Source organism: Lynx rufus, unplaced genomic scaffold, assembly GCF_022079265.1.
Source record: "Lynx rufus isolate CCGP_SWC_20201006 ecotype Redwood Valley unplaced genomic scaffold, mLynRuf1.p SCAF_11, whole genome shotgun sequence".
In the NCBI taxonomy this organism is placed as follows: Eukaryota; Metazoa; Chordata; class Mammalia; order Carnivora; family Felidae; genus Lynx; species Lynx rufus.
In genome coordinates, this window is record NW_025814825.1 from 13,267,141 (window position 1) to 13,399,186 (window position 132,046).

At 55.1% G+C, this 132,046-nt stretch overlaps 1 protein-coding gene across 2 annotated transcripts; it reads left to right on the top strand.

Annotated features, from left to right (window-relative positions):
- The first annotated feature begins 43,176 nt into the window (after window positions 1–43,176).
- UNC5B (unc-5 netrin receptor B) lies at window positions 43,177–121,540 on the top strand. 2 transcript variants are annotated; one of them, XM_047071987.1, is made up of 17 exons: window positions 43,177–43,255; window positions 104,206–104,430; window positions 108,291–108,434; window positions 108,894–108,997; window positions 109,745–109,925; window positions 110,563–110,730; window positions 111,546–111,710; window positions 111,952–111,984; window positions 113,744–113,938; window positions 114,148–114,537; window positions 115,186–115,273; window positions 116,155–116,323; window positions 116,486–116,719; window positions 118,099–118,248; window positions 118,938–119,102; window positions 119,853–120,034; window positions 120,869–121,540. In XM_047071987.1, the coding sequence occupies exons 1-17, from the start codon at window positions 43,177–43,179 to the stop codon at window positions 121,032–121,034; spliced, it is 2,838 nt and encodes a 945-aa protein (XP_046927943.1). In that variant the 3' UTR covers window positions 121,035–121,540. The 2 variants fall into 2 exon arrangements, with proteins under 2 accessions (XP_046927943.1, XP_046927946.1); XM_047071990.1 differs by lacking the exon at window positions 111,952–111,984.
- The last annotated feature ends 10,506 nt before the right edge of the window (window positions 121,541–132,046 follow it).

Below are 132,046 nucleotides of genomic sequence, written 5' to 3' on the forward strand. Positions count from 1 at the left end.
CACAAAACCTAAGATCATTACTATCCAGACCTTTATAGAAAAGGTTTGCCAACCTATGTTCTAAGGGAAAAGAGATCACAAAAACTTCTAGCCTACTCTAGGTCAGCAACATACTTAAGTTTTCACGTCTAGAATATAATAGAAGAGCTCCCCAACCCCAGACAGGCAGGAAATTTCAGTTGAAGATGTGACCATACTCAGGTCCAGGTGGCCTTTGGATTTAACAGACCAAGAACCGAAACTGGACAACAGCTAATTTAGGCTGGAAGGAACGGCGACCCCAAACCTCAACATCCTTAGCTAACTTGGTTGCCTTCATTTGCTATTAAGTTGTCTCCTTGCAGTTTCCCTAAGCCTCTCACTATTTCCAGAGGAAAGATTCAATTTACAGGCTGTGAAGATCCCACATGGGAACACAGAAGCATGGGAGGTACTGCCATCTCACAGCCCCTGAAGCCTTATTCACTAGAACGGTTTTAAACTTAGGTGTGAATTCCAAAAGTTAGCTATGGCTGGTTACTTAAGATTAGCTCACTTGAGAGCTGGCAGATCAGGTGATAGGAAGTAAGAGCTGCGTCAAGAGACCTGTTACATTCACTTTCAGTCACCAGATCTTGGTAACACCAATAGATCAGGCTTTCTCCAGGAGACCGGAGGTTTTGTCTTGATACTATGGCATTAAAGGCTTAATTAAGAAAGTAGATTCAATTCCTCGCCTCCTTCCACCCTCCCCTAGTTACTCTACAGACTGAAGATATTTATAGCCCACCATACTCAGATTGAGGACTGGGCATAAAAGTGGACCAAACAAGCACTCCTTTTTAAGTCTCTACACAGTGAAGTGTAACCTCTAACTGTAAACATTTTAAGACCAATTTATGCAGCCTTCCCTACAAGTGGAATACAGGTCTCTTTGAACTCCTGCCTCCAAAGGCACTTTCTAGAAAAGCCCCCATGTCCGGTAGTCCTATGATACGGAGTTATTAAAATTCAGGACCGAAGCAAACCTGCAGCTCCAGCAGGACATTGCAGGGAAGTCACGGAAGCATAGTCTGTGTGCTCAAGACAGAACTCCAAAGTCGGAGATTGTTGATGCACACCCCAGACCTTTGAGGGCAGGGGAGAAGTCCAGTATTGGCCACAACATTAGTTAGGATCCAAGGAAGTAGGAGCACCATTGATAGCAGCCCCACAGGAATTTCAGAATTGAGAGGCTATCCTACTTTTATAGGCATTTGAAGTTCTGTACTGTTAAAGCTAGTAGAAAAAAGGAATAATGTTTGACCTTGAGGGTAAGAAATCCATTAACATCCAAGTCATGAGTCAGGAGAGGATGGAACAAGAATATTTAGGCTTGTTCTTTATCAGCCATATCAAGATTCCACTGGTGACTGGAAAAAAAAAAAAGGTCAGCAGCACTTAAAGTGGCAAGGGTTATCTAGAAGATACAGGGAACTCCCACCAAAGGAAAGAATGCCAATATAAGAGATTGACTATAGCAACAGGTAGTTCAGAAAAGACTTACAGATAAGGTATACTCCTTTACTAGTCAGAAATACAAGTTTGTAGGGTCATCTTTTACTGATCAGGTTAAGAAGGGTGTGTTCTGGTGGAGATCTGGAGGTAGAAACATAGTCCACTCTGAGGAGTGGTAGTCTTTCAGGACACCGAATACCCTTATAACGCAGCATTCCCAGGTTAGGTACATACCTCAGATCTTGAACATGTAAGACCTTTAAAGGCCCTCCATTCCTCACAGCAGTCAATTAAGCATGAACAGGCGAGCTGCACTGAATGGAGGGCTATGCCCATTAGCAGTTAATGCCTAGACTTCTATAGCAACAGCATGAAGCAGTTTCAGAAGTGACCAGGAGACATGTGCCTACTATTTATGTAGATACATATTCTAGCCACCCTCCAGGATAAACTCACTCCTCCCAGCATAGGAATTTCCCCTAGACATGAGTTTTTAGTTATTCCCCACAATAGAGTGAGGTGGGAATCCCTGCTGCTCCAAGGTGTCAAGGACACCACAAGTCTGACACTAGTGGGGTAGCCCATGACCAAAACACAGGCCAAGAGACAGCCATGCTTGTTGATTGGATAAGCTTCTCCAGTTCAGAGCCCAAGATCTATAGACCCAGGCCTAGCTTCCCCAGGCCACATGTTATTAGAGCACTTATTTGGGATTTGAGGTTCTCCTGATGGCTATAAATTCTCGAAGCTTCTACAGGAATCTAGAAAGAGCTGGACATTAAGTTTTGACATAGGAACAAAGGAGCACAGAATACTTCAGGTAAGAGCAAGACCTCAAACCAAATTCATATGCACCATGGCCAAGAGTTACCAGCAGGTTGGTCAATTGGTATAAGGCTAAGTTCAACTCAAGTCAGAGTCCCTGGAGTTACTGGCTTATCATTGGTTTAGGGACTCCTCCAGAACTCAGGAAAACACGGAGTCAGCAGCGAACAGTAGGTCCTCTGAAGAGACCAAGCTGAGAAGGCCAGCTCTATCCAAGCCAGAGGGAATTCTTCCCCACAGACCAGAGAGGTTAGAACCCCAAACAAAATCACACAGGGGAGAACAACTTCAAAGCCTTCTTTAAAAAAAAAAATGTGGCCGAAGAGCTGGTATCCAGCAGAGCTAGGGAGAGAAGGGGACAGCTTGCCTCCCCCCAAGTATACAACCTCTACTTGGGAACAAGCCAGGCAGTGGTGAGGGTTCTAGTGTTCTGTATGCTGTACCTGAGGCTGAGTCCCCAACCTATACTGGGGGCTAGGGAAAAAGGGGGCCCCACCTCCTGACTGCACTTAGCTTCTGCCATAAGTCCTATCACACTTGGTTATGGCTTTGGCTTAGACATGGAAGGCCAGCTCCACCACAAGAGGCCTAGAGACAGCCTGGGTCCTTTTGCCATGTGAGCCCTCCAAATCATGGGAGAGAGTGGCTGCATGCCACGTTTTGTGACCAACAGAGATAAAGCTATTTAGATGAAAGCCAGTTCTAGCATGTGAAGAACTTGAAGTGATGGTTCACGCAAGAACACTGAGCAAAGTCAACAACTCCTTAGATCCATTAGAGTATTGGGGTCATAAAAGCAAGCTGCTGCCCTAAGACATGGAGACAGATATACAGAATCACAGCCAAGGCCAACTTCCCTGCAGAAGCCACTGGAACTGGTAGGAACACTTCGACAGCCTGCTGGAGGCCAAGTTGCTAGGCTAGCTTGAAGTGAGAAATTCTAGGGGTTGCAGTGGTGGGGGTCCCTTACTTTTGTAGAGTTTTACCTCCAGAAATCCCACCGGGTTCTCATGGTTAAGGTCAGACAAGAAAAAGTCCCCTCATTTCAGGCAGATGGAAGGAAAGTGTTACCATTTTGCAATCTGCCTAGAACATCCTCCAGGACAGAGGCTGTTCTTCCAAGGACCACTACATCAGGAGTCTTACTTAAGAGAAGGCTAGTTGGCTAACTCCAGCCCTTCTAGTCATCTCTGAAAGGAGAAAGGAAGCTGAGCTAGGCTTCTGAAGTTCAGCCTAAGCACCCAGACCCACTAAAAGTTCTAAAGCTTAGTCAGGAGACTGCGTATTACTTTCGCTATGGCTTACCCCTATACCCAATAGGGCTCTAGTCTAGAGTGGGTTACAACAGAGCCACAAGACATGGACCCTATTTAAGAAGGAGTTCATAGGGAAAGTGAGGAACAGTGGAAGATTAGAGGAAACTAAAGCCTCCAGTCCTCACAGCTACCTCCATATTTTGTCCAACCTAATCATATCAGCTCCTACTTTCAACATTCACCACTCCCTCACACAGAGTGTCAAAGAGGCATGAAACACAATCGGAGGAAAGAGTAGACACCAGTAAGATTCAGATAGACCAATTTGGGAGTTTGCAAATACAGAATTTAAGGTAACTGGTGAATATGTTAAGGGCTCAAATGGAAAAAGGCAATACACCACAGCAGAGGAGTAACATGCAGAGATGGAAACTCCAAGGATTAAGAAACGCTGGTGATCAAGAACACAAATAGAAGAATGCCTTTGTTGGGCTCATCAGTAGAGCCGACACCAAGGGAAGGAATGGAGAACTTGAAGTTAGGCCAATAGAAGCCTCATCCTCAAATACAAAGAGGAAAAACTTAAAAATGGACCCAAATCCCTGACAAGCAGGTGTTGAGTTAGTCTTCTTCCCCAAAGATTCAGGAGCAAAGTGTTCCTGGAATGAAGAGGCTCCTAGATCAGCCATACATCAGGTCCTCTATCCCTAGATCCTGTCCGTAGCCAACAGGCAGAACTCTAAAGGCTTCTCCATTCTCTACAAATCCCTGCCTCTCTGGATGCACCTGAGGACCAGCTGGGCTTCCCTGCCCAGTCTTGGCTCCTGGCTTGGGTCAGTGCTGGCCTCTTTTCTGCCAGCTTACTTGCTCAGGAGGAATAGAGAACAGGTAGGTTCTGGATCCCTGTACTTGTTACTTTCCTCTCAGTTGAGGCAGGTTCTTGAGGATCTCCCAGAACCTTAGGGAGACTGCTCAGTTTCAGTGCATCTGATGCCCTAAGCTCAAGGCAAGGCACAGTTAGGACTATAGACCCGCAACTCTCCTTTGTAAGGACTCTTACACGGAGGTATATTCTAAATGGCCAGGTATCCTTGTCTTGTTAGCCCCATCCTGAAGCTTCCTCCCCTGCAAGGGGAAAACCTACCCAGATGCCATGTCCAAGGCCAGGCAAGTTATCTGCAGGTAAAGTGGGCACTTGGCCTATTCAAGATGGCCCTAGATAGACCTTCCACTTCTTCCCATAGCCTCTGGTCAAAGCAATGGAGGGATAGACAGTCAGGAATCACAAAGGATGCCCAAAGTCTTAGCTGACAGTTTAACCTGGGTTCCCCTCCCAAATACCTGTACTTTGCCACAGGAATTCACTCTTATCAGTAGGGCAGTATCTTCTGCACCTAAGATCAGACTTTAAAGACTAGGAATTCTTAAGATGAAAGAGTCTAGAGAAACCAGTCAAGAATTAGAAGTTTTAGTAGCATTGGATGTTAAGCAAACCCAGCCTTTTCACCAAGAAAAAACAAAGCCAGCTTTCTTCCTTCAAGTATTGAAAGCAAAAGGCAAAGCTGATAGAGGGTAAGGGACTAGGGCCTCCTGAGTAGGCATCAGGCAGTTGTGACGGTTAGGGAACAGGACTAGGAGCCCCAGGTAGTGCCTGGATATTTGGGAGCAGGAGGGTTAGTCCCTAACACAACTGGAACCTAGGAGGGGCCACAGGAAGAGAACATCTTCTGACCGGTACAGACACCCACAGAAGGGGACCAGGATGTTCACATGGCTTATGCTTTACTGGATAGCAGTCTACCCTGACTTGATCTAGGACACCTTTCTGGTCTTGGTCACAGTACCGTCTTCCCTGGCCCCAGGAAAGCCGCTGGAATGTCTAGTTGAAGGACCTTGATCTTTCTTCTCCAAGTCAATACTTCAAGTCTTACCAGGTATATAGCATTTGTCCCACCTGTTCCCTAGAAGTGGCTCATGAAGCAGAAGCCAGAAGATAAGGGATTAAGCCTTCATCTCCAGAGCCAGTATGGTTTTCTTCCATGCCCTCCAAAATGAAAGATTCCTGCTGGTTAATTGTACCCTGCATGTCCTAAAGCAGCTCTCCCAGATCAAGGTTAAGCTTCCCGCCTTATTGTCCCTAGTATTGGAAACTTCATCACCCCCAGCTCAGGAAGCAGAAGACCACCTTTCTTCAGGTTAACAGTTTCAGCAAAAACCTAGAATTGAAATGGCTTTCAAGACTCCAGTGACTTCCTTTATGCCGAGCCAGGACTTAGAAGATCTTCCAAGTGTAGTCAGACACAGAAGAGAATAGGACAAAATGTTGAAAGTGGCCTAGAGCTTTCCAAAGGAGACAAGCCCAGATAGCCAAGAAGTTCAAATTTCAAATAGACGATCAAAATTCATACACCTAGACTTTAAGTCATTAGGTCAAGCCCCAAAAGCAGTCAAGGAAAAGACCATGAAGATTCATGATGGACTTCTCAAAAAAAGAGAGCTGGAAGACTAGGATGACCTCTACAGTCTAGAGGGAAAGCCTCCCGACAAAGGTCCTTCAAAACTTATGAAGGAGATTTAGACAAAAGCTGAGAAGTTTACCAGCTAACCAGCTCTATGGGAAGTTAAGCCCAAAGGCAAGGGGTTTCGGGTGGAATCCCTAGCATCTGGAAGGAACACAGTTCACAGGGAAAGCCTCAAGTCAGAACGAAGCATCTAAATTCAGAGAAAGTAGGACCACATAACCGAAGCCATGAGAAGTTAGCACGAACACCGCGGTCCTAGAGTGAAGGCTAAGGTGCATATCCGAGTAGCCGGTTACTAGAACAACTCTTCCCTGCAGGGTTGGAAGACCTGGACAAGCCTCACCAGGTCTTTGGACACAGGAGACTGTAGTAGGCTTTCAACAATGAAGGCAATTAAGTCCTTTGGATCTTGTGAAGGATTTTGCATCTTCCAAAGATGCTGGACCTGATTGTACATACAAGTCCTTACACAGGGTTTCCTAGGCCTTTCCACTGGCCCAAGATCAGCTGTTGGCCAGTCTTTGCATTTAGCAGTGAGGACACCAGGTCTGGTCTGGATGTCCTCACAACACTTGAGCAAGCAGAGACTGGAAAATGGGAATAAACCAAGGAAAAGACAGGCCTCAGGATCAAGGGTCGGCAGCCTTGCCAGACAGGTAGCGAAAGCCTAGAGGACCTTCCATAAACAGTTTAAGATAGTTTAGAGAGGCAGTTATAGGAAAGCAGCAAGGACCTAGGAATTTCACCATGTACCTCTTAGTATATTTTGTTAAATATTTGGCTTCCAGTTGCTAGAATGGTCACAACCAACACAGTCACGTATATAAGACTTTGTCGAACTCCTTTGGGAAAGGAACAAGGAGTTGGGTCCCGTTCCTGCTCTAAGAATGTTGATCACAACTGCCAGCTCCTTCTACCAGGATCAGGCCAAGACAAGGAACAAGGTGGAGAAAAAGCTGAACACCCTCAGGGTGGGGGCCATGTGAACGTGTGAGGTGGGGGCTCTCCTCCAGGACAGGAGGCAGCCTGAAAGGCTGTGGAAGTTAGGAACCAAAGTCATTTGACTTTTGCTTCCCCATCTCCCCCAGAACATTGGGACATGTCCTGCCCTCTACCTGGCCTTCTACAGGTCCCTCACTCATGCCTCCAGACCAGGGGTCTTCAGGAAGACAGCCAGAACCCAGCAGAAGCCCTGAGCTAAGAACAGAGGCTGGGAATCGCTTGGCAAAGGAAACTCCTCCCTTCTGCCACCTTCTCCCCAACACTGGGAGGTTGCAGTCTGACTCCGGCCTAATGCCCTTCTGCCTGGCAGGCCCTGCCCTAAGAGGGGCAAGCCCTTTGTGGGGTGAAGGGTGAGGATTAGCTGGGTTCCCAGCATCTGCTTACTCCATCCCAGGGCTCTCTCCCCTCCCACCCATCATCTACACCAGCTCAGCAAGCCCTTGGAGCATCTGGCCTCCTCTGCCCCTCATAGACCTAATTGGAAGTAGGCACTGCTACTAGTGAGAAGGACTTCAACTAGTTCGAGATGGCTAATTCTAGCAGATTCCAGAGGTAGAAGCTTTAAGCACAACAAGGGTTTTAATGGTATCAGCTGTATTAAGTTACACATGAAAATAGATAATTGAGGACCCCACTAAGGAACATACCACAGTAACTTGAGGTTGAAGGGTCTCCCGGAAGGAGAGCAACGTAAGAAAAGCAAAGACATGGAAGGTAGGCCAATATCCAGGCAGGCGACAGCTCAGTAGTATGTAGAGGAAAGCATCCCAAGGTTCAGAGATGTTGACCATAAACAGGGCCGCAAGGAAGGAAGAGAGAAGGAAAACCCCAAGGCCCAGAGGAGTTGGCTAGGAGATTCTCCTACTTTACTATGAAGTCAGAAGCTGGAGGAAGGCAGATGCACACTGTGACAGCTTTGGGGGAGGGAGGGGTCGGGATGGGTGGGGAGGGGCAAGGCCAGGCTCTCTGGAGGTGGTGAGCTTCCAGGGAACAGAGCCAGGAGATGACTGCCAGGGCATACACAGCTGCACCTGCCTGGGGACAGAGCTCCTGAAGCCCAGAGAATGGCCAAGATCCGGGCACCTAAACGAGGGCCCATCACAGCAAGGCTATGGTCAGAAAGGCTCGTCGTGGCCAAAGCAGAAGCACCCCGTCTCCCCATAGGGGCTGCAGAGACAGCCAGGGGCGGCTGTGGGAACAGAGCAGCCTGGCTCACAGAGCCCCCACTGCCGACCCAGGCCTGGGAAGGGCAGGGCAGCCCGGCTGAGGGGTCTGCTTAGCCAGCTGGGGAGGGGGCCCCCTCAAGACATTCGATGCTGTTTAACCAGCTGCTTGTACTTAGCTTAGAGCCAGCCTCCCTCCAGCCCCTTGCGGTAACTTGTCCTTCCACACATAGCCTACCCACTCTCTTCACCCTCAGCTTTCATTCTAGACCGGCCTCAGCTTCCTCAGTGGAGCTCAGCTGGGTGTCCCACAGCCCAGCTGCTCTCCAGAAAGGGGAGGGGCATTAACACCCTTCATTGCTGTCAGGGCAAGAACACGCTTATCCCCCCCCCCCAGTCACCCCACCTCCCTTCTACTCCGTAGAGAACCCTTAGGCCTGCTCTTCCCCAGCAGCCAGCTAATTTGGCCTCTCAGCTCACAGAGCAAGACGGTCTTCATCCTTGGCTCTAGCACCCGTCGCAGGGCCAGGATCGTGCTTCCTGGAGCCAGGGGCCTCCGAGGCAATCCAAGGGGCTGCCCCAGGCCAGAGACCAGGGACACGGGGGGAGAGGGGGAGAGAACCCCACCCAGTATTGGGGGGGATCTCCTGCCAAGGAGGCGTATACATTTGGGCAGCGGGCCAAGAGCTGTGACTGCTCATTGAGGAAACAAACACGTAGCCTGGTCTCCTCGGTCAAGCCCCCTGGTCCTAGAGCTCTCAGCCATTCCTTCTCCAGAAGGCAGAGCTCAAGAACATGGCTGAGCAGGTCCTCGGTATATCCGACTGAGGGGATGTTTCCTGGCCCTGGTCCCAGAGTAGGGAGTCCTCAAGCCACCAGTCTAGACTTCCAAGCTTCCAGGCCTCCTGTCCACAAGCTCATCTTCCCCAGGCAGCACCGAGGAACAGACGAAAGTTCTGCCTGCTTTACACACCAAAGCCCACCAGCGAAGCCTGGATGTTGGGGCAGCAGGTAGTCCAAGACTAGGGCTCCCACATAGGAGATGCACACCCAGGACCTGGGTCTCCACGTAGCACCGCATTTCAAGCGCCAGACTCCTGGCAGGTGCGCTGAGCCTTCATTCGCCAGCTCTTTCCCGAGAGCCACGGACTGAAACCCCATGTGGGTCTTCAGGAGAAAGCGAGGCTGCTGGCCACCTTATCATTGGCTTAACAAGCCAAGTAGCTGCTTAAAGACCTCGATCTCCTTTCCAAAACCCAGCCCTGCTCAGAGGGGACTTAGTTCTAACAGCCAGGCCCGAAGCATGTAACCCCAGGTGCAACAGGAGCATCCTCAGCAATCCTGTCGGTGACATTACTCAGACATCCGAGGCAGCAGATAAATGGCAGCCCCTTTAAGAACAGGAGTGCAGGGCCCGGAACCGGTCTCAGCTCAGCAGCCAATGTCAGGACGGCCTCTTTTTCCTGGCCAGCTCTCCGAGATCTGCCCAGCCCAGACTGGCCCAGACCTCCTTAGGAACGCAGTCTCTATCCCACACACCCGAGTTCAGGGCCATCCAGAGACTGCACCCAGCAGCCACTCCCCTCCACCTCTTGGTGGGGTCTGCTCCAGCCGCACACTCCGTAGCCAAGGTCAGGGTCCCTTCTAGACCGGGCTCCAGCTTCCTTTCTCCTTCCTACCTCCACTTTCATCAGGCGGAAGCCCTGCACAGCTGTGCCCCAGGGCTTTCTCAGCTCCGTAGTACTTTCTTTCAAAGCGGCTGCTGGACTGAGCACCATAGGCACCTCCCCTCCCCCAAGCAAGGGGGATGCAGGATTCCCCCCACTGAGGCAGGCTACCAGGCCCCATCCAACCAGAGCATTGTGGGGGGTGGGGGAGAGGACGCTGACCGAGGTGGGACCCACACCCCTCAGCACCTGTGCCCCGGCTGGCAGCCTCCCCCGCTGAGCACTGGTTCACTAGGGAACCCCACAGAGGGCAGGCTGGCCCTCAGGGTTCCCACACGGTCCTTATCCACAGCCCAAATCAAGGAGGCACAGCCAGTCACCCGGCCAGGGGTCTTCTCCCAGCCCAGAGCAAGCACATCACCTGGAGAGGCAGTCTTCGGCTGTCAGGAGACCACATCCCGTAGCCCAAACCTTCGGTCACATCTCCTCTCCTCTTTGCTCCGTGTGTGTGTCCTCCCAAGGTCATGGCTGTTGTAGAGCCTAGAGTCTCCTTCAGTCCCCGGCAGTCAGTGCTTCTCACCCACTGGTCATGGCCCATGAGCTCTACCCTCTTCACTCAGACGCAGAGCACTTCAGCCCTAGGCGGGCAGGCGAACCCACCAGCCCAGACAAGGGTCCACTTGACGGTTTTTATAGGGCTTTGATCCTGCCTCTTCTAGAACAGTAGTTCTCAGATGCTTTAACCTATATCAGAATCACCTGGAAGGCTCGTTAAGGCAAGATTGCTGGGCCCTATCCCCAGAGTTTCTGATTCCGTAGGTCTGGGGTAAGACTGGAGAGTTTGCATTTCAAACACGTTTCCAAGTGGTACCAATATTGTGAGTGTGAGGCCCACACATTGAGAAGCACTGTTCTAGAATTTCCAGAGATGCAGAGGGCCTGTGCCTCCCCCTTTCACGAAGACACAGGTGCAGCTGGGTTTATAGGAATAGTTTTACTGCTCTGGGGTTGGTTCCTCAGGGTTGGATAAGGAGAGTGGGCCGCCGTGGGTTTGAAGGGCTTTGGGGCCCCTAACTCCACAAACCCCAAGGGCTACTGATGTCTCTTGGGAAGGGGAAGGCAGTGCTGGGCACTCATCCCTTTCCTATGTCTGGGCCCTCCTGGAGCAGAGTCTTGGCAGGTGGGAGAAGACGAGGTAAAGAGGGGGGTGGAGAATATGGGGAGCACACCCTGGAGAATAGAGCTGATGCGTCCCCTGCCCAGCTCTGCCACCAGCTCCCCCGGGATGTGGGTAGTCGCTTGCTGGGGCTGGGCCACGTCTGTCATCAGTTCGGCTAACCTTTACTGAGCGTGTGCTGTGTGGCGGGCACCGTGTGCTGGGAGGTGGCCGTAGAAGTTGTAGCCCTTTGTTGCCTGGGGGAGTGACAGGAAAGGGGGCGGAGGCAGGCGGCGGAGGGAGCCCCTCCTGTTCCCCTGCTGGGGGTCCTTCCATCCGGGACCTGAAGACAGGGGAAAGGCAGCCAGGGGGAAAAGGCCAGCGCGGTCATTATGAGGCAAGCCATCTCCCCAGCTCTGCAAAACAAGCACACCAGCTGTCTAGGGGAAAGGGTGATCCTTAGACGCGAAATTCAGCTTTAAAAACTTATTCTCCCCACCCCCGCTAGGCTCAGTCCGAGGCAAACTGCAGACTGTGTGTTTTATTATTTATCCTGAGCTTATAATTGGCCAAGTGTCATGTGGGGGCAGATATGCATGCCCAGGCTCCATCCCAGACCAGTGCCAGCAGACTTGGGGGGGGGGGGGGCAGGACCCAGGCATCAGGAGGCTCTCTGTGCAGAATCCTTGGTTGCTTGGGGAATCACCGGTCTGGATTAGGAGGAAAAAGATGTCCAAAGAGACAGGCAGAGATGGGCACTTCCGGTGGCTGGGGAGGCAGCACGGACAGGGGTCCTGGAAAGGTGAAACCCCGTGGTGACTACGGGCAGGGCAGGAGTAACAGAGTAGAAATGTGGGTCAGGCCCAGTTTTGCAAAGCGTTTTCCTTGCGAAGCCAGGGAACTTAGCTTTCTCCTCATGGCCAGTGGGGAGCCACTGAAGGTCTCTGAGGAGGGGCATGACATGTCAAAGCTGAGTACCAGCTACAGCAGCCTCAGCCTCCTCCCGCCTCTTCTCTCCCTCCTAGATTTTATTGTTTGTATCATGTGATAACGAGGAAGAAGGGCTGGATCTCAAGAGCCCATCCTGTTAGAAGGCGTCGCTTTGGGAGGACAAGAAGATCAGAGGCTGAGAACACTCAGCGCTGACTCGTGCCCCTTCAAAACCATTAGAAATCTCCGGTGTGGCCTTGGGCAAGTGAGTTAGCATCTCTGAGCCCAGTGGTCAAAGATAGCTCCTTGTGCCTGCCCAGGAACACAGTGTGCAGGAGCGTGCCTTGAACAAGCAAAAGCTGGGCCCAGAACGAGATACATTCGGTACCCTCTGCAGGAGGCGCGGAGGGGCCAAGGAAGCGGGTGATTGGGAGAACATCTGAGCAAGATCACCTCCTGTTAAGTCCCAAACCTGGAGAAAAGCGTCAGGGCGGGTGGAGTAAACACATCTATTTTTCATGATCCCGAGCTCAAATGTGAGAAGACGGTAGCAGGGTGATGTGGGATAGAAAGCAGATGAAACATTGATAAGCGCCAGATTAATATTGCAGGAGGGGCCAGGCCGCAGGTGTGGAGGCAGGACCCTAGGGTCCCTCTCCCAGACGAGGCTTATCTGGAGTATATGCTTGGCAGCGGACTAAGGGGCTGGGGCTGGACAGGGCGTTACGATGAGGCGTTTACTCTTCAGAATTCAAGCCTCGATTTTGCTGTGTGACCCGAACACGTGGGGTCGTCTCTCCGGGCTTCATCGGTGTTAATTCACCTGCTCCCCCTCATTAGGCTAGAACTTGAACCCTCACTTGGCTTACCATTCACACACTGCTCTGATCAGGTGGGCGTCCGTATAGGACCACATGTTGCAAAGCGGTAAGAAGAGTCTAAAATGAGCCATGAGAAATAAAAGGCCAATTGGAATAACCAGAATCCTTCAAAGTGATTCCCTTGGCTCCCAGCCCCACCTCAGCCTCAGGCCCCGGGGAAGACTCAGCCAGCAGGGTGCTCCCCGGGCAGCCAGCCCCAAGGCAGCCCCCCTGTGGTCCTGTCTGATGCATCAGAGTCTAGCTCGTGGCCTGGGATGCGTCCTTTGAGTCCTAGCTCTGGAAAAAGGCTGCCCCCAGTTAAAGGTCTCGTCCCCAGGATGGGCTCACGGGTTGTACAGCCTGAGGCGAGCCAGCAGTCCCACCAGGAGGCTCCTCCCCTATGCGACCTCAGTCTCCTCCAACCCTCCCCACCCCCCCACGCCCAAGACCACCCCCCCTCCATTCCCTTGCTGAGAGTCCGGGACTCACAGCCCCACCTCGGCTTTCTTGTTCTTTCTGTTTCCTTTTCTAACAGTTTTGGGTTTTTTGTTGTTTTTTTTTTAACCAGTATGTCACATCAAACAGCCTAGCAGGTCACCTTATTTTAACAGCTGCCATGTTTCTGTCCCCAACCAAGACAGCAGGGAAATGGAGTGGTAATCAAGAAACCCATCTTCTCTTTCTACGTTCTCATTTGCACAAATGTTTACTGAGAACCTAACATGAGCCAGGCACGTCCACGTATGCCGTCAGCCTGAATTGTGGCAACAGCCCTACCAGGAGGAGGAGAGCCTCTGAGGGACGTGATGCCGGCAAAGCCAGGGCCCCAATCCGGGCTGACCATCCCCTGAGCTGTGCTCTTCCCGTGGCTCCGCCACTATGGGGTCAAAGCTCCACCATCGCCTCAATATTCCCCTCTGGACAATGGCTACGGTTTGCTCTGCCCTGCCCCCACCAGGGCGGCCTTGAGGAACTTGGGAGGCAGTGACCTTGAAAGCCCCATCGGACCACCCTGTGGCTTCATCCCAGCCTGGCAGAGGGTGGGCAGGCTTCTCTCCATGGAAATAACACTGTTCCTTCCTACCCATAGTGGTGAGTCCCGCTCCAGACAGGATCAAGGCAGCATGGTATTGGCACAAAAACAGACACGTAGACCAATTGAACAGAACAGAGAACCCAGAATAGGACCCACAAATGTGCGGCCAACTAATCTTTGGCAAAGCAGGAAAGGGGATCCAATGGAAAAAAGACAGTCTCGTGAGCAAATGGTGCTGGGAGAACTGGACAGCAACATGCGGAAGGTTGAACCTAGACCACTTTCTCACACCGTACACAAAAATAAACTCGAAATGGTTGAAGGACCTAAATGTGAGACAGGATAAGAAGCCATAAGCCAGAAATCTAAAACCCACTTTGGGTCAGAAGAATGCAGCGAGGGATTGAGATTTGGGACTTGGTACACTTAGGTTTGAATTATGGCTCTCACGTTCACTGTCTCACGGTGTGACCTGGGGTAAGTGGCTTAACTTCTCTGAGCTTTAGGAGTTTCTGCTTATTATCTTTTCTTAATATTTTTTATGTTTATTTACTTATTTATGAGAGAGAGAGAGAGAGAGAGAGAGAGAGAGAGAGAGCGCCCACAAGGAGGGGCGGGGCAGAGAGAGAGACACACACAGAATGTAAAGCAGGCTCCAGGCTCCGAGCTGTCAGCGCAGAGCCCTATGTGGGGCGCCAACTCATGAACTGTGCGATCATGACCAAAGTTGAAGTCGGACCCTTAACCGACTGAGCCACCCAGGCACGCCAGTTTTTGCTTATTGTTATTTTTGCCCTCTTAAGTAGGGATACTTCTCTCACAGGATTGGATACTTCTCTCACGTCTTCGTCGTGAAGACGCACGGTTAGTTTAGCAGCATCCGTCTGCTAGGCAGAATCGGGCCCTCGAGGGGTTACCTGCAGGTAATTGCCAAAGACCAAAGAGGCCCAAGGGGGAGGGGCTTCCAAAGAGTGACCCACGGGCTGTGGCCTGCAGACACTGGGGAGACCTGCATGTGCGTGTGTGTGTGTGTGTGTGTGTGTATTTGCGCGCGCGCGTGCACACGCGTGCGTGCTTGTCTGTTCCTGTCCCTCCCTCTACCCCTAGGAGGCACGTCTGAGCCCTTTCTTCCCCAACCCCAGACTGTCTGGCTGGACACCTGCTAAAAGCCAAGCGCCTAGACGCGGCCAGCCCGTCTGGAACTTTGGGATGTTTCCACGCTAGCCATAGCGCTGGAGGGAGCCTCCACCAGGCATCAAATCCGGCACCCCTATCGCACAGAGGGGAGATGAGAGTCAGAGAAGAGAAATCGCACAATCCAAAACAACCAGGCGGGGCCGAGACCAGACCAGGGTCCCCGACTCCCATTCCAAAACTCCTTTACTTGCTCTGTGCTGGCTAGAAGTAATTCTTTTCTTGGAAGAACCCAGAAAACGCGACCACGGTGTGGCCCACGCTAGTAGCTGGGGCCGATGTGGCCCACTGACGGGTTCGCTTTGCCAGCACCCCTCCTTTCAGTGTTTAAAATTTTTAACCCACTTTCAAATAAAGGTCAGAGATTTTTTTCACAGAAATCCACAGTCCCACTTCTCCCTGCTAGGGAAGTGAATATGGTAACACTGGTAGGCACCTATTTGGGATGGGATGTGCCACTTCTCCACAATCCACAATCCCCACCACTCCCTATAGCCTCACACCCAGCCAGCTTCATTCACTGTATATGACCTGCCTGTCCCCTACCGGGGGGTGGGGGGGGGCGTGGGGGGCTTTTGAGGGCAGGGTCTCTGCATTCCTGTGTTCTCTTCCCTTTCTTTTTATTTATTTATTTTTTTTATTTTTTAATGTTTATTTATTTTTGAGAGAGACAGAGACAGAGTGCCAGCGGGGGAGGGCCAGAGAAAGGGGGGAGACACAGAATCCGAAGCGGGCTCCAGGCTCTGAGCCGTCAGCACAGACAACGCTCGAACCCACGAACCGTGAGATCATGACCTGAGCCGAAGTCGGATGCTTAACCCACTGAGCCACCCGGGCACCCCTGTTCTCTCCCCCTTTCTAACCAGCCCCCAAAGCTTCTGGCCCAGATGCTGGCTAAATGGCAATAGTGCCTACCCTCAGACACACATCCTGTCTTCAAAATGCTTGCAAAATGCTCTCCCAGCTCCCCAAGGCAGTATCACACCTGCCTCCCAAACCACAGCAAAGCATGGCAGGAAGGGGAGCAGCGGGTATCGGCAGCCCCATTCCGCCGATGAGGAAACTGATGGGCGAGTGGGTGCGGGGTTGGAGCTGAATAAACTGGTAGGTGTCCACTGGGGTGGGCTTTGGGGACCCTCGCTGCCTGTCTGAATTTTAGAACTGGGAGGCAGGCCGCGCCTGGAGGGGCCCGACGCGAGGCCTGGTCTGGCCACGGGATCTGGAAGAGGCAGCTCCGTGAGGTGGGCAGAGGGGACCTTCCGGCCTGACATCATCCCTTCCCGCCCTGGCTGGCCCAGCTCTTGTCTTGAGCCACTGGGGGGTCCTGCAGGGGGAGGAACCCAGCCCTGCATACATTAGGAGTAACACAATTGTGTGAGAGCTGTAGAACATTATTGCCTGTGCATTATTGATAGTTATTGTACCCTGCAAGCCATAAATTATTGACAGGATCCAGAGAATGGCGAGGTGGGGGCTGCAGCCTGGGCGGAGGGGAGGCGGCTAGGGCCAGCACGTGCATAATGCCTGCCGAGGTGAGGTGTGGTGGGTTAGGGTGGAGGACCCAGGTGGGGGGAGGGGGGGAAGAATGCACGTATGTTCACCCCCAGGCGGAAAAGTAATATGTGTGTGTCTCTCTCTTTCCTTCACGATTCGTCACTCGTTCCTCGATTTCCCCTTCCTACACACCTTTGCTTCTTCCCTCCCGCCCCTTCTTCCTCGTCCTCCTCCGGCTCCTGCTCTCTGACCTCAAAGATGGCCTCTGGTAGACGGTTGGCATCTAAAGGCGGCCTCAAGGACAATGCCAAGTGCCGGCCACCCAAGTGCCGGGGGCACAGTGGCCCAAGATGGGGCAAAGCTGGGGAACAGACGTTGGGCGGGTTGGAACACAGAATCCTGTTTCAGTCAGGTTGGGTTTGAGAAAACTGTCAGTCCTCCGGGTGGAGGTGGAGCGGTGCTTCCTCACCTCCACGACGGCCATCACTTAGTGGGTGCTGAGAGCGTTAGGCCTGTTTCCTTCTTCCTCACAGCAGTGACGGGAGGAAGCCACAGAGGGGTTAAGGCACTTGTCCAAGGTCACACAGCCAGTTAGTGCAGCCCAGGTAGTTAGACCCCAAGGCTGGTCTCTTAACCATTACCCTGGAAATGTGAGTGAGACTGTCCCTGAATGGGGAGATTGGGGGGGGGGGGATTTTTATTTACTTTTTGCGCTTATCTCTACTTTCCAAATTTTCTACAATGAATATGCATTGGCTTGTAATCAGAAAAAACACACACAAGAAATTACTTTTTTAATAGCATCTCCCCTCCTCCCAAGTCCCTTGATGCCTCTAACCTATCCCCTCCCCAACCCGTCGGCAGCCCCAGGGGCATTCCCCAAGCAGGCTGGAAGGAGGGAGGGGAGGAGGAGGAAGAAGGCGGCCAGCCGACCCCAGCATACCCCCTCCTGCAGGCTGGAGGGAGAGGTCAACATAGTGTCGCCACCTCCGTTTACCTCATCCAAGTCCAGGGCCCGGAGCACGGGCACGGGGTGTGGGGCCGCCTCCAGCCTGTCCGCCGGGCCTGGCAGCTTGTCCTGTGGCTCGTCAAGGACCGAGGGTCAGCCCCAACCTCAGCTCTATCTGCCCACAGCAGCTGGGACGGCAGCCGGGCCCAGGGCCAGGCGGGTACTGCAGAAGGGACCCCGTAAGCCCTTCCGGGCCCCGACAGTGCCTCCCGGAACACCATTCTCACCTCTGGGCACCGAGTTCCCTGGATTGATTAGTGTTCCCAGCCTGGGTGTGCAGAGATTTTTCTCGTCCACACAGCTCCGGGAGAGAGACTCTCCTATGCCTCACCACCCCTGGCTCCCCCTGGAAAGACCACAGTCATCCAGGAGGGAGCGGGAGCCTGGGACGGGGCCTGCCGCCCATCTGCACACCCTGCCCGCCCTCCTTCCTAGCGGCGGGCACGCAAGTCACGGCACCGTCCTCACTGTCACCCAGGCCTCTAGGAGGGCGTCGCGAGGAGCGATGTAGACCTTTGTGTGGTGACCTCACAACGTCAGCGTGATCCCGTTAGGTGGGCACACAGACTGCGTCCCGATCTAAAGCGTGCGTACCCATTTTGTGCTTAAAAGTACATATTTGAGCCATGTCGATATCAATGACGCGTCCGTGTAATCTGGGGATTTGGTTTGAAAGGGCCCCCTGAAGCTGCTCATGGAGATTAGGAGGCTGGTTGTCGGCTGGGCAAGGACAACACTAAGAGAGAATGAACACATCTTGTTTTACATAATCCAAAAAAAGAAGTGATGACATTATGGGTTATTTTTTCCCCACCCAGAACAAATAAAACTTTAAAAAGAACTAAACATGGCGGGCAAATTTATGCCTCTAGCGAACTACTTGCAATCCCAGTGGCTGGAGAATAAGCGCTCCCGGGCTCCTGCCTGGGAGCAGTGTCCCCCTCCGGGGAGTGTTGGGCACCCCGTTGGCAAGGGCTACAGCCAGCGGTCCCCGTGGACAGGTGGCTCCGGGCTCCTTGGCAGGACTGGCCTTGGCTCTGGGAAGATCCAATCACCCACTCAACAGTGATGTCAGAGACACCACCCAGGTTCCGCCTCCCTCCCTGGAGCCTTCTGTCACCTTTCCGGTCTATGCCTAAAGGCTCCATGCTGAGGACAGGGACCGCTGAGCTACTCAAAGGAGACCAGGTCTATGCCCTCTTTCCACTTATCAGGCCCCCGATATGTGCCAGACATTATGCTATGTTCCTCCATTTCCCCCTCTTGACATGCTTGTGTCACTATTCTCTGGGAGGAGGGATGGGACAGATAGAGGCCTCAGCCAGGGATGAGGTAGTCCTGTCCAGCTGGGAAATGCCCAGCTAACAAATCCATTGTTATAGATACGTCTGTCTTCCCACAGAAGACAGAGGGAAAGTGACTTTTCTTGAAAGGCTCAGAGACACCAGCCCGTTCACTGTTTGGAGCTGGTAGGACATCATATAAGTTCATAGGCCAGAATGGGGGGAAAAGTCCCCCAAGGGGAAGAAACTGAGGGACAGAGAGAGTTGGTCCTTTTTGGATGGGGAATGGACGGGGGAGGAGCTGGTGGTGAGGTGGGAGCACAACAGAAGGGCCTCAGCTCCCATCTGGGTTGAATGGGACACCTGGGGCGTGGCTGAGCAGATGCTCCTGGTGTCCATGGAGACAGCTGCAAGCGTGTCCTGGATTTGGCAAGCCACCCTGCTGTCCCTCTCGCAGGTCACCTCTTTAAAGAATGAGAAGCTCCGTTGGGCAGATGGAAAGACTGAGGTCCAAAGAGGCTGTCCTGGGGTAACGACCATACCTCCCTGGGTGAGCCTCATGCCTCCTGTGAGCCCCCACGGTACCCTCCATTGTTCTGCTCCTACGTTCAGCCTTCTGGAGGAGGGGAGCAAGCTGTGTGGGCCACCCCCTCTGCGGGCAAGGCTGGAAAGCCCTAGATAAGGGAATCAGGGAGAATGCCCAGCCTTAGGTCTTAGAGCATCGTGGCCATACCTACCTCCTGTTGTCTGGCCAGGCTCCAGGAGGATGCAGGAAAGGGGACGTGGGGGGAGATCTGGGAAAAGGGAAGGGAACTTTCGGTCCCAGCTCTCCTGCCAACTTTCCGGGTGATGACAGACAGCCCTCACAGGCTTCGAGACAGGAAATGACAGTGACAGTCAGGGACTATCAGGGTGAGGGTCTTGTATCACACTCCCTGCTGGTGGGGGTGACCCCGGTGGGGTCTGGGAAGAGGGCTTATCCATGTGGAAGGGAGGAGAGGGAGCATCTCTATGACGGGACAGGAGGGCGGGTCCCCAGGCACATGCAGGGGAGGTGGAGGGAAGGGGAGATGAGCGTTGGGCGGAGGTGGCACTCTACCTGCGCTGTCCCATGAGGCAGCCACCAGCCAGAAGCGGCCACTGAGCACTTGAAATGCGGCTACAGTGACTAAGGAACCGAAACTTCCGTTTTAATTTTTTAATTTTGATTTTTTTTTAAAAACTAATTTTGATGCATTTACATTTAAAATTTACTGTAAATTTAAAAATCAATACTCAATTCACTTATTGGAAAACTTTTGAGTATGTTTAGAACAGCACGGATACTTTGCTGCTGTAAATTTTGTGAAATGTAAACACTGATCAAGTATTTCAGTTGGAAACGTGGAATTCAAACTGAGATATACTTTAAGTATAAAATACACACCAGATTCTGAAGAGTGAGCACCTTAAAACTGTAATAACTGTTAACAGTGCTCATATGGGTTACACGGTGAAATAAAAATATATTGGGCATATTGAGTTAAATAAAATCATCAAATTAATTCCACTTGTTTCTTTTTACTTTTTAAAATGTAGCTGCTCAAAAATTCTACTTATTTTTTTTAACTTTATTTATTTATTTCATTTTTTTAATGTTTATTTTTGAGAGAGAGAGAGAGAGACAGAGCTCTAGAGGGGAAGGGCCAGAGAGAGAGGGAGACACAGAATCCGAAGCAGGCCCCAGGCTCCGAGCTGTCAGCACAGAGCCCGACGTGGGGCTCGAACTCACGAATCGTGAGATCATGACCTGAGCTGAAGTCGGACGCTTAACCGACTGAGCCACCCAGGCGCCCCTTAACTTTTTTTAAATGTTTATTTTTGAGAGAGAGAGAGAGAGGGGGTGTGAGCGGGAGAGGAGCAGAGAGAGAGACGCACACAGAATCTGAAGCAGGCTCCAGGCTCTGAGCTGTCAGCACAGAGCCCGAGGCGGGGCTTGAACCCACGAACTGAGATCATGACCTGAGCCGAAGTCGGACGCTCAACCGACTGAGCCACCCAGGCACCACTGGAAAATTTTACATTACATACGTGACTTGTTTTATATTTTAGCTGTGCAGAGCTCAGAGTCTTGAATGCTGGCCTAAATTTAACATGAGAATACACGTTACCCACTAAATGGCTCCCATGTGACTGGCCCTGGAAGTCGTCCTTGCTCCCCAAGGGTGAGTAGGGCCCCTTCGGTGTGCTTCCAGAGGCCCCTGTGTGCATCTCAACATTGAAAAACAAAAAAGCACTCTGACTCTAAGGCTTTATAAGCGTATTTTACTCGAGATGTGCACTCTGTGACTGCAGCATGTGAGTTGGGGTTCTGCTTCTAGGCTCTGGTGTCCCACGCCACCACCCTGAGCTGTCAGCAGGCCCCATGCCCAGACTGTCCTAAATCCAGCCAAGCGTGAAGAGCAGGCGTCATCAGACAGGACCGGGGCAGGCGTCATCAGGCCAGGCCTCCGCAGGCTTCCTGTGGCCGGGTGCTGGCGGCGGGGGGGGGGGGGGGGGGGGGGAGGGGGGGGGGGGGGGGGTCCCAGGGGAGCACATCATGACACACGACAGGCCTGTCAGCGCTGATGCTGTAGAAGGGATATGCAGGCCAGTGAAATATGACCCCAGTTCCTCCCTTGTAATATCTGGGCTTGGGTCACCCGTGTGCAGGGCCCCCTGCCAGAAACTCTCTAGCTTATCACGGATCTGCCTGAGGGGAGAGGACCCTGAGGGATGAGGAGTTGGGCCCAGAGAGGAACCAGATGGACTTGCCTGTCCTGTTACATTTCCCTCTGTCCCGAGTTTCTCTGGACCGTTTTCGTGGAGCAGGTTTTCACACAGTCCTTGAAACCACCTCTAACCTGGTCCTGCTCCCAGGGAGAGAATGTAAAGGCCAAAATTCCAGACAAGGTAGTTTCTAGGGGCTGCAGTGCAAGAACAGGAATTGCTGTGTGGCCCGGGGAGAGTCGCGCTGCTTCTCTGTGCCTATTTTCCCAAGCAGGAAGATAATGCCGGAATCCCCTCTTATGTCCCACACCTGACGTGGACCAGACCTCTACGGAGTGAAGAGATGCTGGGGAGGAAGGTCTGCCGGTGCAAGCATGTAGAGATTGGAGACCTGAGCCCGTGGCCGATGACCCAATCCTAGACCCAATACCCAAAGGAAGCAGATACCCTGTGGAGAGCTTGGTCTGCAAAGCAAGATGTTAAGTGAAAGCTACAGACATCCTGCTTCCCACTTCTCTTCAAGGATTCCTCTGGCTCTCCCTCCCCCACCCCCCACTCTATCCCCGCTTCTTCTCTGTACAGGAATAGACCCACCTTTTCACTTATTCGGTCAACAAACATCAATTTAATATTTATCATGAAAAGTGGCCAGTACAACGCTGAAAGCACACTGGATTTTATTACGATGATAAGACTGAAGATCACGTGGGTGAACAAAGACTGGGAGTCAGAAAGACAGGGCTACATAGCATAGGGCATTTGTCGTGCTGTGCAACTTCAGGCAAGTTCCTACCCTCTCTGGGCTTCAGGAGTCAGAAAGATAGGGCTACGTAGCATAGGCCGTTTGTCGCGCTGTGCGACTTCAGGCAAGTTCCTACCCTCTCTGGGCTTCAGGTCCATTCTGGTCCAACGAGGGGTGTGGGGTGGGTGAGTCAGAAGAGATGACCACGATCCTACCACGGGGAGAAGGGAGACAGGGACGATTAGCATGGGTGAGACAGCCGCCTCGCCCTTCCTGAAACAGGTGACCAGGGAGCAGCCGTATCTCTTCCCCATCTGGAGTGAGTCACTGCACACCAGGAAGGCTTTGAGGTCCTGCTTAGACACTAACTGCCCCAAAATATGTCTCCTCTAGTCTTTCACAATGTCTAAAATTCCACCATTAGCACCGCATCCCTTTGGATCCCCAGCACGTTATGTTCCACTCAGATCTCATGAAAATCTAGAGAGCTATAGAGAAGACACAGAAATAGCTCATCGGTAAGACGCTGGTGAAAATAAGCCGGCAGGGAGGGGCTTGGTTTGGCAGTCAAGAGGGGGCATCCCAAGAACCAAAGGCTAACTTCACCAACTTCGTCATGATGATCAGCCGGGCAAACTTGAGGTCCGGACCTACTTCAAGGCCAACCCAGGGCAGCCAAGTTTGCCCTACAGACTCACCTCCCACCCCAGCCCGGTTCCCACCTCTCAACCCGGCCACCACGCTGTGCGAATTGAACAGCAGCAGCCGCCACGGCCCGGGCACCTGCTGTCACCAGGCACCGTTCTCTGTGCCGGGATTCGACCCTGAGAGGACAGACTGCCCGCTGCCCTCGGGGGAAGACACGCGATAAACAAATAAACAAGGTCCCTGCAGATTGTGCAAGTACTACGATCAGGTTTATGCTTTAGAGGGTCACTGGTTGCGGGATGAAGAAGGGATTTTTAAGGGGACAAGTGTAGAGGCATGTGTCCAGAAAGCTCGCCACCTGCTCCGATCCCCCATTTCACAGCTGGGGAGACGGGCACCCAGCAAGGTGTGGTGAAAACAATCGAGTCGACTGGTCTCATCATAAACCCTGACCTTGATGTTACTCACTGGGTGGCATTGCTGGAGTTCTTCAGCCTCTCTGAGCCTCAGCGCCCACGTCTGCTAGTGGGGCTCCCACACCCCTTGTAGCCATTTGTGCACATCCATCCACACCCTGTGAGCACGGGTGAGGTGACCGGTGCAGAGAGCCCAGAGCAGAGCAGTGCCCAGTAGACGGGACCGTCCGCATCAGGGTGACCTGCCCAAGTTCACACAGGGAGTGAGGACACACGCCAGAACTGGACCCCCGACCTCCCAGTGCCCTGTGCACCCCAGTGAGATCCAGTCAGCTATCAGTGAAGTTTCCAGGGCACATGATGGAGGATGGAAAAAAATTAATAGGATGTTATGCAATTGACTAACATCAGAATAAGCGATTTTTAAAAAGAGGGCGGGGAGGAAAGAACCTCGGAGGACGCTCTGTCTTCACAAGCTGCTGCTCTCTGCTTCCCAGCGTGTTTTTCCCTGGGGTAAGTAAGCTCAGTGCGAAACACAGTAAATTAGTGTTCAACAGGAAAAGACCATCCCAGCCCGGGGCGGGGGGCTCCTGCCTGAGCAGAACCACGAGGAAGGGAGCTTGCTTCTCTAGCAAGAATGCCTGAAGACAGCGGGAGAGTCCATCCGGCCCTGCAGGCCTGCCGGGATGGCCTCAGGGAGGACAGCAGCCCAGGGGAGGGGCCGGCTTGCGGCACTGGCACCGGCCTGGGGCACCGCACGGAGGAAGGTGATGAGTGACCCCTGAGCCTGGTTCTTGACGCTCCCTTCATGAGCCGGCCGTCTTCAGGCAGGTTACCCAACTGCCGTGAGCCTCGGTGTCTCCATGTGTAAGCACTGGGCCGGCAGCACCCTCCTGTGCAAGGGGGCTGTGGGATCCCACGGGACCACCTACTGCAGAGCCCGGGAGGGCTCCCGGAGGGTCGGGGTCTCCCCCTTTGGACAGTGAGGAGAGAGGGGGTTCCTCGCAGGTGAGAGCAGGCGGGGACCAGAGAGTGGGGGCGGAAGGAGCCGGATGCAGGGGAACCGGTAGCTGCTTGTCTGGGTGGGGCTGGGCAGAGAGAGCTGCACAGCCCCCCCACTTAGTAGGGTGGGGGGCGGGGGCGGGGAAGACACTCAGATACTGAGGGAGCACAGAGCGGGGCGGGTAGGGGACTTGCACTTGGTTGTATGTAGAGGTATTAAAGCAGCACTTTAAGGTACTTGTGTTAGCTTCCTGGGTGGCTCAGTCGGTTAAGCCTCTGACTTGGGCTCAGGTCATGATCTCACGGTTTGTGAGTTCAAGCCCCGCGATGGGCTCTGTGCTGACAGCTCGGAGCCTGGAGCCTGTTTCAGATTCTGTGTCTCCCTCTCTCTCTGCCCCTTCCCCCCTCACAAACATATACACTCTCTCTCTCTCTCTCTCTCTCTCTCAAAAGTAAACACTAAAATTTTTTTTTTTTTTTTTTAAAAAGGACATTTATTGTCCCACTGCTCTGAAGGCTGGAAGCCTGAGATCAGCGTGTCCACAAGGGCTTTTGCGGAGACTGGGGACAAACCCTCCTCGGCTCTCCCTGGCTTCTGGAGGTGGCCAGCAGACTCCCTTGGCCTGTGGCTGCCACCCTCTGTCTTCACGTGGCTCTTCCTGCCTGTTCACAGCCTCTTCCCTCCGTGTGAGTTCGGATTTCTCCTTGCAGGACACCAGTCATGCTGGATCAGGGCCCGCCCCAAACACCTCATCCTAACTTGGTTACATCTGCAAAGACCCTATTTCCAAATAGGGCACAGTGTGAGATAATGCGAGTTAGGACTTCAACATACCTGTTTTTGTTTTGTTTTGTTTTGTTTTTGAGGATGAGGGGACACAACACAACCCATAACAGTGCTTTTAGATAGACTTACCTATAAGCTGGAGAAAAAAGTGCCTATTTTCCTTACCAAGCTATATTATGTGGGGGACAGCTTGGAAGCAGAGACAGGTAGCAATTACGGGGTGGGGGGGGGGACTAAAGGTCCTGCAAGGTCCCTTTGCTGTTGCCAGTGCTAAGGGTTGGGACTGAGGCAGCCCCTCAGAGAGAGACAGGTACTCTGACCTCAGGTCTAGAATAATTAAGACGGAAAAGGAGTTGATGTGTGTCAAGCCCCCGACCCCTCATACCACAAAGCCCAACTCATTTCCTTCTCGCCATGACCCCACAAGGCAGGTGTTGCACCCGCTTCCCGCTTCCCGGAGAGGGAACTGAGGGTTAGCCAGACTAGAGGGCTTTTTAAGGCCACACAAGCGTCTGTCGTGACGAGCGCTGGGTGACGTATGGAACTGTCGAATCACTATAATGTACACCTGAAACTGCTGTAACACTACATCGACTGCCCTGGAAGGAAGATTAAATTAAATTAATTTTTTAAAAAAAATCGTGGGGCGCCTGGGTGGCTCAGTCGGTTAAGCGTCCGACTTCGGCTCAGGTCATGATCTCGAGGTCCGTGAGTTCGAGCCCCGCGTCGGGCTCTGTGCTGACAGCTCGGAGCCTGGAGCCTGCCTCAGATTCTGTGTCTCCCTCTCTCTCTGCCCCTCCCCTGTTCATGCTCTGTCTCTCTCTGTCTCAAAAATAAATAAACGTTAAAAAAAATTAAAAAAAAGAAACACATTGATTTCTAAATATATTGATCTTATATCCTGCAGCCTTGCAAAATTTGCTTCTTAATTTTTGTGGCTGTCTTAGAGATTCCGTCAGATTTTTCACATAGGCCATCATGTTGCAGATAAAGACGGTGGTAGTTATTTCTCACCAATTTCCTTGCCTCTGATTTCTCTTCCTTGCCTAATTGTACCAGCTAGAACCTATATGATGTTTTCGGCTTTACTGAGATATAATTGACATATAACATTGTGCAAGTTTAAGGTGGACAACCTGTTGATTTGATACACTCGTTTATTGCAAAAAACGGTATCACCTCCATCACACCACATAATGAACATTCCTTTTTTTTTTTATATAGTGAGGACATTTAAGATCTTAGCAACTTTCGAGTCTATAATATACTCCTATTAGCTATAATCACCAGGGTGTACATTAGATCCTCAGAACTTACTCGATCTTGTAACTGGAAGTTCGTACCCTTTGACCTGAATCTCCCCATTTCCCCCTCCCGCAGCTCCTGGCCACCACCACTCTACTCTGCTTCTATAAACTTGGCCGTTTAAGATTCTCCATATAAGTGATACCATACAGTATTTGTCTTTCTCCATCTGACTTACTTCACCCAGCATAATGCCCTTAAGTTTCATCCATGGTGTTGCAAATGGCAGGATTTCCTTTCTTCTGAGCCAGTGTATATATATCTCAAACGTGTATATATATTTCAATTATATAAATGTATCTCTCTCAAATCTCAACAGTAAGAAAATAAAGAGCCAATTGAGAGATGAACAAAAGACTGAAACAGGTGTTTCATTGTACCTAGTAGAATGGCTACAATGAAAAAGACTGACCATACCAAACATTGGCAAGAATGTGGAAAGACCTTGGGGCGCCTGGGTGGCGCAGTCGGTTAAGCGTCCGACTTCAGCCAGGTCACGATCTCGCGGTCCGGGAGTTCGAGCCCCGCGTCGGGCTCTGGGCTGATGGCTCAGAGCCTGGAGCCTGTTTCCGATTCTGTGTCTCCCTCTCTCTCTGCCCCTCCCCCGTTCATGCTCTGTCTCTCTCTGTCCCAAAAATAAATAAACGTTGAAAAAAAAATTAAAAAAAAAAAAAAAAAAAAAGAATGTGGAAAGACCGCAACTCTCACGCCCTACTGGTGGGAAGGTGAACTGGTACAACCGCTTTGGAAAACAGTTTGTCAGTATCTTAGAAGTTTAAATACACACCTAGTGTACAAACCAGGGATTCCATCCCTAGATAGTTAAGAGAAACGAAAGCACGTATCCATATAAAGGCTTGCACACAGGGGCAGATGCGGCTTCAGTCAGATGAGCATCTGACTCTTGGTCTCAGGGTTTTGAGTTTGAGCCCAACTTTGGGTATAGAGAATGCTTAAAAAAAGACTTGCATGCAAATACTCGGGATAGTTTTATTTGTAATAACTAGAAACAACCCACCTGTCGAGAGGCGATTGAATAATCAAATTGCGGTATATCCATATAATATGTTACTACTCAGTAATAAAGAATCGACTATGGATATGCTTAACAACATGCATGAGTCTCAAAATAAGTATGCCGAGAGAAAGAAACCAAACAAAAGAAGAGTACATCTTGTGTGATTCCATGTTTAGAAAACGCAAACTAACACCCAGTGAAAGAAAGCAGACTGGTGTTTGCTTGGGAGGGTGGGGAAGATAAAGGGACAGGAGGGTGGGATTACAAAGGAGCATGAGGAAGCTTGCAGGAGCAATAGATAGGGTCACAATCTTGGGGTGGTCATGGTTCCATGGGTGGTGTCTAAACTTACAAGTTATACACGTCAAATATGTGCAGTTTATTATACGTTAACATACATTTAGGTTCCAATAAAACTGTCCACATTGTTTAGAGTATATGTTCTGGTCCATATGTATAACAAATACACAAAGTTTATAGCAATCAATTTGATAGACTTGTTTGCCTTTTCTCTTATTGCTCAAGGCAGCTATATTTTCTATTTAAAATATTGTACTCTAACATATAAAACACATTTTTCTTATTACGTAGGAAAAGGTTGTTGCTATGGTAATACCAGACAAACCAGCCTTCAAAAGAAAGTGTTACTAGCAAAAAAGAGACATTACACCATGATAAATGGTCAATTTATCGAGGAGACTTGACCTTCCCAAATGTCTATGTTCTAAAGTACTTCAAAGTGCTTCAAAGTACATGAAGCGAGTATTCAGACAACTAAAAGCAATAGAACATTCTGACATTATTCTTTGAGTATTTGAATAAGATTAAAAAGGAAATATGATTTGAACAAAGGAAGTAGATTTGAAGAAAACTATCAGTTTGTCAGTTGTTTTCAACAAATTACCTGACATTTAAAGAACATTACATTTAACAATTACAGAATATACATTATTTATATATGTACACAGAATACTTATTGTGATATTATATAGATTATGGTTACAGATATTCATCAAAAACACATTATAGTAAATTTTAAACATTTTTAAAGTTTATTTTATTTATTTTGAGAGATAGAACACAAGCAGGGGAGGGGCAGAGAGAGGGAGGGAGAGGGAGCAAGGGAGAGAGAAAGACTCCCAAGCGGGCTCTGCACTGTCAGTGTGAACCCCAATGTGGGGCTCGAACTCACACACCACAAGATCATGACCTGAGCCGAAACCAAGAGCTGAACACTTAACCGACTGAACCACCCAGGCGCTCCACATTATAATAAATTTTAAAGGACTGAAGTCATGAAAAGTTTGTTCTGTGACCACACTTGGATAAATTAAATGTCAATAACAAAAAGGTGTCTAGAAAACATCACATATTTGCCAATTAAATAGCACACTTCTAAATAACTCATTGGTCAAAGAATAATGCTCTGGGAAGTTAGATAATATTTTGAACTAAGGGAAATTATTTTGAGATCTTTCCTCTTTTCTGACATAAGTATTCAGGGCTATGAATTTCCCTCTCAGCACTGTTTTTGCTGCATCTCACAATTATGCTGTACTATCATTATAATTCAGTTCTAAGTATTTTTTTTAAGTTTAGGAGATTTTCCTGTTATCATTCTATCATTAATTTCCAGTTTGATTCCCCTCGTGGTCAGACTACATGATTTCAATTCTTTTAATTTGTTGGAATCTGCTTTAAAATCCAGGATATGGTACACTTTTGTGAATTTTGCATGAGCACCTGAAAGAATACGTATTCTACTGTTTGGGGACAGTGTTTTATAAATACCTATTAGATCTGTTGTCTGACACTATTGCTCACTTTTTCTATATCTTTATTGATTTTTTTTGTCTGGTAGAGAGAAAGGGATGTTAAGGTCTCCAACTGTAACTGCAGATAGATCTATTTCTATTTCTCCTTCCAGTTTTGTCAGTGTTTGCTTCATAGATTTTGAAGCTCTGTCATCTGGTGCATACATTTTTAGGATTTCTATGTCTTCTTGGTGTGTTTTCTCTTTTATCAATATTTAATGTCCTTCTTTGTCCCTGGTAATTTCCTTTGTTCTGAAGTCCACTTGATCTTATTAATACGGCCACTCTGCTTTTTAAAAATTAGTGATTGCACAGTATAGTTTTTTCTCTTTTTACCTATATTGCTATATGTGAAGTGGGTGTCTTGTAGATACTATATGACTAGGTAATTTTCTATCCACTGTGCCAATCTCCATCTTTTAATTGATGTATTTAGATGATTTACGTTTAAAGTAATTATTAGATGGGTGCCTGGTTGGCTCAGTCAGTAGAGCATGTGACTCTTGATCTTGGGGTTGTAAGTCTGAGCCCCACGTTGGGTATAGAGATGACTTACAAACAAAATCTTTAGAAAACAAAATAAAGTAGGGGCACATGGGTGGCTCGGTTGGTTAAGCATCTGACTCTTGATTTCTGTTCAGGTCATGGTTCTGCTCTCATGGTTCATGCGTTCGAGCCCCACATCAGGCTCAGCACTTACAACCTGCAGCCTGCTTGGGATTCTCGCTCTCCCCCTCTCTCTTTCTGCCCCTTCCCCACTCACACTTGCAGCACACTCTCAATAAACAAACAAACAAACAAACTTTTTAAAAAGATAAAGTAATAATTGATATGTTATGGCTTACATTGGCCACTTTATTATTTGTTTTGTTCGTTCATTCTGTTCCTTATTCCTTTGTCGCCCCATGCCTTTTCTTCCTCCTTGTAAGTATTTGAAGAAACTAAACGAGATGGAAAAGAAAACATATCAAGATGAATGGAATGTGAATAAAGTGCTGCTAAAAAGAAAGCGTAGCTCTAACTGCTTGTATTAGACAGGAATAAAGCGAAAGATCAACGAGCCAAGAGTGCATGTTAAGAAGTAAGAAGATCAAGTTCCATAGTAAGTAGAAAGAAAGAATTAATAGAGCGGAAAACAGGGGCACCTGGGTGGCTCAGGCGGTGAAGCGTCCAACTCTTGGTCTCAGGTCAGGTCATGATCTCACGGTTTGTGGGTTTGAGCCCCGCATCGGGCTCTGAGCTGACAGTGTGAAGCTTGCTTGGGATCCTATCTCTCTCTCCCTCTCTCTCTGCCTCTCCCAAGCTCCCTGTCCCTGTCCCTCTCCCTCTCTCTCTCTCTCTCTCTCTCAAAATAAATAAATAAGCTTAAAAAAAATAGAGCAAAAAACAATAATATAAAAAATAGAGAGATAAAAGAAAAAGTCCTCAAAGACAAATCTGATCATTTGAAAGATTGAAAGAGATCTTATCAAAAGAATGATAACCCCTTAACTGGACTGAAAAAGAAAGAAAGAGAACAAGAAGACACTCAAATTGCCAATACCAAAAACAAAACAGGGGATATAATTAGTTCTGTACTAAAACCATACACAAATAAATATGACAATTTAGATGAACTGGAGAAATTCCATCAACGTAAAGCTTACCAAAACTGGCCCAAGAAGAAATAGAAAATATTAACGGGCCTGAATCCATTATAGAATTGGGTTAACAACTAAAACCTTCAACAAAGAAAACACTAGTTTCAAGTGGCTTCACTGAAAATTCTTTCAAATATGTAAGGAAGAAATAATGCCAGGGCGCCTGGGTGGCTCAGTCGGTTGAGCGACCGACTTCATCTCAGGTCATGATCTCGCGGTTTGTGAGTTCGAGCCCCACACAGGGCTCTGTGCTGACAGCTCAGAGCCTGGAACCTGCTTTGGATTTTGTGTCTCCCTCTCTCTCTGCCCCTCCCCTGCTCATGCTCTGTCTCTCTCTGTCTCTTAATAATAAATAAACGTTTAAAAAAACTTTAAAAAAAAAAAAGAAATAATACCAATGCCAATCTCATACCAACTTTTTCTAAAACTAGAAAGGAGGAAATGCTCCCCTACTCACTTTATGATACCAGCCTGACTCACCAGTGAAACCTCACAACACTATTACAAAAAATAAAAGTATAGACCAACATCCCTCATGAACATTAATGTAAACATGCCTTACCAAAATTTGGGCAAGTTGAATTCAGAAAGATACCAAAAGGATAATATAGGATGACAAAATGTGGTTTATCCCAGTAATGAAAGGCTAGCTTCTCACCTGAAAATAAATCACTGTAATTTACCACAGGAACCAAAGAAGAAAAAAGTTATGATCATCTCAATCAATGCAGAAAAAGCATCGGACAAAATCCAATCCCCATTCATGATCTAAAAAAATAAAAATAAATAAATAAATAAATAAATAAATAAATAAATAAATAAAAACTAAGCAAAGTGGGAATAAAATAGAAGGAAAACAGCTGTGGAAAGCTGACGGACGGCTGACGTCATACTTGATGATGAAATACGAACACTTTCCCCCTATGATCCAGAACATGTGTATAATGTCTGCCCTCATCACTTCTGTTCAACACTGTGCTGGAGATTTTAGCCAGTACAGTAAGGCATGAGAAATAAATACAATTCATAACACTTAGTATGGAATGAGTAAAATGCTTTTTATTCACAGACGATATGTTTGCGCATGAACAGAACCCAGATAAAACAGCTAGTATTAATTAGTAAATTTAGTAATGCACAATATACAAGGTCATTATACAGAATCAATTGTATGTTTATACAGTCAATTAGAAAATGCCAGAAAAACCATTTTAATAGCATAAAAACCTGTAAGATATATAGGAATACGTTTAATAAAAATATACAAAGTCTCTGCATTGAAAATGACAGAATAAGGCCCAGAGAAGTTAAGAAAATGAAGAGATGCCTGTTTGCAGATTGGAAAACTCAATGTTAAGAAGGCCAGTTCTCCCCAAACGGATGTATACATTCGATGACATCTTATCAAAATCTTAACTTTTTTCTTGAAAATTAACAAGTTGCTTCTAAAGGTAATAAAAATGTGTGTGATCTAGAATCCAAAATAATATTGGAAAAAAAAGAAGGTTAGAGAGTTAACAGGTTAACTGTAAATCTACGGTAGTGAAGATGGTGTGGTATTGGGGTAAGGATAGACAAATGGATTAATGAAACAGAACAGAGGATCAAGAAATAGATTCACACTTTCACAGTTCATTGATTTCTGATAAAGGGGGCCAAAGCAATTCAATGCGGAAGGGAAAGTCTTTTCGAAAAAATGACGCTGGAGGCAGTGAATAAAAATATGGGGGGAAAATGATCCTCGACCTCCATCTCACACTACACATTAAACATAATTAGCGACGGATAATAGACTTAAACAAAAATGCTAATTACAATAAACGTTCTGGAAGGCAACAGAAGAATATCTCTATCACACAAAACGCAGTAATCATAAAAGAAGAAATATAAAGCATTCGATCTTTATCAACATTGAAAACGTCGGCTCTTTAAAACACACTTGTAACAAAATGCAAAAGCAAACTGTAGGCGGAAGGACTCATCTGACAAGGGATGTGTACTCAGAATGTTCAAAGAACTCCTACAAACCAATAGTAAAAGGAGAAACATCCCAAGAAAGATTGGGCAACAGGTTTGAACAGATCCATCATAAAAGAAGACACTGAGTGGCTAATAAGCATATGAAAAGGTGGCCAGCATCACAGTTAAAACCAGAATGAGATGTCACTTCACACCCGCTGGTTTCGTCAAAACCACCGACAATATCAAATGCTGGTGAGGACTAAAACTGGAGCTCTCCAGCATTGAAGGTGGGAGCACAAACTGAAACAATCACTTTTGAAAAACTGCTGTGGCCATTTTCTCTAAAATTAAATATATTTTTCCCTGAGGAGCCAGCAATTTCACTCTTGCTTACTGTAGAAAAATGGGCACCTATGTTTCCAAAAAAAAAAAAAAAAAAGAATTTGTTCCAGAATATTCATAGAGGCTTTACTCATACCAGACTAATCTGGTAAACAATCCAAATGTCCATTACAAGAGAGTGAATAAACAAATCGGGATATGTCCGAATAATTAATACTATTTAGTAATAACAAGGAACGGACTTTGTTACCACAGCAAGCTGGAATGGATCTCAGTCATTACGGTAAACAAAAGGAGCCAGTCACAGAAGAGTCCACATTATCTGATTCCATGCATGCGGCATTCAGGAATAAGCAAAATTCATCTACGCTGTTAAAAAACGGAACAGTGGTTGCCTCTGCAGGGTGAGGACTGACTGGGAAGGAGACCAGGGAATTTTCCCAGATGATGGAAATGTTCATACCTTGATTGGGAGCGTGGTTACTAGGTGTGTTTGCTTGTCAAAGTCATAGAACTCTACACTCAAGATCTGTGCATTTCCTTGTATGTAACTTACACCTCAGCCGAATTTTTTAAAAGACAGAAGAGGAAGCAGTGGGCAGGAACGTGGGTGTATCAGTTCTTGAACTTTCCTTTCCTTGACCTTGACCTCCTCCACCATTTGGGATCTCCTGGTTCCAGTAGGTCACTCCAACCAGAAAGCACCAGTTTAAGTACCGATTTTTGCACAGGTCCTTTTTTTTTTTTTTTTTTTAATTTTGAGAGAGAGAGAGAGCGCACAGGCAAGAAGGGAAGAGGGGCAGAAGGGGAGAGAGAGATAGAGAGATTAAGAATCCCAAGCAGGCTCCACACTCAGCACAGAGCCCAACACGGGGCTCGATCCCACAACCCTGGGATCACGAGCAGAGCCGAAATCAAGAGTCAGAAGCTCAACCAACTACGCCATCCAGGCACTCCCCTGCCCTGGTCCTTGAGTGATAGAATTCTGGACAGCAATCATTAGAACTTTTTACAGCTCTCTTAACTTGGAGCAGAAGTTCTCACTGGTTTAGAAATCTCTCACCATACAACTTACCTAACTACTCGAAAGAAAAGGTAAAGCCCTCGAAAAGCTTAGCCATTTTAAGAAAGAATATGCATACCCATGCACACCGGCAGACTCGGCATCTGCTTAAAAGATACCAGCGGTGATAAAGAGTCATCAGCAACCGCAGACTGAGAAGCAACCAATGAAAGGCTTAATAGGTCTAAATTCATAGTTCACAGTGGAATCGATTTTATGGCAAAAGAGTGGAACAAAGAGAAATCTAAATATCCAGAATCAGATGAGCTGACTGCTGATATTACAAGATGGGGCAGAGGAAGTGACAAGGGGTGCTCCCTATATGGCCCTTCGCTGTAGAGTCCATGTGCAACAGAAAGGAAAGGTTTATACTATCCCTCTCCTCAAATACACACACACACACACACACACACACACACACAGTCTATTCCACCACGGGGATTTTTTCCTTTCCCTCTTCTTCCAATTAAGATGTTCATTGCCCGTGCAGCCAATTCACAACTTGGGAGGCCCACCTCAAGAATACTCTCCCCAGAATAATTTCTTTGGCATTTACCCTGACAATAGTAGTGAGTTACTTTCAAAAGAACCAGCTACTGAAAACCCAGAGCCCCGCAATCCCAGAAACATGGGAATTTTGTCTCTTACAGATTAATTTTGAATTACCTCTCAGTTTCAGTTCGAGGAACTGCTAGAACTCAGTAATTATACTTTTGCCCAGATGAAAGTTTTACAGAATTGTAATTATCAAGACAGTGATTTGTAAATAAAGTCGATTTACATATTAATCTCGGCAAGTGAATTATCTTATACTCTCTGGATAGTATGAATACTGTGTTTAATTTGATTAGCAGCCCATTATTCCATGAACAATACTAGAAGCATCACATGAGCAGTTCTGAAATCAAAGGGCAAAAGGCATTCCTATACATGCCAATGCTGTATTATTATAGTTTTCAGACAAACATGAAGTGTCTTGATGTTTTCATTAGACAAACTAACTTGATGTTACCTGAATACATTTAAACCAGAATGTTCAGTCTTTTTAAAAAAAAATTTTAGTGTTTTTATTTATTTTTGAGACGGAGAGAGACAGAGCATGAGCAGGGGAGGGGCAGAGAGAGAGGGAGGCACAGAATCCGAAGCAGGCTCCAGGCTCTAAGCCGTCAGCACGGAGCCCGACACAGGGCTTGAACTCACAGACTGTGAGATCATGACCTGAGCTGAAGTCAGATGCCCAACCGACTGAGCCACCCAGGCACCCCAAGTCTTTTTTTTTTTTTAGAGAGAGAGAGAAAGCGCAGGAGTGGGGGAGGGGGGCAGAGAGAGAGGGGGAGAGAGAATCTTAAGCAGGCTTCACGCTCAGCACAGAGCCTGACGCAAGGCTTGATCCCATGACCCTGGGATCATGATCTGAGCTGAATCAACAGTCGGATGCTCAACCGCCTGAGCCACCCAGGCACCCCATTAACTACAATGTTTGAAACAGAGAATACCAAAGTTTATAAAGGTCTATCTTGCTATTTTAATAATAGCAAGTCCTTGTTAGACCATACCCTCTCCTCTTCCTCCTCCCTCTACAGAGATAATTCCCCATTCACAACTCCAGACTTCATCAGAAGAGGCTGGTAGTGTGGACCAGTCCTAAGAATGTGAGTTGAAAGTTCAGAGTCAGTACTGGCTCTGACTGTCCCTTTCCTTCTCCCAGCCTCAGTTTCCATTTCAATTAGTCCAGGATCAACACTCACCTCCAAGAACAATGGAGAGGAAGAACGGGAAATCATGTGGTTACAAGAACACAGGGGGAACTTACACAGGCGGTTCTGTGTGTTAGTTAGGTAGTCGTTTGGGCTCTGGAACCAGACTGCTGGGGTTTCAGTCTGGCCTCTGTCTCCCACTAACTGGGGAAAACTGAGTCACGGTTTTCTCATTTAAAATTTCCTTTATTGTTTATTCTTGAGAGAGAGAGAGAGAGAGACAGAGCACAAGTGGGGGAGGGGCAGAGAGAGGGAGACACAGAATCTGAAGCAGGCTCCAGGCTCTGAGCTGTCAGCACAGAGCCTGACACGGGGCTCGAACTCAAGGACCGCGAGATCGTGACCTGAGCCGAAGTCGGACGCTCAACCGACTGAGCCACCGAGGCACCCATCGGTTTTCTCATTTTTAAAATGGGGATAAGCATAGCATCCACTTCGCAGATCATCATGGAGATCGAAAGAACTAATTCATGTAGAGCTCTTGGCTTGGCATCTGGCTCGCTGTTAAGTGCTTAGTACACGTTAGCTGGCTTTTTTAAGACAGTGGCCACTCCCCTAAGCACTGGTCAGTCCTGCGTTCACACAGGTACGTTGGGGGGTCCACAGGCACCTCAAATTTACCACGTCCAGACCCCAATTCTCCACCTTCTCCCCAACCCACCCCTCCTACACTTTTCACTACTCTTGCCATTGCAATCCTGCCTTCCCCTGCCCGGCTCCCCCGGCCCCCATTCTGTCCCCTAGCCCCAAGTTCCCACGCTCAGTGAGGCCCCAAAGTCCAGAGTCCCCAGGTCCCGCCCCCGCTGCCCCAGGCCAGTCACACTGCCTGGGCAACAAACCCCTGGCTTCCCTGCCCTGGGCTGTCCTCCTCAGTCTGCCCCCGACACCCCAGCCTCAAATATGCTCCCACAGCTCAGTTCCCATCAGGCCTTTCTCCAGCTCAGTCAGAACCCATGACTCTCCATTTCCTACAGAATGCATCTCTAACACAGCAACGCTTGCCTTTGCTGGGAGCTTTCCCCTCCTGCCTTCTCTGCCCTTTTGTCCCCTGGTGGAGCCACAAGGGCCTCGCCACACCCTGACCACACCATCCACATTCCTGACCCTGCAATCTTCTCACACTGTCCCCTCAGCCTGGAATGCAATCTTCTTCCAGGTTTATGGCTTCCTTCCCACCCTGGGTCTTTCATCCAGCACTCCCTGTACAGAGCTCAAAGGCCCCTCAGGGCAGGACGGAGACCTGCCAGCCACAGCCTGGGGGCGCATCCCAGGCCCTGCTTTGGGGCCTTTTCTCTGTCCTGTAAGCAGGACCTTCATTTGTAGAACCCAATGCAAAATTATTTTGAAGAGGCCTCTTTGTTCCAAAGTTATTAAGAATGTTAAGATGGACAAATCCCAACTGAGGAACATTCTACAAAATACCTGACCAATAATAATCCTCAAAACTGTCAAGATCACATAAACAAAGAAAAGGCTGAGAAAATTTCAAAGCCAAAAGTAGCCTCTGAGGTCATGATCACTATGTGTAACGTAGCATGCTGGATGGGATCCCAGAGCAGAAAAAGAATATTAAGTAAAAACTAAGAAAATATGAAGTTTAGTTCATAATAATACATCAATATCGGTTCATTAATTGTAGCAAAGATACTACGTACTAACGTAAGATATTAAAAGTAGGGGGAACTGGATAAGAACTTTCTATACTATTTTGACAATTTTGCTGTATATCTAAAAGTGTTTTAAAATTCAAAGTTTTTTTTTTTTTTTAATTAATTAACAGAAGCAAAACAAAGAATTCTGAGAAGGCAACAGCAGAGACAATGAGTAAATTGTCCAAGACAGAGCCAGGATTTAAACCCGGATCTGCCTGACCCCAAGGCTTTTGTGACTAACTGCTTCTGTTGCTTGAACCCCAGGGAGAAGGCCCTCGCCTGGGGACAAGAGAAAAGATGTGTGTCTGGGTGGGGGTGGGGGGGGGGAGGGGGCTGTCACAGTATTTAGCGGAGGTTAAGAACCCAAGCCTGATGGTCACATAGTGTTATGCATCTGTTCATACGGAATTCCCAGAATAGGTAAGTGCACAGAAACAAGAAAGTAGATTCATGGTTGCCAGGGGCTGGGAGAGGGAAGAATGTGAAAGGGACACAGCGGAGGTAACTGCTTAATGGTGTGGGATTTCTTTTTTGGAGGGACAGGATTGCAGTTGAATTAGACGATGATGATGGCCGTACAGCATCATGAATATACTAGGAAACACGGAATCATATTTATTTATTTACTTACTTATCTATTAAGCTCAATGCCCAACATGGAGCTTGAACTCATGACCCCAAGATCATTGGGGTCTGCATTGTACACTCTTAAATGATAAGTTTCATGTGATACAAAATTGAAAAAGAGTATAAGCTTGAGATCCATTCCGTCTGGATTTGAATCTCCACTGGCCCATTTGCCAGCTGTATGTGACCGTGGGCCAGTTGCCTCTCTGTGCCTCAGTTCCTTTATCTGGCAAATAAATAGGGGTAACAGTGCCTGTCTCATAAGGTTGTTGTCAGCATATAAAGGACTCAGGATAGTAGGATAGTACCTGGCACATAGAAAGCAATCAACATTAGCTATAATAATATTACAAAGAGACGGTAGAGCTTCAAAGGCCTCAACGTTAGGTGCCTCCCCACCAGGGTCCAGGTGTTTGGGGTCCATAATGGACTGGATGGGCCAGGGGGGGAATTATGAATTCATCCTTAAACCTCCCGCCCCATCCCAAACCCCACTCCCCAACCTCCCCACCCCCTCCTCCCCCCCCCTCACGCAACAAGATCCTCGAAACCGAGCAGTCTGAGAGCTCCCTTCCCCAGACCACCCAGGGGCCCAAGAACCACTCCTGGGCGGCTCCCGGGTGGAAGCAAGGCTCTCTTCCTGACCCATGGCCTTCTCTCCCTTCTCTCCCTTCCTTACCCGCGGCCTTAGAACGGAGGTTGCAACGGCAGGCCGCGGGAAATGAGCTGCAGCGCGCCGCCTAGTGGCAGCTGCGAGCACACGGGTCCTGGTCACAGAAGGAGGGGCCAACCCGGAGCCGCCAGCCCCGCCGGCCGAGACAACCCCGACAGCGGCTCTTAAATCAGCATTGTTACTAAATAAATAGCTTGTGTTCAGCCAGATAAGGGGCTTTGTGTGTATTCTTTTTAATTCTAGGAGATAGTGTTTCCATTTTACAATCGAGGAAACTGATGCTAGGAAAGGCTCAGCAGACAGCCCCCCCCCTTTCTCCCAGCAGGTAAGAGCTGTCCCTGGACCATCAAACGTCAATCAGCTCAACTCCAGATTCCACAGCTCTGGCTCCCACAGGCTCTTCTGGTTCGGGAGAAATGAGGGTAGCCCGTGGAAGCATCTGCAGCCCCCAATGAGGGTCAGAGCTGGTTCTGGAACTGATTTCAAAGCAGCAGTGTTGCAGAAAGGTGCCCCCCCCCCCCCCCGCCCACCTTCCTCCAGCCCTCGGTCCCAGGCCCCCAGGAAACGCAGGGGGAGGTGCAAGGTTCCTTCTAGGGCCCATTTGACAAGTCTGGGGACCCTTTGCTCAGTAGCCCCTCTTTTCCCAGCCTCATTGATGTTTCCACTCAACTGATATTGATTGTAGGCCTACCATGTGCAGGATGCTGTCTTACAAGCGAGATATATGATAGTGAACAGGAAAGGAGGGGCCCTGCCTCTAAGCAGCTCATCACCTCCTCCTCCTCCTCCTTAACTCACAGCAGGAACACCTTTACTGCGAGTGTGATGGCTCTGGGTTTGGGAACACCTTGGTAATTCTTAATCCAGTTACACTAATGACTCATCCCAGGGCCTGGGCCTTGCCCATTCTTCACCCATCCCAGGGAAAGGTGTGGGCTCAGGGCCTCTGAAGGCCCCTGACCCCAGCTGAGGGCCAGCACTCACACTGCTACAGCATGGCGGGGGGGGGGGGGGGGGGGGCAGGGAATTACAGAGGGATCCCCAGTGTGGTAAGTTCCCCACCCTGATGCTGGAGTCCTGGAGGGAAAACCGGGCCCAGGACCCCCACCCCCCTCCATGGGGATATTTTAAGAGTTGACAGAGTTTTTAGGCTGGGGAGGAAAGTGGGACAGCCGGGAGGAGAGGGGCAAATAAATGACCACATTTATTTTGCTTGCCCTCCCATCCCCCCCTGCCCTGCCGCCAGGAATTAAACAAAGTCATGAAACCAGGCTAGAAGGGCCTACCTGGTGCAGCTACTGCCTGAACAGCAAAGTCCAGAGGACTGAAAGTTTTTGGAAAAATCTCCAATTCCCATCGGCTTTCTGATTAAGAAAGAGAGAGCACGTGTGTGCCCATCAGCCCTGTGCTCCCCGCCTGCCATGTTTCTGCTGAGGTCCCTCCCTGCCGAGTTGTCCACCACAGTGTCCTTGACCATGTGTCTGCACCCAGACGGTGATGGTCAGTTGTGGGTCCCGGTACCTGTGTTCCTGTATGGGTTTCCTCGTGGTAGTCAGGCATCTAAGTATCTACTGCTTCCGTGTCATCTTAGGAGTATGTTTGTTCTTTTGGGGGTGTATGTCTGTGTATATGTCTGTGGCTGTGACAAGGGGTGTGCGTGTGTCTTTTTTGGTCCTGTGTCTTAGGTATGTGGTCGTCTCTGCAGCTGGTGCCCATTTGTAGGTGTTTCTGGGAGGGTCAGTTTGCATTTGCACCTGTGGGTCTTTGCTGTGTGTTTACCTGTGTGTGCTTTTGTAGGTGTGTATCAGTGAGGTATGCCTGTAACTGTGTCCAGAGGTATGTGTACGTATGTGTGCTTATAGTTATATGGACGGGTGGAGCTGGCTTGGTGTGATCAGCTATTGACTCTCTCATCCACTACCCTTGCCTGGGCTGCCCTGGGCCAAGCTAAAAATAACCCGCCTACCTTTGCCCACAGGGACCTTTCTCAGTTGGCCAAAGTTCTTCCCAGGGAGTCCGGCACTACCCGCATTCCCCCTCGTGATCCTGAGTACCCAGCCACAGAGGGCGGAAGGGGCAGACTGACTATAGGAACCCTGCCCCAGAGGCTCCGGACCCCAACCTGTGGGGCAGGGTGTGTGGAGGAGGGTATGGGCAATACTTGTTGTTCCTCTGTCCCCACCAGGTCCTCTCTGGTCCCCAAATCCTTTCTTCTTCAGCCTAGAAAGTATCCCTGGGCATACTTGGCTCTATTTCAGCCCATCCCCTACAGGCTCCTCGGCCCAGCTGGACCAATCTCAGGCTTCCTTCACCCCTTCCTGAAGCTGCCCACGGCACCTGTATTTGAGGAGCTATTCTAGATCCCAGCTCCAGAAAAATCCCAAGTAGAGAACAGATCAGAGCTAGGGAGAAGAGGCATTCCTGCTGGCTGGCAATATCCTTCTCTGCCAGGCCAGCCCCTGAGAGGTGGGGAGGCTCCCCAGCTCAGAGTTTCTTTCTAATCCCATCTTTCCTGCCCCCTTCATTCACTCATTCTCTCCAAGCTGTGTGATCTTGAGCAAATGACTTTACATCTCTGTGCCTCTATTCCTTCATCTATAAAATGGGGATAGAGTTGTTGTGAGGACTGAGGTCATGCGTATCAAGTGCTTAACCCCATTCCTGGGGCACAAGTCTTTGCCAGTGTTAGCTGGCCCACCCCTTCTGACGTCTCTGTGTTTCAATCTTAAAATACCACCATCCCTCAAACTCCACCTAAATGGCCTTTGGCCTACCCTTGGAAGGCCAGGACTGGAATACCCCCCAGGAATCAGCCTGGCAGGGAGGGGAGATCTTGGAAAGAGAGATTACTGACATTTCATGCAGTTTCCATACATAATTTTTTTTCATTCAATCCTATGCCCCCTTATGAAATAATTATAATTTTTTCTCTATTTTAGATGATGATGAAGGGAGCATCAGAATGATTAAGTAACTTGCTCAGTTCAAGGTCACACAGAAGGTAAGGAACAGAGCCCAAGTTTCTCTGAGCCAAAAATGTTTGTACCCGTGCCCTCTACCCCACTGTTCCTTGGAGGACAAGTTTTTAAGGCCCTAGTCCCCTAAAGTGCTACAAGAGGTTTAGAGGCAGTTCTGCCTGAGGTTATTCAGACAAGTAGACCCATCCAGGATGATCTACATCCCAGGTTCATACCCAAGTTCACCTAGCTGTAAGCCCCAGCTTGATCACGACTTCGGCGTTCAAGATTTTCTCATTTAGAGAGTCAGTTTTGGAAACATCCCAACATGTAGAAGGCATGGGACGTAATACAGACGAAGGGAGCCAAAAGTGAGACTCCTCAGTTTGATCAGATGAGAAAGCTGACACAGCCAAGCCAAAGGAGAGCTTAGATACACTTCCTTAGTTTTTGGAAAAGAAAATTGGCCAGACTCCACTTCCAGCTGATTTCCAGCGGCCGGGTTTTCCAAGTCGCCAGGCCCACCGGCTCGCGAGGACCCCCCTGAAAGGCCCCCAGCTCGGCAGAGGCCGCGCCCGGGTGGCCCTCGGTTCCCCCCCTCCGGGGCCCCCTGTCGGCCCCGCCCCTGCCCGCCCAGGCCCCGCCCCGGCCGCGCGCCGTCCCCCTCCGCTCGCGGACTCACTAGGGCGAGCGAGCGGCGGCGCTCGGCATTGTGGCAGGCGGCGGAGGCCGGCGAGGGTGCCGGAGCCGCGGGTAGCGGCGGGGCGCAGAGAGGCGCGCGCGGGGGTTCGGACGGCGCGGCGCGGGCTGCTGCGAGTGTCGCTGAGTGCACTCACCTTCTGTCTCGCAACTTCGAAGCCAGGGCGTGGGAGCGCGGGGAGCGCTCGGAGCCCCAGAGCCTGAGGAGCGCAGAGAGGGGCGCGCCGGAGCCTGGCGGGAGAGCGGGCGCCGGGCACCCACTGCGCTCCGAGCGCCAGGCAGCCCTCTGCGCAGCGTGGCTGCCGCTGTCCCCACGGAGGGCACGGGCTGGCGCGGCCGGGCGCCGGGGAGGACGGCGAGGAGGAGGCGGCGGCGGCGGAGACGGCGGCGGCGAGGCTGGGGCCAGGGAGAGAGCCCCGGGGGAGAGGCGCCCGAGCCTGGCCGCGGGAGCATGTGGGCCCGGAGCGGAGCGCGGGGCGCGCTGCTGCTGGCGCTGCTGCTCTGCTGGGACCCGAGGCTGAGCCAAGCAGGTAGGGAGCGATCGGGCGTGGGGGCGGACGTATAGGGGACATTTGCGCCCCAGTCTCCCGAAGTTGAAGTGGTCCATCACCGCGTCGGTGTGCACAGGGAAAGCGCCACGGCACCCAAGTTAGAAGGTAGATTTCTCCGCCCACCAAAGTGGGCGATGGCGCAGCCACCCCTCGGGCGGCGCAGGCCAGGTGGTTCAGAGTAGGCTTCCTGCCCCCGCCTAGAAGGGATCACTTCTTTTCCTTGGAACGGGTGCCCGAGTCGAGGTCTGCTCCTACCGGAGGACTGGCCTCCAGGGGACCCCAGGTTCCCCGCGCACGGAGACCCGGGGTGGGGGGGGGGGGAGACTCGCCGCTTCGGTCAGGTGTGCGTTTATGTGCGGTTCGCCGGAAACTTCCTAGTCGGGGTCCGGGCTCGTCCAGGCTCCTACGCGCTGCACTCTCCGGAATCAGCAAACGGGAGGGAGGGATAGAGAGACCTGCGGAGCACTGGAAGTGCGGGTCTGCTCGGCCTGCCGGAGGAGGCAGGCTTGAAAGGCTTTGGCTATCGAAGGGGGAAGGGCCGAATACTGCTCGCACAGCTTTCCCTGCGACCGCAGGATCCGCTGGTCTGGAGGAATATTTTCTGGGGTATGGTATGTATGTGTGTTGGGGTGGAGGGGAGTACATAGTGATCCTGCCAAGTTTCCGTCTAAATGGGTCACTGACATTCTCCCGGTCCGGGGAGCGGACGAGGTGCGCGTATCTACATTGGGCCTGTAGGATGCCTTAAGGGGGTTGGTGGGCTCCTGAAATAAAGTGCCTACCGCCACCGCCTCCAGCACCTCGCCGTGGTCATGTACACGTCTCCCTCGTCTGTGGCTGGGCCCCACGTCGCTGTCTGGGCTGTGTCTTCCCGGCGAGCCGGTGGACGCAGAGGAGCCAACCTTTCTTTGGTGCCGGAACCCAAGTAGGTGAGCTGGCAGCGGCGGCCGGACACCTCCGCTCCCTGGGCGGGGCGGGGCGAGGCGAGGCGAGGCGTGGCGAGGCGAGGCGAGGCGAGGCGAGGCGGGGTGCAGTGGGTTGGGTAGGGGGCGTCCCGCGCGGAGCCCTCTGAGTTGAGGCTGAGAATGGGGCTGGAAACCTGGCGCAGAAAGTAGACGAGGTGACGCAGCCCTCCCCCTCCACCTCCGCCGTGCTGTTGGCATCCGCCCCCCACGTACACCCCAATAGCCGAAGATTCCTCACTCTGGAATTAATGATTCCCACGGCCTTGGAGCGAGGGCTTGGTTTTAGCACATCCTCCACTTTTTTTTTTCCCCCAGCCCTGTGTTGTAAAGTTACGACACAATCATTTGATCCAGGTTAATTACGATTTGGGCAGACTCTGGTATTTAAAGCAGTGTTTTGAAGTTGGAAGGTACTGGTGGGGGAGGGGGCAGGCTGCTGAATGACCAACCTTGTTTTAAAGAGCGCAGTTTAATGCGGGAGGTGCTGGGCTGGGGTGTTGGTTTCTGGTTTGAGGGTGTTTGAGGGGAGGTGATTGAAGGGTAGGGTGAAGTCTTTGTGAACTTGGGCAGGATTGGCGCTTGGGAAACTGTTTTAGAACCAACCGGGCAATGGGATGGGGAATAAATACTGAGGTTACTGAGGGTGGGGGGAGGGTCTCCGCTGGGCAGGAAAAAGACAAGACTGGTTGGCCGAGAGTTCTCCGGAGCCAGGTTCCGCTGGGGAGGCTGGGGGTGGCCTGCCTTTCCTGCTTAACAAAGCATCCAGCCCCCACCTTTCCCAGAGGAAACCCCAGGCCCAGGGCTTTGATGGATTTGGGCACAAACGGAGCCCAGCCAGAAATGGCCTCTAATACCAGGCTTTGATTTCTCACTCGTGAGCAGAACCGGTGTTGGAATTGTGCTCATTACTTAGCACGGCAGGGGCTGCCTGCCCACCAGCCTAGAGAGGGGCCAACTGGTGGGGTTGGCCTGCAGCCTTCCCTCGGCCCAGAGTGTAAAGCCCTTAGAAATCTGCCTTCAGGAGGGAGAACCGGCGCCTTCCTCCTACACAGCTCATCTCTCTGATGCCACAGGCACAGAACTTCTTTCAGAATGTTCTTTGGGTCTGCCCATTGGATCCTTCATGAGTCCCATTTCACTGATGGGGAAAACCAAGGCCAGCGTGTTGGCTTTCCTCAAATCTTGCCTTCACTTGACCACAGGTTGCAGACGTGCGCACAGGGCTGCTCCTCTCCAATAGTCAGGCTGGTTCAGGTCACATTGGATTCCTCCTCGGAGCCCTCCTCGGGGCCCCATCCACCTCTGCCTCGAGGTTTATATCAAGCTGTGGGAGATAAGGCTGTCTCCATAGAAGGTGGGGGGGGGGTCTTTCTGGGAGATGTGCAAGCTCCCCTCAGGTAGCAGGCGCCGCTCTTTCCTCTCACCGCCCCCCTCCCCAGTAAATATGGAGATGAGCTCCCTTTACAGCACTGAGGATTTTTAAGCCATAAAGTTTGATGGTGGAGAAATCAAACCCAGAACCATAAAACCCCAGACCCTTAGAAGCGGATGTCAGCAAGTGACTGGCCAGCAGAGGCCACTTCAAAAGCCTGGGTTAGCCCTGAGGATCTCCTGTCACCCCACCCACCTGTTAGCCTTTCCTGGAGCTTTTAATGAGTCTTGCCATGGCCTCTGGCTGGGATGGTTGAGAAGGGACCACGGTGTCATGATAACATTTCCTTTTAAGATGCAATTAAAAATCTGAGTTTTCCGAGTGTCTCTGCTCTGTGTGCATGTGTGTGTGTGTGGGGGGGTGGTAGTGTAGTGTGGTGTGGTGGCCCATCCGTGTCTCTCTCTACACGATAGCAAACACCCATCTCAAAAAAATGGAAAATCTAGAGGGTCTTAATGAGATTTCTCATATAGTGAAAGTATCACAGCAGGGGAGGAATTTCGGAGGTAATTTCTCTCCTCCCCCCCCCCTCCACCCCCACCCCTCTGGAATTCCAGAGGACAAAACAATTCCTCTCTTTTCCAACCCCCTTATTTATGCTGAAGCTTTGGAACAGGCCCGGACGTGCCCCCCGGGGTTACTCGGGGACTCAGGGATAGATCTGGAATCTGAACTCAGGCCTCAAACCTCAGGCTAGTTGTGGCTCCTTCATTCCACTAGCCTGCAGACTGGCCAGCATGGATCTGGGACCGAGATGCCAAATTGAGGCCCCACAGAAGGCCAGCGGCTAAAGATAAGGTTTGTTGGGTAGTTAGGTCAGATGGGACTTGTATAGCAGGATGGGGGAGTGGGTGAAGAGATAGAGTCAGGAACTCAGACCCCAGATGGGTGGAACAGGGCTGGGCCAGACATCAGAAGTAAGGTCCTGAGACTAGCCAAGTGCCCAAAGGTTGCTCCACTCCTGGTGCCTAATCTGCCCTGGGTGAGACGAATCACAGGCCAAGCTCCCTTGGGCTCTGAGACTACCTGGCTCTACATTTTAAAGCTTTGCCTTCATATAAATGGGGCAGAATATATTTTTACTTTCTATTTTCAAGCTTTGGGGGGCCCCATCTCCTCCCCACCCTGTGGCTGTTGGCTGTCGGGCCTAAGATGAGATCTGCTTCCCATCTCTCCTTCCCTCCTCATCAGTGTCTTCTAAGGAGGGCGTGGGCTGCCTAGGAATTTGGGGATGAGGCTAGAGGAAGACCCCTTCTGTTCCCAAGTGCTTAGAGTAACTTTAGGGATTCTGAATGGCCCGACCTGGAGCGCCCCCCTCCTACCCTGCCGGTGGCTAAGCGCGTTCTTTAGACTCTCAGCTCTGGAGTTGGGCTGGAGACACCCTGTAGGAAAGGGAGTGAGGCAGGGGCCAGGGTTGGGACTGGGGCTGGGGAGTGGAGTCATCTCAACCAGGTGCCTCGGCTGGGGTAGCCTCGGGGGGAGAAAGGAGGAAGCGGGCATCCCAGGCCACAGTCCCGGCCCCCTCTTCACCAGTTTCCTAAACAGCTTCCACAAATGGAGTCATTAAAGCTGTGAAGGCAGAATGAAACCAAACAAGTGCCTTCTGTGCTTTTTCTGTTTCGTTTCTTTATTTTTTTTTAAAGGGAAATTTAAAATACCGTAATGAAGATAATACGAGGAAGGGCACTTTCGGGCAGGTGGGGGGAATTCATGCACTGCCCCCTTCGATTTGCTTCCGGAGTTGCGGCTGGGGCGCCCCCCTCCCCCCGTGGGCCTGCGCTCGGGGGGGGGGGGGGGGGGAGCCCCGGCCGCCCGGGGAATGCCTCCCGACCCTCACTTTGCCGAGCCACTTTGCGGAGCCGGCCCCGGGCGGGCGGGCGAGTCAGATTCGCACTCGGCCCCGCTCCGTCGCGGCCAATGCGCCCCCAATGGGGTGGGCAAACCGCGGGTCCCACGGCGCTCCTTTCTCTCCCAGTCTGGGCTTTTCTCTCGCTAATGGCAGCGAAAACACATGCTGAAGTGCAGGCATAAATCAACCACCTCCCTTCTCCCATACCCCTTTTGTTCCCTCTTGCTTCTTTCCGAAAGCGCCGAGGTGCTGGAAGCCCCCGAATCGACCCTTGCGGACAGCGCGGCCTGAGCCTGACCCTGACCGTGATTAGCCCTCTCCGCGGGGGTGGACTCCGTGGCGCCCCGCCGGCCTCGCGCTTACCTGGGGGCCCTGCACCTGGGCGTCCCTGCTCCCTCTTCTCTCCCGCACCCCACCGAGCTCCTCCTCGGCACCGCCCTCCCCCCCCCAACCAGCCTTCCCGTCTTCTCTCCCCTCCCCTGAGCTGTATCCGTCCACACTGCACCGCCTCTCGACCTCCCAACAGCGCCAGTGCGCCCAGCCACCCTCCTCATCTCCCTGAACGGGCTGCCCCCAGTGCCTCACAACTTTTCCTGAGCCCTGTGGCTCGGTTCTCGGAGAAGGCAAGCTGTGGGTGTGAAAATGTGTATTAGGGATGTGGGCCGAGGTGGGAGTGTGCGGTGGGAGGTGAGGATGGGTGTGGGGTGTTAGGCTGTGGAGGTGAAGGTGCAGGAGGAGGGGATGTGTAGGGGAGAGGTATGCCTTTTGTATATGAGGGTGTGATGTACGTGGCTATGTGTGTTTGGGTGTGTGCAATGTGCATATGGGCACAGCTGTGGTGTGTTTGTGTATAAATAGGTATGTGTAGTGTGGGGACAGTGAGTCACCACCAGGCATGGGAAGCTCCATCCATTGTATGCTGTTGGGGATGTCTCTTCCTGGTGGGACCCAGGCCATTTGCCCTTCAGCACTAAAGAGGCCTGATTTTGCCCTCTGCTGGGGGTTGTGAGCAGGATTTGGTTCAAGTGCCAGGTTCCGGAGTTGGAAGGGCAGAGGCCAGCATCCCCCATTGAGGACAGATAGAACAGGCCTGATTGAGGGTAGGTCCCGCTGCCCCAGAAGGAGGAAGGTCAGCCATAGATAGGTCCTAAAGCCAGTCCAGGAGCTTGACTGACAGCCCCCAGGACAAGCGTCTGAGTCCTTGGGTCGCCTCCAGTTGACTTCCAGCTTACCAAGAACAGTGGCGGCACCTAGGGTTTGGAGATCTGCTCTCTGACCTGGGTCAGGCTCATGCTGCAGCCCTCTAGGGGCAGTGGGGTCTCCTCTGGAATTTGCTAGAGAAGAGGCAGACAGAGCTGGAGTGAGTGGCACCCCTGATGGAAAGCAACATAAGCAGGCATGGCTGGGGCCGGGACTCTCGGTGGAGGCGATTGAAGGAGGACACATGTGCACCCAGACACACACAGGAGTCCTACTCCACTGTCTTACCGCCTCCTTGGTCACCAAGGGTTCCCCCTGCCTTCGCACTTTGGCCTATACTGACTGCCACCCTTAGCTCTCAGATAAGAGATGAGCCAATGTGGAGCAGGGAGACCTATAGGAAAGTCACAGCCCCACTGCTGGTGCATATGGCTTTAGTGTTATCAACCCTCTTAGAGGTGGGACCTCGCTTGGTCCTTGTGAGAACCCCACAGGACAGGAGGATGCTCACTAGGAAACTGACCTGGGACCCAGATCAGAGCGGGAGCCGCCCTGGCCCCAGCCCTCAAGGTGGTGACTATGCTGGATGCTGATTCAGGGAGCCTCAGATGCCAAATGGGGGCAGTGACCATATAGGTAGGGAGAGCACAGCAAAGTGTAAACTTTGTAAGCCCTGGGGCTTCCTGGAGGAGGTGATGGGAGCCAGACCTTGACTCTCTCTTTTTCAGGTCTTTCTAACAGCATGTCCTGAAAAGATGGGATGGGGGCTAAGCCAGCTAGCTGGGGCACCTGGGCAGGGGTGGCCGGCCCCAGGCCTCTCCCACTCTCAGAGAATTGACCCTATCGGCATCTGCTCGGCCACCGTCTTGGGCGAGCCCGGTCCTTGGTGAGGCACCCCCTGGCCATATTTCCACTCATGGGCCTCTCAGCCTCATCCGAAGGGGTGCACCTTGGGGACCTGACCCTCAGCTACCTCTGACTGCAGGCTGGGACCTGGGGTGAGGCTTGAGAGGAAAAGATATCTCATTTTTTGATTCGTTCCCTGTGGCTCTTTTTTTTTTTTTTTTTGATTTTTTTTTTTTCAACGTGTTTTATTTTTGGGACAGAGAGAGACAGAGCATGAACGGGGGAGGGGCAGAGAGAGAGGGAGACACAGAATCGGAAACAGGCTCCAGGCTCCGAGCCATCAGCCCAGAGCCTGACGCGGGGCTCGAACTCACGGACCGTGAGATCGTGACCTGGCTGAAGTCGGACACTTAACCGACTGCGCCACCCAGGCGCCCCTGTTCCCTGTGGCTCTTAAAGATGGAGTGAGCTCAGAAAACACTTCTTAAGCACTAGAAGGCATGGTGTCGGGGGTGGGAGCATGGGGTGGTATGCTTCTGTGCCTTCTGCTGTGCCCCCAGGGCGGACAAGAAGGGAAGGACAGAACCCTGTGCCCAGGAACTTCTATGAGCCGGCCAGAGGGGAAGGTTCACTTGTCATTACAGCAGGCCTCAGTTTCCTCATCTGTAAAATGGGGGCAATAATACCATCCTCATGGAGCTGTTTCAAGGATCCTGCACCCTGGTTATGATAAAGTACTTCGCACAGTGCATGGCACACAGTGGTTACTCGGGTGCATCCTCCTCAGGAGACAGCCCTGTGACGCCAGAGACGGCTTCCTCTAGAGGCCTGGGGGGAGGAGAAAGGATGGAGGCTTATGGCCTGGAGGCCCAGCAACTCCTGGCCTGGGAATTAGGAGGTTCTGGTGTTTGCTGTTCCGCCGCTGTGGGACAAGTGCCTTTTCTTCTCTGGGTCCTGGTTGGTCTCCCCTTCTGTAAGTTTAAGGTTGGGGAAGGTGGAAGGATGACCTTTAAGGGCCTCAGGTTTTGTTTTGTTTTGTTTTTGTTTTTTGTTTTTTTTTTTTTTTGCTTGGTTCCAGCTGAAGAGGCCCCAGCAGCCAGCAAGAGACAGAGGTAGCTGAGGCCCAGAACCACTTGTGTTTACAGAGGCCCCTCTAGAACATCAATATATCGACTGGAATGCCCTTGTGAGCATTATGTGGCCCTGGGTCTCTCTCTGAAGCCGTAAATTACCCTTCAGGACCTCAGTCCCTTTTTCCTGTTCCATAAGCATCTCTTGTCTCAGAGGCAGAGAGCCCCAGATGCCAAGCAGGGCCCAGGGGACAGAGAAGGACCCTGTGGCAGACAGCCTGAGCATTTGAGAGAAGAGGCCCTTGTTCTCCCCGACCCTGCCAGGCTCAGGGGGGCCCCGTGGAGGATGTGGGAGGAACACACTCTCAGACCTAGCCAGACCATTCATTGTTTCATTTCTCAGGGATGGAGGGTGACTGATCTCGGGGTGGGGAACGAGGGATCTGTCTCCACCTCCCCCCTGGAATATTGGCCTAGCCCTAAAACTTGGTGCACCCTCACATTCGTTCAGAGTGAGCAGGCACTGGGCTCTGCGGTGAAAGTTGGGCAAAGCCTGGCCCTGACCCTTGAATTGGTTTGTGTCCCTTCTTGAGGCACAAGCCGTGCATCAGGTGTGCGCTGCCGGGTGCAAGAGTGAGTGAGACGGCGGAGAGGAGCTCACTCAAAGATGAGCCAGGCCACGTGTGGCCTGGGAGGGATCCAGTGCCACGCTCAGGGGGCAGGCTGTGCAGTCAGACCGCTTGGGTTCAAATCCTGGCCGGGGCATCCTCCGGCTGTATGCCCTAGAGCAAGTTGCCCTCCCTTCCTGAGCTTTAGTTTCTTCATTGGTAAAGCGGGACTGCTAACAATGCCAGTCCTCATCAGATTGGACGAGGGGAGACGATTGGATTGTGGGGAAGAACGAGGTCACACACACAAGAACTTTGCACGTTCTCAAGTGCTCAGTAGCCTCGCTGTCCTCCTCAGCGTCATTATTACTGGTGCCACGTATCGAGTGGTACAACAGGGAGTGTTGCTTCTGTTAAGGAGTGTTGCTCCTGGGGGCGCCTGGGTGGCTCAGTCAGTTAAGCGGCCGACTTAGGCTCAGGTCATGATCTCACGGTCCGTGAGTTCAAGCCCCGCATCGGGCTCTGGACTGATAGCTCAGAGCCTGGAGCCTGTTTCCGATTCTGTGTCTCCCTCTCTCTGACCCTCCCCCATGCATGCTCTGTCTCTCTCTGTCTCAAAAATAAATAAATAAATGTTAAAAAAAAAAAATTAAAAAAAAAAAAAAGAGAAGGCTCCTGTGCGCCTGCGTGGCTGGTCAGGGAAGGCTTCCTGCAGGAGGAAGGGTGTCGTTTGGCCTTTGAAAGATGAGCAGAGTTTGGGTAAGCAGAGAGGGCATTCCTACGAGGGGGTATATTTGCAATCGGCTGGGGGGTGGGACATGTGGCATGTCCATCCAGGAAACAGATTCCAAATTCAGCCACTGATTAGTATCTGATCATCTGGTACAGTAAGAATTCTGGGGCCAGGGGTCCCTTAGTGCTGTGGAAAGAGCCACGGCTTTGGAATTGAAAGCATTCATTCACTGAGTGCCTGGGCCAGGTGGCTCAGTGTCTCTGGACCTGCACATCCCCACCTGTGAGGTGGCCTGCCACCTTCACTGGGCCCTGGTGTGCTGTGAGATGGCATATGGCTCTCCCCTACCCTGATCCGGCTGACCCCTGCTTTTCTCCCTGTACATCTCTGGGCAGGAGAGCAAGCGGGCAGAGTGACAGCTTCTAGATTGACCAGAGAGCATGGGAGAGGTGGCAGGATGAGAGAGGCTGCCTGCCTTTTCTGGTCCCCTAGGCCTGGTGGCATCACCAGGTCTGGGAGGAAGGCATCACCAAGGTCTGGGAGGAACATCTTCTACTGAGATCACCCAGGAGCCAGCAACCCCCTGAGGCCCCGAGTGGCGTCTAGAGGCATTACCGGAGTCAGGAGACAGCCGAAGGAAAGCAGCTCTGTAATGTGATCAGAGGCGCCCGCCTGCCCAGCCTGGGGCCAGAGCACCCATGGAAGATGCAGAACTTACCAGAAATTCAGTCAGAAATTCCAGGAAAGTCGTGCCTGGCTCCTTCCCCCATCCCACCTTGGAGCATTCTGTGACACACAGCAGGGCAGAGCGAGGCTCACAGAGTGGGCAGTGGCCCAGGACCAGGTGGCAAGGGTTCCATGGGACAGCCTGGCACCCTTCCCTTTCCTTGTCACTGAGCCAGGGCCCCGGGGACCTGGGTGGAGGCAGGATGGGGTTGAACAACCAGCTAATGAAAGAGCAGCTGTGACACTAGGTGACTAGGAGACTGGGTCTGAGTTCACTCCCTTGTGTGTCCCTGGCACCCAGCACAGACCCCAGCACCTAGAAGGTGCTCGATGAACACTCGTAGAACGGATGGATGCGAACTCGCGGTCAGGCCTTACTCACCCAGGTGCCGCTACGATTCAGTCCCTACCGTGTTTGGACTTGACCGTTGTCGACGTAACCAAAGAGCCAGAAGATTCTTGCTGCTTTGCTTGCAGCCTCCCCACCCCCACCCCACCCCCGCCTTTGCCTGCCTCTCTCCCTTCATCCTCTTCTGCTTCTGCCTCGGAGCACTTACTTCGTACCAGTGACAAAAGTCAGAGCCCCCGGGTGTGAGAGAGTTGACTCACTAAGTCCAGTGGAGCCACAAGGAATTAACCAAGTAGTGCAGTCAAGTGCCTTTGACCCCTTTGTGTGGAGAGAGGGGACTCTAGCAGGCATTTGCCGGGCTGGTAAACGTTGTACTTCTCTGCAAGGTGGCCTTCACCAGGCGCAGCTGGCCCAGGCCCTCGCGCGATGTTTGCTTCCTGCTTGCATTCCCAGGCCCATCGATCATTCCCCTCCAGCTTGCCTTCTAGGGCTCAAGAGAACGCCTGTCGCATGCACCTGGGCTCTGGGGCCCGGGAGTAGGTGTGGGCCGAGAGGGTGTTTCTAAAGGCCCATGGGTAGGGTCTGACCGCAGCCCTCCGCCTTCCATGGCAGCTACTGCCAGCTCCTTGGCTGGAGCTGGGTTTGGTGCAGGGGAGCAGTTTTGGCTGCTGGGCGTGGCCGAGCCAGGTCGTCCCTGGCTCTGTGTTCAGTGCTAACACTCAGGGAGCCTCCCTGGGAGATTAAACACCCTGAGGCCCTTGGCTGAGGCCGCGGTAGCCCTGGCCAGTATCACGCTCCCAGCTGGGCACCCCCTGGTCCTTGCCAGGAGCCCCTGTCCCAGGCTAATCTGGAATTCCTGCCTGGCAGCCGGACAGCCAGGGCTGCTGGGCACAGTGACCCCTGCTGTAAATCTGACCTGGCCCCGTGTTCTCCTGCTGGTGCGCAGCAGAAAGAGCCCGGAGCTAAGGGTTGGGAAGCCTGGATTCTAATCCTGTCTACCAGTTAATGTGCTGTGTGGCATTGAAGTGGTCCCTTTCCCTCTCTGGGCCTTCAGTGCCCTCCTCTGTCCAAAGGATCTGCCCTAGAATTAGAAAACGGGGTTCAAGTCCTGTCTCCGCCCTTAACTGTAATTTTCTGAGCCTACATCTCCTCGCTATAAAAAAAGAAGCCCTGATTGGTTGTTGGGGAGATCGAATGAGATGGGGCACGGTCAGTAAAAGTTGGTTTCCTTTTCTTTCTGCCGAGGAAGAAATCAATCTCAAGTTGCTGGTTACACCCCTTGTTTCTTTCTAATAGTCCCCTCTTGACCTGGGGCGCATTAGACATAAGGTACAGGGTGGCCCACAGCACGACTTGGTTGATCCACCTGGGGTTACAGCGAGGGGGAGAAGCCTGCGGGTCATTATGCATTTAGAAGGGCCCTGGACTAGAGATCTGCAAGCTTCAGCTCTAAGGCCAACTCTGTGTGACAGAGAAGTCACTCGCCCTCTTTGAGCCTCAGTTTACCCATCAGCAAAAGGAATAAAAGAAGCTGAATGTCAGATAGGGCCAAAGGAGAACCACCACCCCCCCCCCCCCCCGGAGTTAGACAAACCGTTCTCCAAACCTCCGGAGCCGATCTGCAATGGAAGGAGGCGGGCAGAGCAGGGTCTGTTTCCCCAGACACCGTGTGGTTCATCCGAGAGCTGCTTGCTATGGGGCTGGAAGGGCCCACGATTTCACTTCCCTGGCTGGAACCTCCCGCTGGTAGGTAGGCCCTGGCCTTTCCCCTAACCCGGCTGGCCATGGCTATTGAGCTAGATGACAGCGTTTGGGTCACTTCCCATCCTTCTGCGTGCTCCACACCCCAGAGCAGAGGAGGCCAGGGTGCCACGTCAGGGAAGGTTAGCGTCAGGGCCGGCTTTGATGTGTCTGAGCCAGCACACCATCTGCCATGCCCACCAGAACTTACATAATCCCTCGGCCGGCTGCCCGTTCTTAGAAAACGGGGCAGGCAGGACCAGCGGGGAGTAGAGGACTAGGGTTTTCTTCTCTGCACTGTATTCCCTGGCAGCCCTCACCTCCCCAGCCCGGTGTTCGTTCTCTGAGTTGCTCCCACACCATCCGGTGCCCGAGACATGAATGCAGGGTCAGAGCAAGACCGAGGTTGGGTGGGGACGTGGCGGGCCTCGAGGGCTGCTTGCTGCCTGGCCTCGCAGACCTCGGGGGCCTCCGGCAGGCTGTTTGCTGACGGCACCTGGCCCGCAGCTCACCAGCCCCTTGCTCGTTCCTCTGCTGAGCTCTGATGGGGTGGGGCCAGGGGGGCAGCTCACGATTCCGGGAAGCAAGGGCAGACCCTCCCGCAGTTGCTACAGAGACATTCCCCTTCCCACATTTTGTCGTGTAGTGAGCATTTTTAATATATCTAAGTAACAGCCACATAATGCTATCCACTTATTTCCAAGACCCAAGACCCAAGATCCAGTCCTGTCTTTCTCATTTGCTAGCTGTGTGATATCGGCCAGGTTTCTTCGACATTGTTGGTCTTTGTTTCCTCATCTGTGAAATGAGAATGATAAAGCCTGCTTCACATAGCTCTCTTGAGGACTGAATCAGATAATAAGGCATGCAGAGGACAGAGAAAGCATCCAATAAATGGTAGTTGTCATCCTTGGTTTCCATTTCCACTCTCTCTCTCTCTCTTTTTTTTTCCTAAGAAAATGATACAGAATGACCAACTCTGATCCATTCTAGGAATGCAAGGTTGGTTCAAAATCCATTAATATTAATAACATATGCCAAATTAATATCATATACCATCTTTATGAATCTAAGGAAACAAAATCATATGATTAGCTCTATAAATGCTGAAAAGCGTTGGTCAGAATTCACCACCCATTCATCATATAAACACTCAAGAAACCAGCAACTTAAGGGATTCTTTTTTGCATGATAAAATATATACATACCTAGTCCTAAAGCCAGTATCTTCTCTAATGGGAAAACACTAAAGGCATTTCCATTGAGATCACTAGTGAAGCGCGGGCACCCATCATCTCTTCTATTCAACACTGTGCTAGAAGCATTAGCCAATGTGATTAAATGAGAAATCACCTAGAGGCATAAAAATGGGTAAAGATGAAGTAAAACTATCCCTACCAGATGTTAAAGCCATACTGGAGCACCTCCATAATTAAAGCTGTGGCACAAATGTGTGAATGTCAGGGCAGTGAAACGTAATAGAAAAGTCCAGAATGAGACCCAGTGCGTAGAGAAATCCAGCATACGACAAAGATCGTGTGACGGCCTACTGAGACAAGGCCAGACTTTGAAATAACTAGTGATGGGACAACTGGGTAGTCATTTGGAAAAAGGTAAACTTTGATCCACATTTCATACCATAGAGAAAAACAAAAACAAAACAAAACTCCAAATGGATTAGAGATCCAGATGTAAAGAGTGACACTATACAAAACAGAGGGTGAATTCCTCTTTAACACTGGGGTAGGAAAGGCATTCTCACTAGGATTCAGGATCTAGAGGCAACAAAATAAAAGAACGATCGCGTTTATCATATAAATATTAAAGAAAAAAATTTTTTGACAATAAAGCACCCAAAACTAGTCGAAAGACAAAATATGTGACCAACCAGGAGGAAATGTTTGTAACGTATACCTCAGACAAAAAAAAACTAATATCCCAGTACAGAAAGCACTCTAAAATATTGAGGAACAAAGGCCCAAAAACCTGATAAAAAGATAAAGAGGGGGGAAAAAGACATGAATAGATAATTCACAAGATAAGATAATAAAACAATGACCCTTAAACACATAAAAACATATTAAAACTCATAGTTAGAAAAACGCAGAGTAGGGGCGCCTGGGTGGCTCGGTCGGTTAAGCGTCCGACTTCGGCTCAGGTCATGATCTCACAGTCTGTGAGTTCGAGCCCCGCGTCGGGCTCTGTGCTGACAGCTCGGAGCCTGGAGCCTGTTTCAGATTCTGTGTCTCCCTCTCTCTCTGCCCCTCCCCTGTTCATGCTCTGTCTCTCTCTGTCTCAAAAATAAATAAACGTTAAAAAAAAAAATTAAAAAAGAAAAACGCAGACTAAAACGCAACCCTGAGATCCCACTTCCCGCTTTGTAAGACTGGAAAACATTAAAAGTTATGACCACACCTTGTGTTGGAATCACATTGGCGCATGTTCCTGCCTGGAACTGCTCATTGGTGCAAGCCTTCGGGTACGTAAACTGATGATATTTAACAACCGCACATGCATCCTATATTTTTTGGCCCAACCACCTTCTAGAAATCTTCCCTTCAGGGTACCTGGACGGCTCAGTCGGTCGAGCATCTGACTCTTGATTTCGGCTCAGGTCATGATTTTGCGGTTGTGAGTTCAGACTCCACATCGGGCTCTGCACTGACGGTGGATCCTGCGTGGGATTCTCTTCCCCTCCCTCCCTTCTCTCTCTCTCCGTCTCTCTCTCTCTTTCTGTCTCTCTCAAAATAAATAAACTTAAAAAAAAATAGAAATCTTCCCTTCAGGTACACCTTTATCAATACAAAAATACATACGCACGTTGTTTGTAATTGCAAAATATTGGAAATCACCGGAGTGCCCCGGTGGAGGCCTTGAGTCAGCTACGGGACAAGCACATGCTGGGCACCGAGGCAGCTATGAAAAATGATAGCATTCTTCGGGGACTGATAGGGTGTGACTTCCCGGACATATGGAGAAGCAAAGGAAGCACAAGATAGTATCTATAGGATGCTACCTTTCACATAAGAAAGAAGTGGGTGCGAGACCAGGCCAGATCCGCACCTGCCTTCTCATTGTGTTTTCACGGCTATTTGAATACTTTCCGCTTCCTCATGCGTGCTCGTAGGTCCAAGCAGTGAGCGCCGCGTGGGGGGACAGCTTCCCGTGCTTCTCCCAGGGAAGATGGAGAGGGCAGGACCCACAGGTGCTGTCCCTGCCCTGGCTTCCTGTGGTCCTGAGCGCATCCCGTCGGCCCCCTCCCTCGGACTCGATTTCCCCTTCTGTAAAATGGGGGCTAATGAATCCCACACCGCTTGCCTCGCAGAGAGGAGGTGGGGTCATCACAGTTCATGTGTGTGCAAAGGGTTCTGCACGTTATTTATTATTTACCCCCGGGGTCCGCAGGTTGATCTTTGGGCCTCAGATAAGCCTTGGATCCTCCCTTTCCAGTCCCTTGCCACACACATGCATGCACACACACAGGCACGCACACACACACACACACACACACACACACACACACAAACCCTCCATTCTATTCAGAGCCGCAGAACATGCTGAGGTGGCTGCTTAGTTGGCTTTCACCTTGATTAGTGAGGGTCCCACCCGCACGCACTCCATCTGTGTGCCAGGTGTAGTGTAGGCCCTCTGCGGCCCCGGCCTCCCTCCCGCTCTGGGTCTGTTCTCTTGCCCCCATCAGCCAGTTTGCACATGCTGTCTCATTTCGTCCTTTTAATGACTCTGCGAAGAAGGTCTTAGAGGACCAAACCGGGGCTCAGGGAAGTGACATGACCCACCCCAGTCTTCCAGCAATTATGTCAGAGCCTAGTCTGGGTGTTCCCCTAGTCTGGACTCCACATTCCGTGTTCCTTCCGGGAACCCACTCTGCATCCACTGCCCGGGCTGGGAGCAGGTCTTCCCCCCTGTGAACGTCCCTGGATATCCCCGTGAGAGCTGGCCGCGCAGTGATGATGTCTGGAGTGATTGCGTGGTGACGCTCGGGAGCACCGGAGCCGCTTTGCCAAAGGCAGAAGCCCCACCGGGGTGACAATGGTCTCAGTAAAGAGCTGATGTGCAGAACTGGGCTCTTCCCACCGGCCTGTCCCGGCCAGCACGCCAGCCTTGTCCCTCCAGCCTGTGCCATTTTAAGGGTTGGTCCAAGAGGGTGCATGCTCACGTGGGTACATGAGGAGGAACATTGGCAGCCCCAGGGGCACCTTGTCTGCATGCCTCGGGCCCCTGCAGGTCGGGCATAGTCTGAGGGGAAGGCGCCGAGGCAGGCCTAAGCCTCCACAGAGAGGGAGGGGGCCTCGGGCAGGCAGTGGAGGGCATAATTGCCGGAAGGTCATGCTCCGAGCCCTGAGAACTCTGCTTACCAGTCAATAAGTCGTTTATTACACCCTTGACAGCGTCCTCCTCTGCCTCCGCCCTGAGCCCTGTGCAGTTTGCAGAGGGAAGGGCCTGGCCAGCTCAGGGTCTGGCCTCTCCAGGGAGAGGGGCCGCTGGAAGCCTGAAGTAACTCCCCCACCTCTCCAGCACGGCCCACTGGACCAGAGTGCTCGCCCAAGCCCCTGGCGGTGGGGGGGAGGGGGTTGCGGATCTCTGCTGAAAAGAGCTGGCTGAACAAGTTCCCAGGAGCTTGAGCCTGTCCACCTCACTGCCCTGGACTTCATTTCCAAGGCTTCTCCTAGGGAACCCTAGTGCTTGTGGGGGAGGGCCAGCCTTCAGAGCTTCGCAGAGACCACAGCCCGGCAGACCTCGAGAAGGGGCCCGTGAGGGCCCGTTTCTGGCTCTCCCGCCCACCACATGCCAAGGTGGTGCCCATTATTGCTCACGGGCGTGGAGCACTTCGAGCAAAGAGCACCTTCAGTGGAAATCTGAGCTTCTTCACAGCCCAGGAGGTCCTCAGGGTGAGTGTTTTCACTTCCCTCTTACAGGTGGGGGAACTGAGGCAGAGAGAGAGAGAGAGGGATGGCTTGCCCGAGTTATTGGGTGTTGCTTTGTGGCTGGCTGATTTTTCACCCTTACCAGGCCCTCTCTGCCCTTGCACGGCTGAGAAAGGTTAAGAAAAGAATCATTTGAGACTATTCTAGATTGCCTTTCCAGGACACCCTGTCGTACCTGCATGTATTACCTCCAGGGAACTCAGCAGGAGTTGAGAGGGGCTGTTGGGGCTTTAGGTCTGACTGGTCCAAGAGGCTAAGGGTGTTTACCTGTTCAAGGGCCTGGGGAAGCTGGTGGTCCCAGAATAGGCAGCGCCCCCCACCTCCACCGGCCTCTAGCCCTCCTGGCTATACCACCTCCAAAGAAGGAAATCAAGCTCGAGGAAGATTGAGCCAGTGGCCGCTTTCAGTGGTCTGTGCAGAGTGACCTGGTGAGCTAGCTTGCTTCTGGGAAGAAATGTTGCAGAGACAGCCAGCCGCCTTCTCTCTGCCCATTTTGCCCTCCCTGCCACATCAGGCCTCTGAGTCTGGGTACCTGGGCCACCTCTCCCCTCCCCGGAATATGTCACACCCTTCCCATGGATGCTCACCACGGGTGAACAGCTGGAGACAGCTTGCGAAGGGAAATTCCGGATCCCACTAAACTCCGAATTCCATGGCCTTCTCTGGCACCATTCTGTCTGGCCTTCGATGGGCTTCCTGGTGTGGGAAGAAGCTCCCCGGGTGTGTCACGGATCTCGGCCATGGCTGGGACACACGGGTTGCTTCTGTGAAGAGCAGCAAACAGCACCTGGGGGGAGGGGAGGACAGTAGGCTTGACCGCAGCAAGCAGGTGCGCTCCACAGTGGAGTCATTGTCCCACGTCACCCTCTTGGGAGCGGAGATGCCACATCAGAGCACACCACTGCCTCTTGCTAAGCCTCGGTTTCCCCGTTTGTTAAGTGAGGGGTTTGAACCTGTGAACTCTGAGGCCCTTGAAAGCTTTCAGCTGCACATTTTCTAACCGCCCCCCGCCCCCCGCCCTTAGCCCAGCAGCCTGTAGAATTTCCTGAGGTCCCAAGAGGGCAGTTGCGACACTGACTGGCTCTTTCCCAGCACATCCTGTCTAGCCAGGACCCTGTCAACAGAGGGGCTGATGAGAGACTTGGCCCTGTAGCTGCAGGGGTGCGTGGTCCCCATGTCTGTAGGCATGCCTCCACACAGAGTGCCCCCCTCAACCCACTGAACTCGGCACGGCTGGCTCCTCCCTGTCATCCTGGTCTTAGCCCCGCTGTCCCTTCCTCAGAGAGCCCTTCCCTGATCCCCTGCCCCTTTTACTTTTCTTCTAGCACCTACTGCCACCTGGGATGATCAAACGAGCACGGACTCCCACGCTAGCTGGTTTATTATCGGTACCCTCCAGCATGTAAAGTCCACGCAGGCAGGCCACATACGTCACCCTCACCCGGTAATATACCTGCAGGCCTGGAACAGTGCCTGGCACAGAGTGGGCCCTTGGTGAACAGGGGCTCGGTGAATGAATACGCAGGGTCGTGTGTGTGAATCTCCTAGAGTTTTTTTCAAAATTCACGTGTCTGGCCTTCACCCCTGGCAGTTCGTACTCAGGGAGTCTGGGCATACGAATTTTGACGTTTCAGACGCACACCCCTTGTTGAGAAGAGACCTGCTCGGTGGTATGATGGGATCACCTCTGCCTGGGTCCCCCCACACTGAGATTCTGACTTAATTGGTCTTAGGGTCTGCCCTGGGCACTGGGAATCTTAAAAGCACCCCAGGTGGCCCTGTTTTGCTGCTAAGGTAGAGGGCCCAGGATCCAATCCTCTCCAAGGCCTTTCTGGTCCAAAGTTCTGTCATTCTTGGAAAGCCCTGCAAGTTTAAACCACTCTGTGTCCCGCATGGCAAACCCAAACCTCCAGTGGGGGGGAACCTCCTTGCCCTACCCTCCTGCACAGATAAAGAAAGCGATGCCCTGTTCGACAGTCACAGGCAGGCAGGCAGGGGTGTGCCCAGGGCCCCGTGGCCCTTCTCCTCCAGCGACTCCCCAGGAGCACTGGTGGCTCTGTGCACAGCCCAGCACCTCCTTTTCCTGGCAAGAGGGCTGAGCTGTGTTGGAACCTGTCTCTTCCCCTCCCTTGGTAGCACACAGCTTTAAATAAGATCTTCATTTACCAGAAGTTCACACCACAGCTTATGTGTTATATGAGAAGCAGCAATCTTGTGCTCGTGGGGAAGTGCACTGAGACGTAGTTGGGGGGGGGGGAGAAGAGGGGGGCGCTGGAGGAGAAGCGGCTGCAGGGGGCGTGCGGGAGGAAGGAGAGACCCGTGGAATCCTAGCTGGCGTCCTGCCCCGGCCCTGGTAGTGCCATGCTCCTCTGGGCTCAGCGCGTGGCGGGTGGGGGAGGTGCCCCCACTCTGCTGGCTGACCTCATGGCTGCTGGAAGGCTCGGAGCTGGGTGGGAGTGTGAGGTCACCAGCAGCTCTGCCAGCGGTGGGGGGAGGGGGGACCCTCCACTGTGCTGCTCCGGGTCATTTACATGTTGTCAGTTGCTGTTGCTGTTGACCTGTTAGTTGCCTCCTGCCCCGCCTTGGAGGCTGTGATAAGGGAGGGATTCGGTGGCCATGGACAGATGCGGCTCCTCCTCCGCGGTGTCCTGCCTCTGTTCTTTCTTTTTGATGGCATCAACATCAATAAACCAGTTCCAGTTGTCCAGGACTCTACAGGTTCCAAGGTGTCGTCCTGCACTTCCCCCAGCCGCTCTGTGAGGTGGGTGTGATTACGTCGCTTGTGCCGAGGAAGAAACTGAGGCTCGGGAGTGCTGAGTACCTCGTGAAGGCTCCCGTGGCAGAGTGGCGACCTTGGGCCGAGATTTCTCTTGGCTCCGCCTACACCTGGTGGGGGACTGGAGGGCAGATCACCATCACATCTCTGTGTGCCCTGCAGTATTTTTACTCCCATCGGTATTTGTGCTGGTGACCTGAAAGCCGAGAGATCAGAGACGGAGTATCCGAGTGCCTGAGATGACCTTGAGCAAGGCTGCTTCCCTCTTGGGGCCTCAGTTTCCCCAAAGATAAACCAAAAGAGTTGGATTAGGTGGTCTTTCGGGAAGGCGCTACCTCTTAGCTGCCCCTTGCAGGTTTCCGAGTGCGCCCTAGCATTGAGAAGCTGGGGAGGAGGGTCTTACGGTGGCCCCGTCACGGGATCCGTGGTACAAGGCCGAAGTGCATGTAATAAATATTGAGCCGATAAATGCTAAGCCGCATCCCCAGCCTCTGAATAAATAAAAAGTTGCCCAGAATAACAGCCCGGAAAATGCTGGGGCTCCAGCCAGCGCTCACCTTCACCCCTCCCGCTGGCCATGGCTTTGTGCCTCCTCCTCGCACTGTCTCCCCTCCCCCTCCCGTCCACTGTCCATCACTCACTCCAGCCCCAGAGGCAGGCACTGTCCCAGACTGGCCTTAGTTCATGGCTCTGCGGATGACAGCTGGAGCTCACACCAGCCAGACCCTCATGCAGCTAGGGGTGGGGCTGGGGGGTGTGCTTTTAATCCCCAGTGCCAGCCAGAAGTCTTTCCTTCTTTGTGGGATCCTCCCTAGCATTGCCAGCCCCCTCCCTGGGAGATGAACTAGCCAACTCCAGCAAGAAGTCTTCTACTGTGATTGCTCCTGGCTGAGGCTAGCAGGAAATTAGGGCCTGGGATGCATAGGTGGCCACAGGATGCTCCGGGATCCATTGGTCACACTTAGTGATAGTGCTTTGATGTGTATATGAGGGTGTATTTCCTGTCTCTTTGCGTTACAGCTCAGCATTTATAGGAGCAGAGACCCAACTGTCAGGTCAAACATAAAATCACAGATTGTCAGAGCTCTCTCTCTTTTCATAGACAAGGAAATTGAGGCCCCAGGTGAGCATGTGGGGGGTGAGGAACATTTTCCCAGGGTCACACAGCTAGAAAGTGGCAGAGCCACTAGATTTGAATGAACATCTAGGGCCTGTGCCCTTGACCCCCACTGACAGTGCTCTCCTCCCAAGGCCTTTGTTGGAACCCCACAGATGACCCGTCATCCTTGGGATTCAGTCTAGCCCCAGAGGAGAAGTCCAAGCCTGGGAGAACGAGGCTCCTTGGTGCTATTCTTGGTTTATGGACCACCCTGGGAAGACAATGCCCCATCAGGAAACTTTTCCGCTTCGTGAAAGGGACCACTGTCACGTCATGGGGTTGCACTGAGAGTGCAGGGGCCAGTCCCAAGAAGCAGAGCCCCTCTGTGGCCTTGCAGGCCCCCAAGCTGTGTGAGAGGCGAGCGGCAGCCTCCTGGCATAGAAGGCTCTCAGCACCAGGCAGAACACAGCCCCCCTTTCCGTGGCCCTTTTTAGTCTTCACGGACCATGTCTCCATGGAGGGTTCCAGTAGTTCAGTGGTGGTTTTAGCCCCCATCCTACAGGTGAGAGCACCAAAGCACAGCTAGTCAGGGAACTTGGCCCGGGTCTGAGGGCTAAGGCCACAGCCCAGCCAGCTCAGGTGTGGCTGGGAACCTGAGGGGGGAGTTCAGCTCAGCCCTCCTCTCCTGTTGTCTCCTGAAGGTCCCAGGGCCAGCCTGAACTGGCCTGGAGCCTTGGTATCTAGACACCCTCCGGGGCAGGGCCAGATTCCGTTGGTCCTCAGGCTCTGCAGGCCCAGAACAGACCACCCTATCCCCCTCCTCCCCAGCACCCAGGGCAGGTCCCCTCCTCCCCTCTGGCTGCCACAAAGCAAATGCCGGGGCCTCCTTGCAGGACTCCTGCCCTGTTGCTGCTGCCTCTGACATCCCGCCCCAGAAGATAAGGATCCTGTCTGGCGCCTGAGTGCTTTTTTTCCTCCTTCTTTCCGAATCTGTTCCCTGATTATCTGCAGACAGCCCCTCACTGGGGGGCCACCAGGGAGAGGGCCCAGCTCACAGAGAAAGACAGGAGGGGGTGGTGCCCAGGAGGCCTGTAGCCACCAATAGGCCCTGCTGGCCAGACCCGCCCCCTCACCCCCTGCACGCATCTGGGGGCCTGACGGCCATTTACTAAGCCCTCACTCTAGCCTGAGCCCTCAGCTTAGCAGAGAGCTGAAGGCTAATATCTCTGGGTGGACTGACCCACTTTAGTGGGAAGAGGGGTATGTGGACGGAGTGGGCCAGAGGGTGGGGTCGCTTCCGTGGTCAGCGTTCCTCAGCATTGGGCCTGGATGGTGCCCAGAGGGGATGTGGTAGCGGCTACAGCCAGCCAGACAGCCACATCCTGTGGGAGACGCTGGCCCTTCCCAGGCCAGACAGGGGCTGAGGACACTTAGGGACAGAAGAGGGAGGGTGCTCAAGGGCTCCTAGAGCCTCTCCCCCAGCTCTGGGGACTGGTCTCAGAGATGGCCAGGGCTGGCAGGGCCTCCTGGCTTCAACCAGGAAATGAGGGGTGACTCCCCATCACCTGGGCCTAGGACCTGGCTCCATGGTAGAACCCCAGCCTTAGACTGCCAGGGCCACCCCTAGAGAGCAGCGAGTCACATTCAGGCAATGTACACAGATAGGGAGACCTGTTCAGAGCAAGAAGGGATCATGCCCCTGTCGCCCGCTGGCAAGTTGGATGCTCTTCCGTTTCCCAGGGGTCAGGAGTCTGCATCACGGGTCCACTGCACTGGGAGTTGGGAGCCCTAGATTCAGGTCAGTGTGTTAACGCTAACATGCTGTGTGACCTTGGGCAAGTTCCTTTTCCTCTCTGGGCCTTACACTCTTCAGCTGTAAACTGGGGAGGCAGCCCACGTGGGATGAGGACATACGGCCTCGTGTTGGAGGTAATATTCTGGCTTGGAGTAGGTGCCCCATAAAAACGATCGTGTCCAGCCGTGAGCAGGGACCTCAGGACTGGCAAAGCCCGCTGCAGGAGCCTGGGTGGCGGTCTGTCAGGAGGCTGGAGATCAGCCATTTCCCTCCATGAGTCTTTTTGCCCGTGCGGGCTTTGGAAAAGGCCCTACATCTTCCCTGCTCCCAAGCTCCGCTCGCCATCCCCTCCCCCAGCCCCCTAAAACCATTTGGGGGGAGGGAAGCCATGCAAGATCATTTTTTATGGCTTCCTGGCCCCGGAGCCAGAGGGCTGAGGATTGGGTGGTGTGGGCTGAATTCCTGAGCCTCCCCGTCCGGAGCCTTCAGCTCGTAAATATGAAGCCCGGGGCTGAGAGGATCTGGCCGTTAAGCTGTCAGCAGAGCGCCCACTTAGAAAGTCATAATGTGGTTCTCGGAGCTCCTCGGAGCTGGGCCCAGGGCTCTCCCACCCCACCCTGACGGCTGTGGGGCTCCCTCTGCCTGGGCCCCCCGCTTGAGCCACCAGTCACCCGTGCTTCCTCCTGCTGCCACCCTTAGCTGTGCCTTGGTTTCTTCTATGTGCAAGGACCCTTCTCTCTTGGTCACCAAGACTGGCGCTTATGTGGACAAGCTCTGGCAGCAGAAGGGGTCAGTTGTCACCTTTCCCACTCCTTAGCCGTGTGTCCTTAGGCACGTCAGCCCATCTGACACCCCCCTTCAACCGCAGAATGGAATTAGTAGCAATCTACTCCCATAGCACCTGTTGCCGTGGAGTTGAAATGACGTTATGTTGAGAGGGGAGGTATCACTCGGTGGTTAGGGGGCTCTGGAGTTTGGGAGCCTGGATTCAAAACTCAGTTGCACCCCTCTCTGACCATAGGGCCTTGGGTGATCATTTTACCTCTGGTGGCCCCCGTTCTCCCGTCTGTAAAGCGGCGCACATACAGCATCTGTCTCGGGTTCGGTGTCTCCGTCCTCAGCTTGTGGCCTCTATGGGGTCGGGAAGGGACGGCTTTATTGGGAGCAGGAATGGTCTTTATTAGGGCTCCTCCTTAAGTACCCCCCCCCCCCGTCTTGAGAAATGTTTAATGCTTACCTTAAGGCAAGTAAAAACAAATGCCTGTCCATTTCCCTCATTTGTGGTGAGCTGGGTGGGTCGGGGGGAGGAGGCGGGGGAGGAGGGACAGTCACCTGAGCTGGGGGAGAGGGAGTGAGGTGGGAGCAGCCCCACTGGGCCGGTAATTGGGGACGGAGGGGCCTCCTCTGTCTTCCCACAGTGGGTGGGAGAGAAGGCGGCTTCTGTGTCACTTCATTAAACTCCACCACAAATAGCCCGACTGCCTAAAACTCCCTGAGGCAGAAATCGGGGGGCCATTCAGCAATGAAATAAATAAATAGGAGTGTGATCATTAAAAATAAGACAGACCCGGTCGCCCTGCTCCAGGTGGAAACTCCGGTCTCCCAGCGATCTGGAGCCCCAGGAAGGCATTGCTGACTGCACACAGGGGTCGACCATTCTGGAAAGTGCCTGCTGCTCCTGTAGGGGACGTGACAGCCAGGACGCTGGCACACAGGCTTGGTTATGGCCCGGGGGGACGTGGGGGGGGGGGCCCTGTTCCTGGGCGGCTTCCCGAGAGATGTTCTTGTCTTCCCGAAGCTTCCACCAACTGCAGGCTTTTCTGCTCACACTCACTTTTGTCCTCTCTCCTCCGCACTTGCCTTGACCTTGCTCCACGAGTTCTGTCCCCCTCCCATTCCATCTACAGTCTCCTGCAGGGCCTACTGGGCCCAGACTTAGAAAGTGAGGCCCGATAACTCCTGGCTAACTTCCCCGCCGCTGAGCTGCCCTGGATGGTGGATGGTAGGGGAGAGGGTGGGTTCAGGTTTGAGTGGCCGGTCCTCCTCCGGCCACCATAAACCTGCCCTCTGTCCCCCGGGGCGGGGAGGGGCCTCTGACCCAGGAGAAGCTGGCTTCTCACCATCTCTCACCTCACAGACACCTCATAGTCTGGGGTTTATAAGGCAGCAGATAACTTTGCGGGGAGCGGGGTGAGTTTTGGCAGCGGCCCTGGGAAGAGGCAACCTCTTCCGAACCTGAGGTCAACAGAGACCTCTCCCCATGGGGAAAGGGCTCCTGAAACAGCATGATGGCTCAGGCCCAAGGGGTGAGTGAGTCTGACAGTAGCCATCTCATTTGCAGGGGGGGTGGGAAAAGGGACGGCTGGGGAGCGGGCTGTGGTTCCTCGTCGTGCTGAGCAGTCAGGAGCTCCCCACGTGTGTCACTGGGCAGATCGCTCCACCTTGTGCCCCGTTTCCCCCTTCCCAGCAGCACCTACCTCAAAGGAGGTTGGAGGAGCCCCAAGAAGTTCAGCCCAGGGCCGGGAGGCTGGAAGTGCTCAGGAGTGCACCCCATGTCCCTCCCAGTGCCTGCGGGCTAGTAGTATTTGGGGCTACGCTAGACAGGGCCCAGCCAAGACAACCAACTCTGTCACCCCTCCTGCCACCCTGCCCCGTTCTCTGTTCAGCAGCACAAGAGCAGAGAGTTTCCCCAGGTGGGCAGTGGGCAGCAGGCTTCTCCTGGGCCATGAGTGACAGCCAGTGCCAGAGGCTTCCTGGTGAGTCTGAAGCCCCGATTTCTCAGGGCAGCTACATAGGCCTCTCTCCCGCTTCTCCACATGCACCCTGTACATGTAAACCTCCGGGCCTGCCCTCGGGGACTGCTCCGCGGGGGAGATTGGCCTTGGCCTTGAGGGAAAATAAGCAGGTATTCTATGTGGGGTGCTGGGAGGCAGGAACAGCTGGGCTGTAGGAGCTTCAGGCTGGTGCAGGAGGGCGGCACATCGGATGTCGAGCCAGCCTCCCCTCCTCTCCCCACCCCTGTGCTGTGGTTTCTCCCCTCCGCCAAAAAGCTCTGCCTCCGAAACAGCCCCAGAGATCGTAAGCCACGCTTCTCACGTGCCAACCTGCTCCACACCCCCGAGTGGCACTATTGCTCTCCTGCCATGTGGCCTGCTCCGTTTTGGGACAACTTGGGCAGCTGTCGGTCAAGCCTAAATCTGCCTCCTCTGGCTTCCACCCGCTGGCCCTGGGCCAGCCACTTGCCGCTATGGTTCCTCTGCTAGCATAACCTACTGAGCCTTAAATTCCCCTTTCCCTGGGACCCAAATATCCCCAGTGAGGAAGGAAGCTCCCAGGGCATGGCCAGTGGTCCCAGACATTGAGGCACTGCGTGTGGCCTGCCTCTGGTAGGCTCCAGTGTGGGCACAGGGCCAGCATGGAGGGTGTGGGTGGTGAGGCTTGGAAGGGCCAGCTTTATCCCTCGCCCTGCTTTCTGCTCCCTCTGACTCCAGCCTCCCAAGGGGCCCATGCATTGCTTCCCGTTAGGCTCACGGCAAGCAGAGGCCAGCAGCAATGATTTCCTCCCTGCCCAGCAGATGCCTGCCTTCTCTCTGACCCGAGCAGATAGATACCCACCCCATTCCTGCCCTCCCATCTGCCCCCCATTCCTCCTCCTACTACATGGTCTCATTTCTAGGAGATCGGGGCGGAGGGGGGGCGGGTGATGGGGGCAAAGGCAAGCGGAAAGCATATTTGATATTTCTGGCCATCCTTGTCTAGCCTGAGAATGCTTGTGACTGAGAAATCAGAAGAAAGTTCCTTTGATGGCCCTTAGAAGTAAGAGGAGGCAGGTTCTTTGGTACCAGTCCCCAAGAGCCAAAGACAACTTTGGTAGGGATTCCTGCCTGGAGGGGGATTCAGGCAGGCCTGCTAAGCTTGTTTTCATTTAACAGCCTGGGAGTCCACGATTCCCTGATTTTCTTGCTTTGGGGCTTGATATTTCTAAGTTGTTTTTTTTTTTTTTTTTTAAACGTGTATTTATTCTTTGAGAGAGAGAGAGAGAGCACAAGCAGGGGGGGAGGGGCAGAGAGAGGGAGACACAGAATCGGAAGTAGGTCCCAGGCTCCGAGCTGTCATCACAGAGCCCGACGCGGAGCTCAAACTGATGAACCGCGAGATGGTGACCCGAGCCAAAGTCAGACACTCAACTGACTGAGCCACCCGGGCGCCGGGGGGGTTGATATTTCTGAGTTGGTCGTCACAGGAGCGAGCCTCCACGTCTGCGAGTTCCGTGCGCTCTCCGTGTATCGACCCCATTCATCCCGAAAGCCTCCTTAGGCAGGAATTCTGTCCCCATCTTCCAGAGAAGCCGGGTGCCCAGCTGGGGTTTCACACTCTGCCAGCACACCTCCAGACCCCACACCATAATCCCTGCATTGCTGCCGTGCTTGCATTATGCCTGGCTGCCTTCTGTGGTGCCCAGAGCCTGTGTCTTGAGATTCGGTTCCCTGTCACGGGCTTCAGCCAGAGGAGAGGTTGCCCAAGCATCCTTGAGAAGCCTGGTGGGCCACACGTGCCCAAAGGACCCCCTAGAGAGACCACAACTGCAGCAGGGGCCCCCTGCAGACATCCTAGACATTGCCTCGGCTTGTTGCAAAGGCCCCCTCCACCACCCCAGGTTGGTACTGCAGCTCAGCCTTCTGGAATCAGAGGCTCGCGTCAGGGAGCCTGGTGGCCGGCCATGTCCCAAGGTCAGTGCTGGCTCCAGTGGCCCTCGGTCTGTTCGAGGAATGGGCCAGAGGCCACAGCAAGCACGCGAACCCGAGGGCCGAGGGCCGCCCTTAGGAATGACCTTGCTGTCCTCCCCCACGCTGAGCGCTGCCCAGGTAGCCCTGGATTAGCTGAGTAGGGGGAAGGCGCGCAGGGGAAGGTGCTATCAGGCATACTAGCTTTTTGTCCCTGGGAGCACGGCCTGGATTTGAACAGCAACAGTAGTAACGGGCACCAAGACACGAGGCTCGCCTTCTTCTCGGCCTGGCAGTGCACCAGGAGATCCATGTCTTTAAATCACAGGCTGTCAGAGCCGGAAGGAGCCTTCTATCCCCGTGGCCCAAGTCGAGGCCCCAAGCCTGTAAGTGCCGCCCAAGGACACGGGATCATAATGGTGCTCCTGGGCCATTCGAGTGGGTTAAGGCCAGGTTCCCCTTAATAATAAACCGCCAACAATGGGGATAATAACAGCCCAGGCCCCTGCCCTGTTATCTCGCACACCACCTCAGATGAGATTACAGCCCAGAGAGGATGCGGGGCTGGCCCGGAGCCACGGAACGAGGAGGTGAGACTTCCCCGGGAGTCCCCAGCTCCTACTGACACGCTCACCCGTGGCCTGGTGCTCCAGGAGGCCACCCCGAGGAGCTCCCTGAAGTGACAGGCGTGTTCCCTACCCACACTGTTCAGCCCTGGCAGCATTGGCTGCATGTGGCTGTTGAGCACTGGAAAGATGGCTATGCAACTAAGGACCTGAATTTTTCATTCTAATTAATTAAAGATTAAACAGCTAGTGGCGGCCGTGTCGGATGGCGCGGCTCTGGAGGTTCTGGGAAGATGCCATCCGTTGTGTGTTTAGTACGGCATCAGCATCCGCCGGGGAGTTAGTCCCCTCTCTCCTCCCCACAGGGGCTCCTCAGACACCACTCCCCACCCCACCCGACCTGAATGGCCAGGGCAGGGGGACCCGAGAGGCCAGGGCAGGCCAGAAGTCTGTCTGCTTGACTCAGGAAGGCCCTCCACAACACAGAGGAAAACCGCAGCTGCGGCGCTGGGGGTCGGGGGCGGCGGCGGCCGCTCGCTCTTAAAATCTTAAAATCTCCCCCTTGCCTCGTCATAGTGGCAACGTATCGAGTCCTAACTGAGCAGCAGACGCCGTGCGAAGGGCCTGACGTTTCGCGCCACTTCAGCTGAGCGTGGTTCTCTCCATTTTGTAGTGGAGGGTGCCGGGGCCCAGAGAGGTGAAGCAACCAGCCAGAGGTCACACAGCTAGCGTGCAACAGCACCAGCATCCGTACCCAGGTTTGTCTGTCTCCAGAGTCCATGCCCTTTCCCAACCCCCCGTGGCCCCATTTTTTTTTTTTACCCTCCACTATTCTTCTGTGGCCAGCCCTGGGCCGGGCAGCTCTGGGCACACGGACTTGTACGGTGCCGGGTCCCTGCCCTTCAAGTCTCCTTCACGCATCACTCCCTGTACAGAAGTGGTAAGGGATGCCCCGAGCTGTGTGAGCTCCAGCCTCCACAGGGTGTGCAGGGGCTGTTGCCAGCCTGGGCGGCCAAAGCCCCCAGGGAGACGGTGGCTTCCCACCCTGGGGCCACTCAGCCATTATGACTGCGCCCTAAACCTGGATGCCGAGGTTTGTATCGTAGTCTCTTAACAGGACACCCAGCACCCAGCAGTTTTCTGGCATTGCAGAAGGCTTGCAGCAAATATCTGTTGCATGAACATTCTCTAGCGTTCTGTCTTCGGTGAGCCAGGCCGCAGGGTCACGTCTCATTTTTCAGGGGAGTGGACGGAGACTTAGAGGAGCCTCAAGACTCGGCCTCGGTCATGCCCTTGCTCAGGGCAAAGCAGGAGGGCTCCCCGGCTCTCCCGACGCCTCCTCCAGGTCTCTCGCGCGCGCTCCCGCGGCTGCTTTTCTAGGATAACCAGGGAGCAGGTGGAAGGAAAGCTCTCTCAGCTTGCGTAGAGAGGCGAGTCATAAATATAATAACATCCAGGAGGGGGAGACGAGGGAGGAGGGGAGGCGGATGCTGAGAGCAAGGATGTCCGCTTCCGAGAACCCATGTTCTCCGGACCCACTGTGAGCAAGGATCCTGCAGGTCACTGAAACTGCTCCGAGAGGGAGAGAGAGGGGGAGAGCGTATGCATGTGCGTGCACGCGTGCCCCACGTCCTGCTGGCGTGGCAGCGCGCATCTGTGGGTGATCACGGCACATAGACCGTCTCCAGCTCTCTCTGCGCCCCCCCCCAACCCACTTCCCAGTTCTCCGGCAGCCAGATGTCTCCCAGATGTTTCTCACTTCCTGCCTGGCTCCGTGCAGTGCGTGTGTGTGTTTATTTTGGACAGCCCACTAAATAATAACCATTTTAAGAAAAGCTTTTCATAACCCCGTTCCCACGGCGAGTCAGAGTTCAGGAAATAATCCCAACTCTATTCACTATTGTCCCCAGGCTCTCTTCTGTCTGACCTCTGCTCCCCCCACCCTCGGGGACCACTTTTGAAAAGATTTCTTTTTATTCTACATGACGTGTCCTCTCTTTGTGACGCTGGCTCTCTGGGAAGCTGAGGCTGGGCATCTCTGAAGGCTGTAGGGAAGCTGGGGCTCAGAGCACGGAGCCCCTTAGGGCTCTGCTACTCAAAGTGTGGTCCCCAGACCAGCATCACCTGAGAGCTTGTTAAGCATGTGAAGTCTCAGCCCTGCCCCAGACCTCCTGAATCACAGTCTACATGGCAACAAGCTCCAAGGTGATGACCCAGGCTTGGGCTCAACTTCAGGTTAACTGGTGGCTTAAGTGGGGGCAACAAGATTCCCGCCTTCGGAAGGTTGAGGAAAAATTCAGCCCCAGGCCAGGAGACCACCAGCTGTCAAAGGCTGCCCGTCGAGCAAGGACATGAATGCCTTCCTGGCCAAGATGGGGTTGCAGGGAGGGGGGCTACAGGCTTCGAGAGGTGAGATTCTGAGGGAGTGAGGATGAGGAGAGGCCCAAGCAAGGGGGAGACCCCAGGGCGAGAGGCCCCCAGAGGTTCCTTAGGGATGGGTCCGAGGGCACGAGGTGAGTCCCTCATGGGATGGGGCTCGGGATGATATTGGGGCCCTCCCTGAGGAGGTGGGACCCGGGTGAGGACCGCTCTTGCGGGCACTCTGGCTCCTTCGCCGTGGAAGGTGACCAAATCGTGTGTCAGAGTAGGTGCACATTATACATCGGCTGTCAGTGGATGAGTGTCCAGGTGAGTGAGTGGATGGAGAGGAGAGAGGGAGGTGGGGGACGAGTGCATGGGTGGATGGATGGACGGACAGACGGACGGATGGATGGGTGGAAGGATCGTCCTAACATTCTATACTGGTCGAAACCTCTCACCCCACCATGCCTTTGCTCCCACGCTTGCCGTCTGCGGGAGAAAAGCCATGAGTATCTCTCCACCAGACTAAGACCCAGACCCAGAGAGTTGCAGCCGACCTGCCAGCGGTCTCCCACGAAGAGCGCTTCTTTAGCACCCCTGCCTCCTAGTGCCCCGCCGCGGAGGGGGGCTGGGCACCAAGTCATCCATCCTCCCCGGCCCATTCCCCGGCCCTGCAGCCAGTCCACAGCCCACCTCATCATGCCCCTGTGGCTCACAGGACGCGGGCGCCAGCATGGCCAGCCCCTTCCGTCCCCAGACTGCAGCACGAATCAAATGAGAAAGTCAGTGGCCCTGATTGTCCACCAGAGGCATGTCTGGGCCCAGCAGCGCTGTCCAGGAAGCTCGTCACTGAGCATGTATTGAGCACCAGCTGTTTGTCAGTGGCTCCTCAAGACAATAAAGGATAGAGAACGGTTTCTGCTGCAAAGGTGCCCACGGTGTCTGAGAACAAAGCGGTCGCGCAGAGGTAGCAAGCAGCGGCTCGGGCTGTGGTGCAGACGTCCCCAGAACATCAGGGTAGGCTTCTTGGAGCAGGTGCCGCTGGAGCTGGGCCTGAAGGGAGGGTCGGGGCCCGTGGAGAAGGCACTGTTCCATCCGGCCAGCCGCTCGAGCAGCCCCCCACCACCCCGGCCCGGTAACATGCTGGAGAGGAGAGGTGAATGGGCAGGCCTGGCTTGTTTCTTTTCTCTGCCACCAAGGGCTCTACTCTTGGATGAGCTCCCAGACGGGGCACTGTCAGCCAGGGGCCTCCCCCTCTGAGCTCCCCAGACCTGTCCCTGTGCACTGTTGATCTGAGACCGGGTCTTCCTCGCCTCTGCGCCCCCAGCCCCCCGGGCCCTGGCGAGGATATAAGCAATGACCATACTCCTCACACTGGAACCCATGTGTGGTTGGGAATTCTGTGCCGTATGGGTCTATGAGAAACCGGCAGCAAGTCCCAGACATCAGACAGAGTGCCTTAGGAAACACGTGCTTTCTTCGGTTTGCCCTGGTGTCTGTTGCCAGGGGGGTAAAGCTCCCCAGTGATTTGGGGTGTTACTTGTGTTCCAGGAGACCCTCTCAAGGCCTCGGAATAGGAGAGAGGACAGGGAATGTCACATCTGCCTTTGGCGAGCTGCCGAGTCCCGCCTCCTGTGGCTTTTATCTTTCTCCTCTGTGTAACAAGGCGGGGGACTCGTGACCCCCTCCCAGAGTCCCTCTTTTAGTGCCACCCTGCCAGGTGTGTGATAACCTCGGGGAAGGAGATGCTGGCTTCACCCTGGGGACCTGTCCGAGGGCCCCAGCCCCTGGACCAGCTCTCATCTCCTGGTGGCACAGCCTCTGAGCAGGGGACAGTCAGGCCCCCCACCCCTCCCGGGCAGGCAGCCTTACCTCTGGCCTCAGCAGCGCTTACCCAAGCAGGAATGCCCTGGGAGGCTGCAGCCGGAGAGGAGGGAGGAAGACAAGGAGGGAGGCAGTACAGACAGTGTGGAGAGAACAGTCCCGGAGCAGGAGAAGGCCCTCCACTGCCCGGGTTCCTCTTGGGACCTGCACATCCTCACTCTCATCCAGGAGGGATGGGCCGCTGGGGGGCCCGCCCTCCGCTTCTTCCCCTGAGTTGGCACTTTTTTTTTTCTCCGGGTGTTAAACTCAGCTCTTCCTTTTTCTCCCATTCCCTACTGCCTGTTAAATAATTTAAATATTTGGGCCTAAAGGGCTTCAATTATCCTTTAATTTACATTAGTAATTTATGTATTAGGCAGAATGGACACGCGGTTAGTGTAACAGCCCCCAGAAGACCAGCTAGTATCTGCTGCACTTGATGTTCTTAAGAATCTCATCATTTTCCTTTGCAGCCCAAGGTCTTTGTTTTAAAAGCAGTTCCTGTGCATGTACATTGACACAGCCCCATGCACAGGGTCATGTGTGCCCAGGGGAGGATGCCTGAACTCATGGTGAACACTGACGTGCACCCACTTACATGCACGTACACCGAGGCAGAGGACACGGGCGACACACACACACACACACACACACACACACACACACTCACACAGCAAGATGTAAAGCCCACACCTCATTGGCCTACAGTCTCCAACCCCACTGTCCACCCTTCCTTATTCCTACAGGCAATGGTTTGTATTTGCATATGTTTGTATTTGCATCGGCTGGCCAGGTGGTCCCAAATATAGCTCCTTCTGGCAAAGAGGTGGGTGGGCTCCAGCTGGCGTTCAGGTGGACCGTTCTGTGCCCTAGTTTTCCATCCCTCGTGCGCAGCCCCACATGGGTGCCTGACCGAGCCCGGGGTTGAACACACACATGAGAGCAAGATCGTGGCCATGTCTCCACCCCACTCACACACCATGGGCTGGCACCAGCACCAGACTCCTACGAGTCTCTGGTAGAGACTGGGCTGCCCACCCAGTCTTGGCAACAGAGCCTTACAGCCTGGGCACGACAGACTGAAGCTAGGCTGCCCCGAAGCTAGGCTGCCAAGGGGAACCCATTAGGGATTGCCAGCTCCCTGCTGCCCCTCCAATCCTGGCCCAGCTGCCCCAATGCCAGCTTGTAAGGGCGGGGGCTTTCCGGGGGCGGGGGGGGGGGGACAGTAATGACCGAAAACAGTGTTCCTTCGGGTGAGTGTTATATTTCCGAGCTTGTCAGCTGAGATGGGGCCCTAGCCCTGTGGGAACGTACCTTGCGGCTCTGTGCTGAGACCACGCTTTCCAGGCAAGCCGCTTTGGATCCAGAACTGTCCTGGAGGTTGTGGCTTCCAAGCTGTCGTCCCTAGCTCTAGGAGAGCCCCCAGCATGGCCCCTCCCTCCCATCACTTCCCACTTGTCCCCTACAGCCCCCAAAGCACAAGTTGGCTAGGGGACAGGTGGCCCTCTGTGCAGTGCAGCCTCCAGTTGGTGGGAGCAAGCCCATTATACAGAGGGAAAACCAAGACTGCCTCTTAGGTCACAGGATAACACTTAGAGAACCTCCCAGAAAAGTCCCTCATAGGGTACTGGCCATGCATCCAAGTGCCCGTGGGGCCTTTTGGAGCCCCGATTTCTCTCTTCCTGCCCTGGTGCTCAGACTGTTGCCCTGCTACCTGGGCTGGGGTGGGGATATGGTTCTCTTCCCTGACACATGTCCGGGCTCAGAAGAACAGCCCATGGGAGCCAGGTGGAAAACGTGTGGGCCACAGGTGCCCATCTCCTGCCCCCTCAGGAGGCTCCCGTAGCACAAGCACTGCCCCACTCCTGAGCAGGGCAGGGGCACTGGGAGCCTGGGGTACACTGGGCCTGGGTCCCCCGGCCACTGAAGTCCTCCTACTTGTGGGGGCCCCGGCTCCCAGCATGCCTTTAATGTGGGGGCAGTGCCAGTGGGTCAGACACCAGAGCCCCTTCGACTTGGCCCTCAGGACAATCCTGACCTTCCAGCTGCTCTATCCAAACAGGATGCTCCCCGCCTTAGGTGGTATGTTTCCCGGTCCTCCTGGGGATTCCCACCATTGCCTTTCTCCCGGCCTTGGCCTCTCTCTCCTTCATCTGTCTGGTCTGGCTTGGGTGCTTGGGTACTTCCCAAGTCCCAGCTTAATTCCTGCCTCTCCGGGAAGCCTTCCCTGATAACCCCGGCGTCCCTAGTCCTGTAGCCTGTAGCTCAAAATGCAGGGCAGCAATGGCAAAAACGGTTCATCTCCGGTGGCTGTTTTGAAAGCCGGAGGGTGACCGCCTGATAGGTGACATTCAGAAGACTTCTAGGGCCGCATCTGGCCTCGTCTGTAAAAGTGGCCTCAGTTAGGAATGTCTGCTCTGGGCACGAGTTTGGAGTTCGTGGCGCTGAGGCCAGGAATTTGCCATCCACTCTAGGCCTCCGTCACGGTCTTGTTAACCACTGTCTCGTGGTTTCACCAAGGCTTATCCCCCTCCTGACCCCCAGCACAACAACATAGGGCGGAACTTACTTCTGCCCCTCACAGATTCTAACATAGGCCTAGATGTAGCAGAAACTGAGGAGGGGAATACTTAAGAGTATGCTAGGGGTGGAAGAAACCCCAGAGACCATCAAGTTCAAGGATGACAGATAGGCTACCTCTTGCCAGCCAACCCTGACCAAGCAGTAGTGACTTCCAAGAGTCGTGCTCATTCTGAGGCTAAGATCAGGCTCAGCTGGAAAGGGGAGAGAGTGCCGTAAGCAGCTAGTGATGTCTGTTACCGGCTCCGCCGTGGCAACGATACCAGGGTATTGCCGTCTGGGCTCGATTTCAGTCTTCTAAATATACTGATCTGGAGTTAGGACCCCGAGAGGGGCACTCCGTCAGAGCCCGCTGCATCGCTTGGTTGAATGATTCTAGAATCCTAGCTCCTGCTAAGATAGTCAAAGTAAAGACAGCAGATTTCCCAGTCCATTCAGTTTTCACTTGTGCTTAACGGTATTCACGGTCCCACACACACGTGCTCCCAAATACATACAGACGCAAACGCACACACACTCTGCCTTCTCCCCCGGTAAACCTCGTCCTTGCTCAGCTGGTCAGTAGGACATGGACAGACACCCTGGCGATATGTCTGTCTGAGTCTGCTCCCCTTAGCTGCGGTCTTCGTTAGTCTCCGTGCAGCTTTTAAACTTTTACCTCTCACCCTTTTATACCGTAGGTGGTCGGTGTGACAGAAACACTCTGTAAATGGCATTTAAAGGCAAATTGGGGGCGCCTGGGTGGCTCAGTCGGTTAAGCGTCCGACTTCAGCCAGGTCGCGATCTCGCGGTCCGTGAGTTCGAGCCCCGCGTCGGGCTCTGGGCTGATGGCTCAGAGCCTGGAGCCTGCTTCCGATTCTGTGTCTCCCTCTCTCTCTGCCCCTCCCCCGTTCATGCTCTGTCTCTCTCTGTCTCAAAAATAAATAAACGTTAAAAAAATAAATAAATAAAGGCAAATTGGATTTTCTTCCGGCAGCTGCCCTGGACTTGGGACTCGCGGGCCACAGAACGCAGCCCCCCATCTGCCAGAGCTATTTTCCATTTGCCCAACGATGGGAGATGAGACTGACTTGGGCCAGTGTGTCACGAAAGTGGCTGGCACTTTAATAAGTTTGCTTTGACATGCCGTCTCTCAAATGCTTCGCGCGTGCCTGCGGACAAGGTGATCTAAGTTGCAGAGTTGTATACGGCCCCTAAGGAGACCTTAAGCTCTGTCTCCATCGGAACCCTCTGCCACCCAGTCCTGAGCAGACGGAGGGATGAATGAACGAAGCAGGAACTCCTGTGCTGGGGCGGGGGGGAGGGGGGTCTTCTGTCTGCACACCCTGGGGCTCAGGCGGGGAAGAAGTGAAAATGATCTTTGTTTTCCTGGAAGCGTTGTGGTTTTTTTTTTTTTTTCCTCTGAAAAAAATCCACAGGCTGGGGATGTATATTTCAAGCCTGTCATTTCATTCGCTGTCAGATTGACTGTACTTTTCTGGGACTCTGAAAGCAGCAGAGTGCCGTTTTTGTAAGTAAATGAAGGGAGATGCAGTGAGTTTTGTAAGCACGTGAAGTGAGCGCTTTCTTTCCCTCCTCGACAAAAAAAAGTGACTTGGGATCTGGGTTAAAATAAGTATCGTATGTATTACAATATTCTGCCCCGTGTCTGCCCTTTAAAAACGGGAAAAGGGGAAGCAGTGCTCTCCTCAGTGGGACCTGAATCTTGAGTTTTATCTTTCCGGGTCTGGTTCCTTCACAGTTGCTCACTCGCTGTGTGCCGTGACTGTGGGCTGGTCTGTCGCCCTCTCTGGGCCTCTGTTTTTTCACCCATCAAACGGGATGACTTTGGGCTTGGGGCAGCAGAAATCGTGACGGAGCACCTGGCCACAGTATGTGGCTCCCTTTTGTGGCTCTGTGCTAGGGTGGGGCAGGCTTGACCTGTGCCTCCCAGGGGCCGGGCATCAGTCCCAGAGCACACGGCCTCATGCCCTCTGCACGTTTACAACATGCATTCGTATCGTACCTCCCATCTGTTTTATTTGTTTGTTTGTTTGTTTGTTTAGAGCATGCAAGTGGGGAAGGGACAGAGAGAGAGGGAAAATCTCAAGCAGAAACCAGTGCAGAGCCCGACGCGGGGCTCGAACTCACAAACCACAAGATCATGACCTGAACCGAAGTCAGACACTTCACCGACTGAGCCACCCGGCCTCCGCTCCCCCCCCCCCCCCACCCCGCTCCAATCTCTTTCTACTCTCAGTCGCCCTGTGAAGGCAGGACTTGTATTGCATTGTACAAAAGAGGAAACCGAGGCTCTAAGAGGTTGCTAATAATAACAGCCACGGGCTGTTACTATTTTATGTGCCAGGCTCTGTGCTGAGCTTATTTAAATCACCCCCCCCCCCATTTAGCTTGTTTAAATCACGCAAGAGGTTGACATCCTCTCTCCTATTTGGAGTGGAGGAAACAGGCTCAGAGAGGTGAAGTGATCTGTCCCAGTCCAGAGTCTTTCATGGGGACTTGCCTCACTAGACAGCATTTGTGAACTCTGGGGGAGAGTGAAGGCGGTGGAGGCATTAAAGTACATTCCAGAGACAACCAGAACCTAAGTCAGACCCTGGCAGTCTGTTCTCCCCAGAGGAGTAGAGGGCAAGCAGGGAAGAAGGGTATGGGTTGGGGAGAAGAGGGGCTGTTCCTGGAGGACTTCGGGGGCGAGAAGAGATAGGGCAGAGCACGGGCTCCAGGGTGCTGAGGTCTAAGGGCATTTCTACCCTCTCCCTCTTAGCTCTTTGCCTCTGCAGCTCAGACCCCGACTCCTCCCCTACACCCTACCCCGCATCGGCTGTGGGCTCAGGGGATCCCCAGAGGCCCAGCCCTTCCCAGCACTGAGGATCAGAGGTGCTCCACCCCCCAGCAAGGCCATACTCACCACCCCACTCACAAGGCCAAGGCCCAGGCACCGGAGTAGACCGTTCCCTGAGCTTTGGCCCTTCCCCTGGCACCATGCCCCAGAGATCCTGATGCAAGGAGCAGCAATGGCACTTTCCAGAGATGAGGCTTGCTTTCCAGCAGCCCCTTTTCCATTGCCCAGGCGATACCTCGCAGGCAAGGCTTGGGTGCTACACGTCAGGAGTGGCGCTGTTTTGGTCCAGGCTAGAGTGTGTGTTGGGGGGAGTGGTACCTGTGTCTGTGAGTGTGTGTACGTACGTGTGCTGAGTCCACTCACTCCCTGGACAGCCTGGGCTTTGCCTCCCTTTCCCTCAGGCCCTGCCAGGCTCCCTGGCACCTGGTTCACAACATTTCCAGGGTGTCAGAAGCTGGGCTTCCCCAAGGGCTGCCGAGGGGAGCAGGAGCAGGAGAGCTGGATGGGGCTGTGAGCCCTCACCCGTCCGCCCTCCCTCCCAAGGGATCCCCACAGCCTGAGGGCGAGAGGGCGCCCAGAGGTTGGAGCAGCTGTCTCAGGAATGTCTCCCGAGAGGTGTTCAGGGAGCACCTGTCACAGGTGGGGTCACAGCTTGGGAGGGGCATCCAGGGCTCCCACTCCCTGCTCCACGTGTGTCCTTGCTCACTGTATCATTTCAGCTCACAGACCAGCAGCGCAGTCCCCGGAAATCTGTTCAAGGTCACATCGAGTTGGTGGTATTGTTAGGACTGGACTCCAAGGTTTCTGACTTTTGGTTCAGTGCTCTTTCCACTATAGCAGGTGGTTATCAAATTAATGTAAATTGTATGCAAATGTCCATGGCTCTCTACCCCTAGCATGGTGGGGGAGGGGGGGTGTCGCAGGGGAGCTGATGGTGATCTCTTCCCTTCACAGACGATCAGGTCCAATAAGGCCCATGGAGATCATCCTGCCCACCCCAAGGCTCGAGTCCCAGCGGGCTGTGGTGACAGAGGAGGGGTGTGTGTTGACTCTGGGACTGTGGGCGCCTGGCGTCCTGCTGCGGGGATGACAACACCAGGAAGTAGCCAGAGGAAGCCTCCAGGATGGGCCCCCAGAGTCTATAAGACGCCATGGGCCCAGCACAGGGAGGTTTTCTCACGCATCCTGGGAAGGTGACTAGCTCTCCCCAGGCCCCCTGGGTCCCCATCAATAAGCCGGCCTGAATGGAGAGGCTGGGTTGTGGAGATTTATTTCCTGGCTTTGGAACAAGCCATTCTCCCTGCCCCCCCCCCCCCGCCACCTTCCTTCTGGCCAGAGAACAATGGGACATCCCCAGAGAGGCCTTCCTGGGGCAACAGGTGCACAGAGCAGGGGGGATGGCCTCTGGCCCCCACAAGCTCCAGCCCCAAGTCTGTTATACACTCCATGAGCCTGGCTCATGTTTGCTAGGCTCTCAGAACAGCAGCCTGAGGGTTACTTGTTACAATCTGTAAGGCTCTTTGAAAGACCAGGCTCCAGCCCTCTCCCCACTGGGTCCAAGATGTATTTGTTTGTTTGCTTGTTTGCTTGCTTATACAGTCCAGATAATGTTGCCATCTTGCCCCAGATAATGGGGAACAAGGGTCTGAAAAAGAAGCATTCCTAATCCTCCCCACTCCACCCCCCCGCCGCCCCCCAGACCTAGCCACTGATTGCATATCCGTGTATAAACTTCCAGGCTCAGGCCTCAGTTTGTTTTATGGTGAAATCAAAGCGAGCACTTCATCTCACCTCCTGGCCTCCTCACTTAACCCAATCCCACCAGCCTTTCCCGTGTGGTTGCACAGACTTCGTACTTAGCGCTCTCCCTACTTCAGCATCCTCCATGCTGGGGACATATACTTTCATTTACTCAACCATTTCCCCCATCGTTGGGTATTTTGCCCTGGTAAGTAGCACCGCAGTGCTCTTCGGGAGAGCTTCCCAGAAGTGGAATTCTGAGGACGTGCCGTCCGTGACACATGTGGCCACAGAGTTTTGCGGATTTGTAGTAAGAGTTTATCCACAGGTTGTCCTTCTTCGATGAATGCAAAACAGTATTTTGCAGACTTCACACGCTGCCGGACCCCACCAGGTGCCCCTCGTTATGGGGCAGGGGGATGTGAGTCGCCAGGGCCCTGCCTCAGAAACACTGGGGGGCCCCTAGGGACCTGCTTTACCGAGCGGGTCCCTCCTCGTTGGTAATTAGCGCCATCCGTCTGCAGTGAGATCTGGAATGAGCGGAAGCCCTTTAAAGCAATTTGCTCTTTTAATCTCACCCCTGTGATCTCATTTAATTTTCGCAGCCAAACTTGGTTCGCTGAGGGTGCCAGAGGCTTCCGTGCTCCACCAGCCGGGCTGAGTCCTCACCCTTTCCAGGCAGGGTCTGACTCCCAAAACACTGCTGGCATCTGTTTCACCCCAAGCAGAAGACCTATCCCCGTCCAGCTACAAGAGGGAAGGGTATAGCGTAAGAGACGTGGCTTCACGCGTAGGCACACAGGCCACCCTCCCCTGCTACAGGGAAGGCGGGACTGTCTACTGATGTCTACTCTTTGGCGTTCTCCATGTGTGTGCGGGCCGCCGTGGGCCGGGGGGGACCTCGGGCGCCCTCCCATGCACTTGGTGTATGATCACCCCATTTTAAAGACCAGGAAACTGAGGCTTTGAGTCCCAATGACTTGCCAAGGTCCCTACCACGTCCCCTTCCCTGAATGATTACCAGGTGGCACCCCACAGGGAGCTGAGGTGCTGCCACAATGTCTTACCCTGAGGTGACGGGGTAAGTGGCCATGAGCCCACCACACCCTGCACCAGTGCCCCTCACACAGCCACTCCAGCCCTGGCCCCGGCTCCTCCGGGACAGGAGACTCAGCTGAGCCAGCAGTCAGGCTAGGAGAGAGAGCCATGGTGATTTACGGCCGCCTTGTCCCCTAGCGCCCTGCCCGGGCCCGGTGTACTTACTGACTAATGGAAGGCCCAGCGCAGAGGGAAATAATTCTGCCAGGAGTTGGCTCCGGTGACAGGGGCAACCACCCTTGCCTGGGGGTGAGGACGGGATAGGGAACAGAGGGAAGTAGAGCAGAGGCCAGAGACAGAGGCACACGGAAGGCTCTGAGAAAACAGATGGAACCCAGGCAGGGACTAAGAGGTGTAGAGGATAGCCCCGCCTGGCAGTTCAGTCCCTGGACCAGCTTCTTCAGGGCCCCGGTGGGGAGCCAAGAGGTGAGCCAGGAGCCCAAGGTCCCAGATGTCCACCGGCGCACCAGCTTGAACATTTGGTGGGGATTTTGATATTCACAGAACATCGGAACTTCTCACCGAACCCCTCGATGACAGACGAGCAAGCAGAGGCCCAGAGAGGGTCAGGGACTTGTTCAAGGTCACACAGCAGTTGACTACCGAACTGAGACAAGAGCCCAGGTCCCCTGCCTCCCTGGGATGTCACAAGAACACACGAGCTAGTGTGGCGCCCAGGGGGATGGCAAGGAAGGCCGTAAAAAAGGCACAGAGTATGAGACAAAGTGGAGAGTGTGGAATGTGGGGGTGGGCCATCCTGTCCAGGGAGAGGGAGGGGCGCAGGATGAAGGAAGTATACTAAGGAGGAGAATTGGGACAGCCCCAGTAGCAGGAGGGGAAGGGGTCCAGCAGCCAGTATAGGCCATCCTGGCAAGGACAGGTTAAGGGGGAGACCCTGGAAAGCTACACCTCGATGGATCCCTTCTGTTAGTTAGCAGGTGCTCCCTGAGGTCCTTTGCCAAGCACTAAGGGACAAGCCGAGCACCCCTAGATCCCGCCTTGCTCCTCTCCACTAGCAACCCCCCCCGCCCCCCGCCAGCGTGTCTGGCCTTGTGGTGAGACGAGGAGAGCCCGGGGTCAAATCTCAGCTTTGCCACCAGCCCAGCTTCTGAGCCAGGCATGCCATTCAACCTCTGTGAGCCTCTGTTTCCTTATCTGTTAAGTGGGACCATTCTGCCCACCTACCAAACAGATGGTGAACTAGGAAGTTTGAGTTGAGAGGAAGCCTGAGTGAGGAGTTGCCGCCGGCCTCAAATCGGGTGTCTAAGGACCCCCGTGTCTCTCTGGGACCCCTTTCCCCTTCGGGTCACCCAGACCAGTCACGTAGGTGGCTAGCCACCTCGGTGATACGTCCCGTCTGTGGAATGGGCAGAATCGAGGCCGCCGCGCCGGGCTCCCGGGCTGGAAGGCAAACTTGGTTCTGCCGGACCGGGCAGTGAGCTCCCGCCTCTGCACTCCAGGTGCTGTGCGGAGGTGCTGTGTGGGTGTGGAAGGTGTTGCCCCTGGCTGGGGACCCAGCAGCCATCTGGGCCTGACAGCCAGAAGGAGGGAGCCAACCCGTGCCTGTTGCAGGGCAGAGGCGAGGCTCTGTTCCCTCCCTGGAGCTGGGGCAGGCTGCGGCCAGGTGTGTGGGGAGCTCTGCCAGGCCACCCAGCCTCAGCGGCTCCCTCAGACGCCCAGTGTGCCTGCCGTGCACCAGACCGGTGCCTGCCGTACGTGTGGTCTGTTCGAGGAGGGCGACGCCCTGATGCCCACTTCACAGATGCAGCACAGGGGCCCAGAGTCTTGGAGCGACATGGCCCAGGATGGCACTGCGGTGACCGGGCATGGTTGGTGAATGTCTCAGTCCAGGCACTGGACTAAAGCGTTCCACATGCGGTCATGCTCATTCCTCCCAGCTATCTTTCAGGCCGGGGCTCCTCACAGCTCCGTTTTCCAGGTCTGGAAATCGAGGCCCGAAGAGGGAAAATCAGTTGCCTAAAATCCCACAACTGTAGCTGCCAAGATTCTCCCCCGGGGTGCTGGGGCTCTTTCCGCTGAGAGCAAGGGCTCCCACCCTCCTGGCGAGACGTGGGTGCCCTCAGCTCCAAGCGGAGCTCCCACCTCCTGGTCCGGGCTGGAGGAATCCGTGCATTACCTCGTGCTTGTCTCTGGCCGCCTGCTGGCCAAGTGCAGGATGGGAGGCGAGGGCTTGCAGATCAGGGGGTCCCGGAGTGATGCCCTGGTGCTTCAACCACTCTTGCTTCTTGAGTGTCCAGAGGCCACCCTACGTCCCTTCAGACCCAGCCCTGGGGCCCCCAGGACACCTGGCTTGTCACTGAGCTGTGTGGAGGGGATGGCTTCCTTTGTGTCTTTGCCAGTGTGTCTTTGTCAGAGCCCTCTACTCCCAGCATCCGAGAGCAGCAGGACAAACCATGTCCTTGGAGAGTGTCCTTATAGAAGAAGAAGGTCCAGAGAGAGGAAGGGACTTGACCCAAGGTCACACTGCTTGGGGCCTCCCAAGGAACCTCTAGAGTTCCCTCAGAGAAAGGGCAGGAAGAACCAAGGATGGGCTTTGCCCATCTGGCTCCCACCCACCCACCTGCTCCCATGGTCACTCAGGTCACCACCCTTGTCCCCACCCTACCCCAACATTGTCTTTTCTCTTGGGGTTGATGCCCAGATGAGCAGAGGATTCACCAGTGGGCACAGACTTCTTCCCCAGAGAACTAAACATCCTGAGCCCCTCTTCCCCCTCGCTGTCCAAGGACCCGCAGTCACCAACCCGTCCGAGAGCCAGCTGGAAAATGACAAGAGATAGGCTGAGCCCGAGAGTGGGAAGCTGGGAAATGTCCCAGCCTCCCCTCGTGGGCAGGGTGAAGGGAGGGCAGGTGTAGCTGTTCATTAGAAAAAGAATCATGGCTAATCTCAGCTGTGGACAGCCCTTTACCGGTTCTAAAGCACTTTCTCTAAGGAGAACCTACTGTTCACCCCATCTGAAGATTAAGAAACTCAGGCTCAGAGAGGTGAGGTGGTTTGCCCAGGGCCACACAGCCTGTTCATGTATGAGCAGGACTGAGTTTCCTAAGCTCTCCAGCCAGACTCCGTTGTGATTACTTTTACATACGTGACTGTTTAGCTGAACAACAGGCCTGGGAGATTCACGTACGCCTCCCCATTTTATAGAAAGGAACTTAGCGCACAGAGAAGACCTGTGGGCACAGTGCCTCTCAGCCACAGCCAAGCGCACCAGGTCGGTGGGCCTACGCCCCCCACCCCACTCCTGCATTTAGAGGCAGACAACCCTAGGCAGCTCCAAATCTGCCGTCGTGGATGTGGGACCACTGCTGATGCCTGGAACAGCACGGTCTGGGTCTGAGCCAGAGCCTCTAGGAGACAGACCTTCGTCGTTGGCCCTTGAGGTGGAGAGAGGTGGGGGGCACACAGGGCCAGGGGTGGGAGCTCTAGGGCCCAGTCCGTTTCATGGCCCAGCACAGGGGTGGCCCAGAACTGCTCCCGCCTCCTGCCCAGAGGGTGGCTTCTCTGCTTTTGCCAACTGTCTCCAGCCCTTGTGTTTCCACGCCTGAGATCTAAAACTTCAGCTCAAGAAAGCATACCTGAGACATCCAGCCTTTCTTTCCGGGGGCCCCACCCTGGGGGCAGCAAGCAGGGGTGCTCAGGGCCCCCACCTCCCTTCCTCACAATCCCAGGGAGGAGATGGCAGTAGGTGGAGGCAAAAAGAGGCAGGCTGGGCCTGGGAGTTTAGAGGCCTCTGATGGCACCGGGTGTGGCCTGTAATCCCGCTGGCTGGCCGCCCTGTTCCCTAATTAAAGTGTCCTTTTGAAAATGCCCTCCGGTCCAGGCCTGGCAGGGCTGGGAGAGGCAGGCCCCTCCCAGAAACCTCAGCAGCTTTCTCACCTCTTCTGGAGGGCCTCTAGGCTCAGGGCCTTTGGTCATCCTGGTGAGGCTGGGGGAGTCCTGTGAAAGTGAGGACCTCAGGGTCGTGCCCGGATTTTCAGGGTACTGGCGCCCCAGACCCACCTCTCCCACACCCCTTGCTGAAGGCACCAGGCTGTCCTTGTCCGGAGAGCCTGGATCAAAGGCACTATTGAAGAGGCTTGTTAGAGCGGGGGATGCCAGGGGCAGAACGGCGCTCGGGTGGGGGGCGGGGGGGAGTTGGTAACCAGAAGACTGAGTCACCACGGGCCAATTGTGGTGAGTGGGCAGCGGGTGGCTGGAGCCAGCTTTTTGGGCTGGGAGGAGAGCCCAGCCAAGAGGCCCAGGAAAGGGGTGTGCTGGCAGCCCTGTGGAGAGGTTGCCACTGGCTCACCGGGACACCTCCACGGGTGAGCAAGCCTGTTCCTCTGCAGTCCCTTACGCAAGCCGCCTTAGGTCAGGGCAGCAGACCAGACGGCCAGGTCAGTACTGCGGGGGCGGGGGCGGGGGTGGGCTTGAGTCTCTTGAGTCTCCCCCACACTGGAAGCCCAGAGTTGGGACTGGGCTGAGGGTGCAGTGAGAGTGGCCAGTGTGCACCCACGGAGGCTGGTCATTGAGTAAGAACCGCTCCATTACTGGGACGAGTCACCCCCAACTCTCTGGGCCCTGTTTCCCCCTTGGGTTAAGTAGGGGTGAGTGGGGACAGTTCAAGCCAGAGATAGTGGAATCTGTTTTTCATCACTTGATTGGTGTGACTGGGTGTAGCCCTGTGTTGAGAAGGAGTCTGAGGCCCTGTCCAGGCAGGTGGAGATTGATGATTGATTAGTAATGTCTGCCACAGCCTCTGGATGGGCCCTGCTGCTGTGTCTTTGCACGTGAACTAGGTTTTCTCTACAACCCTCATATTCTCTACCATCCTGAGATTCCGAGGCTTGTCTGACAAGGCCTCCCACATCCTGGTGCTGCCTCTGAATCCTGAGATGCCAGTGGAAATGGGTCTCGATTTTTCTATCTCCAAAAGGGAGAGAAGGCCTTCACTGAGCCGTTCAGGCCTTGACTCTAAAACTCATCGTTCTCAGGGTCACCGAGCCCTTTCTTGTGCCCCGCTGTGTGCAAGATGGAGCGTGCCCGTGTTCCACAACCTTCTCCCTGTGTGAACCTGGCTGAGCCCTGGGAGTTTCCCTTTTACTGGCTGTGTGATTCGGGACAAGTCAGTTAAGCACTGACCCGTGGTTGGTAAAGTGGGGGTGATGGTGTCCGTGCCCGTGGAACACAACTGCGTGTGTAGCGTGCTCAGCCCCAAGATGGGGGTGCTCGTGAAAGGCTCAGAAGAGCCAGTTTCTTTGCCCATTCTTGACCTGGGCTTTGGATGGGAATTTTGATGAGGGTGGGCGGGGGAAGTTCAAGGGCAGTTTCAAAGCATCACAGGCCCAGACTTTCGGCTCTCCGCCGCGCTCTGCGGTGCCGAAACCATAGCCCCAGCCTGAGCTGGCTTCTCCGTAAACTCCCCAGTCCCTCCCTCTAACCAGCCCCATAAAAAGGGAGCAGGGCAGGAGGGAGTCCGGCTGCAGACTTTGTAATTTGGCTTGGAGGCGGCTCCTGTTCGTTTTAACCAGGCTGTAATTAGGGCTGGCACCCGACACCCCTCATTACCGGAGCCTGGAAGGAGGACTCTAATTATAGCATGCTGGGTCCCGGCTGGAGTGGTGGGGGGCCAGGCAGAGCGGGGGGGGGGGAGCTGCAAGGCCAGCAAACGGCTCTCCGGGGTGGGGCCGCAGTGCGTTCCCCAAGGCTCCTCATTTCTCTAACTTCCAGAGCCATTCATGGGCAGGGTGGGGCATAGGTTGAATGGAGGCCTCTTCCCCAGGGAGAAGAGGACCCAGAGGAGCCCAGGAGGCTCATCCATTCATGCAAAAAGCATTTATTAAGCATCTACTGTGTGCCGTGCTGGCGCTGGGAGTCAGCAGGAGGCACACGTGTCCCACCCAGCCAGGGATGGTGTTCAGGCAGAAAGTGCCACTAAGGACATCTTGCTGCTGAAAACATCTGAGTATGTCCACCCGGGGTGGCAAACAGCCCCTGTCTCGAGGCTTGAGGGTCCCCAGTGGCCCCATTCACTCTCCGAGGACCCTGGCCCAGAGCCCACACAGGTGGTTAAATGCTGCGACTGCCACCGTGCATCTGGCCCCTGGGACGAGGATTGGTGGAGACCCGGGCATTGAACAAGGAAATGCACGGATGAGTATGTAACTCGAAAAGGTGATGAGGGCAATAAGGAAAAGAAATACTAGAGGAAGAGCCAGGGCCCCGGTGTAGCTGGGAAGGGCAGGCAGGGCCGGGCTCTCTGGAGAAGTGACCTTCCAGGCGAGACCTGAAGGCAGAAGGACTCAGCCGGGCGAAGACGGTGGGGTGATGACGCAGCATTCCAGGTGTCTCCACTGGAGGCCAAAAGAATGGAGGCCTGCAGGCTGGGAGCTTCTGCTCTGAGGTGTCCCCATGCCAGGTGGAAGCAGATGTGGTGGGATTTCTCCTGCACGTGGTGCAAAGAGGGCTCGACCGTGATTGTGGATGTACAGTCCCGGGGCAGCTCTGCCAGAGTCCTGTGTGACCTGAGGCCAGTCACACCCTCTCTGGGCCTTGGCATCCTCATCTGTCCCCTGGGAGGCCCCTGCAGCCTGCAAGCCCTCCTTCCCTGCCACCACCCCTGGCTATTTGAGGAGGCTGTGAGTAGCAAATCCCATTGAAATACCACATTTTGGGACGCCCTGACTGAAGCGAGGGCCCTGCAGCCGGGGTGGGGGTAGGGAGGCCCGGGAGCTCTGGCTGAGAGGCTGAGAGCTTGGGGCTGAGAACTCCAGGCTGTCCCATTCTCTTTGCTGAGTTAAGAGCCACCCGGAAGCAGACACAAAGGCAATTGTCCTGAGCTGGAGTCTGCCCCTAGCCCCCCAGCCGAGAACAATCGGGGAGGAAAAGCAAGGCCATTTGTCCAGCACGGAGTGCGGCAGTGACGGCGGCTGGGAAAATGCCGAGTATTTCTCAGCTAAAATTAGACACCTACTAAACCTTTACATCAAGGGCAACCTGAAGCCTCTATTGTTTTGAACTTGAGATCCCAGAGGACATGGGAACAAGAGGGTCTCAGGACAAGCACGTGACCTTCTCTCTCCCAGGGGCTGGACCAGCCAATCCCAAGCCATCCCTCACACCTCGAGGGTGCCCAGTAAGGAGGAGCAGGCTAGGGGACAGAGGGACAGACGGGGAGGGAAGGGGTCTGGCTGGCAAGGGCACCAAGTGTGGTGGCTGTCACAGCTCTGGTTCTCTACTGGAGACCTTCTCCCTTCAGTAGTGACACCGTTGTGCCCTGGGCCGAGTGGCTGGAGCGGGAGGGTTGGGGGGGGGGGGTTGTTGAAGGAAGTGCAAGAAACATAAATAAGAAAACAACTCTCCATCCTTTGTGGAGGAAGTGGCCAGAGTAGGCATCTCTCTGCCTGTCAGGGACAGGTCCTACCACTGGGCTCCCAAACCTGGCTTAGAATCTCTCCTCTGCTGCTTGGGGACTCGGGCAAGTTCCTTACCCTCCCGAGTGGCTTCGGGTAAACGGTGGAGGCGGATAGGTGAAGAGTCACAGTGTTGGAAAGATGGTGACAATGGTGACAGTAAAAACAACAACGCAGCTTATACTCAATACGTCTTTGTGCTGCGTGCCAGGCGCTGCTCTGAGCGGTGTCATCACTCCCGTTTTGCCGATAACGACACTGAGGTCCGGAGGGGCTAAGTAGTAAGGTCCAAGGACGCAGGGGCAGGTGACGGCTATCATTATCCTTACTGCCACTCGCCGGAACCCGAGTCAAAGCTGAGGTAGCGGGCACCATGCTGCCATGCGATTCCTTCGGTTCCTTTCGAAAAGCGTCCAGCGGAATCATAGAAGCTCAGGGAAAGGGAGCTGACTCCATCAAGCACTGTTAGGTGGGCTAAGCGTTTGACACTTCTGTTGGGAGACACGAGAGCATAGAGGACCGGCAGCAGCCCCTGGAAACCTGTTAGAAATACACGTTTCGCTTGTTAGAAATGCCCCGCCGCCGACCCGCTGAGGGGGGGACCTGGTGGGAGAGGAGGAGGAAGGCCACGGTGCGCTGGGATTTACAAGCCTCCAGGTGACCCTGGTGCATGTGGCCGTTTGAGAACGCCTGGCATAGAGGTTAACGAGCAGGGGCTTAGAGTCGGCGAGATCCAGATTTAAGTGCCGACGACCCTGCTCTGTGACCTTGGGCAAGTGACGTAGCCTCTCTGTGCCTCAGTTTCCTGGGTACCGGGGATCGTGCTGCCTCAAAGGTTGTTGGGAGTATTCAGTTGGATGATGTATGCCAAGCGCCCTGGGCAGTGTCTGGGAACGGGCTGGCCTGTACACAGCAGGGGACCCGCTATGACTCAAGGCCATTGCAAAGGGAAAGGTGGACCTGTGTGGCCAGGGAAGCCCACGCGTCCCAGCTGGAGTGCAGCTCTCCCTCCGAAGCAGCCTAGCAGAGCTGAAGGTAACCCCACTGGCCCGGGGCTGAGGGGTCGAGGGTGGCTGACCTCCTCCCCACCGGGCTGGCTCCCCGGCTTTCAGGAGCCTTCAGTGTTCATCAAAGAGACACATGAACCGCATGAGGCCCTTTTCTCCTCCCCTTTCTCAGGGAAAGAGCAGAGGCGTCTCCAGGGAAACCAGGTTTGAGAATTAGTCTGGAGTCAGGGAGATCTCCAGACCTTGGGCTCATGGGGTCAGGGCCCTCGGCTGCACGCGGGTGGCCTTGCGGTTTCCAGGAGAGTGTCCTGGCTCTTGTCCTCACCACCTGCGTATTTTTGATGGCTCCTTGGAGGTCTCTGGGGAGCCCTGTTCCCTTTCATGCCCTTCCTCCCCAAGAGGAGGCTCCTGGGGCCGGGCCCGGCAGGGAGCACAGCCCTACCTCCAGGATCCTGGTGGGAACCCTCCCACAACTGTCCCCAGGTCCCCCGAGCCACCTACACGCTTCAGTGGCCGCAGCTCTCGCTGCGAAGTGAGCACACGCGTTCATGAGATTGTGTCCATTTTCCAGATAAGCCAAGGCCCCAGAGGGTGAGGCAGCCGGCCTAGCCGCACGGTGAGCGGGAGGCCAGCCCGGGACTATTCTGGTTTTTCCTTCCACGGAGCCACGCTTCTCCCTTTTCTCCTTTCCCCTCTCAGACTCCCTTACCCCCTGGGAGAAATCCACCAAAGAGTGGCACATTGAGGGCTGTGGTGGAACAGGCTCAGAGCCATGGGACATCTGCCCTGAAGTGACACGGTGGCAAAGCTGGGGTTGACCGGGTCCTACTCTTCTTCATACTGTGTTTCAGGCCCTTTCCTCCCCTCTGCCCTCACTGGGGCCCAGCTGCCCTTCTCTGGAGAAGAGCTCCGTCACTCAGTGCACCCTTCCTCTGGCTCTGGCTCAGAGGTCAAGGTGAGCAGGCCGAGCCCTGAGCCAAGGAGGCCCAGGGATTACATCAGCAGGTACAAACAAGCAGGCAGGAGCAGGGCTGGGAGTCCCGCGGGGCCGGGGGTGGAGCTCCACCCGCCCCACGCGAGTCTGTTTCATTCCCTTCTTCCAGCTTGCATCAGCCTTTTGCGGCTCCTGTCATCACCGCGTGGGCCGGGGCAGCGGCCGGGAGGCTGGGGCAGGGTGGGCAGCGAGTGGGGCGGCTGGCGGGCACCTCGAGCCCAGAGGAACAACCTAGATCTACTGGTCAAGATGTCAGCCAGTGATCCCGGCAGGCCCCGGCAAGACACGCCCACCATTTCTTACTGCAAAACTCAACGATAAAGAATTATCCGGAGCACTGGGCCGCCCACCTGGCAAAATAGTTTCACACTTGGGACCTTGATATTGCCAACAACCCTGGGCGGGGGGGTGGGTGGGGGGAAGCAAGTAAAAGTGGCCCCATTTCCCAGAAGGCAAGATTGAGGCCCAGAGGGAAGCGGCTTACCCAGGGTTGCTTCAGAAGCCAATGACAGCACCATGTGTTTCGGCTTGAGAGAAATATGAGGGATTATGGGGGCCTGGAGAATGAGAAATCCCTATGGCAGTCGAGGTGGGAGTAGTCAAAGCATGCTTCCTGGAGGAGGTGGGCCGGCTCCCTGACTGAGAAGGAGGGAGCTTCAGACACAGCTATAGCTCTGTTTCTGCACTGATGGTGGGTCAGCAGGCAGAAGGGCTGTCACAGGACTGTGAGGCTAGGCTAGAGGCAGACGGAGCGGGAGCCTGAGTCAAGATTTGGGATCCTTAACCTTGAACTTTTGCTGTCAGCTTCTCCTGGGTGGGACTGAAGCTTGGCCATTGCTCTCCAAGGCCCTCCCATAGGCGTGATCAAGGGGAGGCGAGGATGTTTGATGAATGAATGAAAGAGTAGGGGTGAGTCCCTGCCCACCACCCTGTCCCCCTCGAGGTATACCCGAGCGGCCATCTGGGTCTTCCCCTTGGCTTGAGACACCTGTCTCCCCGCGTCTTAACTGCTGACAACTCAGCTGTTCACCGGGCCCAGGGCCAGGGTCTTCTCCACCAGTGGAACCAGAGGGAGGCAAGGACAAGAGCACTGGGCCGAGTGCCAGGATGCCCACGTTCCTGTCCAGCTTTGCTTCCAACCTGCTGTGTGACCTGAACCCAGTTGCTCCCACCTCTGGGAGGCTGAGTCCACAAGGTCCGCCTTCCTTGGGGTCACGGAACCTCAGCCCAGTCCTGGCCGCGTGGAAGAGGCAGAGCAGGAGTGTAGGAGTGTGGACGAAGGCCCGTGATGGATGGCCACCTTCTTCCCCTGCTCTCAGGGCCTGAGTGCAAACCCAGGTGGATTCCAGGCTCAGAAACGTACGAGGAGAAGCCCCCGCACTGCTCCGCTCACCCTCGGCCGCGGGCGCCGTCAGGTTTCTCTTCCTCTGTTCCTCTCCCCGTGACTCGGCCTCCACCTCTATTCATCTCTCCTCCTTCGTCCCATGCCCCATTTCACAGATGGGCAAAGGCCAGAGTCTGCACCCCCTTTCTCTCTGTCCCTGCCATGGTTCTCTTTGTGCGAACGTGATGCCAAGATACCAGGGTCGCTGTAGCCACTGACTGGCTGTTTGCCCTTGGACAGGTCACTGCTCCTCTCTGGACGTGAAGGCCTTAGACTCAGGTCTAAGGGCCCTCAGCCCAGGGTCTGAGCTGCCTCCCCGGTGCCTGCCAGGCGGCCCACAGCCAGCACCGGGGCAGGGTCTGGCCGGGCGTGGTGATGGTGCCAACGGCAGCGGGCAAGGATCGTAGCAGATTTTCCACTTTGCAAAGTGTTGGCAGTTGTCTCCCCCCTGCGAGGAGGGCTTGTGCAGCCCTAGAGCATGATGTGATGCCGAGAAGGCAGGGGAAATTTGTGCCTCGGAGCGCCCTAAGAACAGGCCTGACTCCAGACTTCCCGGGAGAACATGCAGGCACCTTGCCTGCAAGGGGAGTCTGTCAGGCAGCCCCCGAGCCAGAGGCTGCATGCACGGGCTTTTTGACTTTTCCAGAACACAGGGACAGGATGCTGGCATCCTTCTGCCCAGAGCCCAAACGTGCAAAGCCAACCTCACGTCACCGCCCAGTGGCTCCCACACCAGCTCTGCGTCCGCATCCTGCGGCTTCTCCGGCGGCCCGGAAAGCTGTGCCAGGGGCAGCCGGGCCAGCTGGCCTGCGCCCGTGACGTGATGTGTGGGACTGTGCCGAGCGCCAGAGAGATGCCTTGTGCATTTCGCTGTGGGTTCAAAGCGGCTTAAAAGTCTTCGGTTAACAGCCTTGCAAGGGAAACAGAATATGCCGCTGTATATGGTGACACCTCATTAAGTAACAAAATATGTGTTGTGTCTAGAAAAGTCCAAGAGGACCGATGTCCCGTGTTCATTCTGGGACACGGGGGGGTGGGAATGGGTTGGTTTTATTTTCATTCTTGTTTCTTCCCAAATTGTCATCAGAAAAGTCCAAGGGAAAAAAAGCATTTTCATTAGAAGGACAAGGAGGATTTTTTTTTAAGGTTAATTTATTTATTTTGAGAGAGAGAGTGCACAAGAGAGGGGGGAGGGGTGGGGGGGCAGAGAGAGAGAGAAAGGGAGAGAGCGAGAATCCCAGGCTGACAACCTGGAGCCAGATGAGGGGGCTCAGCCTCACCAACTGTAAGATCGTGACCTGAGCTGAAATCAAGAGTTGGACACTTAGCCGACCGAGCCACCCAGGCGCCCCTAAGGAGGTTTTTTAAAATACAGTCCCTTCTCCTCCCCTGGGAGTCTAGAGTCCAGTTTTTTCTACTGGCTCTGCTGCTCAGGTGCTGTGTGATTTTCAGGCCAGGCCACACCCTCTCTGATCTCCATTCTAGAGGACAGGAATTAGATGGTCCCTGAGGTTAGTGGCATCCTTCAGCATAGGGTTTCCAAAGGGGCTGCCCCCCCATGGCTCAGGTCAGCCCAACCGGTGGGCATCCCCTCTGGCCACTCCCTCCCACCTCCACCTGCCACCCCAGGTGTTAGAGAAAGTCCTGCGTCCCCAGGAGGCCCAGCTAAACAAGCAAACAGGATTTCCAGGTTCTCCAGGAGCTTGCCTTCCAGAGAGCAGACCTGTCCAGACACAGACAGCAAACAATCAAATACAGGAAGAAGGTATTTCAGAGAGAGATGAACTCTGTCCAGAAAAACAGACAAACAAACAAAACAACCGTAAACCCCAGGACAGTGCAGACCTAGCACCGGGGAGAGCAGAGGATGACCAGAGTACATTGGCGGGTCAGGGAAGGCCTCACCTGGGAAGGAGCAGGTGGCACTGAGGTCTCCGTGACAGAGAGTCACCACAGGAGCACAGGGAGATTGGCCGGCGGGGCGCGTGCATTCCAGAAGGAGACAACTGCAAAGGCCCCGCGGTGGGAATAAAGGAGGCACGTTCAAGGGGCAGGAAACACGCATGGGTGGCTTAGAGCACAGCGGTGACGGGTGAGCATCTGAAGTCAGACTGTTCAGTGAGGGGTAGGACTTCATTCCAGGTGCAAATGGAAGCCATGGGGGGGGGGTAGGCAGGGGAGGAATTTATTTCTGTCTCATAAGATGGTACCGGCTGCTGTGAGGGGAGTGGAGGGAAGAAGGGAGCACAGTGAGGAGGTCTGAGCGGGAGCACATGGGCTTGGAGACTGAAGGGGGTGGTGGGGGCAGCCATGTGATTGAGGCACATCTAGAAGGTTTATCTAGCAGCCCCCAGGTCCATCAGCAATGTGGGCGGGATGCCAGGGAGAGAAAGGAAGCCTCCTGACATAGGACTCCCAGCAGCTGGGTGTTTGGTAGAGGCTGAAAGTGCAGCTCAGACCCCTCCCCCCCGCCCCATCCTAACTCTGAACGGAGGAGAGATGACCAAACACAGGGGTCCCCACAGGCCTGAGCCACTGCTGTTGTCTTAGAGCATGGACGTAAACGGCCTAGAGAAAGGAGTCACTGTCCCAGCCCAGTTGGGGCTCCCTGGGCATCCAGGGGAGAGAGGTTGTGGACTGGGACCGTGCATGGGGGTCTGCGTGTGTCTGTTGGTATGAGTATGCGTGTCTGACTGTGATGTCTTGGGGGCTGCACCGGGCGAGAATGGATCCCTGTTTGGCCCGGGCACCCAGAACAAGTCTAGGACTTGTCAGGCCCATGGAGGTAGGGAGGCCAGGTGCTGGGGTCAGGAAGCCAAGACCCTGTTCCCTTCCAGCCAAGCTAGTAAACTCTGGAGAGACTCCGTTTGCTCATCTGCAAAATGGGCAGGAAAATAGCTGCCCCCCTGCTGATCCCTCGGGGGCGTGGTGGGCCAAAGGAGGCCTGTGGTTTAACAAGAAGAGCTTTGGGTTTCTTGGCAGCTATGGGTCTGAGCATGTCTTTTTTATTCATTTCCTTGAGCTTCAGGGTCCTCATCTGTGAAATGGACCGCCTACATCCCAGGATTGTCGTGCTGCTCACGTGTGTTATCCCATCGTGTGCTGGCAACTGGTCATTATCTGGAATGTGATGGATGAGAGGGCTTTGAGCCCATTGTCAGAGAGAAGAGGGGGAAGCAGAATGCCCCCTCCTGAGGGCCCAAGCCTCCAGGTGTAGTGACACGCTGGGACCCGGGGCTCGGAAGGGGAGCCTAAAATTAGCCCTAGAGACGCCCAGGCCGAGGGAGTCCAGTGGCCGAAGGAAAGGTGGGGAGGGAGGGCCTGGACCCTTGAGTGTGGAATACAGCCTCCCCAGGTACCCCTGGGAGCCTGAGCCCAGTAACTGTAGTGTCCCTCCCAACTTTGTAAGCAGTGGGACCCCCAATAAAATGGGCCTGGGCTCCATTCCAGGATTCTGAGCCCACCCTGGGGCCTCATCTCCAGCCTCCCGTCAGTTCCTTCGCTTGCCCCTGAGCCCTTCCAGGGGAGACACTGAGGATCAGCCAGACACCCCCCTTCAGGATGCAGGCTCCTGCCACAGCTGGCCGTCTCCGTGAGGCCACTTCCTGTGGCCAGCACAGGAAGTGATGTCATGGGCACAGGCAGGTCTACAGAGGGTATGGGAAAAGGGCTGCGCAAGGGGCCTCCTTTGTTGGAAGTAGCTCCGCGTCCCCCAAGCCCGCCAGCCCCCATTTGTCATCAGTAACGGCCATTGTAACCACCTCTGAGGGGGGCCCCAGCCTGAACCCCGCAGCCGCCAGAAGCCAGGGCCAGATGGAAGAAGGGCTTTGTGTCCAGGGAGGGGTCCTTCCATGGGGGGTTTATGTGTTTTTAAAACATAATAATAAGTGGCCTCCGTCCCCCCCACCCTCCCCACTCCCCACTGAGCACATCAGCCTCACGGTGAATGGAAGAGATTTTCCATGCAGTGGGAGGTCAAGTCTGGCGGGAATTAGCCCGTGTCCAGGGGCTGGAGAAAGACTGATTGCTGATGATAAATGTGCCCAGCGTGGGGTGTTTCTCGCTCCCTCACCTCCCGCCTGCTCCCCTTCTCTCCTCCCAGTCCTGCCCCACCGGGTATGGGCACCGCCTCCCGCCAGCCAGCCCTGGAGACACAGCCCTGGGGATGCCCGCCTCTTCGTGCTGAGCCTAGGGGGGCTCAGGGCTGGCCTTGTCACCCACCTGGGGACAAAAAGAGTGGGCGGGGATGTCAAGGCCCCGCATACCACCTCAGCCTCATGCTGAGGTCTCTGCCCTGGGCCAGGCCAGAGCGGACCCGGCTGAGATGGATGGTAGTGAGTTTCCATCCCAGGCAGGGGGCCTACGGAGACCGCGCGTTTCCCCGCAGCCCTGCGCTGGCTGTGCTGTCTGCCCTCCTCAGTCCCGAATCAGAAGCCGCGCTCTGGCCCGGCTTGGCTACTGATTTGCTGTGTGATGTTGATCAGTCGCTTTCCTTCTCTGAGCTGATAGAATGCGAGACTCCAGGCCCCTCTGATTGTGACTTCCTGTGCTTCTGCCTGTTCTCCCCTTTCTTACAGGTGGGGAAACTGAGGCCCCAAGGGGTGAAACAACCTCCCCAAGGTCTCAGTGGCAGAGTGGGTGTTTGAACCCATTCCTCTTGGGGTCCCCGGAAGGGAAGCAGAAGCCCTCTGTGAGGGTTTCTCATTCAGGAATATCTGAGCACACAGCTCTAGCCTCTCGCTCCTCTCAGCAGCAGCTCTGGAACATACGGTTTCTTCCCTTTGGTCCTGAAGCCACATCCTTCGCCTCCAAGGCCCTGGCTCCTGCTTATTCCAGTGGCTTAGGTGCTGGTACCTCTTAAACAAGCCTGTGGCCTTGACTTCTTCCCTGTCAGGTGGGAGCCTATGTCTCCACACTGAGTCCTGCCCGGGTCCAGCACCTGGCCGGGTCCTCCTGTCAGGCTCACAGCTCTGTTCTGCCAGCTCCGCTCCCCTCCTAGGGCCTGGTTACCCCATCCTGAACATTTCGGGGGCGGGGGGGGGGGGGGACACCGACGCTGCCAGACCCCACCCTGGTTACCTCTCCTCCCGCATTTTAAGTGGGTTGTGAGCAAAACAGAACTCGTCCGTGAGGAAGCCAGCTTGGTGGTGAGGGGGTGTCAAGCCGTGTCTCGTGAATATTTGAAAGCAAGGCGACAAGGCCAGGGCAGGCAGTTGCACGCCCCAGAGGCTGGAAGCTGTCATGCGGGAGAGGAAGCACGCTGTTTTGCGTGACCTCAGAGGTTAAACTTGTAGCAATGGTTGGAACCTCAGACAGCAGATTTCAGCTGAAAGTAAGGAGGACTTTTCCGTTAGGTCTGTTCAAAGGAGAACCTGGCTGAGAAAAGCAGTGGTGAGTTCCCTGTCCCTGGAGGTACGTGAGTCAAGGTTGGATAGAGTGGATGGGGGATGTTGTTCAAGATGGCCCTTGAAGTAACCTCTATTCCTGTGAGGCTGCATCCAAGTGAGACAGGCTGATAGGAGCCCTCATGCAGGCAGCTATGGGGAAATTGGAAGTGAGGGTTTGAATGGCACCCACAAGAGGTCCCCCCTGGAGGTGCTGGCGGTCCTCAATCTGAGACCTGGGGCGGGAGAACCTGGGCACGGCCGGGAGAGTCCAGCAGCAAATAGTTCCTCCTCCTCCCTCCCTCCTGCCCCCAGGCTCCCCTCACCTTCTGCTTTACGACCACAGTCTGTGCTGGGCCTTTGAGCTAGGAATAACAGTGGCCAAAAAGGTGACCCCGCTTTAGGGAAATTGGCTTCAGGAAGAAAAAATCTACCCAGTAGGACACCGTCACACGCTGACAGATTCCATCTCAAAGTGATCGAACCAGAGTAGGCCTTGAGGGGTTGGCTCGACCAGCTTCCTGGCCAAATGGGGGCCAAGAGCAATGCCAGTCCCCAGCTGGGGTGCAAGCCCCGAGCCCCTGGCCCCAGGGGTTGCTCTTCTCCAGCGTGTGTGGTTACATCTGTGTGTCTTCCATACCTTCATCTTGGGACGGCTGGGCCACTCGCGTATGTGGCTGCGAAGGCAGGTTGCATTTTAAATGAGTTCTATTAGAAAAACGCACTTCACGTGGGACATCTTCCCGCCAGCAGGAAATCCAGATCCGGATCTGGCCTGGCAGGTGCAAGCTGCCTTCCGAGGGGGACTCTCCTGAGGTGTCTGTCTCTTCTGTAAAGATGGAGCTAAGGGGAGGACCGTAGTGGAAACCAGGGAGGCAGGTGAGGGAGGGACCTGGCGCTTCCTCCCACTGACATGGCGACCTCGGGCAAGTCCCGTGATGCCCCGTGGCTTCGTCTGGAAAATGGGAAGATAATCCTCACCTTGGGGGTTGTGGGGAGTAAATGGGGTGAAGGGTGGCACGTAGTTCCACACTTTCATCGTAGAAATAAATGCCAGTTACGGTTCAGAAGTCGGATTCCGGTATCCGGCTGCCCGGATTTGCTCCCTAGCTCTCTGCCACTGACTAGCTGTGTCGCTCTGTGCCATTTACTTCACCTCGCTTGGTCTCCGTTTCTCATCTGTAGCATGGGCATAATGATCGTGCCTAATAGGGCATAGGGGCTGTGGTTCCCAAACCGTGCGCCGAAGCACCCCAGGGTGCCGCGACACATTCCCAGGGGGCGCAGCGGGGTATTATTAACCTTCGAGGAAACACAGACCCACTAAACAGCTGCAAGACACAGCGGCAACTGTTGATTCGAGGTAGCTTATGATTTCGACATCTCATCGCGCTTTTTCCCTTTACGTGGCCTCACGTCTTTGCAAAGGTGGGATTTGGGCGTTTGGAGGTACTCTGAGACAGACCAGGAGGGTGGAGGCTCCAATCTGATTCCAAGATTTGAGAACTTGTGCAGCGCCCAAGTGGCGCACACACGCCCGTTGGTAAGTCATCGGGGCCGTTTAGGAATGGAGTACAAATGTTATTTGTTTCTTTCGGTTTAGGTGTATAATTTTTTCAAACGGCTACCAACTTGTTAGGACACACACACACACACACACACACGCAAGTTGCTCAGAGCTAACTGCTTAATAAACCATTAGGAATTCCTTTTGAATCTTGGGGTAAAAATTACCAAGACGCTAAAAACCAAAGAAGTTGAGGGGCCTCTGTCAGCCTTGTTGCAGGGACTCCGTGAGTTCGTATGAAGTGCCCTGTGACAGCATCGGGCAGGGTAAGCATCCGGGAACCCTGAGACGCCATTACTCTTCTCCCTCCAGGCTGGCCCCCACACGGCAGGCTCAGGTGGCCCTCAGCCGCGAGGACCCAAGCCAGGGCCAAGGTGGAGGAAAAGTGTCCACTGATGAGGGCGGGGACCCAGCTCAGCTGTTCCCCAGGCTCTGGCAGCACTCCCCCACCCCCACTTTTATTTAATCTGCTTTCACTGAGCACCTACTACGTGCCTGGCAAGCCTGTAGGCTGCCGGTGGTCCACCTGGGGAGGAACTCTCAGGTCAGACCTGGTTCTGGTCTCCTGGCGGCATCTGAATCCAGGATGCCTGGGGGGCGGGGGCATCGCAAAGGGGAAGCAGCTACATCTAGAGCCAGCCTGCACTGCCATGCCAGAGACGCATCGATGAGGATGCCCTGCCAAGGCCAGAGATGAAGCTTCGTGCAGGGGTGGAGAAGAGGGCTGGGGCAGGAGGGCGGGGCCGGGGGCCGCCAGACTCGGGGCCTGCTGCACTAATGGATGTCTAATGTTTACTTTGCTCAGCCGCGTCTGCGCCTGCTTTATAAATGAGCCGCATTAGGGTGATAAAACAAAGTCGTAAATACAGCCCGCAGTGCCGCAGAGAGCCACGGCAGCCATCACCTGGGGGCCGGGGGCCGCGTGGCTGGAAGGCAGAGCTGGCATGCACCTGCACCACGGGCTCCCACGCACCTTCTCTGATGGCCGCCACCCCCCAGAGGGAGGCCCGGTACCCCATGTCACGGACGGGGTGCCTGAGGTCAGTAAGGGCGACTTCAGACCCAGGAGTGTCTCAGTCTCAAGCCTGCACCTGCCTCTCACCCCTCGGGCTGAGACAGAAGCAGGGTGCCGGCAGCGGGAGGTGGGCATGGGGCTCTGCCGCCCACACGACCTCTTGGCTGCACCCTGCGCTCTGGCCACTGGGAGGCCTGGGCATTGTTTCATCTTGCCATCAACCGCTCAAGCTCCCAGAACCTAGGGGCTGCCGGTTTACCTACCAAGAAGGTGCCTCCCTGCCTGGCAGAGGGAAGTTTGTTTTATGACCCGGAATGCTTCGGTGCTCTTCCCGGGGCAGCTGCTCACTAAGCGGGGACCTCGCGTCCGTCATCACCCCGTTTGGATGGTCTTCAGTTTCTTCAGCTTTGAAACAAGGGCAGTTCCGGCCTTGCTGACCCTTTAATGAGAGAGCTCTTGGAATCGTAGGGTCTTGGCCAGTGTCAGGATCTGTTAAGATCCTCAGATTTGGGGACACCCGCCATGGCCCAGAGCTACTCCAGTGAAGGCGGTGTGGAGCCCTGGGCGGCTCCCCAAACGCCAGGGTCTGTTTATTGGGTCTGCTTCTTGCTGGCTCTGTGCCCTCGAGCAAGTTGCTTAACTTCTCTGAGCCTCAGCTTCCCCATCTACAAACTGAAGACTAATATTAAATACCTTACAGAATTATTAACTAAAAATACAGCACCGAGTGGGAGGTGAGCATTCGTTGCCATTTTCACGCTGCGACTTGTACCTACTGTGCGCCAGGCCGCTCCTGGGCACTCATGCTTGTCATGTGGCCCCCAAAACAGTCCAGAGGAGGGTGTTTACCTCCTGCCATCTTCACAGATGAGGTAATGACGTCGGAGTTCTGTCCTAGGGGCACACAGAACATGCTGGATGGAGCTGGATTCACACCTTCTTGCCAGCTTCGCCTTTGTTCCCATAGATCACACACACACACACACACACACACACACACACACACACACACAGCTGCCCCACTCCCTGGGACCCAGAGCCAGCAGCCAGTGACAACCTGGTCCACTGAGGGATGGCCTAGCTTGGGCATTTTAGCCCCCTTGGCCCATAGGGGGATGCCTTGGCACTGAGCATGTCCCATCGTGGCCTCCTGGGTTGAAAGACAAGTGCCTGATCCCAGGGACCACTTGCGCCTCTGGGGAACCCCCCCCCAAAATCAAGCTAGGACAGTGACAGGGCCACGGTTGGCTCTAAGGGGCTGGGCAAATGCACACCCCTGCAGCTTAATTCATGGTTTCCTCTGGAGCTTAGCAGAGGAGGACAGCCCCCCACCGCTTGTCCCAGCCACCTGATTATTTGGCACTTGGTGTTGGAAAGTCATTTTTCCTAAGTGGATTGCAAACCAATAGCCTGGCCTGGCCTGGTTTCCCTCCCTCCCACTACTGGTGGTGGCCAGCCCCTCTCCCTTCCTGTTTGTCTCACCTCCTGAGGCGCTGTTCTTTCCAGGGATGCAGGCGGGCCAGGGTTTCCATCTGGCCCCTTTTGGGGGAGGACATTGCTGCGGGCACAGCCTATCTGCGTTCCCAGGCTCTGAAGTTTCCATGTCTGTTGTTAGGGTGGAGGGTGTGGATTTTGCTGCGGCAGAGACAACAGTCCAGAGGAGGGGAGGCTCTGGGTAAAGGCTGCTGGGAAGAGGGGCTCCATTTCTATGCGGCTGTCTGCCTTGGGCTTCCTGGAGGAGGGGGCGGGCCAAGCACCAAGGAGCCCAGGCCCGGCGCGACCGCCCCACGTCACCCCTCGCCACGCCTCCGTGGACCCCGGCTTGTCTCCCCACTTCCTTCAGCCTGGCTGCCTGCAAAGGGCAGCTGTGCCTGCAGGGCAGAGCTGGCCTGGTTTGTGCTCCAGGCACAGTCACCCACTCCCACCCTTCACCTGCTGCGACATCGCCGCGGGACCCTGGAGGGAGGCTCCGGAGGTCCAGTGCAGGGGACGTTGGAGAAGGCTAGGGGGGTGGTATCCTCGCCCGGACGGATCGCTTCAGCATCCCGGGCCACCCTGACTGCTCCTCCTGGAAACAAGTCAAATCACACAGTATCAGAGAGCTAGGACTGGTGTGTCCAAAGCACAGTCTCTTAAAAGCTGGGTGGGATGGGGAAACTGAGGCCCCCGGGAGGTCACGGAGGGCATCCCAGCTGGTCTCCAGCTGCCCACCCCTCCTCCGAGCCTGCAGCCTCACGAAGCCCGCCTTCCCTCCACAGGCACTGATTCCGGCAGCGAGGTGCTCCCCGACTCCTTCCCCTCGGCGCCGGCTGAGCCCCTGCCCCACTTCCTGCAGGAGCCACAGGACGCCTACATCGTGAAGAACAAGCCCGTGGAGCTGCGCTGCCGCGCCTTCCCCGCCACGCAGATCTACTTCAAGTGTAACGGCGAGTGGGTCAGCCAGAATGACCACGTCATGCAGGAGGGCCTGGATGAGGCCACGGGTGAGCCTGCCCCCCCTTGTCCGGTCACCCCCAGCACACCTGGGCCCAGGGGTTCCACCCTGGGCTCCCTGTGAGAATTCACGTGGCCGTGGCTTCCCCCCCCCCCGCCCCCATCCGCCGCCTCAGTTTCCCCTCTGGGATTCACCCTTGATCAGTATTTCCCCAAGGGTTGTCCCAGTCTGACTTTGGGTTACCAAATGAAAGTGCACCGAATCCTTGCTGAGTGCTCACTCTTTTTCTGGTTTCTCTCTGTCTCTGGCTTACATCACGGAGCAGTCTGGGGGCGGGGGGTGGGGGGGGGGGGGCTAGAGCTCTTACACACACGCACGCACACCCCAGCACCTGCTGTGCTCCCCGTTTAACAAAGAGCTCCCCCCCCAGCCCCCCACCGGCACGCAACTAGAATCCTAGACCATCGTGAGTGCGGGAGGGCCTCAGTGTCTGTGGGAAGTGATTCTGTTTCTTTTCATAAGAATGCTGCGTTTCCTTCATAGACATCAGTTGTTTTCAGTTTAAACAAGAGGTTGGTGATGTCACGTAAATAACCACGGAGGGTGTGCTATAGGATGTAGCCCAGATCCCGAGGGTGAGGTGAACTTGGGGTCTCCGGGGCACCCCCAGTGGGGCCCCCGAGGCCAGGTGGTTGCTTATCTGTCCCCAGGCCCCTGTTTACAGTACAGGACCCTCTGGGGTGGAGAGCCTATCCGGGGTTCGGGCCAGGGAGGGGGCGTCCGCTGCTGGTTACCTGCAGGTGGCCAGTGTCGGGCAGGCCCAGCCAAGCCCGGGCTCCGGGGGTCCTTCGCCCCACGGCCCGCCTCAGCTTTGGTTTTGAGGCTTTCACCCCTTCCCTCGTCCTTCTCCTCCTTTCTTAGCCGTCTCTCCTCTCCTTCTGTCTCTCCTGCCTCTCCCCCTTCTCACCCCTGTCTCTCTGTGTCCATCTTTTTTCCCTTATGTCTGTCTGTCTGCCACCCCCCCCCCACCACCACATACTCTCTCTCCTTTCTGCCTCCTTCCGACTTCTTTTTTCCTGGAAAAAGCTCGCAGATTTCAGAACCACCCAGGCTTAAAACCATACCCCAGAATGTACTTAATGCCACCCCAAACCGTATATGTTAAAACGGTAAGTTTTGAGTTATGTATATTTTACCAAAATTCTGAAAGCATTTTAAAAAATAGATTTAGAGTGTCAGGCTCACCCAAAATCTAAAAATAAAAAAAAGGAATGTTGAAAAGAGAAAAAAAAGGAACATACCCCAGCTGCCCCTGTTCCCTGTTCTGTGTGGCTCTGGGAAAGTCACCCACCCTCTCTGAGCCCCAGGTCCTCTCGTTGTAAACTGGGATGTTAACGGAAGGTCCCGGTGGGTGTGGAACAAGGTGGCGTTAAGTGCCAGGCGCTCAGTAAACCCCCATTTCCTCCGTCCTCTTTCTGGCTTTTTCTTGGCCTCTTTCCTCTTGAAGCCTGTCCTTCTTTCTCTGTCCCCCTGAGCCCCTCCGGCCTGTATCAGAGGTCATTTGTGGGGGTCCAGGCAGAGCAGAGGGATGGTGTACCCCCCCTGGGGCCTCTCAAAAACCCTGCAATTAGTAGTAATAGTAACAGCATGGCATCTACTCCCCTGGTACCGGGCTCACGAGCCATGCCAGCCTGAGAAATTGGGGCACTCTTGTCCCCATTAGCTACAAAGAATAGACTGTGGTCCTGTGGGCACTCCCTTGGCAGCAGTATGGCTGGTTTCATCCTCCTGCTCCCCACCCTGGCCCTCTCTGTGGCTCTGGAAAGACAGGGGATGATAGCCGTGGGCCAGAAGGGGCAGGACGAGCCCACCCTACCAGCTCGTGCCAGGTCAGGACAAGAGCCCAGTCCTGGGTGTCCTGGCCCAGGTCCCACCTGCCCCTTAACCACCATGCTGGAGGAGGTGGGCATGGGGGCGGGGGCACCTGGTGCTGGGGACCAAGTCAGAGAGACTGCAGGTCCCTGTCCTCCTTCTGGGTGATGATTTCTCTGTCCAGCGGTTGGGCTGGATGGATGACCCCCTTGAGAGGGACCCCCCCTGTCAGTTTCACAGCCTAGTGAATAAGGGGCGGGGGCCCCCTCTGTGCCGCCCTGGGCTGTGCAACATTGGTCAAAGGCCAGGACTCCAGGCAGCCCCTGTGAGCAGCCAGCGTCATCCCTCTGAAGCAGCCTCTGCCCTCCTGGTGCTCCCCAGGGGCAGAACCCCAGCCCCCTCGCATTTAGATCCCTGGCCGTCGGGAGGGGGTTTCCCTCACTGTCTGGGCTCCTCGGGCAAAGGGCATCCTACCCCATGGTGCGGGAGAGTTAAGGCAATGAGTTCACTGGAAAGGTCCAAAGAGGTCACGCATCTGGAGACAGAGCTTTAACCAGGGCAAGATACCAGATAGCTGATCTCAGCTCTGCCGGTACCTTGAGGTGGGACTTTGGGCCTGCCACTGACGCTCTCTGAGCCTCAGTTTCTTCATATGTGGAAGGAGGGGGCTGGATGAGACCCAAATGACCTTCCCGAGTAGATTTGTGTTCGGCCTTGGCTGGGTGCTATGGCAGAGTGATTGCCATGATCGCTCTAGAGTTTACCCCGAGTGTTTTACTATGAGGGAACAGAAGCTCAGAGAGGCTGAGTAACTTAGTGAAGGTCACACAGCTGGGGAGTGAGGGTGGGGCCAGGACTCAAACCTGCCCAGCCACCATCATGCCACAGTACCACAGAGTGGACAGCTGACAATCCCACCTTCGAGAGGCTCATCAGAGCCATGTGCGGGCATGAGAGGGTGAGCTGGGACACGTGGCAGGGAGGAACAGCTTTAGGAATTCTGAGACGGGGACAGTCAGGAAGGGCTTCCTGGAGGAGGGGGCCTCACAGTCCTCCCACAAGCTTTGGGGAAGAGCTTTGGATGGGCATCGTCATCCAGGGGGTTCACTCGTTCCCTGAGCACAAGGGGCTTTTATCGAGGGTTGGCAGGAGAGTGTGTGACCCCTCTCTGGGTAGGCTGGTGGATGCTGTTATGCAGGGAAGCCCCCAGGCCCTGGTTGGGAGCTGTTGAGAGGTCCTAGGAAGAGGGGCCTCCCCCCAGCTCCAGCTCCTAACCAGAGACAGGCCACCTGCTTTCTTCACGTATTTCTGGAGCACCTTTCCCGGGCCAGGTCCTGGGCCACAGCAGTGAGCAGGGCAAAGCCCTGCTTTATTCTCCCGCAGGAAATATTTAACAAACAAAGCATCAGTAGATAATACAGTTCCGGATAGCGGTCAGGGCCGTGGGGAAGTCAGGCTGGGCGGGGGTTGATAACTACACAGCCCAGTGTCCAGTATGGTGCTTTGAGAGTGGGTGGAGATGGGCCAGGGTCAGAGAGGCGTTCCCTCAGGAAGTGAGGCCCAAGCCCAGAGCTGATGGCGACCGGGAGTCCACTGGGCACAGAGGTGACGGAAGAGGGTTCCAGGCAGGAGACTGGGTGTGCAAAGGCCCTGTGGCCGGGGAGACCATGAGGAACTGGAAGATGCCCGGTGAGGCTGTAGTGGATAGACTGTGCAGGGCCAGAAGGCCACGTGGGGGATCTGGGTCTTCACGTCGTGAGGACTGGAGGCACAGCCAGGGGACACGTGGCATTGTGCGCTGTGAGGAGCGCACGCCAGCTGCGGGGCAGGAAGCGGACTGGAGGGGGCAGAGGGCTTGTGTTAGCCCTTGCAGTCTCCAGGGGAGTGGCAGTGGTGGCTGGGGCCAGGGTGGAGTCGGAAGAGACGAGAAAATAGATGGAAATGGAAGCGCTTGGCAGAGACAGAGGTCCTGGTGCCACGTCCCATGCTTCCTATCCTCAGACCCGCCCCCTGATGCCATCTGTCTCCTCCTCTCAGGCCTGCGGGTACGAGAGGTACAGATCGAGGTGTCGCGGCAGCAGGTGGAGGAGCTGTTCGGGCTGGAGGATTACTGGTGCCAGTGCGTGGCCTGGAGCTCCGCGGGCACCACCAAGAGTCGCCGGGCCTACGTCCGCATCGCATGTAGGCCGTCCTGACACCCCCACCCCGCTCCCCTGGGCCCCTTCCCCCTGCCCACGCCCCCTGGAGAGGAAACTCCACAGCTGTGGGGGCATCCCTTGCCCGCTGCAGAGACATGAGGGCACACGGATGCCAGCTCAGAAGAGGCCTCCTGGACCCAGAACTTAAGCCACCTCTGGCCTCAGGATTTCTAACAGCCTTTTGTAGCTACGTCTGTATAAGGGAGCTGCCAGCTTCCTCACCAGCCTGGGTTGTTGTGTGCTTAGGATCCCAGCGTCAGGGAGGGAGACCTGTTCCCCCAACCCCACCGGGTGAGGCCCCCACTTTGGAGGAGATGCCCAGGCAGAGCCCAGTTTCCTTGGCGTGCACTGCCCCCTAGTGGCTAGAGTGGGACGCGTGAGGCTTCTGTTCCGCCCAATTGTGCCTGGTGACCCCACTTCCTTCTTCCACTCCTTCTTCCAGACCTGCGCAAGAACTTCGATCAGGAGCCTCTGGGCAAGGAGGTGCCCCTGGACCAGGAGGTTCTCCTACAGTGCCGCCCACCAGAGGGCGTGCCTGTGGCTGAGGTGAGTGGGGACGAGGAGAATACTCGGCATGGCAGAGACCATGATGCCTCAGCCTTCCAGAGCTCTCCCCGTTTCATAGATGGGAATATCGAGGCTTGAGACAGAGAACTACGGCCTCTGCAGAACTCGGCGTGTGCTAGACCCCAGCTCGGCCCTCCACAGGCATAACCCCTCGGGATGGGGAAGAGCTGGGGCCAGATCCCCACGGGCTACTTGAGCAGGCCCCAGGCTGAGTCTCTTGCAACGGAGGTGCCTGTGGCTGTATCTTCCTCCCCCGCCCAGAAGCCAGTCCCAGCTTTGTGGATGCCAAAGGGCCTCACCGTGCATGTGTCCGAGCACGTGGCCTTTGCCCTAACGGCGAAGGGCTAACACTTGTGTTGCACGTCCAGGGAGTCAAGTACCGTCCTCCACACTTTGCACACTAACTTTAATCCTTGCATCAGCCCTATGCGGTGGGTGCTAATAAATTCTGCCTTACGAATGATGAAATCGAGGCTGGCGTTAAGCCCCTCCCTAGGGCCGTCTAGCTGGTGGGGTGCTCGTCGCAACCACTGTGTTCTGCAGTATTCGCCACGGGGCCCGGCCCGTGGAGGTCCAGCCTCACTCTGTCACCACCGCGGGTAGACACGGATAGAACTGCGGTCCTGTTTATGGCCGGGCCTCCCTTCCCCTCCAGAGAGGGCCCACTCCCTGAGATGCAGGTAAGCAGGTAGCGGGCCCTCATGCCCCCCACCCCCATCCCTGTAGGTAGAATGGCTCAAGAATGAGGACATCATCGACCCCACCCAGGACACCAACTTCCTGCTCACCATCGACCACAACCTCATCATCCGCCAGGCCCGCCTGGCAGATACGGCCAACTACACCTGTGTGGCCAAGAACATCGTGGCCAAGCGTCGCAGCACCACTGCCACGGTCATTGTCTTCGGTACGGGTCCTGGGGGGGGGGGGGGGGCAGCTTGGGCCATATGCCCACCTCACCCCACCCTACACAGGAGGTCGGCAGGACCCTGGTGGACAGGAGAGGGGAGGTGCCTTCCCCAAGATCACACAGCAAAGCTAGTGGTCGAGTCAGGCACTCGTGGGCTTGGGGCTAGAACAGGGCCTCGTCAGCATCCTCACTCCCAAGCCTGGTGACCCAGCAGAGTGCGGAACCGCTGCCCAGGCCTGTAGGATGTTCCTTGCTGTTCCCTCCGCTGGGAGGGGCAGAGCTATAGCTGAGATGCCCCGAGTATGGTAGAAAGAACCCTGCGTCGGGTTTCAGGCACAGGTCGCCCGTTACCAGGTGACCCTGGGTAAGCGTCAGCCCTCCCTGGACCTTTGCTTGCCATCGCACAATGGCGCTGGGAACAGACAGTAACCACCCCCCCCCCCCCCGGTCCCCTCCAGTGTTGACGGTCACAGCCAGATTTGTCTGCTGGAAACTGAGCCCCCAGTGCCGCAGCAGGTGGGGTCCAGTTAGGAAAGGCCTCAGCAGAAGGGCCTTGTCAGGACTGGAGATGGGGTCTAGGGGACCCACGGGCCGCAGAGCCAGGCTGACCAGGTGACACGTGCTGCCCTTGCAGTGAACGGTGGCTGGTCCAGCTGGGCGGAGTGGTCACCCTGCTCCAACCGCTGCGGCCGTGGCTGGCAGAAACGTACACGGACCTGCACCAACCCGGCCCCGCTCAACGGAGGTGCCTTCTGCGAGGGCCAGGCCTTCCAAAAGACCGCCTGCACCACCGTGTGCCCAGGTGAGGCCCCGGGCCGGCGGGCGTCCTGCCCATGCCCAGCCCGCTCCGGTCCCCAGCCCTGCCTTCTGTGCCGTGGCGTCTGCTGCGGTCAGGACAGCCGCTCTCTCCCCATGGTGGTGCTTGTTCTGGGGCCCACAGCTGGCCGAGCAGGCTGGACATGATGCTGTGGCCTGTGCCCTCTCGTTCCGCGCCCGGCTGCTAGAGGGACGGAGAGAGAGGCTCTGAGCTGCAGTCTGCTGGCGGGGGGGAGGGAGGGGAGCCCTTCCACCCTCCGGGCCGTGGGCCAGGGTCCCAGCGCTGCCCGGGGTCAGAGAGCCTGTCCTCCTGTCCGAGACTTTGGCTGCCGCCCCTAATCCTGCAAAGGTCCTCTCTCCCCTCACCTTTGTCTCAGTCTGCGCCTCCGCGTGTGTGGGTCTATGCGCGCCTGGTTTTGTCCCGCCCCTTCCACGTTTGCGTGAACCATGTGGTATATTTCCCTTGGGTTTGTGTCTTCGCGGGTGCACCGGGCTGTGTCTGTGTGAGTGGCCTCCTGTGTCTGTTTGTGTCCTCTCTGCCCGCACGGTGCCCCTGACTGCGTTGGAAGGGGCCATGTGGCCATGGGTGGATGGATCTCTTCGTGTGGCTTCTGTGTCCTAGGCTCCCGTCCTGCTGGAGTGTGTGTGTGTGTGTGTGTGTGTGTGCGCGCGCGCACCGCTGTGTGCCCTGGGCTCCCCTCCTGCCGTAGTGTGTGTGTGCGCGTGCGCGTGCACCGCTGTGCTCTGCACGCATACCTGTGCACGCATGTGCCCCACGTGCCGTGTGTTGTGCTCCTGCAGTGGACGGAGCGTGGACGGAGTGGAGCAAGTGGTCAGCCTGCAGCACTGAGTGTGCCCACTGGCGCAGCCGCGAGTGCATGGCGCCCCCGCCCCAGAACGGAGGCCGAGACTGCAGCGGGACCCTGCTCGACTCCAAGAACTGCACCGACGGGCTGTGCATACAGAGTGAGTCCCTGCGCCGGCGGGGCCCGGGGGCGGGAGCTCCAGCCGGATGAGGCCCCTCCCACCCCGCCCCGCCCCGCCCCACCGGCCGGCCCCAGGCCTCCGGCGCTGGCCTCGGTGGAGCAGCCCCTGGGGCCTCTGCCCACTCGCCGCGTGCATCACCTCATCTGCGCGTTTCCTGTCACATTCACCATCCTTTCTTTGCCACCTGTGTCATTGTCTTTCCCTTTATTTCCCTCGACAGATAAGAAAACTCTAAGTGACCCCAAAAGCCACCGTAAGTCCCATTTCATGGCTGTCCTTTTTTCTCTGGGGGACCCTTGCTCTCCTTGGCTGGCTTTTCCAGGGTGTGGGGTGCAGGGCAGGGCAGGGCACAGGGAGACTTGAAGGTGCCCCCCCCACCAACCGTCCATGGGCCCCCCCCTTGGCCCCCAATGCTGCACGTGCCGCGCCCTCCGTCATGTGCAGACAGGCAGACTCTCAGCCCACAGAAAGGACACCATCCCGACCCTCCCATTACGGGAGAAGATGAGCCTCAGAGAGAAGGGACTTATCCAAGGACTCAGCCAGGATTTGAGCATCAGTACTTACGTGACCCACGCCGGTGCTCTTAGCCTTGTCCCCTCAGCCTTCCTCTCTGCAACAGAGCCGGTGCAGAGGCCCATACCGTCCCTTCCGGTGCCCCTACTGTATCCCCCAGCGAGGTTCTCCTAGCGTCAGCCCCGAGGGGGTCTGGTCCGCTTACCCCCCAGGCCGTCCTGCGGCCACACCAGAGCAGTAAAGCTGCTCGGGCAGATCGGCCTGTGGTAATTAAACCATAATTTCCAAATAATTCCGGGTTCATAAAATCAGCAGTGGGCCCCTGGGCCCAGCTCACAGGGGGACCAGGCTCGTGACTGGTGAGCGATTATCAGGTGACCCTCGATGGTTAGGGAGAGCATCAGGAGGCAGAGCCGAGCCCCGAGGGCCTCCTGGCAGCTCTCCCGGGCGCCAGGGCCCTCCGGGGAGCCCAAGAGTGAGGGCCGCCAGAAGGTGGCAGAAGTGGGCGGACACCAGGACTGAGCCGTGCCCTGCCTCCCAAAGGCTCAGTCGGCACCAGGAAAGCGGAGCTTGGAAGGGTCCAGGCAGGGAAAGCAGGCCTCCCTGTCCGCGGGCCCTCCCAGGAGGGGAGACCGGACGTTGGCTTCCTGGAGGTCCCCAAACAAGAAAGAGGGAAGAGCAGGCATCTTGGCTCGGCCTGTGGGCTGTCCAGTGTCCTAGCCACTCACCACGCGTGGCTCTTCCCACTTCCATTTAACTTGGTTAAAACTAAATACATTTTTAAAGACTGAGTGCCTCAGTCAGAGCGGCCACGTTTTAGTTGTTCGTTAGCCACACGTGGCTAGTGGCTGTCACGGGGGACAACGCAGACACAGAATGCCTGTCATCGTGTCAATGCCACCTCCCTGCCTGGGCCGTGTGGGGTTACTTGCAGCTGTGTGGCAGCCTGCCTGGGGGAGGAAAGTGTAGCCGGTGGGTGGCCCCCCCTGAGCCCCTTCCTTCCCCTCCACCTGCTCACCTCCTCTCCACCCCATCGCCTTGCATCTCATTCCCTCCTCCTGCTCCCCCTCTGCCGCCATCCCCTCCCCTCAGCCCAGGATGCAAGTTGAGCTCAGGGTGGCTGCTTACAGAGATGACCGGGAGCCGGGACCTCCGGCCCTGGGATGTGCTGCAGGCCGCAGCGAGGGCCTCCGTTTGCATCCTGGCTGGGACAGGACACTGTCTCTTTCTCAGCAGTGAGCAAGGAGTTACCTGTTGGGACTGCCCATGAGTCGTCTTGCGTTTTTCTGCACGGGGGCGGGGGGGGGGGGGGGGAAGCAAGACAGTAACGGATCTGAGGCCGTTTTACTGGTCGAGACTGATGCGCAGAGAGGTTGAGGCTTGCCTGCGGTCCCGGCCAGTCACGAGGGCTCAGACTAGGACCTAGCATGGCGCCGGTCTGTCCCAGGACCTGGGTCTCTGCCCCTGCCCCTCACCCAGCCCTCCTGTCCCCGCAGTGCTGGAGACCTCGGGGGACGTGGCGCTGTACGCGGGCCTCGTGGTGTCCATCTTCGTCGTCGTGGGCGTCGTCATGGTGGTGGGGGTGGTGGTTTACCGCCGCAACTGCCGGGACTTTGACACGGACATCACCGACTCGTCGGCCGCCCTCACTGGCGGCTTCCACCCCGTCAACTTCAAGACTGCGAGGCCCAGTAAGGACCTGGGAGTACCCGGGGTGGCAGATGCAGGCAGGGTACCCAGAGGGGCACGGCAGCCAGCCACACCGGCCAGACTGGAGTGGGGCCTCCCCCACTGGACTTTTGGGTGGGATTTTGCAACAGAAGGGCCCCCGGCGGGAGCAGAGGATGGGACCGGGCCAGCGAGGCACAGCTGGGTCTGACTGTAGCCCCAACCCCTGCAGACAATCCACAGCTCCTGCACCCATCCGTGCCTCCGGACCTCACGGCCAGTGCCGGCATCTACCGCGGGCCCGTGTATGCCCTGCAGGACTCCGCCGACAAGATCCCCATGACCAACTCGCCCCTGCTGGATCCCCTGCCCAGTCTCAAGATCAAGGTCTACAACTCCAGCACCACCGGCTCGGGGCCAGGCCTGCCAGATGGGGCTGACCTGCTGGGGGTCCTGCCGCCCGGCACGTATTCCGGCGACTACACCCGGGATGCCCACTTACTGCACCTGCGCAGTGCCAGCCTCGGCTCCCAGCAGCTCCTGGGCCTGCCCCGCGACCCGGGGAGCAGCGTCAGCGGCACTTTTGGCTGCCTGGGTGGGAGGCTCAGCATCCCGGGCACAGGTGGGCTCCTCCTGCCCCGCTCGCCTGTCAGCCCGGCCTCCGCATGTCCCCTCTGGGCATCCCCAGCCCCTCCCCCCTCTCCCCGCAGCAGAAGATAGGGCTTCCCCGATCCCATTTCACAGATGGGGAACATGCGGTCCAGGGGAAAGAAGGGACTATAACATAGAAGACTTGGGGTCCAGGCGTTTCTGTCTCACGAAAGCAGGGGAACCTTGGACCAGCCCCTCTCTAAACCTTATCTGTTAGGTGGGAGGGAATATGTCTTTGTAATTCAGCAGGCCTACAGAGCACTACTGAGAAGGCAGAGCCATCAGCTGATAGTTTCCCAGTGTGACACTGATCTGGGGCTGGAGCTGGCCCTGGGGCCTTTGAACTTTGGCACTTTGCCCCATCTCTATACCCCACCGCAGTGCTAGAGGCCCCTGTGTTAGCAGATGTACCCACAGCTGTCAGTGGCCTGGGCTCCCCCTTGTACCTAGTCCCCGAGCTTCTGTCCCCCAACCTTGCTGGTGACCACCTGGAGTTCAGGAGATGCCTTTCTCCCCCTGCCCCAAGCTAGGAGCCAACCAACCCCCTCCCCCACCCCCCCCCATCCCCCATTCTAGGCTTTTAGATTCCCTCCAGCTGCTGACCTCCTTCTGCCCCTAGGGGTCAGCCTGCTGGTACCCAATGGAGCCATCCCCCAGGGCAAGTTCTACGAGATGTACCTCCTAATCAACAAGGCAGAAAACACCCTGTGAGTGGACAGACCTCAGTCTGGCATGGGCTGCCCCCCTTCTCTTCCTCTCCCTGCTGCCTGGCCACCTTGGGTTCAAATATCACCATCTGAGCCAGATCCTAAAGTAGCCCTCCAAGCAAAACATTGACAGGTCTTATTACGTCCACATTTAAAATGTGCAGCACCGACACAGCGAATCATAAAACTGAAAGGCGATTGACAAAGTAGCTACAATACGACAAGAGGCTTATCCTTACTATGTAAAGAGGCGTTAGAGACCAATAAAAAAAGTAAATATTTCACTACAAGAATGGGCAAAGGATACGAACAAGTGATTCACACATACTCTCTGATGCAGCACGTATACACACACACAGACACACACACACACACACACAGTGGCCAGTAGATTATGAAAAAATGGCCAGCCTACTTTGTAGTCAGAGAAATAGAAATTCAAACAGCCATGAGACACTAGGAGTTTTTTGTTTCTCGAATTTGCAAAGATTTTTTTCAAACGGCCTGACCTCCATATTGACAAGAGTGTGGGACCTCGGCCCTCCCATGACACGCGGGAGGGAGCACGGGCTGGTACCAGCTTCCCAGAGGGCAGTTTAGCAACGCTTAACCAAAAGCATCCCAAGCGTGCAGAACCTTTGAAAATACGAGCAAAGACATAGCTGAGAATGCTGCAGTGGAATAGCAGAAATCTGAACACACTCTCAAGGCCTAGGCCGTCTTTCTGCCTCTCCTTAACCCCTCACCTCCGGGGGCCCAGGGGTGCAGACCTGCCTCTGTCACCCAAGAGCCGGGGTAGAGGTGGCAGGCCCACACCGGTCCCTTGCTGAGCTTCAGGCCTGCCCTCACTGCCTCCCCCCTGCCCTCTGCCCTGTCCCCAGCCCGCTTTCAGAAGGGACCCAGACGGTATTGAGCCCCTCAGTGACCTGTGGGCCCACGGGCCTCCTGCTGTGCCGCCCCGTCATCCTCACGGTACCCCACTGTGCTGAAGTCCGTGCCGGCGACTGGATCTTCCAGCTCAAGACCCAGGCCCACCAGGGCCACTGGGAGGTGAGGAGCCAAGGCTGGGGGGGGGGGGGAAGCGGGGCAGATCTACTATCTGAACCTGCCCTGGGAGGCCTCAAAAGCTGAAAGAAAGCCCCTCTTCTCCCAGCCCAACCTGGGTGGATCTCTCCATGGCCTTGACTGTGACCTCTTTGCCTCCCCGTGTAGGAGGTGGTGACCCTGGACGAGGAAACCCTGAACACGCCCTGCTACTGCCAGCTGGAGGCCAGGTCCTGCCACATCCTGTTGGACCAGCTGGGCACCTACGTGTTCACGGGTGAGTCCTATTCCCGCTCGGCAGTCAAGCGTCTCCAGCTGGCCATCTTCGCCCCTGCCCTCTGCACCTCCCTGGAGTACAGCCTCAGGGTCTACTGCCTAGAGGACACGCCCGTAGCGCTGAAGGTAAGGCCAGGCCGTCGGTAGCACACAGCCCTGGCACACGGTGGGTGTATCACCCCCTCCCCCCAGCTGACCGGCTGTGCGGTACCTTCCAGTGCCCCCGCCCCCCAGAATCGTGGTACTTTCCAGGCACCCCTCTACCGCCATCAACCTCATTGCTCAAACATTGAAACGGCATCAGACTCGCGAGATACAGTTTTGCCCTCACCAAACTGCAGGCTAGAGGCAGGGGAAATGACAGGGGGCCTCGCTGATGGAGGGCTAAGTGAGCACCAGCCTGGGAGGGAGAGGATCTGAGAAGGCTTCACGGCACATTAACCTTAGACCTGTGCTCCAAAAGCCAAGGAAGGGTGCCCGGAAGAGAAGGGTGAAGGCCATCCCAGTGGGCGTGGGCGCTGACGCAAAGGCAGGTGTGTTGTCCCATGTGACCGAAGCACGCAGGGGCTGTTTCTAAGACCTCGAGCTCATCCTGACACTGGAAGAGCATAGCCCCTTGGCCTTGTGTTGACCTTCTCCTGCCGCCCACCTCTCTGTGAAGCCTCCGGGGCCTTTCCTGTGGCTCCAGACCTCCCTTGACCCAGGTCTAGGGTCCCCTCTAGCTCCTGTCTCCCAGTCTCGCGTGACTTGTCCCCAGCTCCAAGTCGAGGACTGATGCAACATGGGTGAAAAGGTCTCATGGGGGAGTGAGTGTCTTCTGCTGGGCCAGGCTGGCCTGAAACTGCAGAAGGCCCACAAGGGATCGGGGGTTCCGAGGAGAGGCTCTCGCGGCCTGGATCTCTGAGTACTGGGACGCTGGCCAGTGTCCAGCTTTGATCAGAGAATGGAGGGGACGGCAGGAGGAAAGCCACCACATTTGAGCTTGATGGCATCACTTATTTATTCAGTCCCCGTCTGTCCGTCCGTCCGTCCATCCATCCATCCATCCATCCATCCAGCTTGCTGCCCATCTATCTGTATACTCATTCACTCGGCAGTCCATCTGTCTGTGCAGCCATCGCCAACCATCCCTTCGTCTTTCCTTCCGTCTGTCCTTCTGTTTGTATATCCGTTTGCATATCCATCTACACATCCATCGTCTGTCTGTATCTATCTACCCAACTATTTATCCATCCATTCATTCATCTACCTGTCCAGTCATCTATAAATCCAGTTATCTATCCATCTGTCCCATTATCTGTCCATTCCCCCGTCTATTCACACAGTGTGTCTTCTCCGAGCACTTACCAAATGCCCAGCCCTGTGCTCTGATGGTGGCCTGCCCTCAGTCTTACAGCCTGGCTCCTACTGCCCGCCTGTGTCCCCACACCCCGAGCTTGCAGCAGGAAAGACCCCAACTGGCCAAGTATGACGGGCTCCCCCTTCCCGTTGCCTCCTGCCCACAGGAGGTGCTGGAACTGGAGCGGACCCTGGGTGGCTACCTAGTGGAAGAGCCAAAACCCCTGCTGTTTAAAGACAGTTACCACAATCTGCGCCTGTCTCTGCACGACATCCCCCATGCCCACTGGAGAAGCAAGCTGCTGGCCAAGTACCAGGTGAGGGCTGGGCCACAGGAGGTGGCGAATGACGCCGGGGCAAGGGGAGCATTCGGTCTGCCCGCGGAAGATCGGTTCCCCCTCCCGGGCCTTGGCCTTCCTGTCTCCTTCCTCTAGCCTTGCCCCCGCCTCCCCGAGTCTCTGTCTCCCTCCCACCCCACTCTCCATGCCCCTAGTCGTCCCTAGGCACGTCGTCACGTTCGGTGCCACCGACAGCCACGTTCCCCCCCACCCCCCCCCCCCCGGCACACTCCCACACACAGATGTCTACAGACGACGTCATCTTCAAAGAGGCCTTGCCATCTCTAAGAGTGCTCATGCCTGGCCGACCATCCAGAGTCGTCTCGGATGGTCACTCCCCTGTGCCTACACCCACCTGAGCAACCCCATGGACTCTGCAGGGCCTCCAGCCCCAGACGTACATGCGCATGTGTGCATACGCATACACACGTGCGTGCACGCATCCAGACTTGTGCCGCCTTCCCCAGACACTCGTTTCTCGGCTGAAGGGCCCCTGACCAGCTCTTCCTCTTCCTCTCTGGACGGAGAGGCCTGCCCTGCCCCCTGGGGGGGGGGGTTCCCATCGCTTCCTGACGTTGGCCCCCTGACCGGCCTCTGCCTCCATTCCCTGAGGGTAGGGCAGGGCAGGGCAGGCTGGCCTCACCTTGACCCTGACGCCCCTCCCTCAGGAGATCCCCTTCTATCACATTTGGAGTGGCAACCAGAAGGCCCTGCACTGCACCTTCACCCTGGAGAGGCACAGCCTGGCCTCCACAGAGCTCTCCTGCAAGATCTGTGTGCGGCAGGTGGAAGGAGAGGGCCAGATCTGCCAGCTGCACACCACGCTGGCAGAGGTGAGGCGGGAGGACAGATACCCCGTGGGGCCGGGGGAGCAGCGTTCAGACCCGCGTGCATGGGGATGCTGCCTTCCGTAGATATGTCCCCGTCAGCTCCCAGGTCTGGGCTGGGACTCTGTCACTTCCTGCACACTTATTGAGTCCTGTGCTTGGCCGGTACCAGGCAACAGAAATCACTAAGTCAGAAGGTAGATCTTAGGGAGGAAGAGACCATCGACCTTGTGTCAGGTCAGTGCTTAGCCCAAGCCTATGGCTCTCCTCCACTATACATCCACATTGAGGTTTACAAAACCCAGGCCACCCAGGCCAGCAGCGCGAGAAGTTTCTTGGGCAATGTAAAAAGCGCCGATCAGAGACCTAGACCCAGCTCTCTACCGAACTTGGCACATGACCATGGGCAAGTCACTTCCCCGTTCTGGACTTCATTCCCACGTGTGTCAACGTGCGTCTGTGTGGAGTAGACTGTGGCTGAGGCTCCTTATGGCTTTGGAATCACGAGCCTGCACCCGCATCAGCCTGGGACAGTGCATTCGCCTGGTCCGCCGCAAGGACCGTTGGGCACGCAGCCCTGGCCCTTGGAAGCCGACCTTCTGGGGGAGGAGGTTTTTGAGCAGCTGACCTGCCCAGAGCGTGGGGAGGAACCTCCACGAGCTCACAGTCCCCGTGCAGGAAGGTCGGAGGGGCGGATGCTAGTGCTGTGCATGAGGGAGCCCCCTGCCCCTCTCACCTTGCCCCCTGCCCTTCTAGACACCTGCTGGCTCCCTGGACGCCTTCTGCTCTGCCCCTGGCAGCACGGTCACCACCCAGCTGGGACCCTACGCCTTCAAGATTCCACTGTCCATCCGCCAGAAGATATGCAACAGCCTGGATGCCCCCAACTCGCGGGGCAATGACTGGCGGCTATTGGCGCAGAAGCTCTCCATGGACCGGTGGGTGTTGGGCCAGGCCGGCCCCACCCCAACCTCCCTTTGTCCCCCAAGGGGCAGGTGGGGCAGGCAGCCCGACAGTCCAGGATCAGATCCTTCCATTTGTGGTAGATCAGGAGCTGAGGCTTGGGTGTGCTCAGTCTGAGAAGCCCATTTTTGGGGGGTGCCATACTCAGCGTGCTGGCCCGTGAGGATCAGGTGAGGCCAGGACACCAGGGGTCATCACCATCTGCACCCCCGGGCCCAGGACGGAACAGGTGTTCTGGAAATGTTTGCTGGGTGACGGTGTATGTTGGTGCCGAAGCCCTTCTGGAGAATCTAAAATGCTGCATAAATATAATGGCAATAGTAATTATTAGAATTACATTATACTTACTGAGAAACCATTTAATAAACGTGCATTGAGCAGATGCCACGTAGAAGACACCTGACTAGAGATGGATGGGCTTTACAAAGAGTCTAAGGCTCTGTTCCTGCTCTCGGGGTAGTGTGTGGGGCAAAACCAAGCAGGGAACAGATGCGGGAGGAGGAAAGATTGGAATTCTAGGTTTGGACAGTCTCTCCTGGGGCCAGTGTCTTTCAACGGGTAATAATAACAATGATGATGGATGATGATGAGCAAGACAGTTTCCATCTTAGGGATGAGGAAACCGAGGCTCAGAAAGGAGCAGTGGCTTTCCCAGGGCCACACAGCCCCCAAGCAGAGGGGCTAGGGTTCCGACCCAGGGTCGGGGGACCTCAGAGCCTTCCCACTTCCTGGTGCTCTGTCCACTCCCAAGCTCCCGGGAGGTGCTGAGTGTTGGGGGAGCCCAGTGACCCTCTCCTTCCCTCCGCCAGGTACCTGAACTACTTTGCCACCAAAGCGAGCCCCACGGGTGTAATCCTGGACCTCTGGGAAGCTCTGCAGCAGGATGACGGGGACCTCAACAGCCTGGCGAGTGCCTTGGAGGAGATGGGCAAGAGTGAGATGCTGGTGGCCATGGCCACTGACGGGGACTGCTGAGCCGCCCCGGACCGTGGACTGGGAGGGCTGGCAGGAGGCGGGCACAGAGGAGGCAGCCTCGTGTGAGGCAGTGCGGCCCCTGCTGCCCCCCAGCTCACAGCCAGAGGCGCCCCCTCCTCCTCCTCCCCCTGCCCCATTCCCAGACCACAACCAGCCTTAGCAAATCCATGTACTCTGTTGTCAGGAAGACCCAGTGTTCCTTCTCCACCCCTTGCTGTCCCCCCTGCCCTTGGATCTCCGTGGAGGAACCGAGACGAGGCCTCTGGAGGCAGCGAGGGGAGCCAGGAGGTGGCCCTCCCTCCCTCCTCCCACCCCCACCAGCCACCTCCGCCCCAGGAGCTCTGGGTGACGTTTGTCTTAGATGCGTTCTTCGGTTTCTTCCTCAGTTACTGGTTTCTCCCTCCCGCCTAAGTCCTCTTCTCCTTTCACACCGTTTTCCTCTTTGAAGAGTCAAGTACAATTCAGACGAACTGCTTTCTGTCGTCCAAAGCAAAAAGGAAAAGGAAAGGAAGAAAGAAAGCTTCAGACCCCTAGTCAGGCTCAAAGAAGAAAAAAGAGAAACACCAAAACCACAAGGGAAAAGAAAAACCCAGTTTCTTAGGAAACGCAAATGATTTATTATCCAGATATTTGGATAAGTCCTTTTTAAGAAAAAAAAAAAAAAAGAAAATGAAAAACAACACAAAAAAATAGAAAACTCTTTTCTTGAGTGTGGATGAGTGTGGGCTTGCTCATGGTTCTGGCCAGGAGTGAGCGTGTGTGCATGTGTGGGGGTGTGTGTGTGAGAGAGAGAGAGAGAGAGAGAGATGATCAGGGAGAGAGAGACAGAACAGGGAACACCTTGCTGCTAATGATTCTGTCTTAGGCTAAATTCCTACAAGGCCTCCGTTTCCCCAGGTGTACAGGGTCGAACGGGGTTTTAGCCACGGTACCACGTTTCCCTCTAAAATTCTGAGCAGATGCTGAATCTTTAAAGGGCAAGGAGCCCTGAGATCTGGAGTGGGCTGGGGTCCTCCCTCCCGCATCCCCAGGCAGATGCCCCACAGGGTCCCTGGGCTGGGCAGACCAGGCCAGCTGTGAGCCAGGGACAATGTTTCCAGTGCCCCGGTCTGGTGGCTCCTGGAAAAGGGGGTGGGGCCCAGCAGTGGGGCTCTAGCAGAGAAAGAAGTGGGCGGGGAGAGTCTCCCGTGGGCACTTCTCTCCTTCACCCCAGGGTGGGAGAAGCCAGGTCACCCCTCTACCTAACAGCCCCCAGACCAGGTGGGCTGGCGCAAATTGACATTCCGCCAATGAATGCCCAGGAATCCGGGAACTGGTCTCCCCCAGCCTCGGTTTCTCCGTCTATAAAGCAGGAGGGCTGGATAAGCGGGCCTCTGACTGCAGAAGCCTGGGCTGCTGGGCCTCAGCGTGGCTTTACGGAACGTGTGAGCAGTCAGCCCTGCGGGCCGGGAGGCTGGGAGGTGGGCGGCTGGCTGTGCTCTACGTGCACGCCCCAGTGAAGGAGGACCCGGGGAGGGCTGCTTTCCCAGCTCTGACCTCCACCGGCAGCTCCCTGAGCCCTGGTCTCACCCTCCCACTGCAGTCTGGGAGGTCTGAACAGGTGGGACTGCCAGAGTGGAGGGGGCTGGTACCTCCTCACCAGCCTGCTCCGGGCTGATCATGGCCGGGACCAGGCTCTCACGGCTGGCACAGAGGCCTCCTCGCAGGCCTCTCCCTGGCACCCGGGGCAAAGCAAGAAGTTCTGGGCACTGACCCCAGGGCTTGCCCCAGCTGGTCCATGACCAGCCTGGGCGCATCCTGGCCCTTGAAAGTCTGGTCTCCAGGGAGGAGAACAGGTTTGGGGGCTCCAGTCCTAGCCGGCAACCTCAGCCTACCCTTCCCTGCCATGGACGCGGGCTCATGGGGGTTCTCGCCCCCTGCCGGCGACCCTGGAGGGGGGGGGGGTAGGTTGGCCACGGACAGACAGAGGCCTGCTCGGTTTGAGAGAGGATCTCTCCTATCAGCGCTGCTGAAGGAGCCGGGCCTGCACTCCGGGCTTGGCAACAACGGCTCTCTGCCCCAGGGCCTGTGTGGTGTTGCCTCGCAGGCCTCGAGGCTTCCCTGCCCATCCGCTGTGGGCTCAGCATCCCTGATGAGTCCTGGCCTGAGCTGTGCAGGCAGGGGTGACAGCATGGCCCGGAGAGAGCAGCCCGACCAGTGCCACGAGAGGCTTTACCCGGACCCTTCCCATCAGTCTCTGCTCACAGGCAGCCTGAAGTCCAAAGACCAGCACCCCCAGCTCCAGCTGTGCCAGTAAACTGCTGTGTGACCTTGGGCATAGGACTGCCTTCTCTGGGCCTCACTTCCTTTTTACACCTGCGGCTGCTGTCTGACCGCCCTTGGGTTCTGACACACACACGGTCATTCTGGGTTTCTCGTGGGAGGGAACCAGGCCGTGTTCTGCCGGGCCCCTCCTCCCTGCCCCGCTCGCTCAGCAGCCACGATGGGAGCTCTTGGTGGATGAGGCCAAGCCAGCCGCACGCGTGCCATTTCTCATCTGATTTCCAGAAATCGTGCACCAGGGCCTGGAGCACAGAACCGATTGGCTGGGGCCTCCTGGGAGGGTTCAAATTGTCCAGCTTTATAAGAAACGCCGAGAAAGGGTTTGCTGCCTCCATCAATCAAACCTCTGCTGAGGCTGCTGTGGCTGCGTCCCTACGCTGCCCGCCTTAGGGTAGGATCAAGATTTCTCCTCTGATTCAGGCCTGAGAGGCAGCCCCACGTGGCCTGTGTACCGCCAAGAGTGGCAGATCAGGGGCCACCGCAGGCTTGCAGGGCCCTCCCGTGGGCGTTTACGTCTCTCATCTCCGGGGTGTGTGCTTGCGTGTGTGCGTGCCCCGCGCGCGTGTGCTTTTATCTGCAGGCACATCAGGGTACCCCTCCGGGAACGTGTCCCCACCCGGGTGCGAGCGTGTGCCCTCTCCGAGTCCACAGGGTCAGTTGGTGTATCTTCTACGTGCCTCTCCCTCTGCTTTCTCTCGCAGTGACCCGGGCTCCGGAGCTCCGGGCCAGGGGTCCTCCTGAGGGTGTGGGGGACCCCATCTCCTGGACGATCCAGGACCTTCTGGTCCTTTCCCCAGCAACCAGGCAGCTGAGCTAGGTCCCTCAGTAGGCCCTCTGAGGGAAGGTGACCAGGAGTTCGGCTGCAGGGAGATCTCCTGGGGGCAAAGGGCTGGACCCCCTGCCTGGGCCGTGGACATGCGTTATGTGTCCCAGGGATGTAGGGCTGCAGGGATGGCCCAATCCCACCACTGTTGAGTCTGTAAACTTCGATCTGTAAATAACGTTTAGCATTCCTATTGTAACAAAATTAATTTTTACAAAATAAATTATATTTCCTAGTCTAATTAAAAAAAAAAACAAAAAACCCTGGTTGTCTTCTGTTGTCTTCTTGACTGTCTTTCTATCAGCAGTTGGAACAACCTTCCTGCTTTCCTCAAAATTCCACGGGTTTGGGATCGGGCGGTCGCTGTCAGAGCTCTCTGAGCTCCTGGAAACGATCAACGTCAACTGCTTCATTTTGCAGAAGGGAAAACTGGCCCAGAGAGGGGTTAAGGATTTCTCCGGGGTCGCGTAGCAAGTTAGAGACCGTGCTGGATGCCAATCCCTGCTCCCCAGTCAGCACTCTCCATGCATAAGCACCCAAGGAGTGTGTTCAGTCCGTTGAGCCTGCTGTGGGCTAGGTGATCGGTGGAGATACCCGTAAGAAATTCAAAAGGGCTGAGGCAGAGAGGTCAGTTTAGAGTACTCACCTGGAACATAATCATGCACGTAGAAAGGGATTGATGGGTGGGCTGCGATCGCGTGACTTTGGACCCAGGGCTGCTATGCGTGGCTGGGCAGGTTACACACTGAACAAGAGTACCGTGCCTAAAGGGGAGGATGGGGCCATTCCCCCAGAGGGTAGATTTGCGTGTTTATTGCGGGATGTTTCCAGCAGGTGGCAGTAGAGGGTCTTGTTCTAATAAAATCAACCTCTTGGTGGTGTTAATTTTCCCATAGGTGGAAGTATTTCGAAGGGGCGTTTTTTTCCCCCTACTTTGCAGGAAGGTGCCGAATGACCGGCAGGGGCCCTGTGAGTTGGTCCTCAGGCCTCCCTGTGTGCGTTGAGTCTAGTCCCAGCATTTTCCAGCTTGCAGTGCCTGCTTCGTGGGGGATTCTGTGATCTCTGAAGTGTGGGGGTGAGAGTACCCTCTGGTCTCAGAGTAGAGACATAGTGTTCATTAGCGCAAGAGGGACTCTGAGAAGTCCTATGAGAACAAGCCGGGTCTCTTCATGTCCATGTAGTGCGTCCCCGGTGTATCTGGCCTTTTTAACCTTTCCACGCCCCGAAGTATATGTATATGGTACGCATAGGCCCTGCCAGCTCTGACTCTCAGGAACCTGTGGCAGGTGTCATTTTGTCGTCCCCCCAGGGGTAGGGAGCACCTGTGGGCAAGTCCCCTCGGAGCTCATGGCCTAGTGGGGCCGGCAGGACAGTCAAGGCACACACCCCCGCCCCTCAGATCACCGTCATTCCCTGGGGACCCAGGAACATCCGCATCGTCTGGGGCGGGTGTGTAGGAAGCGGGGTATCGCCTGAGGTGAGGCAGTGGCGCAGGGAGGAGGTGGGCAGAGTCAGGTGAGGGACAGTTATTTCATGCAAGTAGCCCCCACCAGCAGGCAGATTGTCTAGGGTCCCCTAGGAGTCAGGGGTACCCATTTAAACCACTCCCCCTCTGCCCACTACCTAAGCGGGAGGGCCTCTCCTTGCCACCTGCCTCTTGTCGGGAGACAAGAGCTCTGGCCTGGGGAGCAGGGACCTGGGTTCTAGTTCTGATGCTGTGTGGGTCCCCGTCCCTCCCGAGGCCTCAGTTTCCTTACCCGTGAAATGTGGGCCTTAGACCCACTGGTCTGTGAGTTCCTTTTGGCTGGTATAGTTCCGTAATTTGGGTGTCCTGGTTCCAGGCGGGCTGGGACAACCCCACCTGGTGGTCCCTCCTCTGTCACAGTCCCGGGGGTGCATGAGGAAAAACCAGAAGCCAGCAGAAGATGGGCTGGTTCTGACCCTGTAACCGACTGGCTGCCCCCCCATGAGGTGTCCTAGAGCAGGGCTGTGAGGTGACAGAGCTGGCCACCAGCTGCCCCCCTCCCCCACGAGGGGCCATGAGAAAACCCAGTCCTACCCCAGCCTAGGGCTTGAGATCGTGCGTAGGGAGACCTCAACCAGTTCCATTTAGCAAACTGGCCAAAACTCCTGCCCGTTTCAAGAGGTGACACATGTTTATGGCTAAAAACATTTTTTAAGGAACAAAAGAATAGGTAAGAAGCAGATGCCTCTCACTCAGGTATCACCTCCTCCCCCCCCTCCCTCCTTGTCCCCAGTACCCACCCCCCCACCCCCACCCCCCCGCCACCGCCAACCCCGAGAGATAATTGGTTCATTTTTTATATATCTTCTCAGGAAGATCTATGCAAATACAAACACACACGTCTGCACGTAAATATTTAAATATAATGGATCTGAGCCAAGAGTCTCAACCCCTTGAGGTATAAACATGAAATAGTTTTATTTTTCCAATAACTGCTCGGAAATTCGTTTTGCCGACACTGTGTTTCCCACAGGATAACAGGCCCCCTTAATGACGTCCCCATGGAGGTCCCTAACTTTTCCCTCCCTGGCTGTCATCAAGACGGTCTCGGTCTCGTTCTGGTTGCTAAGGCTCAACCCATCCATCTCGGATCTCCAGCCTCCTGTTTAACTAAAGCCTTTGGCGCGCCTGCGTAGGCCTCTGGGGGCTGCGGCTGCCTGTTCTCCATGCTGTTCCCTTCGCAGCCTCGGCCCAGGGGCACCTGCCTCCCTCCAGACCACTCCACGGGAGAAGCCGCCGTGAAACCCGGCACTCTGAGCTGGGCACAGGCATCTCACACCAAGAGCCCAGGCTTCTTAGCACTTGGCCCTGGAGAACTGAGTGACTGTCTTCAACAGAAGTCTGTTTCTCTCACAATCGCTGTCCTGGATTCAGCATTCCAGGGACAGGAGGCACTGGAGATTAGGAGCTTCCCCAGTCCTAACTTTTCCAAACACAAACTGTCGGGGCAGGGAGTGGGGTTCCACGGTCATCCAGCACACCGTGTCTGTCGGTCAGCCCTGGGCACGAGGGCTAGGCCTCACACACTGCCCTCAGAGCCTGTGGCCTAATGGAGAGACAGAGAAACCAGTGGACAAGGGGGCCACGGAAGCCCAGAGAGGCTGCTGACTCAGCCTGGGAGTCAAGAAAGGCTTTCTGGAACAGTGATATTTTAGAACACGGGGGTTGGTTTCCCTGAGCCATAGTTTCTCAATTATGTATTTTAGGGGAGATGCTTTTAGGCAAAAGTCTGCAGCAACTTTCTTTTATGAAATGTCTTGCTAAGAGAAGATACGGATGCCCCTTCAGCAGGTAATGGGCCAGATGTCAAGGCTGCTGTCAGCCGCAGGTGCTGAAATAGTCTCAGGGCCCTATCTGGGTGTGGGGGGGGGGGTGGGGGGAGTGTGAGTTGGTGACCTCTCAGAGACCCCGACCCAGGAGATGGGGGTAATCCCCGGGAGGGGGCACCCGTGAGTCTGTGCTCCTCCAGCAGCCATGAGGGCCCGACCCAGCCCAGGCCTCACTGCAGGTAGCTTGAATCTACCCATCACAGCTCCTCAGCCTGGGGAGCTTCCCCAAGAGAGGGTCCGGGATTCCTGGAAATTCAGTCAATGTTTATGGATCTAATCCATAGATGGGCACAGCACAGGGGGTACAGGGCGTTAAGTCATGCCTGGACTTGGACTTGGACTTCTGCAGCTCACCGCAGAATAAGCAGCCAGCTGGGAGTGGCTCCAACACGGCACGAACACGAAGCAGGGATGGGGTCATTCCGGCTGCCTGCCTTGTGGTGGTGTCTAGGCTGGTGGGGGGATAGGGGTGGAGGGCTGGGTGCAAGGAACCACCAGGTAGCAGGGACCGTGTGATCAGAGGTATGGAGGTGAGAAAGCTCGTAGCGGACAGACTGAAGGATCAGGTTGGGATCTGGGAAGGTCAGAGGGGCCATCCTGACCCAGCTGCCAGGGGCCACCCACTCCAGGTTCACGCAGATCTGTTCCTCGACATTGGAGTCGAGGGCTCGGTCTAGAAGCCTGGCTCAAAAACAAATGCCTCCAGGACCCAGGCTGCGCATCATATGGATAGAGAAGCAGCCATATTAATACTTTTGCCCCCTTGGCCAGTTCTTGAGACGCAAGGCCGTCTTAGCTCGCTTGCTTCCTCCTTTTGTTGGGAGCATGGATCTCTCTCCATCAAGCGGCCTCTCACATGTGGCCTCAGCGTGCTAGGGAGCGATAGGGAGACGTGGAGACTGTAGCTAAGCGGAGACCATACAGCCGAGTGGAGAGGAAGGCCCTCACCACTGGCTCTAAGTTGTGGTTCCAAATAAGACCCCCCCCCCCCCAGTCTAGGATCTGCTGGGCACCAGTGGGCTGTAGAAAGGTGCTGAAGCAGGGGAGGGTCAGGCTCAGAGCTGCTCTGGTTCAGGGCTTTGCTGGCTGGGACGGTCCGGAGCCCCCGGCCCTCTGTGCAGAGCGCCAAGAGGCCCTTGCCTGCGTGCCACTTGGCGGGGATTGCGTCGGGGGACAGTGGCGCCTGCCTCGGTGCCCCTCCGCATCCCTTCACGGGATGGTGGCCGTGGCTGGTCCTCTTCCCAAGGGCTTCCCCACCGCCTGATGAAACCCGAGACAGGGCTTAGCTGCCAGGCCCCGGGGCCCCAGCAATTCCCCTACCACCAGGTCCCCAGGGACAGATAGATGCCCAGTACTCAGATCAGTAAATACTGTGATTACCCAAGGGGGTTACAGTGGGCAGAGGCTGTCGTCATGAACTGCAAAGGTTCACTGGGATCAGTTTCACTGACTTTTAGAAGAGCCGAGGTCGGGGGCGGTGGGGGGGGGGGGGGAGTTGTCCTTGGCCACCGTCTACTTCCATTTCACCTGATGCCAGAATTCCCTCCACAATAGCCCAGACACAGGCTTGTCCAGACTCCACTTGACGACTTCCAGAGATGCTGAACACACTACTTACTAAAAGAATAGTGATAAATGTTATTGATTGGGTGCTTACTTATTTTCACTGTAAGGGCTAATTAACAAAAAAAAAATTTTAATGTTAATTTTTGAGAGAGAGAGAGAGAGAAAGTGGGGGAGGTGCAGAGAGAGGGAGACAGAATCGGAAGCAGGCTCCAGGCTCCGAGGTGTCAGCACAGAGCCCGACGCGGGGCTTGAACTCACGGACCGTGAGATCATGACCTGAGCCGAAGTCGGACGCTCAACCGACTGAGCCACCCAGGCGCCCCTGTAAGGGCTAATTTTACCCTCAGCTAGTTTTACCATCACTAGGAGGACGTCTAAGTGTTACACTCCCTGCCAGCTTCTCAAAGATTTGGACACAGCTCTCACGCTCCACCCTGAAGCCATTCTCCCTCCATCCAAACACTGCCAGGTCCTCACGTGACGTGGGTCGGCCTCCACATGCTCTTTTGCTCTCCCTCCGGCTCCTGGTGGCCTGTCCCCCTTCCTTCGACTCCCGCGGGGGCGTTATGATGGGCCAACCTCACAGGGTCGGGGAGGCATAGAGCCGCTGGCAACTGGGAGGTGCTGAGCACAGGGCTCGGTCTGACCCTCTCCTGGCTCCGGATCCCATCCCCTCCCTAGGACGGAGGACAGCAACGGCCCTGTTGTAACTGGAGAGAGGAAAACAGAAGCCGATGGGGCACATTTGGTGTGGAGAAATGAGGATGTGCCTCCCTGGTGACTTCTGTGTTCTTCATCGAGTGGGAGGCGGGAGGCAAGGCCATCTCGGGGCGGGGTGCGTTCGGGGGTCTGAAGCCAGCGAAGGAGGAAGGTGGCAACAGTTCTGACGGAGAGCAGGAGCTGAGATGTGCCACGGGACCGCTGGCATCCCGGAGGCCCATCGCAGGTTGGTAAGCGCGACCTCGGAGTGGAACCCTTGCCTGCTGCGCACTTTCTCCAGCAAGGCTCATCCGCTCAGATGTAGGTGGCCGCATCCCGGGTTGGCCAGCGGTACCACCAGGAGAGGATGGGCATGGGAGTGTCGGGCATTGCTGAGACTCTATTGCAATTACGGACCATGGGCTCCAAGCTGACTCGGGGTGGAGGGAAAGATGCCCGAGGCATGGAGGGGAGACGGAGGGGTCAAGGGCTGGCATCTCCAGGAATCTCCAGCAATCGTCCCCAGAGGGAGCCGTTGGACGCAGAAGGGGAGGTAGAGTGGGGGGGGGGGGGTGTTGAACTGGTGACGCGAGAGCAGAGAATTAAGGCTCGGCAGTTGTGGAGGCGGGCCCAGTAAAAACCCCGAAAGGCAGGACGTGCAGCCGCACTGAGCCAGCCCGCACGCACTGCAGTGACGGGGCGTGATCACAAGATGGCCTGCCAACCCCATGCCTGGAAGCCTTAGCACACACCCGGCTGACCTCCTAAGCGCTGGCTGCGTGAATCTGCAGGAAGAACCTGCAGACAGGTCAGCGGGCTTTGGGTAAGAGCTTGTGTGACCCACCCCTCTGACGATGCCCCTGACTTGGCTTTCAGTAAGGTGCCAATCTGAATCTGGGCTCTGCCACTTAGCTGCGCGGCTCTGAGCGAGATACTAACCTCTCCGTACCCCAGGGTCCTCATATGCAAAATGAGGCTAATCAGAGTACCTCCCTCATGGAGCTGTACGTTGGACTCGAGCCGGTGGTCCCCGCGGGACGGGGCGGGGGCAGCCGGAGCAGAGCTCTGTGAAGTCTCGCCTTCCTTGCCAGGCATCGGTACTGCTTACTGAACACCTCCTCTGTGGCGTTGCTCTGAGTCAAGCTCTGGGTCTCTCGAAAAAACATCCGCCCAGCCCTGGGAGGCCAAGTACAACAAGAGGGACCTCCCGACTGTGCCCCCTCCCCATCAGGGACAGCGTCCAGGAACAGTCTTCAGCCTTCAGGTTCTTGTCATTTCCCTGTGGACAGTGGCCATTGTCTCAGCTGTGCAGGACGGTATATAGGTAGGAGCCTCTTGGGGAAATCTGGCTGCCCTCCCCGATCTGGACATCGCATCGGCTCCACGGAACAGCCAGCTTGCTTGAGCAAATGTAGATTCAAGACAGGTCTTCTGCCTTCCCCCCAGCGACCACACAGGGGCCCCCAAATCCCCCAAAAGAGTGTCCTGGAGCCCCCTGCACCTCCCTCCTCCTGCCCACCCCATCTCCAGATTGCAGGTAGGGTCCAGGTGTCCGGGGCAGGGTGTTACCGACTGTATAGACTTGGGTGGCGGAGGCGGGGCTGGGAGCCAGGACGGTTCAAGGCCTAGAAGGGATAAGATGCTAAATTAAAACTTCCCAAATGTGGATCTGATTTCTTAGGCTGGACAAATCCGTCGGATATTGAAGCCAAGTGGCCCCAGCCTCCAGTCCGTTGCCCTGACTTTGATCACCATGGTCGCCTCTCTAACCCGCCCTGGGACCCGTTCTCCTCGTCTGCAAACCCTTACGGAAGGCTGTCGCCTACAGGGCGATGTGCACATGTCCATTCTGGCTTTCGTGACCATCCCAGCCCGGGCCCAGCCTCTCAGCCCTCCCTCCGTGGACATGTTGCTGCTCTGCCCTCTGCCTTTGTTCAGCCTTCTGCTCCTTCTGGAAGGTCCTCCCTGCTCTCCTCAATGGGCCACAAGCGTCCTATAGATTCAGTTCCAAGGTCACCTCTTCTGAGAAACCCTTTGTAGAGGCTACTTTTAGGCAACCGGCTTGGGCAAGGTAAAAGGGCCCACGGTGACCACCCAAACAGGCTCCTTAGAGAACCCAAGGGGGCTTGTACCAAAAAAGGAAAATTCCATACATTCCCACACCTCCTCACTCTCTCCCCTTAACTACAGCTCCTCCCCCACCACTGCCTCCAGACCGACAGGCCCTCCTTTGTTCCCTTGCAGTGTA

Coding starts and splice junctions, on each gene's coding strand:
- UNC5B (XM_047071987.1), top strand. CDS start 43,177: ATGTGGGCCCGGAGCGGAGCGCGGGGCGCGCTGCTGCTGGCGCTGCTG. Junction 111,711..111,951: donor CGACGGGCTGTGCATACAGA/GTGAGTCCCTGC, acceptor TTCCCTCGACAG/ATAAGAAAACTCTAAGTGAC. Junction 114,538..115,185: donor GCTCAGCATCCCGGGCACAG/GTGGGCTCCTCC, acceptor TTCTGCCCCTAG/GGGTCAGCCTGCTGGTACCC.